This window comes from Trachemys scripta, chromosome 4 (assembly GCF_013100865.1).
Source record: "Trachemys scripta elegans isolate TJP31775 chromosome 4, CAS_Tse_1.0, whole genome shotgun sequence".
NCBI lineage: Eukaryota > Metazoa > Chordata > Testudines > Emydidae > Trachemys > Trachemys scripta.
In genome coordinates, this window is record NC_048301.1 from 43,114,537 (window position 1) to 43,242,185 (window position 127,649).

Sequence of the window (127,649 nt, forward strand, 5' to 3'; positions counted from 1 at the left end):
TGGGCAATCATCTGGGGTGGAGTGGCGTGGCAGCGTGGCCGGAGGCCCCCCCACCGTGTTCTTGGGCATCTGGGTGAGGAGGCTATGGAACTTGGGGAGGAGGACTGTTGGTTACACAGGGACTGTAGTGGTGGTCTCTGCTCCTGCTGCCTTTCCTGCAGCTCAACCATACGCTGGAGCATTTCAGTTTGATGTTCCAGCAGCCGGAGCATCGACTCTTGCCTTCTGTCTGCAAGCTGACGCCACCTATCCTCTTTAGCCCACCACTTGCTCTCTTCAGCCCGCAATTCAGCCCGTCACCTCTCCTCTCGTTCATATTGTGCTTTTTTGCACTCTGATATTGACTGCCTCCACGCATTCTGCTGTGCTCTATCAGCGTGGGAGGACATCTGGAGCTCTGAGAACATATCATCCCGAATCCGCCGTTTTCTCCTTCTAATCTTCACTAGCCTCTGCAAAGGAGAAACATTTGCAGCTGGTGGAGGAGAAGGGAGAGGTAGTTAAAAAAGTCACATTTTAGAGAACAATGGGTACACTCTTTCACGTTAAATTTTGCTGTTCACATTACACAGCACATGTGCTTTCGTTACAAGGTCGCATTTTTCCTCTTATATTGATGCCAGTGGCGTAGCCAGGTTCTAACATCAGGGGGAACGAACACATAAAAAAAGGCTCCACCCGCTGCCGTATCAAATTACTAGTTACATACTTTTAAATTCATTATACATATTTATTTTGTACTTAAAATAAAAACACAAGAGTGATATTGTTTTATAAGTACGTGTGTTATTTTGCATTTAAAATATAAAAAAGGTTTACAATATTGTATATAAAATCAAAACATAATAAAAACACGTTATTTACTTATTTTATATTTCAAAGATAAGATCAAAACTATATGATAATCTATGAAGCAACTACAACAGCCTCTTTCGTCTACGCTTCATTCTAGCAAAGTTATCTATTACTTTATTATAATCTCCTTCTGTAGCCAATTGTCTTTCAATGGAGAGCAAAGCTAACCCAATCTATCTTCACCCATTGTAGAGCGCAGGTAGGAGTTTATAAGTTTAAGTCGGCTAAAGGATCGTTCCGCAACTGCGCTACTTATTGGTTTGCTTTTTGAAAGGCAAATTCTGCACGAAAAAAGCAAGTCCTACTGATGTGTCATTGAATGAAGGAGAAGCCTGGAGCACTAGCTCTGCACTTGGGCACACCTGGCGTGTCAGTGATCAGGCTTGCTGGCCTGGCCCCCAGCCCCCATGCTCAGCTCATGCTGCCTCGCACTCCTCAGGCTGGGGTCACCACCCAGACGGAGGCTGAGGCAGGGGCAGCGCAGCATCTCACTGTGAGGGGGCCATTGCTCGCATGCACCCGGTGGGATAGCCCCTCTCATCTCTCCTGAGGGGGATGCTCTGCAATCTGTGGCCCCTGGAAGCAGACAGCACACAGGAGCAGGGGGGGGGCACAGTCCTCTGCATGAGCGAGACAATCGGACAGAAGTGGGCAGGGTCTGTTGGGGGTTCGCATGGGGGAGAGGGGGTGGGGGGCTGCATTGGGAGACTCTCCAGTGCAGCACCTAGCCACGCTGGCTCTGTGCATCATGAGGCCACTCGGGAAAAGGAGGCAGCAAGAGAGAGAGGCCGAGGAGGAGGTGCCCTTCCCCTCCCAGCAGGGTCTGTGAGTCCCCGATCTCACAGAGTCTCAGCGCTGCAGGCACCCAGCCCCCAGGTACTGGGCCGCAGTGCAAGCTAGAGGGGCTGATACAGAGAAGTCAGGACCCGTCAGAGCACTTCCCATGTCATCATGAAAACTCACTCCTGGAAAGCTGGGTAAGGTAATATGGGGGGGGGGGGGGGGGAAATATATAAAGAGGGGGGAGGTAAAATATTTTTTATTGGACCAGCTTCTATTGGTGAGAGAGACAAGCTTTTGAGCTTTCACAGAACTCTTCTTCAGGAAGAAGAAAGAACTCTGTGAGAGCTCCAAAGCTTGTCTCTCTCTCTCTCTCACCAACAAAAGTTGCTCCAATAAAAGATATTACCTCACCCACCTTGTGGCTCTAATTTCCTGGGAACAACAGGGCTACACCAACACAGCATACAAAAATGCAAGATTCACATGAACAGCACAGAGTGATCACCATCACACCAGGACACTATTTTCACGATTCATCTTAGCATAATGTCATCATCACACCAAGGAAGTTGCACCAGCACAATGAGATAAATATAGCCACATGCGCATGCCAAAAATTCACAGTACAAGCATACTGGGATCCACACAGCAAGATAGTAATGTCAGTTTAGCTGTCAATCTCTGAGTCCATCCCCACTAAACTGAGTCCAAAGGTTCAGCTAAACACAAGGGCACCTGCAAATAGCTGTACTAACAGCAGGATCTACACTGGCACAATAGGAGGAGTTGCATGTCAGGGGACTAATTCCCAATCCCAGTGCAAGGCAATATGGGATCCAGGCACCAGGTCTTTAGAACCAGAATTTGTACTCACAGGAGAGTGGGATGAAATTAGAGAAGTTACAGAAGGCAACTCCCAAGAAACAAGGCACTTGACCAAATGGCTGGGTGGATGTTAAACAACCATCACCAGCCATTGTGTGCAGCAAGTGAATGACAATTAGTAATTTAATGACCACCATCACCAGAGAATTACTCAACCCTGGGACTCAGCAATGCCCCACCTCCTCCCAACATGATCACAAGCCCTTCCCTTAGGAGACAATTCAGGTTTCCCCTGATAGGAGAGGGAAAATCAGGCTACCTCTCCCTGCCCCCCAACATGGTGCCTGGACTTGTGTTTGCCAGAGCACATGGACTAAACACATATAATGTTTTCACCCCTCAGCTCACAGAGAGCACAGCAGATAGTTCCAGCCTTCCCTTGGAACACAATTCCATCCACACCCCCAAGGCAGAGATTGTACTGCTATGAAGATTTCCCCTGATAGTCTCAGTTTTCCTTTCCTACCCCACACCCCACCCCATCCCTTCCCCACTGCCTCTTCCCTTCCACCCCTCACCTCCTAAAAGGCAGTCACCCAGATGCCAGGGAGGGGGAACCAAGCGCACTACACGGCCACTGTCTCTGAGAGGCAGGCGTCTTGCCCTCCCTGCCCAGGCAAAGCAGGGACACCACACCCCACAAGAGACCAGGACATGCGCCTCCCCCCAACCCCCCCATGCCTGTCCTGGTCCAGCTGCCCAGCAGGGGCTGGTACTCTCAATCTCTCTGTGCTGCGGGGGTGCAGGAGATATTTTTGGAGATGCCTCTGGCTGAGACACCTGCCTCCCACCATGCAGACAGACATCCCACCAGCAGCCAGGTGCTGGCTCTCACAGCCACCTGGGGCTGGGGGGTTTCCAGTCCCCGCCCCGCCACCCTCACCAGAAGAAAGACCCCCTTTGAAATACACTTCCAGCTGCTGCTACTGGCTGCCTTTAGTTGGGTGAGAGGTTAGGAGCTGCTGCTGCAGAGCCAGAGAACGCACACCTGCCACAGTGCCACAAGAAGCAGGTAGAAGAAGGAGGCAGGGTCTCTCGGCTCAGCCCCTTGCTCCAGGAGCAGTTCCCCTTGCTGATTGGCTGGTGGTCAAAAACCAGCTAAACAGAGAGCACTTGCACTCCCCTAGCTAGCTACCCTACTGCCCCCGCCCTGGCCGAACAGCTGATGGCTGGTGGGCCTCCAAGGGCCCCATAAACAGTTGACTGGTGGGAGGGGTGGGGTGGGGTGGGTGCCCCTGCCCCCTATAGGGGCATGCCCCGACCGACCCCCTTCTTCCCCAGGGCCCCAGCCTCTCCTCCTTCCCAGGAGCCCAGCTTGCTGGAGCTCAGTTCTTTCCGACTCCCATCCCTGCCTCGCCGATTAGCAGTCTGTCTCCCTCCTGCTGGGAGACACAGCTGATGGGCGTGGCAGTGAGAGGGGGCGGGGTATGCAGCAGCACCCTGGGGGAAGCCAGGCAGGCCAAGCTTCAGAGCGGAGCATGGGCCCCGCCGCTGGCGCCATGGTAACCCCACCTGACTAAGGCGCGGCTTTTGGAAAATGTGCTGAGGGGAAGCAGCTGCTTCCCCTGCACCCCTCTAGTTACGCTACTGATTGAGGCCCTGCCAGTTTGGTGTGAGAGATCACTCACGCAGTGCCAGGCAACAGAATTCGGCTTGCAGGCAGCCATGGTAAGCCAGTCTTTTGGCTTTTTTAACTTTCATAACATGTGGGAATGGTTTCAAACAGCAGCACCCTCATTTCCCATACCAAGCACCCGTTGGGTTGGCAATTTAAAATGGGTTTGCAGTGTAAAAGGAGGGGCTGCGGTTTCCGGGTTAACATGCAGCACAAACCCAACTACCCCCACCCACACCCACACCCAATTCTCTGGGATGATCCCTTCACCCCTCCCTCCCCCACCGCGTGGCTAACAGCGGGGAACATTTCTGTTCAGCTGAGCAGGAACGGGCACCTCTGAATGCCCCCTTAATAAAATCACCCCATTTCAACCAGGTGACCGTGAATGATATCACTCTCCTGAGGATAACAAAGAGAGATAAGGAATGGATGTTGTCTGCATGCCAGCAAACACCGGGACCATACGCTGCTATGCTTTGTTATGCAATGATTCCAGACTATGTGCTACTGGCCTGGCATGGCAAAGTGTCCTACCATGGCGGACGGGATAAGGCAGCCCTCCCCAGAAACCTTTTGCAAAGGCTTTGGGAGTACATGAAGGAGAGCTTTCTGGAGATGTCCCTGGAGGATTTCCGCTCCATCCCCATACACGTTAACAGACTTTTCCAGTAGCTGTACTGGCCGCGATTGCCAGGGCAAATTAATCATTAAACACGCTTGCTTTTAAACCATGTATAATGTTTACAAAGGTACACTCACCAGAGGTCCCTTGTGTGCCCTCAGGGTCTGGGAGCACACCTTGGGGGGTTACTGGTTTCAGGTCCAGGGTGATAAACATATCCTGGCTGTTGGGGAAACCGGTTTCTCTACTTCCTTGCTGTGAGCTATCTTCATTGTCTTCATCATCATCTTCCTCGTACCCCGAACCCGCTTCCCTGTTGCGTGATTCTCCATTGATGGAGTCAAAGCAGACGGTTGGGGTAGTGGTGGCTGCACCCCCTAGCATGGCATGCAGATCTGCGTAGAAGCGGCATGTTTGCGGCTCTGCCCCGGACCTTCCGTTTGCCTCTCTGGCTTTGTGGTAGGCTTGCCTTAGCTCCTTAATTTTCACTCGGCACTGCTGTGCGACCCTGTTATGGACTCTGTCCTTCATGGCCTTTGAGACTTTTTCTAATATTTTGCCATTACTGCTACGGAGTTCAGCTAGCACTGATTCGTCTCCCCATATGGTAAGCAGGTCCCGTATCTCCCATTTGGTCCATGCTGGAGCTCTTTTGCGATCCTGGGACTCCATCACGGTTACCTGTGCTGATGAGCTCTGCATGGTCATCTGTGCTCTCTTCACTGGGCAAACAGGAAATGAAATTCAAAAGTTTGCAGGGCTTTTCCTGTCTACCTGGTCAGTGCATCTGAGTTGAGAGTGCTGTCCAGAGCGGTCACAATGAAGCACTGTGGGATAGCTCCTGGAGGCCAATAACGTCGAATTCTGTCCACACTACCCCAAATCCGACCCGCAAAGGCCGATTTCAGCACTAATCCCCTCGTCGGAGGTGGAGTAAAGAAACCGGTTTAAAGGGCCCTTTAAGTCGAAAGAAAGGGCTTCGTCGTGTGGACGTGTCCAGGCTTAATTCGATTTAACGCTGCTAAATTCGACCTAAACTCGTAGTGTAGACCAGGCCTTAGTAACCGTGTTTCTTTGGGAGGATTGCCTACATGGCTCAACACCCCTGGAAACTTCTAGCAAGTGTTGTGTGCTAGAGCTACTCGCTCCATTTCTGTTTTTTTCTGGGCATGAAAGTGGGTCCCAACCGCGATCCCAACAGCCTCTAGTTCCTGCCACTGATTTAGGAATCCTTAACCTAAGACTCTGAAGAAGCTGGGAAGCCAGGTGGGTTGTTCTGATCTGTATTGGCAATCATCTCAGAAAGTCAAAATAACCTTTTTTTTTCCTCCTTCAAGAATTGCCCATAAGGATCCTCTCTCTTCGGAAGTTAACAAGCAGTACTGACCCTGCAGGATGTGAGCTTGAGCAATGTTAGTTAAAAGTGACTTCATATTAACTTGGCTATATGACTCATCTGATCTAGGGGGTCAAACTTAGGAAGCAATGCTGTGTAAAGGGGTGCAGACAGCCCTATGTAATAGCATTGCATGTTCATTAGGCAAGTTTCCCTGGTTAAAGGTTTCTTTCTTTCCAGTAGTGTCTTTTAGTCCTCAGCAGGACCCTCTTGATCTAGCATCCTGAACAATCGAGTCTGAGAGACTTCAATCTGGGTGAAGAATCTCACCATGGCTCTGAGACAAGACACTAGATGGAAGTTCTTGAGTGTCCTATCAAACTATCTGCTTGGAGCTTGGTGCAGCAGATGAGCTCCCAATGAAGCATGGACAGACAGTTGGCAGGAATGTTTGGACTTCTGCCTGAAAGAAGAGTGGCTTTGGGTAGACTCCTGATCCCCTGGAAGTTGGGAAGAGCTTTGGATCCCAAAGGAAGTGGATGTGCTTCTAACTAAAGGCATGCAGAGACCCAGAGACCTGAGTGTTGCCCAATAGACTTTTACCTTCTTCAAGATATCCTATGTCCTTTCATTAACAAATTGGGTCCCCCACACAGGAAGTCCTTTACTTTGGTCAGAGCCTCCCATAGCAAACTGGAGTTCATCAGCTAGGAGGATCAACACAGAATAATCACAGACCTGGCAGCTGTATCAGAAGCCTCAACCACAACATAGAAAGTGGGCTTGGCCACCATCTGAAGCTTAGACATGATGCACTTCCCCTCCTTTCTCGGTTCATCTGAAAGCTGATCTAACAGGGTGTGATGTTATCTGATTAAAATATGACTATATAGTTGCAACCACTGTTATATATTTGCAACAAATCTTGTACAAAATGTGGCATGCAAGGTTGTCCATGAAAAGGTTATGATTTGCGAGTTATGAATATGCTATCTGTATGCATGTATAATTTTTTTATTTGATGTTATGAATAATCTATACCTGGATTTCAAATGTTTGCTCCTGGGGTAACGCCCATAAGGTAGTTAGCCAGCACATCTTGGAGGGACTATTCAAATTAAGTGGCTCATCAAGAAACACTTGACTGACAATGGACCATGGGAGACGCCCATCTACACTGAATGGACTGTCCTGTAAATGTATTGTTTGAGGTATAGGTAATAGCTTCTACTGTGTCCAAACCTTCATGCATGGACATGTGACTTGCCCATGTGACTCCAAACACTATCTTGTCACCTGTAATTTTCCACTAGCTGTGCTGAGTTTTTTGTTTAAAACAGTGGGTTTCCCTCCACATGGCAGAAGATATAAAAGGCCCTGGAAACACCTCCATTTTGCCTCTATCTTGCTCCAGCCTCTTTCCTGCCCAAACCTCTGGACTATACCGGGGTGAGCAAACTATGGCCTGCGGGCCAGCCACAGTCCCTTGGAGCTTTGGATCCGGCCTGCGGGATTGCCCCCCGTGGTGCTGCGGGCCCAGCACCACTCTCAGCACCGGCCCCTGGGCGGGGGAGCAGAAGGCTCCGTGTGCGTTGCCCTTTCCTCCAGGCACTGCCCATTGCAGCTCCCATTGGCCAGGAATGGGGAACTGCAGCCAATGGGAGCTTTGGGGGAGGTACCTGGAGGTGCGGCAAGGGCAGCACACACAGAGCCCTCCACTCCCCGTCCCCCGGGGGCCGCAGCGCTTTCTGGAGCGGCGCGGGGCCGGGGAAAGGGCAGGCATGCAGGGAACCTATCCTGGCCCCGGTGCACGCCACTGCCACCCTGGAGCCACTTTAGGTAAGCGGCGTCAGGCCGGAGCTCGAACCCCTCTTGCACCCCGCCCCCCAACTCCCTGCCCTAAGCCCCCTGCATGCACCTTGCACCCCTCCTGCACCCCAACTCCCTACCCTGAGGCCCCTTGTACACCCCGCACCCCTCCCGCACCCCAACCCTGTACCCTGAGCCCCCTGCTGCACCCTGCACCCCTGTGCACCCAATCCCCTGCCCTGAGCCTCCTCCTGCACTCCACACCCCTCCTTCACCCCAACCCCCTGCCCTGAGCTCCCTGCTGCACACTGCACACACCAGACCCCTGCCCTGAGCCCCCTGCTGCACCCTGCACCCCAATCCCCTGAGCCCCCTCCTGCACTCCACACCCCTCCTGCACCCCAGCCCTCTGCCACACCCTGCACCCCTGTGCACCCCAACCCCCTGCCCTGAGCCTCTTGCCACACCCCATGCCCCTCCTGCACCCCAACCCCCTGCCCTGAGCCCCCTGCCGCACCCTGCACCCCAACCCCTGCCCTGAGCCCCCTCCTGCACTCCGCACCTCTCCTGCACCCCAACCCCCTTCCCTGAGCCCCCTCATGCACTCCACAGACCTCCTCTGCCCCAACCCCTTGCCCTGAGCCCCCTCCTGCACACTGCACCCCCTCCCACACCCCGCACTCCCTCCCGCACCCCAATCCCCTGCCCCAGCCCTGCATACAATTTCCCCACCCAGATGTGGCCCTCGGCCCAAAAAGTTTGCCCACCCCTGTCCTAGAGAAATAGCAGACTATAGACCACATGACTTTGTAGGCCTGTTAGGGAGGTGACACTGTTTGGTACAGTGGAGCATAGTCCCACAATCCTCTGCAATAACAAATAGAAGGAAAAATTACTTCCCTGAGCCAGATACATTCTAACCAGAAAATGGAAGGCCCTGGAACCTCCATCAGAACAAAAATGATTGAAACAGGTGCAAAACACAGCTGAACCAGAGAAAGCACTTTTAAAATTCTAGGACAGATAGACAAGACATATCATCCCCTCTAGTCTGCTATGCTGATGACATTGATTTAATTTGGCAGTTGGATAGATCCATAGTTTAAAAAACTATCACATCCACCTACAGATTTTATTGTTTCAAAAGAATGGGGAGGTGGGGAATCAACATCAATCAGCAATTCCTTGTAGTGTCAAGTATCAGAGGGGTAGCCGTGTTAGTCTGGATCTGTAAAAAGCAACAGAGAGTCCTGTGGTACCTTTAAGACTAACAGGTGTATTGGAGCATAAGCTTTCGTGGGTGAATGCCCACTTCGTCAGATGCATTCACCCACGAAAGCTTATGCTCCAATACATCTGTTAGTCTTAAATGTGCCACAGGACTCTCTGTTGCTTTCCTTGTAGTGGTTACTCATGTTGCTTTATAAAGTTAAGAACTGCATTGATAAAAATTATTCCAACAGTAAATTAAAATTCTCACCGCCACTTTCCCTCTCAACACCCACTGTCCTTTTCTGCTGGTGATGCAACCCCCTCCTCATTCACCTGACACACGACCGACTCCTCCATTCTCTTGACAGGCCTCCATGGCTATACAGGTCTTTCTGGTTGCACGCTTACCCGCGTAACTGCAGTCTCTGTCTCTAGTACCACCTCCATCTCTATGCCAGTTAGGCATATATCTACTCTATGGAATCCCACAAGCTCAGTGCTTCAGCATTCTGTTTTCTAACTTCTACCTCTCCTTTCTCTCTCAGTTTTTAACTGTAACTAGTGCTTTTAAGCAAATGATACACGGTATCTGAACATACCTTTCAATGGCTCCTCCTGTGCCACCCTCTCTACCTGTCTTGACTAAGTGAATTTGTGGGTTATTATTGGTCTCAGCTTCCTTCACCTAGAAGTCTCACAGACGGAACTATTTCCCTTGCGCAAGAGGAACCTCCTCAAATGTACTTTTGTCTCCCTCCTCGTCTCAGACCTCGAATAGCCTGATGCCTGCTCTTTCTGGGATTGTCCCAGTCACTGCCATGTTACCTGCTTTGAGTTTTCCCAGGTTTCACAGTCCTTGCTGCATAGGTCTCCATGAGGATACTGACAGCTGTTCACCTGCTGGGGGTTAGGATATCTTGATCCCAGATTTACATCCTTCGTGTTTATTCCCCAGATTCTCTCCACCCACATGTCCATTTCACACCTCTGTAGGGTGTGTTGGGTATAAGCAGACATGCTTCATTTACTGTGGGGTCACTGGAGTGCAGCCAGCTAGCTCTGCAGTACTCTGCCAGTACAGTCTCTAAGCTGACTGTTTTAACCATTCTCCTGCCCCTTTGGCAGTCCAATAGGTTTGTCCTAAGTTAGACCCTTTTCCGTCACATACACACTGCTTTCTTTGCTCATCCAGGGAGGCGGTTGGGATTTTGGATGCACCAGGTGCAGCTACTGGAACTGCTGGTTGGAGAAGCATTTGCTTGAGCCCGTTAATTAGCACAGTAACGGTGACCGTGCTCCATTAGCTAGCCCATGTGGTAGGATCCCCTCCCTATCCACCAGCCTTTTCCCTAATGAGATCTGGAAGAGGGACACTCACAAAACACTGCCTCAGAATAATATTCGGCTTTGTCCACGCCGGTAACGAGAGCTGACAGGATCACTACGTCCATTTCTCTTCTAATTAGCACACTTCCAGTTAGGCCTGAGCCAGCAGCCGGAGATAAGCGATCGGACAACCGTACCGAATCACAAACACAAAGAGGCCCATTCCCCATAATTAGGTGAGACAATCCCTCAGTCTTTTCTCGGCTGGAGCTTGCCGGTAAGACTCTCGCTGTTTTGGTAAGTCCCAGCAACACAAGTTACACGTCTCCCCAGGACACTAATAAGCCCCTAATTGTCTTCCGCTTCACACGGCTCTTACCCCAGGTCTGACTTGGGGAAATTCTCCTAACAAGCGACAGCCAGCACTCCTTGTGCCACAAACAGCAACAGGAGCTGTCTCTCGGGCAGTTACACTAGAAAGGGGAAATGTATGAGCAGTCAGAAAGCAGCCCAGCATCCGGGGCCAGTCAACTGCAGAACAGGGACCGAAGGGAAGAGGCCAGAATGGCTGGCATCAACTAAGTGTTGCTGGGGAAAAAGACTGTCCCCAGCCTGCCCACATCCTTCCCTCTTTCTTCTCCACTGCTCAGCCATCAATCCACCTTCCGTCTTGCCCTATCCCAATCATCAGCTTGCCTTCGCCCTTCTTGCCCCTCTCTCCTGCTGTCTGCTCCCTCATATTTGTGCAATAATCTCCTCAGAACACAAGGATCTGAAAACAAGCAGTTGCTTTTAGCTCATTCCAAAGCAGAGGCTGTTTTGCATGTTACCTTGGTTTTGGAGGTGAGGAGGGGGCAACAGTGAATTCTGACAAAATGGGGAAGCTGCAGAGATTTTGGCTTAAATAACCACAAAGATTCCCCTGTGGGGCTTTCCCTCTGTCTGATCATACTGCACCTAAAAGGAAATGCAGGACAGTGGTTGAAACAGGGTCTGCCAATAGAGCCAAGCAGCTGCATTTCTCCAGTGAGACAGAGACCCATGGTCTGCCATCAATATTCAAACTCAGAAGAAGCATGTAGAAAAGTAATTCCTAAACGAGACCCTGTCATTTCCAGTGAATTTACATAGGGACTTATGGCCTGGTTTTTAAAGATTAAGGCTGGCCAGAAAACAAAAAATCCTTTTTGTGAAACATTTCAAAATTTGTTTTCCGTCCAATGCCGAACAAAAACAAAACCCTGTCACAAGGGGGCGGGGGGAGAGGTGTGGGAGAGAGAGAGTCAGGTCCCTGCTCCAAATCAAGCAGAACAGAGCCTCCCTCTCTCTCTGGTTTTGATCTGAGAAACCTTCCTGACAAAACTGTCATCAAAACTGATGAGTCGCCACAAAATATTTCAATTTTTCACAAAATGGTATTTTTCAACAGAAACTGTTGTCAAAAATATTTCAATCAGCTCTATTAAAGATGCTCAGCACCTGCAGCTCCCATTGACTTCAATGTGACTTGTAGGGTACTCAGCACTTCTGAAAAATCAAGCCAAGTTGTACCTGATCAGACCACTGGTTTAATCCACTAGTCTTACGGTAGGGGGAGGGAATTTGGGGAGTAGGGAGGCAGGGGGAAAAGCGGTGGTAAATTAACCAATGCTGGCTATAGGAAATGGACAGGAGCAGATGATTAGCTAGAATGGCAATTGCGATTAGTTTATATATAATTATAAATAAATAAAAAATAGTAATGGCTAGTTAGAGGGGCAGCTGGAGATAGTTTATACAGGGAGGGGGAAACAAATAGAAACACCATGGACCTAACAAACCAAATATCCATTCTGATCCTGTTCACTTCACTGGTATCTTGTATCGCTCTGCTCCTCACTTTGTTTAGACTGTGAGCTCTTTGGAGCAGGGACTCTCTCATAGACTGATAGACTTTAAGGCCAGAATGGACCATCATGATCATCTAGTCTGACCTCCTGCACATCGCATGCCACAGAACCTCACCCACCCTCTCCTGTAATAGATCCATAACCTCTGGCTGAAGTCCTCAAATCATGGTTTAAAGACTTCAAATTACAGAGAATCCACTATTACTCTAGGTCAAGCCAGCAAGTGACCCTTGCCCCATGCTGCAGGGGAAGGTGAAAAACCCCCAGGGTCTCTACCAATCTGACCTGGGGGGAAATTCCTTCCCAACCCAAAATATGGCTATCAGTTAGACCCTAAACATGTGGGCAAGACCCACCAACCAGACACCTGGGAAAGGATTCTCTGTAGTAATTCAAGAGTCCTCCCCATCTAGTGTCCTATCTCTAGCCATTGGAGATATTTGCTAATAGCAGTCATGGATGGGACATATGTCATTGTGGGCAATCTCTTAATACCATCCTCTCTATAAACTTATCAAGCTCAGTCTTAAAACAAGTTAGGTTTTGTGCCCCCATTACTCCTCTTGGACGGCTGCTTCAGAGCTTTACTCCTCTAAAGGTTAGAAACCTTTGCCTAATATTTCAAGCCTAAATGTGTTGATGGCTTGTTTATATCCATTTGTTCTTGTGCCAACATTGGCCTTTAACTTAACTCCTCTCCCTCCATGGTGTTTAACCCTCTGATGTATTTATAGAGAGCAATCATATCCCCCCTTAGCCTTTGTTAGGATAAACAAGCGAAGCTCCTTAAGTCTCCTCTAGTAAGGCAGGTTCTCCATTCCTATTATCATTCTAATATCCCTTTTCTGTACCTGTTCCAGTTTGAACTAATCCTTCTGAAACAAAGGAGACCAAGGGTGCACACAGTATTCTAGATGAGGTCTCACCAGTGCCTTGTATAATGGCAATAACAATTTCCTATCTCTACTGGCAATACCTTGCCTGATGCAGCCTAGGGTTGCATTAACCTTTTTCATGGTCACATCACATTGACAGCTCATAGTCATCCTGTGATCAACCAATATGCCTAGGCCTTTCTCCTCCTCTGCCACTTCTAACTGATACATCCTCAGCTTATAGCAAAAATTCTTGTTATTAGTCCTTAAGTGCATGATGTTTCACTTTGCACTATTAAATTTCATCCCATTTCTATTACTCCAGCTTTCAAGGTCATCCAATCTTGTATGATATTCCAGTCCTCCTCTGTATTGGCAATACCTCCCAAATTTGTGTCATCCGCAAATTTTATTAGCGCACACCCACTTTTTGTATCAAGGTCATGAATGAAAATGTTAAGGATTGGTTTTGGGACGAATCTTATTTGAGGAACTCCACTAGTAATCTCCCTCCAGTCAGACAGTTCACCTTTCAGCATGACCTGTTGTAATCTCCCCTTTAACCACTTCCTTACCTGCCTTTTGATCCTCATATTAATTCCCATCTTCTCCCATTTAACTAATAATTTCCCATGTGGAAATCGATCAGATGCTTTACTGAACTCCAGGTAGATTATATCTACTGCATTTCCTTTGTCTAGAAAATCAGTTATCTTCTCAAAGGAAGGTTAGTCTGGCATGACTGACCTTTTGTGAAACCATCTTGTATTTTATCCCAATTACTATTTACTTCCATAGCTTTAACTACTCTCTCTTTCAAAATTTGTTCTAAGACCTTACATAAAATTGAGGTCAAACTAACAGGCCTGTAGTTTCCCAGATCACTCCCCTCACCCTTCTTAAATATAGGTACTGTATTTGCAATCATCTGGTCAAAGGGTATAACCCCATGGTTTACGATTTATGCTCAAATAAATGTGTTAGTCTCTAAGGTGCCGTAAGTACTCCTGTTCTTTTAATTAAAATCCTTGTTATTTATATTAAAATTTCACATGCCAGTTCCTTTAATATTCTTGGGTGGAGATTAGCAGGCCCCCCAATTTGGCCCCATTAAGCTGTTTGAGTTTGGCTTTCACCCAGATGTGGTAATTTTTACTTCCATATCCTTGTTCATATTAGCCACCCTGCCACTGCCCCCATGCTCCTCATTACCCTTAATAAAAACTAAAGCAAAGTATTCATTTAGGTATTGGGCCACACCTAGATTATTTTGATCTCCACCCCATCCTCAGTGTTTAATGGCTCCAGTTTTTTCCTTGTTTTCTTTCTCCTTGTATGGCTACAGAACCTTTAACTATTTTAATTTTCTTTGCTAGGTCCAATTCTGTTTGACTTTTGTCAGTTTTCACTTTTTCCCTATACTTTCTGACTTCCAAGAGGTAGCTTTCTTTGCTTCCATCCCTTCTTCCATTCTTTGTAGGCTTTCTGCTTTCTCTTACTAACCTGTTTGAGATGCTTGTTCATTCAGTTTGGTCTGCAATCCTTCCCTACAAATCTTTTCCTCTTGCCAGAAGCTGTGAATGGGCAATAGGGGATGGATCACTTGATGATTATCTGTTCTGTTCATTCCCTCTGGGGCACCTGGCATTAGCCACTGTTGGAAGACAGGATACTGGACTAGATGGACCTTTGGTCTGACCCAGTATGGCCATTCTTATGTTCTTATATTCTTGAGGTGCAAGCTTCAGATACTTTAAGTCAAAGTTGAATAAACTAATTACAAGTCTTCTCCACAATAAGATCCGTGATTCAGTCCATTCCACTTCCCTACTTATTTCCCTTAATTTTTTTAAGTTTCCCTTTTGAAATCAAGGACTCTAGTTGGAGACTATTTTTGTTTATCCTTCCATTTAATTTAAACTGAATTAACTCATCATCAAACCAAGGTTGTCCTCTACAACCAGTTCTTCTGTGAAGTCCCCACTACTTACCAATACTTCCCCAGCCTGTTATAGACTTCCTTGTGTGTCGCAGTGAGAATCTAGCCATATCATTTGTTTCCACATGAAGGACAATCGGTGGATTCTTTCATGCTCCCATTAGGATCCTTTTCAGCCTCACATCCCGTATCTTAATTCCCAGCAGATAGCACATCCTTCTGTTCTCCAGTTCAGCTCTGGTGGGAGGCCTGTCTGCTGTTCTTAGTAGGGAGTTTCCAGTCACACAGACCTGCTTCTTCCTGGGGTTGGCGTGATTATCTGGCCTCCCCTCTTCTATTCTTCCTGGACTCGTCTTCTTGTCTTCTGTTCTCACTTGCAATCTTCTGCAAGACAACTCTTATCCTCCTGGGGCTCTAAACTCTGGCTCTCTTCATGTAGGATTAGCTGCTCCTCTCTTCTACCATACTCTCCTATCTTCTGATATAGCCTGCCCTTCTCCCCTTCCTTTTCCAACTCAACAAACGTGTTCCTCAGCTCTGTTTTGCTATCACTAGCCAGTCTTTTCCTCTGCTGTCTCCTTGTAGTCACATGCTTCCCTTGGCCACTTTCTTCATCCAGTAGTCTACCCTCTCAGTTCTCTGGTCCAGATTGCATCTCTAAATCTTGTGGTTTTGTTTCAGTCTCCTCTCACCTTCCCTCCATCCTTGACTCCAATACCCTTCGAAAGTCTGCCACAGTTTCTAGCTGCATCTCCAAACCTCGGATCTTCTCTTCCATCAGATGTATTAGGCGGCACTTCACACAAATAGAGCACCTGTCAGATACCCTCTCCAGGATAACATACATCCTGCATCTTGCACATCCAGTCATCTTCATCATCTCTTCCATTCCTCGGGTTACTACCACTGCTGCAGATGTCACAGCCTTCCCTCCTAAACTCCTGTCAAGCAGGAAAACACACACACACACACACACACACACACACACACAAATACAAAATCACCACACATCCCCTCCCCAAATTCCCCTTACAAAGTCGCCTGTTTTTAGCTCTATTTGCTGCCTCCTGTGCCACCTTCTAAATGTTTGCATAGCACCTACCACACCTTGGGGTCCATTACAATATAAATAAATATTAATAGCAAGAATAACCCTGCCCTCAGAAGTAGCAAATACCTGATGCTTCAGAATAAGGTGTAAGACCCCAATAATGCACCTGGACAATTAGATAGTGCTATGTGTGTGTTTGGCGGTGGGGAGATTGGAGAATCCTAAGATTGCATTAACCCACATTAACACATAACTGCATAATTACTACAGTGATCCTGATTCACTATCCACAGTCAAGTCAAGTACTTCCTCTCTGCAGAGATCTTGTCAATAAAAAGGGTCTGAGGTCATTCATATTGCCCACTTCCTTGATCGGTGATTAATAAGGTGTTTCAGACTCTCTCTTCTTTTCCCTTGCCAAGCTGTCTGTAATAGGGACAGGCAGAGAATATACAAGACTTCACTGGTTAGTGATCTGTGTTCTAGGAGTCAACATGAAAGTCAGAGATCAACACCACAAACCTAACAAGGAAACAGCCATTCTGTGTGAGACTCAGCTGCCTGGGGTCAGCAGTTCTGCACAGAGGGTTGTGATGAACAAAGTCAAGTCTATCCACCAAAACTACTGATTTTTAATGAAGTAAAGAGCTTTCCTGCTGAGAATTGCAGTGGCAAATACTTATGTTATATGTAACTTGGTCATATTGCACATATGACAAAGAATATAGAGTGTGGGGTTATGCTATTAAAAGGTGTTTTTTTTTTAAATATTGAAAGCTGTGGTTGGGTTCATATTGCGATGGGAATCTTAGATTTTGAATTTCCTCATTTGTGTCCATTTTAGCATTAGACTTGTTTATAAGTAAGGCTAAGATTTTGTCACGATTATTTTTAGTAAAAGTCACAGACAGGTCAGGGGCCATAAACAAAAATTCATGGAAGCCGTAACCTGTCTGAGAATTTTGCTGCTGCGGCTCCATGGTTTCTCCCGCCATCCTGGTGGCTGGGAGCTGTGGAGTTCCCCCTCTACCCGTGGCAGCTGGAAGCTGCAGGGTGACCATATTTCCCAAAGAGAAAATGGGACACCCCCAGCTGCTCGCCTGAGGCATCCCCTTCCCCCTCCCCTGCACGAGGCTGTCGGCTGTCGCTGGAACCCTGAGGAGGGCCCCTGCATGAGGCTGTCACCTGTCTCTGGAACCTTGCAGGAGGCCCCCATTGCTGGAATTCTGCCAGGGCCCCACTGGCTGCCAGCTCCCGTCCTGCAGACCCTGGGGCTGAAGCAGAGAATGTCACAGAGGTCTCTGGAAGTCATGGATCCATGACCTCCGTGACATAAACATAGCCTTATTTATAAGAAATACAAAAGTTACTGAGGTATATGCATGCCTGGGCTCCCACAGTGACCTACAGGTGAGAATACCCTTACATCTCTAAAGTGCTTTTTATCTCAAAGGATCCTGAAGCCCCAGACCGGGCCATTAGGGTCCATGAAAACCTCAGCCATATGCTTTCCCTCACCTTGGTTTTCTGAGATCTAAAATATCAAGGCTAATTTCAGCTTTCATTTTTAAAAAGGTAGGGTGAAATTCTGGCCCTTCTGAATTCAATGGAAGTTTTGTCAATGAGGTCAGGATTTCACCTCTAGTCTTTAACTCTCTTCATTGCAGAGATAGCCTGGAATATGTAAAATAGGGACTAGTATGGAAAGTTTGGTGTGTGATGTTTCCTAAAAATCACAGATTATTCAAAGTTCTCCCTACAACCTCAAGCATTAGTGAGACTACTCAGGTGAAAAAGGGGTTTGCAGGATCAGACCCAGCTTTTTGTATTAAAAAAAAAACAAAACAAAAAACACCTGAAGAAATGTAAAGGATAAAACTCAGAAAATGGCAGTTTTCGGCTGCCCACAAATGTTCAAGACTAGGATTTCCATAGCAGTACATTCACTCAGTGAGTGCACTACAAGTTATTGTGAAGGTTCATGGCTCCAGCTCCAAGGGAAAGAAGTAAAACTGATCAGTGGCTATTAAACCAGCTTTGTAACTAACTGGTTCCTCAGAAGAGGGACACAAATTTCTAGGACAGCAAAGGAAAGCCCAAGCTCCTCATTAACTACTTATAAGAAACAAACTATTTATAAGCATTTTCTCATTTCAACAATTTAGCCTACACACATGCTTAGGAAGAGGTCAGTAAGTGTTGTATAGATAGATGACAAATGCTTCTCAAATATCCAGGAAGTGCTTGAGAAAGAGGTTTCTACTACAAACCTTTGGCCTTGATTTGTTTTTGGGTCCATCTGCCAATGAGCAGTAGGACTTTGTGATAGGGCGGCAGACTCTAACCCCCTAGAGGAAAGCTGGACTCTTCTGCTGAATTACCCTAGGTACTAGCACTAACACCCTATTTCAGATTCAGGGTACGTACTGTTCTATCATGCTGGCAAGTAGATCCAATTAGCTCAACCGTGATATAAGGGGTGTGTACGTGTCTCTTTGGGTTCAGAGGAGATTGTGGAAGGAAACTCTAAGAACATCCAGGTTCAAGGAGGAAGTTTGGGCTGAGATTTATACTGTTATTGTTTCAGTTACTCTAGGAAGTGGGTAACTTTGGTCATGCCTACACTGCAAAGGGCACAATGAACTCCACACTAGTTCTCTGCCAACATGCCAACAAGGAGTAATCGATGGCCAATAATAGAGAAAAGGTTACTCAAGTAGACAGTCATTCTTGGAATACTTGCGTATCCTACAGCATCCAGTCAGAACTCTCTAGGAAGCGATAGCCATTGGAGCTACATGACTGGCCCCTTATGGCACTTAATATTTAGCCCTAAGGATGTAAATGAGAGTGATTCCAAGCCTCCGTCACTTCGTTTCACTTTTTCAGAATCCTTAGCAAAGCAGAAGAGGATAGAGGGAGTTAAATGTAAATCAGAACAGACAATCTACATGAAGTAGAGTTACTGGTAAATAACCTCTCTTTCTCCTTTGAGTATGATCAATATGGATCCCAATTCTTGAGAGATTAAATAGCAGTAACAATCCTCAAAAAGTATGTGGGTTTGTGGAGCATTTATTAAAGATTTTGGAAGAGTATTGAACTTGGAATCCAACATAGGAGAGGAATGAAATCTTCAAGAATCAATAGCATGAAGAGTATTCTCCCAGAATCTCAACAGTGATTCCACTGGCTTCATAAGTACGAATTTCAAGTCCCTAGAAGGTGGTGGATCGCAAATGGATGGAAAGATATGGATCAATCCTTTCAAAAATCTAGAAGATAGTAAGCAGAGATGGCAGTCAATCGGATCTTAACAGAACTCAAGGATAACCCAGACTGTCTGAAATAGCCCCAAATTGGTCATTCTGAATACACCATAGATTGTAATAGAACTAGAAAAATACAAGCAAGACTCTTCTCCATTCCCTTGTATACATTCTTGTTGTTGAATGCTCCCTTCTCTCCAAGAAATTCTCTTAAAACTCTAGGGAATACTTAAATTCAGAGAGATTATTAACAGTCCAGTATTCATACTACCAGAATCCCAAATGAACCTGTGATAGCTTCTTGGAGAGGAAGTCTGAGAATAAAAACTGATTAATCCAAGTCAAAACTATCATTGCCTGAACCTTGTCCTGTCTAATTTTAGTAATGATACTCACAATGAGAGGCAGCAGGGGAAAGACAGGAATGCCTGAATCCAATGTATTATACTAGTTATTTGTACTATGGTAGCACCTAGGAGTCCCAGTCATGGATCAGGACTCCATTGTGCTAGGCACTTTTCAAATACTACCCCCGAGAGCTTACAGTTGAAGTAGAAGACAAAAGACAATGTGGATACAGACAGACAGAGACATGAGATGCACAAGGGAACAGCGAGACAATGCTGGTCAGCATGACAGGCAGTGTTTTCTGAAAACCAGTTGCCTAACTTAAGTTTTTGTAGGCACCATTCCAAAGGAGAGTCTTAAGTAGGATAATGGGGTGGCTTTGCAAATGTTTATGAGGAGCTCCTCCCACGAGTGAAGGTATGCATTGTTCACTGAAGTGCGGGCCTCTCGCTTCTAGATCAAAATTGAAGACTTCCCCCCTCCATTTGTGGCAATTTGTTAACAGCCCCATCTCGAGAAGATGACTGTTGAGTTTTTGAGGGACCAACTGTGTTGGGCACCGTACTGTTTGCTGAGGATGTCCACTGAACTTCTTGCTGAAATGCTGTCCTTTCCAGACAGATGAAGAACCAATGAGTGATCCAATATTGAGACATTTTGGCCAAACTAACTTATTTATGACACAGGCCTAACGTATGACAGCTACAGAACTCCTTCTTGGAGCAGATATCTACATTAAAATTATACTCCCATTTGGAGAAGAGGTGGTTAAGACATTTGATGCAGATTAGGAAATTTCTTAATCTAATTAATCAGGTATAAACATACAGTTCCTGTCCCTCATGAATGAAGTAGTAATAAAGGAAAATACTGGCAATGAGAGGTGGAATCTAGGAGCTATATACATGTACACCTCTACCCCGATATAACGCGACCAGATATAATACGAATTCGGATATAACGCAGTAAAGCAGTGCTCCGGGAGGAAAGGGGGGGGGGGCCTGTGCACTCCAGTGGATCAAAGCAAGTTCGATATAACGAGGTTTCACCTATAACGTGGTAAGATTTTTTGGCTCCCAAGGACAGTGTTATATTGGGGTAGAGGAGTATGTTGTGGAACTGTTCCAAAATTATACGCTTTGAAGTTGCACATAATTCCTCTCTCCCATTAACTCTGGCTCTTTCTATTCTTTTACCTAATGCATAGGAGCCCATGGATTCTCTGGAACAAGTATTTCTTTCAGCTACACAAATAGCACAGCACCTGATGCTTCTGTGTTGAAAGTTGAATAATTCTAGGGCTAGAGGACTAATAGAATGGGATTAATAAAATATTGACATTTAAAAGGCACAGTACATATGTGAAGACTTATTAGCTTTATTTCTGTGGATTTTAGACTAACATTTGAATGTACTGGGGAAGGTAAGACACATGACAATGCTCTATCAAGTAATAAGCAACAGAGAATCCTGTGGCACCTTTAAGACTAACAGATGTATTGGAGCATAAGCTTTCGTGGGTGAATGCCCACTTCGTCGGATGCAAGAAATGCATCCCTGGGATAATGACTATCCTGGGATAATGCAATCAAGTTTTGATTTTCCTTTCCCTCCTAATTCTGCCTTTATTCTTCCTTTTCTTCACTATTTTTGATATTTTTCATTATAAAATAAAAATCTCACACTCACACAGTTGAAGACATTTGCTGCTGCTCTATAACTGTCCCATAATTGTGAAGAACATCACAGCAGAAAGAAATGGAGTTTGTGAAGGCTGCTAAAAATTCTTAGTTCTTTTTGGCTGTTGCCACTTATTTACCAATGAGGAGGCAACGCCTGCTGGTCACAAACTGATATAGTGGGATGCAGAAAAGTGCCTTAATATTAAACTTTAATGGTGGAGAACCTGTTGCTAAGGAACATTTCCTAGGTGGTTGGTCACAGCTTCCACATTTCACAGGGCTGTTTCAAGAAAACTCATACCATTCTGTAAGCGCTGCACTGGTTTATTATAAGAACACAGAGCAACAGACAGACAGATTACAATCTTCTGGCTAACACACAAAAATACATGTAAATACTACCAATAAAAAAAAAAATCACTGATTCATCTCTATACATGACAAGTACACAACCAATAAATATCTTGAATCTAAAGCATATATCACATGCTGCCCCACAGCTAGAAGATAAGTACTGCTGCACAGGGTGAGGGTAAAAGAAAGGATTTTTTACATGCTATCGTACCAACTACTTGAAGTCTGAGATATTTTACCAGCCAGATCATAAAATAGGCATGCAGATTCGTGGCAAACTTCCGGGGTCTACCTCTATACTTCTCAGCTTCCCAAACACCTCATGCGTTGGAGTGGCAGACCTCCATAACAGGCAACAAAGGACCAAAATTCACAACAGTCACTTTTGGGCCACACATTCTATATATACAGAACACATCCAAACTAGACATACAAATGTTAATATTTTCCAACAAACATATACTTTAAATTAATACTTTCAAAGCTACATCTATGTCCATTCTGACCAGCAACTAAGCAAGTCCCTTTCCTGTCTCTGACTCCCCACTCTCAGTTTCTCTGCATCTCCTACTATCCTATTGCCCCTCCTTTCAAGAGATGCAGCTGCTTTGTTAAGTCTCAATTCTCCAAAGACAAGCATATGAGTACATCCCCACTGAGTTCAATCAGACTGCTCACATGCTCAAAGTTAAGCATTTGAGTAAGTCTTTGCAGAACAAGGTCTTAACTGTGCAAGCTTAGTGAAGAGGAGCTTTCCCAATTTAGCCTAGTTCTGATTTACAAAATGGAGGCACCCACAGACTGAAGATGGAAAGGCTTTAAAAATTTTAGTAAAAAATCAGAGGTCTGCTCCCAAGCAGAGATCTGCTCCTCACTAATGCACACGGGGCCTAAAAGCAGAGTCCACCCCAAGACAGAAGAATGGAATGCTTCAAGGACAGTCCATTAATATGATGATGTACAAGTACAGTTACGATTCAGTTCACACCTCACAGCCAATTGCAAATTGGAGAATGACTAAACTTAAAGGGCACACATGCTAAAATGTGTATGAAACTGTTTGAACAAAGAGAGAAAACTGCTCTTGGACCAACACGTTAGAACTATTTTTTAGCCCTGAGGAACGACCAGTTTGTTAACTCTAGAATACGTAATTTTACTGAGCAAAAGAAAACAGAGTGAAATAAGAGCTGTGTCAACCTTATAGAGAAAAATAAAATCTGAAAACACAAGACTGATACACAGCAGCATGTTCAAAGAGGAAAGGCACTAAAAGATACTCCAGTACCAGGTGGGCCTCAAGGCACTAAAAAGTACTCCAGGACCAGATGAATGAGACCCAATCTGAACAGGAGGATACTAGCTTATAGTACAATTCTCCCCTTAATGGGGTGCACATTCCACGTTTGCAGGTGAAGCAAGTTCCGGGGCTGCTGTTTTCTAATAATGTGGGAAAACATCAGAATTCTATTTTCAAATGTAAGCATGCAGATGCTGTTTATGAAGATTATCCCCACGGGGGCGTGAACAAGACAGTCGCTCCACCTTGAAGCTCTCTATAATTGAAAACATTATTGCCCTTCAACCCTGTGTCTTCCTCCAGTACCTCAGCCGGACTCTCACTGAGCTGGATTTGCAAAGTGGGCTGATAGATCTGTTTGTGTCCTGGCAGAAGTTCCCACAGGGATATTTTCTTTCATGATACAGTAATAGCCACCTTTTCTCATTCACTCCCTATGGTTCATCGGTCTAGGTTTAACAAGAGAACACACAAATGTTTAGCACTGAGATGGAGCTCCCTGTACACATAGCACCTGATGCAAGTATTTGTGGAATGAAGAGCAGAATAGTATAGACAGGAATGAAGGACTTCCCTTGATTGCAAGACATCCTCCTCTGAAGGATGTGAGTAATGTGAATCTAGTACACAGAACAAGTTCCGCCTGCCTTGTAAGCAGGGTATGATTGTGCAGATCCAAGACTAACCAATCCTAGAACTGTCAGTCTTCATCCAGAACCCTGCTTATAACCAGCACTGCAATGGTGCTTTCAGCATGTAAATTACACACATGGACTCACTATTCCTAAGGCAAGAGAGACACATGGAAGAGTCAATGCATTACCCAGAGGTACTGGCCAGCATCACAAAGACCCTGGTTTAATAGATGCCACCACTGAGAGCAACTGAGTGAGGCCACTGGGGATGTATTGCTTTGAATGGTTTATAGAAAGATTGCTGCATAACTTTGCCACAGCATGCTAGGATTGAGCTTTCCTGGCAATCGGGTGCCGAAAAGGTTGGATGAAGTCTCAGTGCTGATGGAACTACTGACAATCATTGTGAGCAATGTCTGGAATGCTGCTTGTCAGTAAGGAGAAGAGCTGTGGAAGCAGTAGAGAGGTTTGCTTCTGTCGTTCTAGAGCCAAGAGCTTTATCCTTCTCTTTAGGAAATCATAGTGTTCAGCTGGATCTGCAGTGAGGGGTGAGATGATCCAGACAGGGATATTTTTGCCAGAGTTCCAGTAACAGCAGCTACTTCTTGGGTTTCTCCAGGATGTTGAGGAACTTCCCTCGAGTCATTTCTCTAGCTGAAATCACAAGGGAAAAAAAGATTAATGTCAAACAAACAGAGCAGGATCATTTATAATAGTTAATCACAGGACAGAAATTCATTTAGAACTGTGCACTGGTGCTAACACATAGCTAAGAATTTTTTTAAATGAAAAGCTAAATCTGAACTGCACCTTGAATTCCTGACAGCCTGGAAACATAGGCCACACATTGGAAACTTCAAAGCTCAGCAATAATTCCCATGGCCTGTCTCATTACATACAATCTACACTTTCTATTCCTATTGTGGATAGCTTCATGATCATGCAAGATCTCCCTCTGTCTTTGCACTATCAATCTTTGAAAGGTGTAATCCGGAGCTCCATCGCTCTGTCTCAGGGCAATTGTTCCTGGATGCTAAAATCCATCAGAGATTATGGAGCTCTGTCTCTCTCCATTTCAGGATTACTGGTCCCTGGATACTTATGATCTTAAACAGAAATTAGACAGCATTTTCTCTCTCCCTTGGCAGTGTTACTCCCTGGATGCTGCAATATAATGGGGTTTATATTCCCTCAATGCAGTTCATCTATGGATGGTGTAATAAAGTAGAGTTTATAGAGCTTTGGTCTTCTCTCTTTGCATTGTCAGTTCCTAGATATTAAATACAGCAAGGCAAGGTTTATATGTCTCTCTCTCACTCTTGGCACCATCAATCTCTGGTTGCTGTATTACAGCAGAGTTTATACAGCCACTTTCCTGCACAAAACATTTCTGACTTGTGAGCCCATAGGCTCTGGCAGAGGCACCCTAATACAATCTTTGTCCCACAATCACAATACAAAATATAGACAGCATGATTAGTGATCGAGCCCTGGATAGACGGGTTTCCTCACCTTTTCAGCAATTTTAAATAAAGGCTTTAGTAAGCTTTGTGCTGGTGAAAGGTTCCTGACAGACAGCCCAGGGAACATGGAGTCCTTTATTCACCGAACAGGTACAGGAGCAGTACAAGTTTCCTACACCAAACCTGGAGAGCACCCTCAAGGGATGAGATGGGATTTTAGTTTTTATAAGGTCCATTCATAGTTCTTGACCTCTCTACTGAGAGGAACAGCAAAAGTGACAAATAACCCCTGTAGGAACTGAACTAAAACCTGACTCATTTCACATAAGCTACTAAACACCCATCATCAGGCAAAGACATTTGGTCACTACTCACCTGGCTGATTAGAACTCATGCCCTACTATTGAAAGGCCTCAGATGCCATCCTTAATTCCCTAAACTACCGATCTCTACTTCCCTACCTGAAGAAGCTGTGTCCAGTAGCTGGATGTTTCCGCTAAAACAGTCAACAGTGAAATAGCTAATGCTTGCAGATAAATTGGCATGATTAGGTTTCAGAGTCAACACCCTGTTGAAATGAATGGGACACATCTCAGCTATCAGAGCTTTTGTTTCAGGCTGCCTGCAGACTCAGGCAGACATTACTGCATCAGTGACACTGGTTCATGTTTTCAATCATGATGGCTAGAAATTTCTTTTTTTTAAATGTAAACATGGATTCTGGAGCACAATTCCAAGAAAAAGGATGAACTCTATGGCGGGTTCCATGGCTGAGGAATTGCAGAATACACAGGATCCTCCCATTATACTGAAGAACAGTCCTTTGTCTAAAGAACTGGACTGGGCTTCAGGAAATCTGGGATCTATTCCCAGCCCTGCCCTTGATTCATTTTGTGAGCCCAGGAAACCATTTACTCCTTTTGTTCCTCGATTTCCCCACCTGCAAAATGGGTGTAATAATAAAAATATCTCTCTGCCTCCCAAGGTGTTAATATCAATAAAGTGCTCTGAGACTCCCGGATGGAAGGAGCTGGAGAAGGGCAGCAGGTGGTTTGAATTTTTTGGTTCAGAACTATATTGTTATAAACAAACCAAGAATATGATTAATAAAAATGTGAGTTTTCTAGAGGTTTCAGTTTGAAACAGACTCCTCAATGCAAACAGCTCCCTGACACTGCCATGCTTCACACTATTTAACAGAGCAGCGCTGTAAAATGCTATTGTGGAGAAAGCACAAAATCCAGCTACAGCATTCTCAGCTGATAGAGTGGCAAGATTTCCTAAAAATCAGACCCATATAGGAGATATACACATGTATGACAATTCCGTTCCCCCAAAGAGGGTTGCACCCTATAAATCAAGCAGTGAGCATAGACTCCGTCGTCTGTGCTCTGAGTGAAATTACTGTGGGTTGGGGGTTGCTCCAGAGCACGTGCCCTCCTGTTCACTTGTCATCGGAGATGTTAACATTTCTGATTAATTCACAGACCTCTCATTTTATTCTTCATTCCTTTATCCTTGCTATCCTACTCTGCTGTAGCTTAAGATTCTTACCGACCTGCTACAATAATCACCGCCCGCTCTCCCCCCCGCCCAACCTGGTGAAATTGTTTAGTGATGCCAACCGCGCTTTTAATTTGCAAGACATCAGACACAGAGGTAATTTATACCAACATCTGTTCATTTCTGACTTCTGAAACAAACTCGCACATGCTGCTACAAAATCCCATTAGGAGCAGGAGGCAGCCTTCTGCTATTCTGTATTTCTCTTCTCCACACACGGGCTGTGTCAGGGCTCTATTTTTAAAGGTATGACACCAAACTAAGAGAGGGCCCCACATGTTTGTATATGTATAGAGATTGCTATGAAATACATCCCCATAATGCAAACAAATCCCAGCCAAACTATAAAGGCAAGTTTACACAAATATTTATAATCTTGTTTTCCCTGCTCTGCCTGACTGTCTGATCTTCCCAAGAATCACAGGTCAGTGTATTGCTGGTAAACACAGGACAGATCCAGATTACAGGGTTCTGCATTCAAATGTCTTCGCTATTCCTTCCTTGGTCCCTTTTTAAAATCTGCTTTGGAGTCTTTCCTGAACATGAGTGTTCCATAAAAAAGTCTGCAATATTAAAAGTGCTCCGTCTACCCAGCTCCTGGTTAAACAAATTCTTTATGATGGGAATAGCATTTCCAGGTGGGCATCTTGGAGTCGTTTGGGTTTCTGTAGAAGCTGGAGAATGAAGAAACCACCTCTATGTTATAAAAGTGATTGCAGTCAAAGAGAAAGACCGTAAAACCTATCTTAAGCAACTGCCCAAGGGAACAGCAGAAGCCAGTTGCCTAGTAGACAGAGGTGGTGGATCTTTTAATTAAAAGGCTGGACAAAAAACGTACTGGAAGCCTTTGGGATCATTTAAAATGGTTGCTTAAACCAGGCACTTGTCTAATGGAGGTGGGGTCTTAGCGCAGGTTTCATTGTACCAGCAAACAGACACCACAGAGTCTGTGCAGCATAAAATAGAAACATGAATCTCCATGTCAAGTCACAATTTACAACTCTTCCTATGCTGTGCATCTATCACTACAATAGAAAATCAACAATGGATACGATCGCAATAGCCTGGTTACAAATTAATCTCCTCAGTTAGGTGGGGAAGGGGGGGTGGGTATTGAAGACCACAGAAAAACACCTTTTAAAGATATCAGCCTGGGTTACAATAAAAGTCGAGTGCTTAAACAGATCCTCCATTTCCTCAGACTGCATAAAACACTGGCATCAGACTGCTGTAAATAATGGGGACCCCTGACCCAGGAATTAAATTTTCTGCCTTGGAAGAGGTGGATCTCAGAGCATGTATTGGACAGGAGAGGTCAGGGTGGAAAAGGGAAGCTGTGATTTCCACTTGCTCAGAGGGTGGAGTTAGGTTTAATATAATCTCTTCTTTAGAACTTCAATCCCTCAATCCTGCATTTAGCCTTGTTGCCTTGTGCTCCTGTTCTACTACAACTGTCCCCAAACTGCCTCCTGCAGTAAATTTTGTGGCTGCTGGCTGAAAAGATTCAGTGGTACAGATTGATTTCTTACAAGTGAGGAGATGAGGGATTACCAAAAGCAGCCCTGGCTAACAAGATTGGGTGCAGAATCTCCTGCTAGAGCAGCCCACTCTGCCAGCACTTTGCATCCTTTCACTATGACATATGGATTTCATTACACAAAGATTTTCCTGATTTTAACTTTGAGGCGATTACATTGGAAACTCAGAGCCATCTTTACATCTGTAGCAATTTAAAGGTTAAGTAACTTTTTAATCAAATGACAAAAACTCATAATGTTTTGCCTCCAATCCAAAATGAAAACTGCTGCTCCGGATGTTCCTTCTAGTGACAATTTAATTAGAAAAGAACACTCTGCTGGAGATGGGGGTCCATTCTCATTGGTCCCCAACATCTCATAAACAGCCTTCTCATGTATATGACAACACAATACAAACTGTCATAAGGTCTGGATAGCCAGGAAATAATGGAGGATTACTGCAGTAAAACCAGTAATGAAAACAGTGTCTTACACTTATATAAGCAACTTTCACCCAGAAGGATCCCAAAGTGATATACATACACACACACCACTCTATTATACCCATACACAAATATACCCACACACGATTACACATAAACAATGCATGTGGGGATATCTTTGCAACAGAATAATGTGACAAATTGCATTTATCACGAACCTTTGGCCATTACACCTGCCCTCTGCTCACTAATCCATCTCTTCTGGGACTTATTCTAGCATTCCAAGCCTATGAGCAGCTTCAAACTGCAGACATTTAAAAATGCAATCAACCTGACAAAGAAACATTTCCTCCTTTCTCCCCCAAATTCACTTCTCAAAATTACACTGGACTAAAAAATAGGACAGGCTCAGCCCTGGACGAGTAACAGCTAAATTCAAATATTTTGCTACTTTTCAGGTTTGGAAACTGACTTTCTCTCCTATGAAAGCGGAGATTTTCTCACCTTCCCAATGAGGAACACAGAAATTGGTTTTAGACCTGAAAGATCCTGAGATATCAGACTTTGAATATTTGCTATTTTAGACAAATTTTAAAGATTTTAAAAATGTATCTGTTGTAGTTTTCCCTCTTCCTCTGAGTCCTGTACAGCTGGACTTCTGGTAATTAAAGAACCTGGCCTTACAGATTTTAAAAAGTCCAAATTAAGTTTTTTTTTAAATATTTCTGAATTATTTCTAGAATAGTTTTTCTTTAGATCACATCACACTATCATATATTCTAATTCTGCCACATATTTAAATATTTTATTATCCCTCCTTCCTCAGCCCCTTCCTGGTTGGTTTCTCATACATGTTGCCCTGATCTAATTCATTTCATATCATCTTCCACCACAGTTGCTTTTAAAACATTCCCCATTTCCTAAGGTCATTTTTTCCTCCAGGTGCCCATCTTGTAGCCAGTTTTCCAGTTAAATAATCGTGCTTTGTTTAGATTACCAGCCAACACCAGGAAACTAATAAAAGACATGGTGCTTGACTATAGAACTACTATATCACTCAGGGATGGCAAAACCAAAGTACTTTCCCTTGACTATAAATACGAAGAACGGCCAGGGGAACTGTCCAAGGCTGGGAGAAGCCTACCTTGGGGAGGGAGGGAGGGAGAGAGAGAGAGAGTCGGGCAGCAGGAGGTGATTTTTATCTTATTTGCCAAGAAGGTCTGTTGTAATAGGGATGACTTCTCTTGGACTGAGCAGACTGCATTAGGGCAGGAAGACACAAACACATTCTTGGTATAACACACGGAGGGCCCTGGGAGAGCTCACTCATGAGCAATGGGTAGGATTCTTACTTGCCTTAGCCCTGGTCTACACTAAGAGGGCTAGGTCGAATTTAGCCGTGGTAGGTCGATTTTATAAGCAATGCGTCTACACAACCACCCAGTTCCGTTGACCTAAGGGGCTCTTAAAATCAGGGCTGGCTCCAGGGTTTTGACCGCCCCGAGCAGCCAAAACAAACAAACAAAAAAGCCGCGATCGCGATCTAAAAAAAGCCACGATCGTGATCTGCGGCGGCAATTCGGCAGGAGGTCCTTCACTCCCAGGCGGAGTGAGGGACTGTCCGCCGAATTGCTGCCGAATACCTGGACCTGCCGCCCTTCTCCGGAGTGGCTGCCCCAAGCACCTGCTTGAGAAGCTGGTGCCTGGAGCTGGCCCTGCTTAAAATTGACTGCTGTACTCCTCCCTGGCGAGGGGAGTAGCGCTAAAATCAACCTTGATGGGTCGAATTTGGGGTACTGCAGACGCAATTCGACAGTATTGGCCACCGGGAGCTATCCCAGAGTGCTCCAATGTGACTGCTCTGGACAGCACTTTCAACTCTGATGCACTAGCCAGGTACACAGGAAAAGCCCCAGGAAATTTTGAATTTAATTTCCTGTTTGGTCAGAGTGGCGAGCTCAGCAGCACAGGTGACCATGCAGTCCCAGAATCGCAAAGGAGTTCCAGCATGGACCGAACAGGAGACACTGGATCTGACTGCTGTATGGGGAGAAGAATCTGTGCAGGCAGAACTCTGATCAAAAAGAAGAAATGCTAATATATGCACCAAAATCGCACAGGGCATGGTGGAGAGAGGCTACAACAGGGACACACAACAGTGCCGCGTGAAAGTTAAGGAGCTCAGGCAAGCCAACCAAAAGACAAAGGAGGCAAATGGTTGCTCCGGGTCAGAGCCCCATACATGCCGCTTCTATGATCAGCTGCATGGCATTCTAGGGGGGGACCCTACCTCTACCCCACCACTGTCCGTGGACACCTGCAAGGGGGGAGTCTCACGTAACAGGGAGGAGGATTTTGTGGATGAGGAAGAGGAGGAGGATGTGCAGCAGGCAAGCAGAGAATCCGTTCTCCCTGGCAGCCAGGACCTTTTCATCACCCTGGAGCCAATACCCTCCCAAGGCGGGTTTCTGGACCCTGAAGATGGAGAAGGCACCTCTGGTGAGTGCACATTTGTCACTACACTACAGGGTTTAAAAGCAATTGGGTTTAATGTTTGATTTGCCCTGAAGACTTGGGATGCATTCGCGGCCAGTACAGCTACTGGAAAAGTCTGTTAACGTGTCTGGGGATGGAGTGGGAATCCTCCAGGGACATCCCCATGAAGCTCTCCTGGAGGCACTCTGAAAGCCTTTGCATAAGATTTCTGGGGAGGGCTGCCTTATTTCGTTCTCCATGGTAGTCTGAAATCATTGCAGCACAAAGCATGGCAGTGAACGGTCCTGGGTTTTGATTGCATTCAAGCAACATTCGGTCTATATCTTTCTGTGTTAGCCTCAGGAGAGTGATATTATTCATGGTCACCTGGTTGAAATAGGGGAATTTTTGTAAGGGAACAGTAAAAGGACCCCGTTCATGCTGGGCTGTTTGCGCTTGGCTAAGAGGGATCATCCCTGAGAATAGCCACGCGGTGGGGGGAGGGGTGAAGGGATCATCCCAGAGAATAACCACACGGTGGGGTGGGGGGAGGGGTGTGCTGCACATCCACCTGAAAACCACAGCCCCTCCTTTTAAATGGCAAACCCAACTGGCATTGCTTGCTATGGGAAAGGAGGGCGCTGCAGTTTGAAACCATTCCCACATGTTATGAAAACGGAAGAAGCCAACCCCGCGTACCGTTTGGCTTATCATGGCTGCCTGGAAACCAAATTCTGTTGCCCAGCCGTGTGTGACATGTCACCATACCAGCAGGCGCTCAATATAAAAGGCAAAATGCGATCATATACCTAAAGCACATGTGCTATCTGCTGTGAATTGTTTGATTCACTGTGAAAGAGTCTCCCTTTTGTTCTCAGAAATGTATCTTAAATTCCACTTTCCCTTTTTATCTCACCGCAGGTCCAAATGTTTCTATGCTCCCCCTATCATCTCCGTCCCAGAGGTTATCGCAGATTAGAAAGCGAAAAAAACCACACTCGTATTAACATGTTTTCGAGGTCATGCAGTCCTCCTGCACTGATAGGGCACAGCTGAATGCATGGAGGCATACAGTGACAGAAACCAGAAAAGCATAGTGAGTACGATGAGAAGAGGCAGGAGGCGATGCTGAGGCTAAAGGGGGAGCAAACGGACATGCTCAGTCATTTAGTGGAGCTGCAGGAAAGGCAACAAGAGCATAGCCACCACTGCATCCACTGTATAGCCACCTGCCTTCCTCCCCAAGTTCCATATCCTCCTCACCCAGATGCCCAAGAACGCGGGGGGGGGGAGGTTCTGGGCACCCAGCCACTCCACTCCAGAGGATGGCCCAAGCAACAGAAGGCTGTCATTCAAACTGTTTTGATTTGTAGTGTGGCTGCAATAAGCAATGTGGCCTTGTCCTTCCCTCCTCCCTCACCCCACCCGGGCTATGTTGTCAGTTATCTCACTTTTTTTTAATTAATAAAGAATGCATGGTTTCAAAACAATGGTGACTTTATTTCCTTTGCCAGCTGTGATCAAAGAGGGGAGGGTGGTTGGCTTACAGGGAATTAAAATCAACAAAGGGTGCAGGTTAGCATCAAGAAGAAACACATACAAACTGTCACACCGTAGTCTGGCCAGTCATGAAACTGGTTTTCAAAGCCTCTCTGATGCGCAGTGCACCTAGCTGTGCTCTTCTAATCGCCCTGGTGTCTGGCTGCTCAAAATCGGCCGCCAGGCGATTTGCCTCAACCTCCCACCCCGCCATAAACGTCTCCCCCTTGCTCTCACAGATATTATGGAGCACACAGCAAGCAGCAATAACAATGGGAATATTGGTTGCGTTGAGGTCTAACCTAGTCAGCAGACAGCGCCAGCGAGCTTTTAAACATCCAAAGGCACATTCTACCACCGTTCTGCACTTGCTCAGCCTATAGTTGAACTGCTCCTAACTACCGTCCAGGCTGCCTGATATGGCTTCATGAGCCATGGAAGCAAGGGGTAGGCTGGGTCTCCAAGGATAACTATTGGCATTTCAACATCCCCAACAGTAATTTTCTGATCTGGGAAGTGTCACAGAGTCCCCGGGCGATGCTCTGGAACTGCTCCCCACAAAGCCAGTCAGGACTTTGGGGAGCCTCCTCTCCCATGGAGCAGACTGTCTTCAAGACAAGAAGCTCACACGGCTTCACTTCCTGGGTCTGACCTTGGAGCATTCAGCATATGCCCCTCCGTGAGCTTCCCACAGCGAGTCCGCCCAGGCGGGGTCCTGGGGAAGCCAAAGGGTCCTGCATGCACCCCCAACTTCGCAGTCAGATGTGACTCTCAGCCAGCCAGTAAAACAGAGGTTTATTAGATGACAGGAACACGGTCTAAAACAGAGCTCGTAGGTACAGAGAACGGGATCCCTCAGCCGGGTCCATTCTGGGGCCCAGCGAGCCAGACACCCACGTCTGCACTCACTCCTCATCCCCAACCAGCTCCCAACTGAAACCCCCTCCAGCCCCTCCTTTCAGGCCTTTGTCTCTTTCCTGGGCCAGGAGGTCGCCTGATCTCTTTGTTCACCTTTAGCTATTCCCTTGCAGGGGGGAAGGGCCCTGGCCATTTGTTGCTAGGAGACAGATTGTTGGCCATTTATGCACACTGGAGACTTAAGAAATGCATATGGGAAACTGAGGCACCCACACAGTATTCAGAGGAAACATTAAGAACAGTTCCACTTCGTCACAGGAAGTAAGTCCCTTCTTGTAGCTGTTCAAACAGCCCAGAGCTCCTAAAGATGGGAGCATCATGCACCTTTCCCAGCCATCCCACGTTGATGTCGGTGAAATGTCCTTGTGATCTACCAGTGCTTGCAGCACCATTGAGAAGTACCACTTGTGGTTTACGTACTGGTTGGCAAGGTGGTCCGGTGCCAAGATAGGGATATGCATTCTGTCTATTGCCCCACCAGTTAGGGAACCCCATTGCAACAAAGCCATCCTCTATGACCTGCACATTTCCCAGAGTCACTATCCTTGCTAGCAGAAGGTTAGTGATTGCCTTGGCTACTTGGATCACAGCAGCCCCCACAGTAGATTTGCCCACTCCAAATTGATTCCCGACTGACCGGTAGCAGTCAGGCGTTGCAAGCTTCCACAGAGCTATCACCACTCGCTTCTCAACTGTCAGGGCAGCTCTCATCTTGGTATTCCTGCGCTTCAGGGTGGGGGTAAGCAACTCACAAAGTTCCAGGAAAGTGGCCTTATGCATGTGAAAGTTTCACAGCCACTGGGAATCATCCCATACCTGCAACACTATGCGGTCCCACCAGTCTGTGCTTGTTTGCCGGGCCCAGAATCGGCGTTCCACTGTATCAACCTGCCCCACTGCCGCCATGATGTCCCAATTGCTACATCCCGTGCTTTCAGGAACATCTGTGTCCATGTCCTCCTCACAATCGTCCTCGTGCTGGCGGCTCCTAACCAGGTTCTGCACATACTGCAGGATAACATGCGAGGTATTTACTATGCAACAAGTCAGAAGAGAATCAGAATAAGAGGCTATGGGTCAGGACTCTTGGTCTTTTCTTAAAACATGAAACCCCACTGTGACATCCTTCCTTCTGGTTCTGACCATGTGAGCACTACATTGTGACTGATAAATGATCTGAGAGTGATGGATCAAAACTGTCCATACAGGTACTGCTGCACCTATCCCTTGTTTTTAAGTGATAGGTGCACTTAGGGGTCATGAAGTGCTGAAGACTTGACTCCCTGGGTCAGGTTGGGTGCACATGACCGCTCCTAGTTGGTTATGGGAGACCTTCAGCTGATGGTGGGCAATTACTGGAGGTGACCAAATACCACATATAATAATTTAACTCAACACATTTAGCCTCCCTTACAATCTCCTTGTGATTTCCTCACAAAGGTACTTGTACAATAATTTATCTCTGTGGACTGACTGCCAAGCATTTACATCCTTTCCATTTCCCCACTGGCTCCCCTCCCTACCCTGCCTACTCAAGAGCACAACATTTCTAGATTCCAGACTCACATCAAGCTGCAGAGATGAATGTTCAAGGAACTTCAAACATATAAGAATTTGGGCAGTGTTGGCTCACATACAGACAGCCAATGCCAGACCAGGTATAAACCCGCAGTGAGGGGCAGTGACGTCCCAGCCCAGGCCCAGAGAGCCACTAAGATCTAGTTCCAGGTCAAAAACATGAGGAGCGTATAGTTATTTTGTTTCAAGTGACCTAAATAGTAAGATGAATCTCCTACAGCACCTCCCATTTCAGGAGCTGGCAGCAGTCAGCATCCTATGAGGGTGAAGGCCTGATCCCCTTGACCCTCAGAGCAAGGAAAGAGTTACATCTCCTCTCCATGAAGCCAATAAAAACCTCTCTTGATTATAATTTAGATAAGAGCCACTGGATTGAATAATAATGTCTGAAACTCCCCTGGCTGTTTCACCTTGAGACGTCCATCACTGGGTTAAACATGATGCTAATTGCATTTGGATTGATTAATTTCTCTCACTCCTGTCTATTCGAATAATGCTTAACAAAATAATCACAGCACCCAGAGCCAAATCTTCTTCGTCAAAGGAATGAAGCCATCAGAACCAGCAGAGATGAAAGAAATGAAGATGACCCGTAATTACTGCTACGGTGATATCATTACCATATTATAGAAAATGAGTGTATGGGGGGGGAAGAGCGGGGGGCCTACGATTATTATTTATTTTTTAATGGAACCTTACATCCCAAGAATACAAATCTGACACAGTGGAGCATATAGAAATGCAGAACTGAAAAAATATAAATCCTGTGCATTCAATTGCAAAATACAGTGAACACTGAGGCTCTAGATATATCATCAAGTGTCCTGTGAGCTGGTGTTATTCACATCACTATTTTTTTCATTCCAGTAACACTTTGTATATGACTAGCAGATTTAAGATATCTATCTCCCTACAGAAATCCTCAGACATCCACAGTAGCACTTACCCTTAATCCTGACACTAACAATGATATTGTTTTAATATCATTACAGGTGATCTTGTTCCAAAGCCTGGCATTCAGTTTTTAAACTGTAAAATCCAGCTCTGCATCCAAAGGAAAGCTTCTCTGCTAGAGACAGTTATTCTTAAATGGTAATTCCTCATTGAAACAGGATGTTAATTCAGTGGCCAGCCAGACTAGAAAAATGACTTAAAATTGTTCATTATTGTGGTTCCATACAGGTATCAAATGTATCTAGTCCGGAAGAATTTAAACTAGGATTAAAAAAAAAATTTTTTCCAGCCAAAAGAAAGCCCTTCTGCTCTGTTTATTCTTCAAAATACACGCCCCAAACCCCACTCATTTGAGAAACAAATAGCTTGGCAACTGTATAAGATCTTCAAACACCTGTGCTCTACAATTCTAATTGTGGTTTATCCAGTTCACTTCTCTCAGTGCTGGTTATGTCTGTCCCTAGTCTCTGACTGAAGACACAAAATACACAACCAACAGCTTAAAACATTTATTCTGGAGTAAAGCCAAGGTCAAACACACACACAAATTTCACATGCCAAAAAAAAAATCAAGACCTGAGACAAGGATCTGAATCATGAAGCTAATTAAATACAGAAAAATGATGTTCAAATCATTTTTAAAAATGAAGAAACAGAAAGAAACAGAAACTCAATACATACATCTGATATTAAACTAGTATTAAACCCATTTCAGCATGAAAGGTGAGGATTTTCCCACCCCCTAAGTGCTTGTGAGAAGTGCTAGATTGATCTCAGTGAGCCTAAGCTCCTCAAGTTATCTTCAGATTAGTTACAGGATGGACAGGCTTTCTCCAACAGATGTGCCTCACCCCTGACCTCTAGGGCAGTGACGTGCTTCCAACATTTTAACAAGGGGATCTCTCAACGTTTTTCCACCTCAGTCTGTTACAAAACATTCCCTGAGGAAAGTACCCTCTTCACTCCCACCCCTCTTGTGCAAAATATCCATCTGTTCCACAGGTCCCCCACAAAACCTATCAATCTTTCCACACACACCCCCAATCCACCAATGCATCCATCCTCAACCGCTGGGCCCAGTAATAATTGACCTACCATGCTTCCCCCACCCCATGGAAGCTCCTCTAAGTGGTGGCTTCCCTACCTAACAACCTTTGGTGGAAGCAGTGAGAGCAAACAGATTGTACTGAGGCCTCTGGCTGTGGGATGGTTGAGTGGGGAGTGGGTCCCCACTGGTAGTGGGCTGAGGGAGTGCGTAGTTGCAGGGAAAAGGATCCTTTTCGGTTTTTGAGGTGAGCAAGCATCCCCTGGAGGAAGCTGGTGTGTGCACGTGGGAGATTGGGTAGAAGGGTTCTACACTAGCTGATGTGTAATGTTGGAGAGGGACCCTAGCTTGTGTGAGGTAGGGTGGGGTAGTAGGTGTCTACTGGCTGATGGTGAGGAAGGGCTCTCTCAAAGTAACAGCTCTTCAAAGTCCAACCTGAGGCTAGCCAGGCCTTGGATAATTCTGAGCACAGGAGCCAGTGAGAGCAAAGAGATTAGAGTTGTCAGGGTAGAGAGTATTACATATTCACAGTACAGTAACTGAAAAATATTGTGTAGTGATTATGTAAATCTATAGACTCTGACTGGCTAATAATGGCTGTCAGACAGCCAGAATATAGGGATACAAACTGTATGGTTATGCAAGTCAGGACACCCACAATCAGAGTGCAGGGAAATGCATTAAAAACTCTTTATGGTTATGGGTCAGGAACTATACAGCATCCTTGCCCTCTGAATGGCTGAGACGACTCCCTTTGAGTAGGATGTGTAATAGCTTGACATTTATATTTACTAACGAAAGATGAGTTGTGAGATGGGTTTGAATTGTTTAATTTAAATTCCGTTGACAAGGACTGTAAGAAGAGGGGCCTAGGTGAAGGAAGGGAATGCTCCAATATTCTAAATTTATTTGCCCAAAGTTATGTGTTCACCTACTTTCTAGAACTGTAACTTGAAATTTAACATTTGTATAATATTTCCTACATTACAGGTGCAATGTGAGGTTAATGTCTGTAAAGTGTTATGAGGTCCTCAGAAGGCAGACTGTATATACATGCAAAGTGCGTATATATATATATATCTATCTATCTTTCTTTTAAAATAATACTTTGCATGTATATACAGTCTGCCTTCTGAGGACCTCATAATACTTTACAGACATTAACCTCACATTGCACCTGTAATGTAGGAAATTATATATATATAAAAAAAAATGACCTCTTAATCCATTTAAAAAAAAATCCAGATGTTAGATTTTTCCTTAACATACAGTCTAATCCTCAAGAACCCTTGTTGGAACAACAATTTTCAGTGGAGGAGATAAACGTAATCCCAGACGCCATAATGAATTAGCAAAGATTAAAGACCTGTTCGGGAAAAGAAGAGTTGATTCTTATCAGTGAACTGTACTATTTGCTTTAAACCGGAAAGAAACAGAAGGTCCCGTTTCCCAATCAGTAAAACAATGATACAGTACAAAAAATCCTAACTGGGCTACTGCAATTTGAACTGTGCCCTAATTAGTGTTTTCCAAGTAGTATTCTACATGCAAAAGTACCAGCACCTGATTCATATCCAGTATTCCAGGGCTAGGGCCAGGGATTTCCTCCTAGCAAGAGTCAGGAACTATGGAACTGTAATAGGGCAGGAGCACAAGGACCCAAGCTGCAGACCACCACCTCAGCTGCAGGAGGAAGAACAGCAGCTTTACAACCAGCTGGACACCACTGATGTTGGAAGAGTCTTCCTTCTTTACTATGAACTATGGATTTCTTTCCTCTTTGCTGACTGGCTGTTAGCTCCACCTTCTTCCCACGCCTCTTCCTCACAGTGGTTGCCAGCCTCACTTTCCCTGTCCTCCATGATCCTTTCTGCTCATGTGCCATTAGCCTCCCTGGACTGAAGAAATGTTACAATTCCGAAGAGGGTTTGAGGAGGAAAGATAAACAATTTTGCCACACTGAATCCAAGCAGGTACTAGACACCTGGGAACAGACACATCTATTTAGGGAATTCACATGGCTCCCATAACATCTGAACCCTGTTGGAGATACAGTCAAGGATACAAATTAACAGAGGAAGAGGTAGATTAGGAGAAGTCAAAAATCAGGACTTGAAGAGTGAGTAAGTGTGTGTGTGTGTTTTCTCCCTAAATGGGTTCAGGTATACTCATGAGTAAGCCACATTAAGGCATACCCACAATAGATACATGCCTAGGGCCCTGGCCCCCAGACACATATGATGACATCAAAATCACCTCTTCCATAAAAGGAAATCTTAAAAACATAATGTGAGTGTAACCGATGCAATGATGTCAGCCTGAGTCTGCAGGGATGAACAGCAGACAATTAGAAGCAGGGGAGAAAGCACGTGGCCCAGACCCATTACGAGAGCAGACCATACCCCACTGCTTTGGATGGCTGGGATGAAAGATAGATTAGCTAGTTTGGGGTTGCTGATGCCCCACTGAACCCTGTGGGGCGGATTCCCTGGGTGGGGAAAAGGGGAAGGCTCAGATACACTTTGGGTTCTGCTTCTCCACGCTGGCCTTCTGACTTCACAGGTCAAATTGCGAGGGGGTGGAGGTGAGGGAGGGAAAGAGGACTGGTGTCTGCCAATCACCATTAGTTTATGGCACCAAACTCAGACTCCACTCACAGTAGACTGCACAGATCTATGGGCCTCCCTCTCTTTTCTTCGGACTTGTCTTTGCTAGTATATTAATTCAAGTCCTGTCCACACAGAAAACCCCTTAACTCAAGCGTGGTGGTGCTTTTAACTGGAGTTAGCTGACCCATAAGAGGTATAGGCTACAGCATGAGATAGCACAATTCATTAGCTGCTAACATGACTACTCCTGCAGCATGGACAAAGGCTAAGGGTACATCTATACTACCCGCCGGATCGGCGGGTAGTGTTCAATGTATCGGGGATTGATTTATCACGTCTAGCCAAGACGCGATAAATTGATCCCCGAATTGACACCTGTACTCCACCTCGGCAGGAGGAGTGGCGATCGACTCGCCACCATGAGAACGGCCAGGTAAGTCGAACTAAGATACTTCAACTTCAGCTACGCGAATAGCGTAGCTGAAGTTGCATATCCTAGTGTAGCCCAGGCCTAAGTGTCACTCGAGTGATGATAATTGCCCAATACCTTCCCAGAATTTCACCATCTGTCCAAAAAGGACAGACATTCTCTCACAATTCAGTGAGAGTGGCTAAGCTTACTTCAGTTGCAAAGAACCCTGGGACACGTTCCCAGAAGTCTTACTGCCACCAGTGTGAACACAGCAGCTGCAGTGTTATTTCACTGTGTGACTACCCTCTCTCAAACTAGGCTAACTTAAGAGAAGTAACTTGAGTGTAGGTCATTACAGAGTTAATTCAAGTTACCATGCTTTGGTAAAAGTGAACGTGCCCCGTTGTCACACTTCTCTGAGGTGCTGTTTCAGAGGTCTCCGTAGATTCAGGCAGACAACACTGCATCTGTTTATACTGACTTCACATTTACAAAGTTTTCTCCCAAGGACTAGCAACTTAGCCTTTACTGGGGGCGGGGGGAAGGGGAGGAGAGAGAGAGATTCTGCAGAACAATATGTCAGCCATAAAAAAGTGCTGAGTTACTGACCCAGTCCAATTTGAGCCCTGCTCAAAGTAGAGACAATAGCTGAACTGTGAGAATGGATGAATGTGGCCCAGGGATATAGCAGAGAAGAGAGAAGCCAAAGACAGTATGCTGAAAGAGAATGATGGGAAAGGAGAAATGCTGACACTAACTGAAGAAAAGCCAGGAGTACAGAATTGAGAAATATAAGGAGGAAGAGAGAATACAACAGGAAGGAGCACTAGAACCATGCAGTCTCTTAAGATCTACACCAGTGATCTCCAAACTTATTTGATTGCGCACCCCTAACAGTAAAAACTTTTTGAGCATGCACCTCCTGCCATGCCGAAGCAAAAAAAAAAAAAAGGACTCCCGCCTGAATTGCCGAAGAAAAAAAAAGCGCACCCCCAAGGATCCTCTTGCACACCCCCTGGGGTGCACGCACCCCACTTTGGAGACCACTGATCTACAGGACACTCCCCAGTTTCCACGACTGGTCCCAGACTCCAGGTCAGGTTTACAAAAGATGGTCAATTTCCAGGCTTGGAGAGACTGGAGGTGGGGACTGCAAAAGAAAGGCTCACCATAATGGCTCAGAACTACTGAGTGGCAGGTTATCAGCAGAGAAGTAACACCTAATTGGCTGGGGAATGCTAGGGGGTGGAGCCTCTACTGAAAGCCTGCCTCTTTGTAGCTCTCAACTAATAAGTTGACACCTCCCTTTCCAGACCCCACACCTCTAGCTTCCTGAAACCTGGAAATTGACCATAATTGCTAACTGCCCCCTCACCCCACTTCAGAATCCTGTTAGAGCTCCAGCCCTTTGATCGGCCAGACACCCAGATCGGGGGGTACTCCCTGTTGGCTTTGCTTCTTCTCGGTCTCTCCTGCTCCCTCACAATCTCTTCCCTCATGTCTCACCTGTTCCATAGGTCTGCTGCTCAAGCTACTGTCCATTACACCTGCCCACTATGGAGGACAGATATAGCTGCCTCCTCTGGCCCACTATGGAGGACAGATATAGCTGCCTCCTCTGGCCCACGTCACCCAATCCATTGCACCCACCACTTGGAGGGGCAGAAGAAAAGTGTTGCAGAGGAGTAGCTCCAGACAGACTTACGGGTCTGAGAGACTCTAATGAGAAAGGGACAATGTAGAGAAAGATGTGACAAATAATAGGAGGAAAGACAGGGTTAATAAAGGAAAAAGGAATACATTTTGCACAAATTTAAGGTCAGAGTTCTCTTTTTAAATTAACTTTAGACTCCCCCTCCTGCTACTCCAAACTCCGCCCTGGGTGCTACACCTGGGCTGCCCTGCTCAATGCTACTTCCTAACCCCTCACCCCAACCTTCTTCATCCCCATCCCACACCCTCATCGACACTTCTTCAGTTCACCTCCAACGGTCCCCTATTTTTCCACTTTTAAAGCCTGGTACCCACAAGAGTCCCTGCACCAGGTGCACCACTAGAGGGAGAAGAAGGAACTCACGGTCCCCCTACATGTCCTTTCACATCCTCATGAGTCTATGGAAACTGTACACATTTCTTTTGTGCTTTAAGAACACTCAATTTATTCAGGTAAACCAGAAGCTAAGCATAGAACTATCTGAGGCAACACAGAGACTATCTGTTGAAAAGCCAAATGACAGCTTGGCCTGCTACCCGGAAACATCCGTCACCCAGCCCTTTTCTGCTGGGATTTGTGTTGAATGACGTTCACTGCAGGTTAATAATTAGTTTTTAGCATAAGAGTCTAGTGTAGTAGTCCTCTTCCCAGGAGAGGGAAACAGGCTGAGCGATTTTTAGATTATATGCTCTGATAAGACACAGGCTCCTGACTCCCTATGTGCTTGTGCCATACAAGCCACCTGCTCTATAGAGCTGCCACTGGGGACACCCTGGAAAAGGTTTAATAATAGTGTGCTCCCTGGAGATGTTACTCAAAAACCTGAGCTGAATTTACATCCTATATCACAAAGTAAAATTTTGTGTACAAAATCCTATCAACAGAATCTAAGGCAATCCCTCAAAAAGAGTGATACTCTACGTTACAGAAATGTGATTTCATATTAAATGAGAATTTGCCATGCTTGCAGTAACAAGAACATGATGGAACATAGGAACTGATAGACCGGATCAGATCAGTGATCCAGCTAGTCTGGCATCCTGTCTCTGTCAGTAGCTAGTATCAGAAGCTTCAGAGAACGATGCAAGAAACTCCATAGTGAACAATTATGAAAAAACCTTCCCATAGAGAAAGATGCTCTCACCCCTCAGGAATGGTTAGTTTACACCCTGCAGCATGAGGTTTTATATCCCTCCTAAAAATACTTAATTCTAATGTAACTATGGATGTTATTATCCATGATAGTGTCTGAACCTTTTTTGAATCCTGCTAAATTCTTGGCCTCCATGATACTGTGGCAGTGAATACTACAGGTTAACAATGCACAGTGTTAAAAAAAAAATTGCTTTTATCAGTTTTAGCCTGATTGCCTTTCAGTTTCACTGAATCTCCCTTCTTTTTAGGGCTGAGAAAGAGTCAGTAAGTACTCTCAATTGATCTTCTCTACACTGGTCTCTATTTTATATACCTGTATCATGTCCCCTCTCAAATCTAACCAATCCCCATTTTTTCAATCTCTCCTCATACAGAAGTCTCCTGATTTATAAGCAACAGACCGTCTAGGAATGAAAAATGCACTTTTTAAGACTATCTTCAGAAATTATTACAATGCTAAAGACTCTTCCAGAAGTGACCTTGTGCAACCTGAGTTATCCTATCTGTAAAATGGGGAGAATCATACTTGCTTTCCTTCTGGTGAATGGTTGTGAGGCCAATAAAAATGGTTGCAAAGTGCTGAGAATTAAGGCCAATCTGAGGAAGAGTGGGATTCCGATCACGGTTTCTTGTCTCCCAACCTGGTGCCTACTTCAGGCCAGAGAGTATTTATGTAGAGTGGAGGAAGAGTCATCATTCTCCCTGTATCCTGCAGGGAGCTACAGAATCATGTGGGTATTCTGAAACACTCCAGCAGGCTCACCACAGCTTAGGGGTACATGGAAAGCCGGGTAGTGCAGCAGGAGCTGGAACACTGCCAGAGCGTTTACCAATTGTGCAAACAGTTTTCACAAATGCTGATTTTTTGTGGCTAACAACTGCCAAATCTGGACACATTTTTCAAGAGGAGTCTGATTTGAGGACACTCTTCATGCCAAATTTCAACTTCTTACTCAAAACAAACAAACAAACAAAAAAAAAACCCCCACAAGCATAATAATAGGCAATGTTAATAGAGATGTTGCTACCAGTCCAGCTTATTTAATAAGATTACCCTTTACACAGATCCTTGTGGCGCCCCGTTCTAGACACCTTCTCCCTGACTCAGCTCATATCATCGCAGTTATTTCTGATGTTGCCAAACTTATCAAAACGAGTCTTCCTTGAGGAAGAAAGTCCATGTCAAATTTAAGTTTAATTAATAGCTTTGTTTGATTATCAATGCACTATAAAATTTTTCGTAAAAAACATGTTCATACATAACTCTAAATAACGACAGCAGAAGATATTATTTGCTACTTGCTGGTAAGGAGCCCAACAGTGTTCTCAGAGCTGTACAAGAGACAAAACATTAAAGAGAGTTCCTGCCCCAAAGACCTAATAATCCATAAAACAAAAAACAGGAGGCCCAGAAGAGAGCACTAACTTAGGGTACAACTACAGTACAGATGCTACAGTTGTGCCGCTGTAGCACTGGAATATAGACATTTGCTACAGTGAAGAGATGGGGTTTCCTGACAATGTAGTGACCTCCCCAAGAGGCAATAGCTAGGTCAAAGGAAGAATTCTTCAGTCGATTAGTGGTATCTACACTGGGGCTTAGGTCAGCTAGAGTATGTCACACAGAAAAATTCACATCCCCGAGCAAAGCAGCTAGGTAAACCTAAGTTGTAGGTGTAGACCAGGCCTTAGATTCCTTTTTCCTCCTCTCTTTATCTAGCATGTTGGCATTAGAAGGACACTCAATGTGGGTGTTTGTGGGATTTGCAGAAGTAGTGAGTCTTTTGAAAGGATATGAATGAGGAGAGGGTAAGGGTCTGACATGCTATGATGGGGTCAAGATTAGCAATAGTAGTGAAGTAAAAGGAGGCATGATAAAGAGACAAGCTCTCTTTAGATTCTATTCTGTTCAGGTTTTAGTACCATACCCATCACTGAGTCATGAGCACCTTCCATGGAGACAGAGTTTTATGGGACCTCAAAGGCAAGGATGAGACATTTACACTGAGTAAGGTGAGCAAAGAGCCAGTTAAGGTATTCAAAAGAGGAGAATTACATGGTTGTATTGATGGGTGCGGAATGTCACCTAAACTGTTGTGATTGACAGGAGGAGGCAACATGGGTATCAGAAAGGCTGCGGAGAAAGTGCAATAACCAGGATGGGAAACTGAAGATATGAACAAGTGTTTTAACTGCTGGGACAGAAAGAAAGGTTCCACGTTTCAATATGCTGGGTAGGAAGAAATGGCAGCATTTGGTCATAGCCTGGATGTATCTGAACTAGAAAAATAAATCCCCTCTGTGCTATCATCAACCATGTAATATTTCAGTCCCAAAAGTATATAATAGTCTTAATACCAAAACTGAAATCAGGGCTTCAGGTGGGAGCATCCAATTCAACCTCAGCCAAAGTGTTGTTACCCTTTGGGTATTGCTGCTCTTGGGTGTTTTGGCCTATATTCCTTCGAAGAGCAGGAAACCTAACTTCCTTCATCAGTCAGTTTCCCACCTGGGTTGTTTGCTTGTGTCAAGAGTTCTCTGAAAGGACCCATCTGAGAGCAGGGCTTATTCAGATGTTCCTTTATATTCTGTGTGAACTAAGGGCTTGTCTACATGGTGCAGCAATGCACAGTATGGGGGTGTGATTTCTCAAGCACACTAAATGGTCTGTGTAGACCATGATGGCGCACACTAAAAGGTCCCTAGTATGCTTTAACATATTGCTATTTGAAATAGTACTACAGTAAAGCGCATTAGGGAACTCTAGTGCACACCAGCACGGTCTACATGGACCAATTAGTGCACAACACATTAGTACTCTTCAGAAGTCACACTTCATAGTGCACATTACCCCACCATGTGGACAAGCCCTAAACTATCCACCGTCACACCTGATTCTTGGGAGTAGGAGAATACAAACAGCACTACAAACTTTTGGAGAATCTGACCACTCTACTAGAGGGAAAGAATCTGAAGACTTATTTTGATGGATGCAACAACTTCTATGGCTATGGAGGCAGTGTGGTCTAGTGGACCGGGCATCAATGACCTGCCATGTAACCTTATGTAAGTAACTTCCCTTCTCCATGCCTGAGTTTCCCCATTGAGGATATATACAGCAGAAGCGCTGTGAAGTGGTTTGAGACTGACAGAAGAAAAGCACCATGAAATAGCTAAGTATTATTATTTTTTAATATTGGGCTCAGACACACACAAATGACTAGGATCTTTTCCCAGTCATTCCAAGGACTTAGGCAAAGAGTCTGAAGAGTCTTCTGGCACCCTCAGTATCAGCACAGTTACTGAAGGAAGGCCAGTCAAAGGAACCTGAGTCCCCAAGGCATCCTCCATGAAGACGACTCAACAGAGATCATTTGTCAGGACAAGAAGTCCCAAATCCTGATCTCTTGCCCCATCTGCCATGTCAGAGGGAGACTAATGGCCAGACAAAATCCAAATAGAAAAACAAGAAAAATACTTATGATCTTACTACTAGAGAAAAGCCTTAAACTAAATATTGTGTGCTAGCTATCCCAGCACACCTATCGACACATTACCTGCAGTACCATAGAGCCTAGGCCCCCTCATGTTGGAGTAGGCCCGAACTACACTAAGCACTGTACAAACACAGAACAAAAAGACAGTCCCTAACCAAAAGAGCTTACAACAGATGGATGCAGACAGACTGACAAGGGAGTACAAGGGAACAATGAGACAATACTGGTCAGCACGGTAGGCAGTATCAGCACACCAGCAGCCTAATGATTGTTACGTTTTTTGTAGGTCTCACACAAAGGAGAATTTTGAAGGAGGATAATGAGATAGCTTTGGGGATGTTCACAGGGAGCGAGTCCCAACACAAGAGGCAGCATAGGAGAAAGCATGAAGGTGCCTATTTGAAAATTTAGCAGGTGGGTGATGGAGGTTGGCATCATGGGTCAACTGGAGGCAGGAGTCAACCTCTTGATAGTGAAGAGAGATGACAGGGAGGGTGGGGGATAGGACGTGAAAGGCCTCAAAATGAAGACAAGTAGCTTATGTTTGATGCAATAAGAGAAGAGGGAGCCAGTGGGGGGATACAGCATATTTTTTAATTTAAATGTAACTTTTTTCTTGCAGGCTACATGGCAGGAGTGAGGGTTTAGAAGGGCGTTTAAGGACACTTTCCACAGCTTACCTGAATCAAGCTGCTTGGGAACAATAAGATACTTCAGCTTTTATTTATGTTCAATGATTTCATTAACTCATTGTTTATATTACTCCTGTATATTCAGCAATGTACTTCCAGGTAATTAGAGGCAATTTCATAAACAGGAGAGGAAAATGCAGCAGAACCGGGGAAGTATAAGAACCCTTTATTTTCATAGCTTTGTTGCCATGACTGGTTATCATTTGACTTAGATCACTGTCCTTATGCGTTAATTAGAGGAAGTGGCATTCATCCTAAACAATCTAACATCCCCCTTCCACATATGACCCACATACACTGGATTTGCAAATGCACCAGTTGCTACTGCCTGGAGAAAGCTGCAGCCATTTCTGGGAGTATGACACAAGGTCTGAGCTGGTGACCACTGTGTCACCACTCACAAGGAAGAGTTTAAATTATGCTCTCTTCAGTGCCAAACTTAGTGAAAGCTCAGCATCCATATCATTGCTTATTTGCCCACATGGCACATAAATACCAAGATGATCAGCAACTTAGAAATACCTTAGATAGGCAAATAGACAGACAATGTAATGTCAGGAAATAGAGGCTTGCTAACAGGGCTGTCCAAGTACTGGGTATATCTAGGATTTGTGGCATTTAAAGAAATGTTATGAAATCCAGAAAGCAGAGATTTTGCCAGTCAGACACAGTAAAGCCAGTGTTACATTCCTTGCTCATTAATCCATGCAGGTGCCAGTTTTTACCTTCCACACTAGGTGGGGACTCTCTAAAATCCCTGTCTGCATTAAGAAGTGATCTGCAACCATGCACCAAAGAAACAGGAAAAACGTGGCCTGCAAGAGTTAAGGCACTGCTTAGCTGTAAGAAGAAAGAATAGTGGGGGTGCATTTTCAATGCCATCTGCTGGATAAAATGGACAATTTCAGTTATGGTTAGTGGGAGCTGCATTTCTTATTACCTCCCAACAGCAACAAATCTCTTCTCCATATTACGTCCTGATGTGGAGACCAAAGGTATGTGTTTAACTACTTACTAAGCAGCTACTCCCCAGCACTACCACTGTGGCCAGAAAAGCAAACAAGCAGAGTCAATTTAATCCTTGATGAGGAGTAAGGGGGAGGGTGTTGGTTCTTACTCAGCTACAATAAAATTTGATGCAACTCTCCTGCATTACCTGCTAGCTTTGAATTCATGTTAGTAATCACAAACTTTACTTCTCTGATTAATAGCATATGGTGCAGGTGCAAGGAATCCAGCACCCTGAAGAAGTACCTTCAATTAAATTTGACAGGAAGAGCATTGATGTCTTGGTGTGAAACCCAGTGTTGGCTATGGTCCGTCCTGGAAGCACTATGACATTGGAGTCAGCATGTAGTTCTGTGTACACAGGTTTACTGGCAAGGCCATCAGAATGGGAAAATATATCCATGTTATGTAAAAAAAATAATTTGAGTAGGAAGGTCCATAGATCATCGCAATGATCTACTGCCTGCAGCACGCAGCTAGTGGGCAGAACCAGACACAAGAAGAGGGAAGGACCATCATCCTGAAGAGCCCACCAGTTATAGATGACGTCTATAGCTAAGAGTGATAATCACAGAACAAGTCAGATAAGGTAATACCACAGAAGTCTGGGACAAACATTTGTTACTACAGAGCCAATGAAAAGGTCGTTTCTTGCTGAAAACAACAAAACAGCATGTTAATGTTTTCCGTGAGTTATTATATCCCCAGGTGGGTCAGATCTGAAAGCCACATTCACTAAAGCATGGCATTATCATTTGTAGAATCCAGTAAACGTACACAAAAGATCATGTTGCTGCTTTATGCATTTCCTCATAAGTAAATGTACCTTTCCCTTTGTGATGTTGTCATCACTCAAACAGTGAGCTCTACCTTCTCAGTATGCTTCTAAGATTGTCCATTGAATCCTCCTGTACTGTCTTGCCTCGATATGATGGCTAGTAAAGAATAGGTCAGGTCTGAGGATTTCCAGAAGAACTTTGTGTGCTGGATATATATGTTGAGGACTCTATAAACATCCAGAAAATGTCATTTCCATTCTAAAGGATGTGTGGATTTGGGCAGAGAGAGGAGAAAGTGCTCTCAATGAAAGTGAGTTGATCGTAGGCATAAGACAGGATCTATCCTGAGGACCACTTAATTGGCCCAAGAGGTGCAGCAACTGGATTGCACCGACTGGGTTCCCAGGACAGAAATCCTTCTTGATGACATGATCGCTAGAAGTCATTACATTGTTTTTTCTAAAAGAGAGATTCTTCTCTTCAATGCTTAAAGAGAGGTTCTGCGAGAGCATTCAGATCCAGCTTGAGATCCATGCTTGAGCCCTGTGTACTTTTGGCAGGCTTGTAAATGTTGCAACTATAAGCATCTTTTGATGTCTGGAAATCCTCTTCTTGCCTGCTGACTGAAGGATTCTGGATGCAGCAGCTACTTCAGAAGAAAGGATACTGGATTAGATGGACCTTTGGTCAGACCTGGTATGGCCATTCTTATGTACTTAAAATTGAACAGTACACATTGACAAACCCACATTTACACCATCATGTGAGAACTCTAGGATAGCCAATGGATGCAAGAGACAGAGAAACTCCTTTCAACTTACATCAATGTGGGAAACCTTGGGCATACTAGGGTATATGCCATGCTGGCAGACTAGAGACCAGCAAAGGTTTGATCACACTGATAGAGTACCCCTTTTTCAAACATGTCTCAAAAGCCAAGCCACTAATTTTAGTTTCCTTGGATCCAGCAGGTAGATCAGTCTGTGGGAGAAATGACTCTCTCAGAGGGAAGGGATATTGGTTGCTATACTGAAGAGATTTGACAACCTTGTCTAATAAAGGATGATTAGGATTATCTGTCCGTCTTGATCTTCCAAAATAGCCTGGAAATTAGAAATTTTGGAGGAAAAAAACATGTAAGAGGATATTGGGTCACATCTGGGAGAGAGCATCTATGTCTATTGTCTCCATTTTGTTGAATCTATAAAATAAATCCAGCGATGACATCCTTAGGGTCTTGGTCAAATGAAGAAAGATCCTGGATATAGAGCCTGCTCTGCCTGGTCTATCAATAAGATTAAGATTTTGTCATAGTTATTTTTAGTAAAACTTAGAGACAGATCACGGGCAATATACAAAAATTCATGGAAGCCTGTGGCCTGTCTGTGATTTTTACTAAAAATAGCAGGTGGGGCTGGGGGAGTAGGAATGATAGCTCTGGAGCCTCCAGCACCCCCGGTGGCTCCAGAGCCATGAGGCTCATGCCGCCTTGGGCTGAAGCTGAAGAAAATGTCACAGAGGTCTCTGAAAGTCATGGAATCTGTGACCTCCGTGACAAAATCTTATTCTTATCGATCAGAAACTAGCTCAGCCAGTCTGCTATAGAGTTAATTTTCTTATGTGCCAGGTGCATAGAAATTAAATATTCCTTTCTGCCCAAGATATCAGAAGAGTGCTTCCTTCTACAGGGAAGACGATTTGGACTGTCTCTGCTTGCTAACATAGGCCATGGTTCAGGTATTGCCAGTCATGCACAGAATCCCTCTGTAAGGGAGAGAAGGTAGTACAGCTTGAAGGGTGCAGTGGATTGCTCCTAATACTAGCCAATTGTTGCTGAGTTTTTTTTAAGTCCTGTCCTCTGAATAAGCTCCTACAGCCTGGTGTCAGAAGTGAGGACTAGCTGAGCAGGTCCCACTATTGGATGGCCACTGGTAAATCTGCAAAGTCTTGTCCACCAAAATGACTGGACAACTATCAGCAGAATTTCTACTGTTGAAGAGTGAAACCCAGTGGATAATGGGAGTAATAGGAGGAAGGTCTGGAGGGGTCTCAAGATGCTTTGACCACTGAAGGATGTTGATGAGAGACCATCTGTGATAGGGTATACAAACCCCCACACTTGGCAACCAGGGGTTAAGGAACTGCTCTGGGCTCAGCCAGTCCTGCCCTGCCACACCTGTAGGAAATGCTCCAACTGGAGGAGGAATAAAAATGGCAGGGGAGCAGCTCATTTGGTGGCAGACCAGGGAAGAGAGCAGACCTGCTACCCATAGCTCCAGCAGAGAAGTGTTGAGGGAAAGGCAGAATCTCTCCCCACAACAATGGTCCAAAGGTCCCTCCCTGAGGGAAGGAAGAGCCAGCTATAGAGAGTCTGAGAGGGAAGCATTCCCCTCTTCCTTTCATATGGACTGAGTTTTGTTAATTCCCCTTTCTTTTGTTTGGACTGCCCCCCCCGCAGAGGAAAGCCTTAGGACTGACATGGCCCAGGAGGGTGGGCGATACTGCAGAAGGAGGCAGTTGCAACCTGAGAGAGGAGGAGAGCTACCCCAGCTACACTCAGCCGCCAGAAGGTGCCTTATGGTTAGTGGACATCATTCATGCCTCCTAGACTAAGATGGCAACTTTGGGACAATCACAGGGGGGGTGATCGGAAATGGCCCATGGAGGGCAGCCTTAAGCAGCCCCTGGCTGTCAGAGCACTGATAGCCCTCAAAGGGCCCTGGGTCAGAGCCTTGTGGAGCGGGAGGGCCCGGGCTCCTGTACCAACAACCTAACTACAAGTCATGGGCCTAAGCCCCAATCACTAGGTGATGCTACTCTACCAACCAATAACTAGGAAAGGACCATCACAGCATTTCACCGAAAACATCCGTTAGGGCTTGCAACAATGAGGAGGGAAGGATGGTGGCTGATAGAGCTACTTCTTGAAGCCTGGATTGTCTCTCCTGGGAGAAAAATACTCTCTGATGGATTGTGTCACAGTTCCTAAAAGGAGAATATCCTGAGCTTGTTGTAGTTGGCTCTCATCCCAATTTATCAAAACATGATACATGGCAATACTGGACATCTCCCTTGATACATTTCCAATTAGCACTAGTCTAGACTAGGAAAAGGTAAATGGGGACCTCTTCCTATCCAAGGACTGCAAAGGTCTACAAGAAACTTGGTAAATACCATTAGATCCAACACAAGACCAAAAGGCAGGTAGAACCCACAATGGGAAGAAACCACCACTAGTAGCTCTTCCTCTGCCTGCACCTCTGGGGGTCCTGGCCAAAGGGGCATCCAGATCTTGGGGGCTTCTACCCAGGTCCTGGCCTTGACTTGCTGGGAATGCAGTCTGCATGCGCCAGCTGACAAAAGTTGGCGAATCACCCCTTGTGAGAGGTGTCTGTTGGTGGAGTCTATCAGAAAGCAGGTATGAGATTCAGGAGGAGCTGGTTCATCTAAGTAGCGTCTGAGAGCATGAGGACTCCATTGACAGGATACATATAAAGAAGTCTGGCATGGACGGTGCTAGCCAACTAGAGAAAAATATAGTGGCACCAGAGGAAGAAGCAGAATTGGCTGCTCTTCAGGGAGGAGACGGCTGCTGGCCACTCTGGGCAGCAGAAAGTGCTCTACCCCCCGCCCAAGTCCCCCGTCCATCAAGGTCAACAACCGACTGCCAGTACAGTATTGCTGTACTGGCAGTCGGAAGGGAGGAACAGACCCCAATGGCCGAGGAACAGGAGCCACATGCTCCCAAGACTGGGAGGGTCACAGCCACTGCACCCAAGAAAAGACAATGTAGGGTGGGGGTGGTCATGGACTCCTTTCTGAGGGGGACAGAGGTATCCATTTGCTGATCTGATGTCCTGTGAGGTACACTGCCTGCCCGGAGCCCGCATCTGTGAAGTCACAGAAAAGTTGTCATGACTCATCCATTTCTCTCTGCTTATGCACTACTCTATGCTGCTCATCCACATGGGCACTCATGATACTGCCACGTATAACCCTGAGCAGACCAGCAGTGACTACTGAGCTCTGGGAGCAAGGGTGAAGGAGTGGGGGTGCAGGTAGTGTTCTCAACCATCCTCCTGGTTTTGGGTAAAGGCCCAGACAGAGGGACACGTCTTGAAGATGATAGCATGGCTGCACAGATGATAGCAATGGGAGGGCTTTGGCTTCCTTGATCATGGGATGCTGTTACAGGAAGGATGACTGTTGGGAAGAGAAGGGGTCCACCTGACTAAGAAGGAGAAGAGCATTTTTGGACACTGACCCGCCAACCTAGTGCAGAGGGCTTTAACCTGGCTCAAAGGGGGAAAGTGACAAAAGCCCACAGGTAGGTATAAATAAAGGTGACCTTAACAGAAGGCTAGGTGTTGGGAGGAAATGGAAAAGTACAACAGGTCATAGAAGCAAAAAAAAAAGAGAACAGTGGGGAAATCTTACGTCTATATATAAACACAAGGAGTATGGGGAATAAACAGGAAGAACTTGAAGTATTAGTACATAAGCTAAATTATGACTTAACTCGCTCCACTAAGTTTTGATGGGATAAATCTCATTGCTGGAATATTGGTATAGAGGAGTACAGCTTGTTCAGGAAGAACAGGCAGGATAAAAAGGAGGTGGTGTTGCATTATACATCAAGAATGTATACAACTTGTTGTGAGGTCCAGAAGGAGGTGAGAGGCAGACCAGTTGAAAGTCTCTGGATGAAGATAAAGGTGGGGTGAGGCAGGGTGGCGAAGGAAGGAGTGACCTTATGGCAGGGGTGATAACCTGCCAAATCCAGAGGAGGAGGTGGATGAGGCATTTCTAGAACAAACAACAGAAATATCCAAAACACAAGATCTAGTAGCAAAGGGAGACTTTAACTACCCACACATCTCTGTTGGAAAAGTAATACAGCAAAACAAAAGATGTCCAATAAGTTCTTGGAATGTTCTGGGGATAACTTCTCGTTTTAGAAGGGGGAGGAAGTAACCAGGGAGGCAGCCATTTTAGACTTCATTCTGACTAACTGGAAGAAATTGGTTGTGAATTTGAAGGTGGAAGGTAATTTGAGTGAAAGTGATCATGACATGATAGATTTCATAATTCTAATGAAAGGAAGGAGTAAAAGCAGCAGAATAAGGACTTATAAAAAAGCTGGTTTAACAAACTCAGAACTGGTAGGTAAGGTCCCATAAGAAGAAAAACTAAGAAAAAAAGAGTTCAGAAGAGCAGTTTCTCAAAGAGACAATATTAAAAGGCATAAAACCAAACTATTCTGATGCTTAGGAAAGACAGGAAGAATGGTAAGAGGCCAATATAGCTGCATTAGGAGCTCCTTAATCACCTGCTCTGACACGGCGCTGCGCCCTGGAAGCGGCCAGCAGCAGGTCCGGCTCCTAGGCGGGGGTGCCACGGGGCTCCGCACGCTGCCCCTTCCCCGAGCACTGGCTCTACAGTCCCATGGGCCTGGAACCAGCCAATGCAATTGAGGAGGAGGAGGTAGAGAAAACTTTCTTTTCTGGCAATTTCTTTAAGGAAATAATCTCAGTGACATTCCTTTTGGGTAAGATTTATGGTTGAGAGTCTAAGAGGGAGATACTGCCCACTTCCTGGGGTAACTGCTGCTCTGTAAGCATCCTAATCTATCTGCTCAGGGGGGTAGTGTCCTCAGCAAGACAACCTCTAGCCCAAGAAGAGAAGTCCCATAGGGATATAACCAGCTGGGTGCTATCTAAGGACAATGCTTAAGGCTGAGCCAGCTCAGAGGGAATAATTTGCCACCTCAAAAAGTCTTGCTGAATGAAGAAATCACTGTTGACCCAATCTGGGGAATCCCCAGGCCAGGAGACAACTGAGTAAACCACTGGGATCCAGGACTGGGGTGTCCAATTGTCAGTTGGGGAGGGAAGGAAGCAGATGGAAAGGGAATAGAATCTCACTTGCTTCATGTCTCCAGTGCCCCATAGCTACTCTCTGACCCCTAGGGGCCAAGGGATTGGAAGTAGTGACTTCTAGACCCTTTGCTGCATCCATGGTCTTTGAAGCAGGTCCAAGCATGTTCATGGGTTTTTTTTTTCCAACTGCCCTGTAGGTGGCCAACTTCTGTTCTGCCCTCAGGAGGGAGAGGAAGAAACTGGGTACTCTCCAACAGATGGAGCTGGTACCAAAGTTTACGAATACTGGGTTGCTGGCGTTAGAGATGGGGTTGCAGGCACGGAAGTGGTGCTGTGAAGATGCTGGACTGTCAGAATATGCAAAGCACCCTGCCTAATACTGAATTACAGGGAACTAGCACAAGGAACAAGTCTTTGCCTTACACTTCTTTGCCTTCTCTTCACAGCCTGCACTCCATGGAAAGGCTGCCAGGAAGGTGTAAACACAGCTGCAGACATAGGAAGAGAAAGAAAACAAAGAAAAAATCCCTCTGGGATACGACGTCCAGAGGAGCAAGAACTTTCCCACTGGGAATACTTGTTAGACCTCAGCTCTCTGAAGCCAGACAGGTCAAAGATGATCAGATTTGAAGAGGGTCATTTGAAACAGAAAAATTGCTGTTGTTTTGTCTGGCTCTGATGCAGGAGCATCTCATTCACCTAAAGAGGCAAAACTAGACTGACAAGCTTTTTAATAGGATAGTCTCTTCCTTCCAGTTGTGGTTCTGCCCTATAGATGCATGGAAGCTGAAGACCTATTATGAGCATCTGAGGGCCTTGCTGCAATGGAGACTGTGACACATTCACATGTGAATAAGGCCTGATGCATAATTCTGAGTCTATCTGGTAGAGTATGTATATACAGGAAGGAGGGCACTTAACCCACTTATGGTCCAATGCAGCTTTATTTCATACACTCATTGTATCACATACAAAAAACATTAACATTTTATGATACAAGTGCTAATGCTAAATTTCCCCCCTTCGCCATACTAAAAATGTATTTGGCCTATAACAAAGGAAACAAGAAACCAAAAGCCTTACGTTTCAGAAACAAGGTCCATGTAAAACAGCATCTACATTTATTTCAGCCTCTAATCCCTTCTCTTGTCTTCTCCAAAGTCTCCAACTACCCTTCAAGTACCTCTGATTGGACATCCTGGAATTGAAGGGAGTATTTCTCTATTCAAATACCAGGGTAGTGCTCTCCCTCATGAAACTCTAATTACAAGCAAACCACAGGGTCCTAGAAAACACTAGGACAGAATGTGAAAAAAGCTACAGTCTTCTCTGCTTCAGAGAAACAAAACAGGCTGGTATTGAAAACAAGAGGAAGTGATGTAGCCAAACAAAAGCACCTCTGAAAGGTGGGCAAACCCCACAAGCCACGCGCTCATTATTACAGTGTCGATACCATACTTGTTAAAAATGTATATTTTAATTTTCTGTATTGCTAAAGGTCCCAATTTGCCCAGGGATCTAGCTAAGCTGCCATTTTCTACCACGACAGAGTCTAATCTTTATTTAATGGATTTAGCATCTATCTTCACTAGAGTGGTCTCTAAGGGAAAGGGGAGGGGAGTATGAAGGGGCATAGAAGAGATGATCAGAGCCCCCCTCTCCTTCATCCATCCGGCGCTCATGTTTGTGTTCAAAATTCAATTACCTCCTTATTGATACTTCACAGAGATATTTAAGCTGCAAACATGAAGCCCTGATTTCCCAGGGGGCCGTGCCCCTCTCTATTTCACTGCTCTGCTTCCCCCAGGGTGAATTCCTGAGGCGTCCATATTAATAGGTAATCAGTCACAATTCATTTATTAAACAGCTAGCAAGGTTTATCAGCCTGCCCTGATTAGCCGGAAGAAGCCACTGAATTCCTAATTTATTTATGGAAATGTAAGTGTCTTTTTGAATTCCATTCAGGAGAGACGGGGTGCTGTGGGCTTGGCATGTTGAATTCTAACAGGAAAGCAGCAGGCAGACTAGCTACAGGGAAGCATGCTGCTTCATCCTGGGAAATGCACTGCAGTGACCCTTAGCATGGTCACTAGATTTAGGGCCACAGAACCTGCTGCACCAGAATTCATTAGATTGTTTGTCACAAAGCGGGTATTATTACCCATTAGAACTATTAAAACTGTAATCCCAAGTACATTGAATGTGGATTGGTTGAAAAGTGGTTCTTAAATTGAGTAAGGTTAAGAATCTCAGTGAAATCATATAGCAAGGGAAAACAACAATACTTTCCAAGAAATTTTAACATAAGAGGTTTAGAATAACATTAAAGGGACCATCAGGTCCCATTCAGCCCAAAATATTGATTTTTGTAAAATTCAGCTTTTGGAAAAATTAAGACCAATAGAATTGTTTTCGTTATTTAACTGTTGCCACTGGAATTTTAAAGCAAACACTCCACTGTACCTTGCAGCTCTATGCTACTTCAGAATAATCAGAAACTGAAACTGATTAAAAACAACAACAAATACCTCTACTCTTCTACTTCAAAGTGGGCAAAATGCAAAAGGTGAGCAAACATAGGCCCTGATCCTGCAAAGACCTATACATGTGCTTACATTTATGCACGAGTGGTCCCAGTTGAGTCAGTGGGACTATTCACATGTGTAAAGTGAAGCTTGCACATAGGTCTCTAGAGAATCAGGGCCATAATAGTGAAAACTAAATAAAAAAATTTAAACTCTTTCCATTTTCAAGTGACATCTTAAAAAACACATTTGATTTTTTTTTTAGACACTGACTGCTTGTAACATCTGAGATCACTATAATTAAGAGAGATTAGGGGAAAATATTCTTCTTTCTTCCCCCGACTCCGCATTTGTGTGTAGTCATTTTACCATTTCCTTTGTTGTTTTTGTGAGTTTTTAACAAAGCAACTGGAAAGAGAAAAACCTTTTCTAGAAAATAGGAAAATGGGGCTGCTCAACCACAAAAACTGTCAAGATGTCCAGAGGCAGGTGTAGTGCCCAAGAGTTCTATTTATTTCATTTTTAAAATAATTGTCTAGATTTAAATTGACAGGGTCACTAATAAACCAAGATGTTATTTGGAAACAGATAATTAAGTTTGCTTAAATAATTTGAGAGTGTCCTTCTAATAGCCATTTCTGAGTCACTGTTATTAGACAAATCACCATTTTTGTCCTGTGACTTAAATGCTCTGATCTAGTCTTTAACTGACCAAGAAAGTACTCATAACTAACGCACTCACTGCTTAAATAATGGAGACTGAGGATGCTACACTAAGGTCTTGTCTATACACAGAAGTTAAACTGATTTATCTAAAAATCAAATAAAAAAACTGATTTAGTTAAACTAGTGCAAACCTCTCTGTGAACACTTATCAGTTTTAAACTGGTTAAGTTTACAGATGCACGACAAACTATAAACCAGATTTAAATCTCTTTAAGAGTTTCCATGCGAGAGTTTGTACTATTTACTAAATTAGTTTAAAATCACAACTTTAGTTAAACCAGTGTAACTCTGTTTAGACCAGACCTACAGCGCAGACTATAGGAAAACAAAAGCAGCTGTCATAAGTCACAGACTGACATACTGGATTAGCTACCTGGTCCATCTAGCAGGGATCAATAACTGATGCCTCGGAGTAAGGGGAAAAAAGTCACACAAAGTACACCTGGCTAAATGCACAATGCTGCACACAGGATAAATTTCTTCCTGACCCTTGTGGCAACTGGCTCATACCCTGGAGCTTTAGATTTGATTTTCCCCATCATTACAGCAGTACACCGTGAAAGGGTGAGTATGAGTAAACTACTGATGTATGTGTCAGATGTGTTGGCAGGAACCAAGTGCTGTCAACTGTCTCAGAAATGAACCAGCAGCTTAATTCTTAATAGTGTGCATTCATTAATTTACATTTCAATTAAACTAAAACTTTAAAAAAAAATTGGGGTTGGGGGACTATACAAAGTATCTTTCCACTGTGACAGTAGTTTCTAGAAAAAGGATAAGAAAAAATAGGAAAAACAGATCTAAATATAATTTCTCCGTTGTGTGTTTCAGTAAGGCGGTCCCAATTAGGCACCATTGGAAATTGATGCACAGCTGTGATATGATCAAACAAGCCCAATAAAACTAATCAGATTGTGACTTTGGACAAACAGTGCCCTCAACCCATCACAGCTTTCAGCCCTACAAATGTCATCAATTGGTATAAAGTTATCCGACCCCTTCCTAAATCTTGCCACGGTACATCGCAATGACTTCCTTCAACAGTGAATTCACAATATTGATTTCAGGCTACAATATTTATATACCCTTGACAGAACATGACAGAAACCAGCCCTGAGCAAGTTACAGGACTTGATTCAGCAAAGCACTTAAACGTGACTTCAGTAGCACTTAAGCACATGTTTAAAGTGCTTTGCTGAATCAAGGCCTAATTCAGCATAGTTTTCTTATTGTCGACACACAAACTCCTGCTTATACAGAGAATATCTAAGGAGGGCGACATGCATTTCACAACTCTGTAGAATCTGCACCGGCATCTGCAACAGAATCCAACCCCTTGCTGCTGAACTGTGCTCAAGAGTCTAAGCTTTTCCTTTTCAGAAAAGTTGTTTTCTAGTCCTTATGGTTGTGAGTCTCCAGTCAGTCAGAAACAATTGCTCTGAGAGCTGTGGATTGCTCCATTTAAACCAATAAAGTGTTTATTCCTTAAATTGTTTTATTTAGGTTTCAGTGTCAACATGGTCAATTATAACATTGCTGATCCTTTTATCATATAGGTGAGGTGCTGAACCCACAATCCCAAACTGCCTCCTTTGCCTCTCCAACTGTCAAAAGCCCCAAGTGTCCCCAACTAGTTGCCAAAATCTTCAGCTCCCTTCATGGCAGCTTCTATGAGGGAGTTATGCATTGATCTTGTATGACAGCATATACTGAAAACACAGACATAGGAGAATAGAATTTAGTAACACAACAGAAAACATTCCACTACTGTCTTTATTGCTTGATTTATTTTCCTACTGAAGTCATTTAAAATTGCCATTTTAATTTACATGAATCTGCTACAGAATTTCCAGTCTCTCCCACTGTAATATCACATAATCAACAGATCTTGATGCAGAATATAGAGTAAGTTTTCTGTACAATTCACAAGGCCAGGTTTATAAGTATAGGGCACAGTCTACTATAGGTATCATTCTTCCCTTTCTGAAATGCACAGTTTCACACAACTTAATGGGGAATATCTATTACTCTGCTGTATATTTTGTGTGTTGCTGTACACTAATGTACTGCATGGTTTCAATAAGTGATAGAATAATTATTTCATGTGTCTCTTGTACACACATTCAGCACTCCTACACTGTAATTTTTCTCATGCCTTTTACTCAGAGTTTCATACAGTACATACACAGGAATCATTTCCCCCACTACTTAAATAGTTACCTCTGTGGGAGAATGTGGCAGCTATTTAAACATACATCAGCACTACACAACATAGTAGAGATAAGATCCCTCTTAGCTTTTGTTTTAATTGATGCTGCTGGGGAAAATTAGACTGTAATTACCTATGCTGGTATTTTGCCCATGACAACTGAGGTTAATATCCCACCCTTACAAAAAATGTATGGGATTAATGACCCCAAGTCTTCATGACCTTTGTCATACATCTCATCCAAAACACAACATTTCCAACATTACAGAGCCCCCTAGAGCCATGATGGGGTAATAGTTCAGTACTGACTCAGAGAGAAAAGCATTATCTACTGAATCACCAACATTTCTTCCTGCAACACCTGAGTTTTCCTTAGAGGATTCCCATCCAATTACTGACCAGGCTTGATCCTGCTTAGATGAGGAGATCTGAGATCAAAACCTAAGGTGATATAGATGCAAGCACATTTTAATAACTCACACTTCAATGTGGGGTTTATTAAACTCAGTGTTTGTCAAATCACTTGTAGAGCCTTAGAGATTTAATAATCTGCTATTGAGCATGTTCACTAACTTTGTTCACATACACACAGAAGGGTTGAGACGATATACTGTATTTGTTGCAGGTCACCAAAAAGCCCATGATCTGACAAGTCAAGCTTTCCATGACAGATTGTAATGGCACCAAAATAACTACTACCGCTGTGTAGCTTAAAATAAATGTTTGATGAAGTGCTAGATGTGTAGTAATCACGCATGTACAAAGTGCTACATGTGTAGTTGTTCCTGTAAATGCAAAACGATGAATGCATAGAACAGGGGTCGGTAATGTTCAGCACGCAGCTTGCCAGGGTAAGCACCCTAGCGGGCCGGGCCAGTTTATTTACCTGCTGACGCGGCAGGTTCGGCCAATCGCGGCCCCCACTGGCCGCGGTTCACCGTCCCGGGCCAATAGGGGCGGCGAGAAGCAGCGCGGGATGTGCTGGCCACAGCTTCCCGCCGCCCCCATTGGCCCGGGATGGCGAACCGTGGCCAGTGGGGGCCGCGATCGGCCAAACCTGCCGCGTCAGCAGGTAAATAAACTGGCCCGGCCCGCTAGGGTGCTTACCCTGGTGAGCCGCGTGCCAAACGTTGCCGACCCCTGGCATAGAACAATGAATGTGCCTAAGATAATTATTTGTTTGATTGTGTTTTGTTGGGCTTTTTGTTTCCAAAATTTGTGTCGTCTTTCAGTAAAATACAATACAGAGAATTTGTTTAATCAATATCGGATCTCTTAAAATCACCACTATTCTCTAGACTAAGATGTAACAATCCATTCAGTAACAACACTTTCTCAAGATTAATCTGTAAACCAAAATCTCTATTTACCCAACAGAAGGATTATGTCAGGTGTAGAGCAGGTTTTCTTTCCTTCTTTCATGTTACTATTGAGTAGGTATAGGATCCCAAAGATGTAAGATGAATAAGAGGAAATTCACTGAACGAAAACAAAATTCAAATAACTAAGCAGTCAGTCTTATATCCATGAAAAGGAGTAAATGTAACTTTATCCTCTCCACACCATGGTTGAAAATTTCTGCAAAAAAAAGGGTATGTCAACTCACCCTCTGTTCCGGGACATCAGGAAAAAAAAATCAAACGCAATGATGGAAGAGATGGACAATGTCAGCCGTAAGTCTGTCTTTCCATGTGTTTGAGGCATACGTTAAAACACTGCAAGTTATTTGAGATTAGTTTCCTGCATGCTAATTTGTCAGACTTGTTATTAAGGCTTGAGGATGTTGGATGTCCACGGAGTGTCAATCTCCTGGAGATTAAAAAAATTCACAAAGAGACAGCCTTCAAAACATTCTTTTATATGGAAACAAAGTAGGGTTCTATTACCAAAATAGACGTATAACAGTCGGTGTTTCACTGAAAGAAGGGGGGAAACTTACAATGAATATGATGAGAAAATGCAGCACATGCAATCTTCTGGCTATGGTGCTAAGCACTCCCTTCAGCAGTCAGGCCATGACTTAGTGAATCCTAGAAAATCCTTCCCCTTTAGTGGGATGCAATTCCCAGAGTACCCTCTCATAAAGTCCCAATGACTATTTCCTATGGATCATTTTGGCTTTCAATTTAAGACTACATTTTCCAGAATGCCTTTTTAAAGCTCTTCCATCAGGCAGAAGCTAGCTCTTAAAAAAAAAATCAAGCATCTTCAAGGGGTGATTTTCACTGGAGAGGTGGAGGCGAAAGGAATCCCCATACTCAACACAGAAGAATATTCAATAGCATTTAAAACCATAAAGAAAGAGCCTGTCGTTGAATCAGGGTATCAGTGTGGGACTATTCCAACTCTCCATGAAGTCAACAGGAGTATTTCCATTGATTTCGGGGGGGGGGGGGGGGGAGGGGGGCCTATAAGAACAATGAGAAAGAGATTATAAGCATGAATCACGCCTGAACACTGGAAATTAATTTCATTCTCCTCCCCTCCCTGAACATGGCACCCTGCTGGTTTCCCTTTCCACCTTGGTCAGCCCTGGTGAAAGGCCCAAATTCTTGAAGAAAAAAAGTGAACAGCAACCCTCAAAGAGAACAAAAGCCAGAGGAAAGAGAGAAAGTATTAATTGTTCCATCTACACTAAGAGAAAGAGGGTCAGGTGGAATCAGCCATTTCCAGCTGAAGCTCTTTTCCTGTTCTACTCATGTCATGCTCCTCTTTGTTAAAGGTTCCAGGACAGAGAAAGCAAAACATAAAAACTGTGATGAGGCAGAGTAATACCTCTGCATTACAGAAAAAACATGGCAATGAACATTGTCTCACAGCAAATTTATAAACCCTAGAATATAATTCCTGCTGCAAATCCACCCCACCCAACCTCATGCTTCACCTATGTCTAAATGCTCGTCTTGATTTGTGCTACTTTCTGAAAGAGCTGATTGGATGTATTCTTAGCATATACAATTCTCACTTCATCTCTTGCAAGCAGCTCTACTCGAAAATCTGCCCAGTTCACTCTTTAAAATGAGGAAGCCCCTAACCTGCTCTGTCCATCTACATACAAAACAGACAAAGGAACACTGGAATTGCCTATGCACTTGAAAGGTCTCAAGGAGTTCAAATTCTACAAGGCGCCCCAGCAGTAATACTCCTACCTCATTCGCATGGTATGCCCGGGCTTGAAAAAGTTCCAACACCTTTTACCTGGAGAGCTAAACCTGCTAGCCAGAAGCAGATATGATTGATGAAAGTGAGGTCACTAGTGAGGTTCAGGAGCCAATGCCCTGCTGAACAATCCAGTTCTCATCCCTCCTCCTTCAATCAGCTGGGATTTTTACCAGGACCCCTAGATCTTGCTTGATTAGTGGATGTCTGACAAATTTGAAGTTCCAGTCCCCCCTAACAACCAGAATAGAGAAGGTACTTTGTTTTTTATCCCCACTCCAATGCCTTCTGGCTGCTGAAAAGGGGTGGGGGAGGAGGGACTCCCCTTCACTATCCCTCTCCCAGCCTCCTTTTTTGGTCCTCCTCTTCTGTGAATAACACTAGTATCTCTCTACAGCCGCTCATAGATTTTTCAAGTAGCTGCAAGATTAAATGGATTCTCTACAGTATCACTTCTACCCACAGGGCTCTGAATAGCAGCGCTGAAACTCACTAGATATTCATTTCACTCTGCAGAGGCTCGGCAAACCTATGAACTGAGTTGCAAAGGCACTGGAGCTGTCCATCTGTAGTTTCAGGAAGGTAACATTACAGCAGCTATACTCAGTTCACATGTGGACGGTTCTTCACAACAATGACTAGACTTCTTTTTAATTGTAGCTTAAATTCTGCAGAAATTAATACTTCTTCAAATTGTAACAAGAAATAGAACAAGCAAAAATGGAATAAGGCAGTGGCAATCAGTGAATGAACCTGGTACAAAAATGTGTTTCAAGATAACCAGGGGCCCTTGCATAAAGCTGACAAACTTTGACTCTGCATCAAGCTAATGTGCACTGGAAGAAATAATCTGAACTACTCACACACATTACTGGGTTCTAATGTAACTGTAACCACGTGGGGGGGGGGGCGGTTTCATTGTGAAAACCTCTGCTCAACACGCAGTGGAAGACAAAAAAAAACCAAACAAAAGTGTTAGCATATATACAGATTGGGACAAAATATACTGAAAATACTATACCACTATATAGTACATCCTCACTCAGAACTCCATGTTCAGATTTGGTCAGCCCATCTCAAAAAGAGTGTAAAAGAAACAGAAGGAGGTTTAGCAATAGGTAACAAAAATGACTGGAAGCCTAAAGAGACTTTCATACAAAAGAGAGACTAAGGCCAGGTCTACACTACAAACTTACATTGGTATAACTATGAAAAATCCACACCCGAGTGATGATGTTATACCGACCTAACCCCCAGTGTAGACAGTGCTATGTCGACATGAGAGCTTCTCCCATTGACATAAAATCTACCTCTGCGAGAGGTGGTAGCTAACTACGCTGACAAGAGAAACTCTCCCATCGGCACAGTAGCATCTTCACTAACATGCTGCAGTAGGGCAGCAGCACTGGTGTCACTGTACCACTGCAACTTCTTAAGTGTAGAACTGCCCTAAAAAGACTAGGAGTATTTAGTTTAGAGAGGAGATGAAGAGAAGTCTGTAAACTAATGAATGGTGCAGAGAAGTCTGATTGGATGCTCCCTACCCTCTCTCATAATACAAGACCGTGGGGACAATCAATGAACTCAAACGTAAAACACTTGTGTTAACTATATAAAACATAATATCTGCAGAACTCACAGCCACGTGATACTGAGACAAAGAGTTTAGCTGGATTCAAGGAAGGATTATACACAGATAACAACAACAACAACATCCACCACTACCTCAAATAGAATGAAAAAACATAAGATTATATCAACCATGACGCTTCCCGGCATAAGACAAACAATAACAGATAGGGTTGGATATAAACTTCCCCTAGGGGCAGGTTATTCCACAATTGTACACCATGGGTTTCTTTAAACTACTAAAGCATTTGGTACTATCCACTGTCAGAGACCAGAGACTGGACTAGATAAAATGCTGGTCTGATCTAGAATGGCAATTCCTGTATTCCTAACAATAATTGCTTCCTGTATTTGTACAATTTTGGTTTGTCCTATATTTGGCATGAAACATTCCCGTAACCTGCCTGGTTTCACCTGCCATTCCCAGCAAGGAACTGTAGTAAGCAACGGACTATAAGGGTGCGTGGGGTGGGGGGTTGATAGGGCAGAGAAGAGAAGCCACTTTGGGACCTAAGCTGTTACTTAAAGACCATGATTACCCATTCCAGCTACTCATAATTTGTTTCCCAAATCCATGGCTGTGTACACCCTAAATTAGACAATTAGCAGAAAAATTTCACTCAATACTGCAAGTAGGATCCAGTCAGCACTCTGGCCCAAGTCCATGGGAAGTTGTTGTTTCCCAGCGCCAGTCTAGCTGAGACACAAAGGCTTTTCATTTAACACTACATTCAGGTTTAAACACCCAACAAAATGCAAACGACTGCACTGCTGACCAGCTGACTCTGCCCTACAGGGCTCAGGGATCCCCTGATGTTTAGGAATCCAGTTGAAATATTTTAGTAATGTCAAGTATAATCCACAGGCTCGGGGATCAGCATTATGTAAACACAAGGCAGGGCAGGAAAGGAAACATACATAGAGCCCTGCGAGAATACAAAATTTGTATTCGCATTCGATCCACAAACACAGTCCACAGATGCAGGGCTCTAAACATACATACAGGTAAAAATCAATAAACGTAGATAGACAGACAGAGCACACATAGACAGGAAGCAAGGATGCATATAAGCTTAGTCAGGGGCAGAAATACATGGCACAGGCCCCACCACAATCACATCAGAGCAGAATGTCAAAAGGCTCACAGGGTAGCCCCATTACTCGTTTGCAAAAATCTTTATTTCCATGTGGGGAAAACACGGAAACTGTAGTTATGGAAGTCAAGCGATTAAAAAACGTTTCTGAGGCACTCATGGGACTGCACCAGCCACAAGTGCCTGACAGCTCTCTAAGCACTATGCCAGTCCCTGGAGAGCCATCACACTTCAATTACTATCACTAACATTAGTCATTATCAGGCTGGCTTCTGTCCCCAGGGAAGACAGCTTGTGATGACAATACCCAGCCTCTCCTTGTAAAACAATTCATTAGGCAAAATGGAACAGCTGGGGCAGCCACGTGGTGGTTCACAGAGTGCCTGCCCCGGTGGGACTTCTGGCCCCGATTTCCTTTTTGGGGAGGGGGCAGCCACCACCCTCATGACAGCTGTAGAACCCTCAGGGGACACTTCAGGTTTAATCAGTGCTCATTACTCTCAAGAGAGGCACTTGCATTGCAAACTTAAACTAAAGGCACTCGAGCTTTGAGCAGGTTACACCAGTCATCAGATAAGAGGCTTTAGGGCATTTTTATCTTGTTCTAACACTCAGGAGTTAATGAGCCAGTTAAAGACACTGTCACAGAGACTTGCTCCAGCCACGTTATGGAAACAGGGCCTTCAGGGCTGTGCTTAGCTGTGGATGCAAGGGGAGGCAACATGTGTGTTATTGCTCCTGCAAGACCTCATGCTCAGAACAAGTGGAACCATCACCAGTAAACCGAGGCAGGTTCTGCTAGAGGCACAGCACTCAGTCTTTCCATACAGCATTGGGTGTGCATCACAAGAGCCATTGTAGAAAAAGTGGAAAGATGACGCTTCAATACCCGCCCCCAAGATCGGCTCAGTACCCTCACCAGGGAAAAAGAACAGGAGTACTTGTGGCACCTTAGAGACTAAAAAATTTATTAGAGCATAAGCTTTCGGTGGCTACAGCCCACAGACAGGGAGGCTGGACTGAAGGCAGGATTGTCAGAGCATACAGAGCAACACCACTGTCTCCCAATTAAAAGGTATCCATCCGGTCAAATGTGTCACTGAACAGCTATTTAAATCTCTGTAAAACTGGAAGACAAATATTTGTTTCCTACCAAATTCCATTCACCCCATGAGCATAAATTTACTCTCTTGGGCCATGCGGTCTGTGAAGAAGCCTTATCTCCAATCCTTGGTAAAAACATTTAATGACTTCTTCAATGTCTCACAAATTGATGATCAGACCCATTCCATCACTAAATCCCCATTTCACTGTGTCTTCTAGATGCAGCGGTACCCCAGACCAGACTCAAATTACTCCTTCATGGCGGCAGGCATCAGGAGCAGAGAGGAGACACTAATGACCAGTACACAGGATAGAATCTTTACTGATGATATCTAGTTCTTGTACAATGCTTTTCCTTGATCCCAAAGTACTATACAAAGGAAGTCAATATCATTATCCTCATTTTACAGATGAGGAATGGAGTCACAGGGAGGGGAAGCGACTTGCCCAAGGTTATCCAGCAAACCAGCAGCAGAGTCAGGAATTGAACCTCATGTCCTCTGAGTCCCAGTCTAATGCCCTATCCAATAGGACACACTGCCCTCCTGCAAGCAGGTCCAGCTAGCCATATTGTGAGAGTCTGAGAGAAGAAACTCTCCTCCCTCCTGGCAAGAGCCAAGACCTGAAGGAAAATGTAATTTAGGGAAATCAATATACAGGTAACCCTGCTGTGATCAACACCGGTAAAGCGTTGATTAATGCCAGGGGCAGGGGAGAGAAGCTGGAGGAAACTAAGGACACTGGGGCATGGACCAGCCATAAGGGCCCAAAAGCCCTTGTCAGAGCAGTCTCTCAGTTTTTGACTGCCATTCAGTAACAAGGCACCAGTTAACGCCTGGCTGAGCTTTTCCCCACGCCCCCTTCCTTTTCTGACGTTAATATGTGAGTGGAGTAGGCCGAGTGACAGGAGGACCCTTTGAAGATACAATGTCAGAACATGGTGCCTGAGATCACGTTCTCCTTCCCATGACATGTATATGGCAACTCGGACCATCTTGTGGGACACAGCCCACTCCCACACTTGCAGGGCCTCCTGCCACAGACACACAACTCGGAGCCTCAGCTTGTCTACAAAGACCATGGCGGCCTGATTTTCCATTTGAATCAAGATCAGCTTTTGGGATCCAACATCTTTAAGCACCTTATTGTATTCAGGATCATCCTCATCTTCAGAACATTTATGCCTGACTGCCGTTCACAAGAACTGAAGCTGCAAATGGGTTAACCCTTCTCCAACTAAATCCCAGTGCAGTAGCTCAGGAGGCTTAGGCACAATACAATAGGTGATATCAGTCTTTCCTCTAGACCAGTGGTCCCCAAACCAGGGCCGGGATTAGGGTCATGGCTCAGGGTGCACGGATAAAGGTAAGGGGGCCAAGGCTGGGGCTGCAGCTGGGGGCAGGTCTGGGGTCAGGAACAGAGCTGTGGCCAATGCTGGGCATAGGGCCTGGTGCAGAGCCGCAGCCAGGCAACAATCAGAGGCTGAGCCCGGGAGTCAAGGCTAGGCTGGAGCAGAGCTCAGAGCGGAGTGGGGCTGGGTTGTGCTCCCTCCCTGCCCCGTCGGGGCTGGCCCGAGCCCTGCCCCGAACATTCCTCCGCGACTCCTAGGAGGGTGTGACCCACAGTTTGGGGACCTCTGCTCTAGACACTCCCACCTCCAGCAGGCATTGTGGGACATGCTCTTTTTCTCAACTGACTGTAAGGCTGGGGAAATTGTAATGCAAGGTTTCTGCCATACTTTTACTGCCACCTAATCCAAAATAGAGTGCTTGGGCAAGGTAAGACAGTTGTTCCTGGCTCAGGCATCTTTTAAGTGTGGCCTTTATAGATTCCTGAACTGGTCTGAAAAATCAGCTGTCTTGGACAGCAGCTACAAAAACTGGGGAAATGTAGGATATTTGCACAAAGATCATGAGTAGAGTATGCCACTTATAACTAAGCTTTTAGTTAGTAAATTTACTAACTAAGCATCATTCAGTGATAAAAATTATGCAAGGTACTTTTAAAACCACTGTTATCTCCTCCATCTATTAGGCAACTGTGCATGCCATCATCTGATTTGTGCACACAATTGGCACATTCAGGTACTGGAATCAGGGCAAAGGTGTCTGATTTATTTGAAAAGCTGCCTTCTGTACTGTCAGGAAAGGCTTCAGAATCAACAATCATTTAAAATGAGCAGAAGAATTTAACATCTCTCCGGCCTGAGCTGTTGTTTCAGACTATCTAAGTCCTTATTTTTAAAAAATGAAAGCTTGCTTTCTGCAGAATCTGAATGTGTTGTGGTAATACAATAAATAAACCAAGTGGCCTGGATCTAGCCTGCAGGCTACATTTACTACTGCATTTTTGAAGTTACTTTGAACCCTAAGAATACAGCAATGTCAAAAAAGAGACAGTTTTCATTTTGTTGTGGGGGGGAAAAAAATCTTAATGTACCATGGCCAGAAAAATATCCCCAAACTACAAAAACTAACAAAAGGAGGTTCTGTGTATACAAGTGGTGACAACAGGCATCAAACAGAAAATAGCAGGGAAGAGAAATGACAGAAGTTTGGATGTTTGACACATTTACAAGTGTTTTAAAGATTTTTTCCTTTTTTCAGACACCAAGAGCGTGCACATCTCCTCCCACAGTCAGCAAAGAGCCATCAATGGCTGGTTTAGGATGCAGTATTAATACTGTCCATTGAGACTCACAACAGCATTCTCTCCTAAAGAGTAGGGTTGGGGGCGGAGGGGGGTGGAAGAGCGTCCAGAGTTTTCTTGACGCTTTGAGAAATATTTATTCCACTCTTCATGAAGAGGAGGAAGAATACCCCCAAGCATCCATGCAATATTATGTACAGTATTTTTGGAGGATACAGTGGTTACCTGGATACTGTATTTCCTTTGTGGTAAGAATGAACAATTTATGCATATGTGCAGTATCATATTTGATAACATTATCAAACTGTATCCATCCTCTCCCCCATTTTTGCATTCAGAAACAGTGTTTGTTCTCTCTGTTTTCAGCACTTTCTGGGCAACTCAACCACCTGTTCAAAACAAACAAAAAGACCCAAACCAAACCAAAAAAAAAAAAAATTTTTTTTTTTTTTTTTTTTTTTTTAAATAGCAACCCAAGGTCCAGGCTCAATTTCCATCCCCACCATTGCAACCTAATCTCCTGGCAAGTTAATGCAAATCAAAGCGAACACTTCTCTGCCACTGGTAGCAAAGTGTGTTTCTTTCCCAAGAGAGGCCTGTAAAACAGGACAGTCACTGACAGCAGTACAATTACTGACACAGATACAGACTTTATGGACATGTTTATCTCCGCTGTAAATCCACACTCTCTCTCCACTCCGATTCATGAGTCATAAAGAAATTGCAGATAATGAAAAAGTTGGAGAAATTTACAGCATGTCGGAAACCTCAGACAGCCAGAAGAAATTAAAGAGCTGACTGAGGATAAATCACACAGGTACAATTAAAACTTCCCATACCTTCTTCACTTCCAAACTGGCACACAATCCAATGGAGATGATGAAAAGTTGAGGTCATGACTCCTCTGGCTGTAATAATTTTTTAACTAACTACATGTCAAAATTAGCCAATTCACAGATCATGTGTGAATGCCAATTTCAAGCTGGCACTCACTCTTCCAGTGGGAACTATCCAAGAAGCAATCCTGTCTGTAAACCATCCTAACTGTGACGAGCAGTAAATGAAAAGGTGATTTCCTTGTCCAAGAGCCCCTCTCACCGTACCACTGTGCATTAAAATAAGACAGCAGATCTATAGTATTGTGGGAGTGGAATGGAGAGAGAGATTGAGAATCAGAATGAAGGCCAAGGTTTCTTGTTTCAAACAGATACCATGGTTCTCAGTCATTATAGTGATGGCAGCCATATAAGCAGACGATAGATGACCTATGGTTCCTTTCACCTCTTTTCAACCAACCAAAGGTGATGTAAAGAATGGTTGCACACACCAAAGTGAAAGCAAGCTTTATTAACCCAACACTCTCCCCAGGCGACCGACTGAACACATTAAAGTTCATATCTGTAAAAGAAAATGTGACAACAGCAGAATCACTTTAATTGACAGGATAATAATTCCTGGATTGCTGCATGTGGTTTCAGTTCAGCCATTTTTTAAGCCATAGGTGAGCCATCCAAGATCAGATCCACATTTTGGGCAGAAAGAGTTTATCCTCTTATCTTTGCTACTTAAATCCCTGTCAAACTAATTGCATATTACAGAAATCAAATGTACAAAGAGGGTCATTCTGTTGTCTAAAAATACCACACCAGCTTCAATCATTACAACATACAATACAATCTTTTCTGCACAAAAAGTACTGTAAACTCAGTGTTAAATAATAAACAGAGTAAGGGAGAAAGAGGTTTCAGGCAAGGCTGAAATGAGATGAAGAGTGACTTCTCCGCGAGGCAGACAGATGTAGGGAGGCAGAAAACAGGAGCTGCAAAGGAGAAGACTCTTGTTGAGAGTGATGATACTATGTAGAAACTCAGAGATGACACTTTCTTCACCCTAGCCTCCCACTGCACTGCTGTAGATCAAGCCACTATGCAACAGTGACTATGAATAAACAGCATGTTCTAACAGTAATCTTTCTATTCTGTAGATAATTAAATTCCTCCATGAACCCTCTCCCCCCACAAAGCTTATGGCATAGTACAGTCTAAATAGGAGGGTGAAGATATGTGCATAATCACATTGGCCCAGAGATGTTGAGGCCCACCAGAGGGGGTGAGAGTGACTGCACCAGACAGTGCTTTCAGCATATTGCACCTCTGAACTCTACTCACTACAGATTCACAGTTACCTCTAATTCCACCCAAACCACATGCTCTTAAAAGAGGAACGGGAAGGGAGGAGGAAAAGGGGAGGATGGGTCAAGGAGAGGGACATCTCCATTTCCATCTGCTAGGAATTAATCAAAGAGTTCTAAGAAGTCAGATCAAATCTTTACAAATTTCTTTGAGGTCCCTCTTCTTGAGGACATTATCTGCTCTTTAGCTGCCAGGTCAGCCAACTTCCTGTGCTAAGCTTCCATACCTGGAGGCCATCTGCTCTTCCATCTAAGCAATTCAAATCATTTGGTTACAAGCCCTGCTCTAGAGAACCAAGCTCTCCATGAGCTGAAGTGTTCCCAAGATGATGGGATGCATCCCAAAAGCAGTTCTGGGAAGTAATTTTTTAAAGGTATCCATTCATATGAATCCTCTTGTCTACTCTTAGTCAAAAGGACTGTATCCTGGGACAGCCCCAAAACATGTGAGCCAGTGTGGCTCTGGGAGACCCGGATCTCCAGCAGCTGTCTGTTTTAGCAAAGGCCCATGCATTGTAACTTATGTAGGGGCCAAGATGAATTAAATATAATCTTCTACAATAAGGGCTGATTCAGTAGATCAATTGTAGAGTTATTGTTTTGTAGGGCTCAAGGACGTACACAAATCTTTGTTCCAGGCGTGGTGCAGGCAATCTAAATTAGGGAGGGTCTTTTGGGCCAGGAAGTCGTAACAAGCTGTAGCTGGTCAGGTGAACCTATGGAGCGTTCTCCACTAGAATATGGATTCTCTGAGGCTCCCAGTACAATAGGCCCAATATGTCCTTCAAGAAATGCTTAAGCTGCAGGTAGCGCCGTGCAGCTGAACCAGGTAGGTTGTATTGTTGTTGAAATGCTTGAAATGGCAGAAACTAATCCTCTGAGATCAACTGAGACATGGAAAATGGGTGAATTACTACGAATCTTCCAATTCACCCTGGTCTCTCCTCATTAGATCTGGGTCTGCACTTCAATGGGGGACAACACAGACACCATGGCAGGTTGATCTCCATGAATACCCAAAGTAAACAGAAAGACCTCCCTGGAAGTCTAAGTGCAATATGGTGACTCAAAGTGACACGCTGAATCTGTAGACCCCAATGCCGTGCTAGAGGGCACTCTGCAGCATACAATGGTAGGAACGACTCAGTGGGGGACGCTCTTCCTTCTGATTGAGTATTTATCCCAATGTCCCAACACAGTGCTAGGAGTGCTATGCGGCTGGAGGGGCCACCTTTCAGTAAAGACAAAATCAATAGTTGCTAGCTCAATCTTTAACGCTTGACACATTAAGAATGGGCGTCCTTCTCTTCAATAAACTAGCACTGAGGAATTGACAACAAATGTACTCATCCTGGGCACTTACCACTCTCCCTGCTCCCAACATGTGATCCTGCCCCATAACACTAGCTTCTTCCCCTCTACAAGAATAAATCCTCTCCTATAGCTCCCAGTACAGCAATTAAGTAGTCCCATTTCCCCAAGCAAGTAGCTTTTTTCAGTAGACAGCCTGCTCTTCAGGACAGACTCCAAGACTACAGCTTTGGCCAGAGAAATGTACTATCCTCCTTGGCAGCTTCCTGCAAAGAGGAAAAGGAGTGGGGGCTGGCAGCAAGTAGTTTGCACTAAAAGGGACAGCTAGAGGGAGAGGCTCTTTGGAGGGAATACGAGATTCAGTGCAGACAGGCAAGAGTCCCCTCTGTCCATCCCCTACCCTATCATCCCCAAAACTGACAGCACCTGCAAGTGAAACCCTGGAAGTCAGAGCATCCCATGGGGATGTGTCCAACCCCTAAAGATTTGAGAACCTAAGACCCTTTTTGCAAGTGTTAACTGTGATGTCCCAGCCTCACTGCAGGTTAGGTAACATTCTGCTTCCCTAAATGCCCTTGTACTTTAAAGATATAGGATTCTTCACTTTGTCCTTTCCTATTGTTAGTAATGGAATATGGGTATTAGATAGCAGTGGCATTTCCCAAGACCATTTGGGTCCAGTTTGATCAATGATCCAATTAGGCCAGTATCATGTATCCAACAAGAGGCTTCAGAGAAAGATGTAAGATACATTAACAAAGATATAAGGAAGAACCTACCCCAGACAAAAGATTTTGTTCCTAATTCTAGGCAGCACTTTCTTGTGCCATTTTTTAAAGATCCTAGGTAACACCTACAGATTTTCCTCATTAACCATGCAGACATTAATCTTTTGAGTCTTGCTAAGTCTTCGCTTCAATAATAGCATATGGCAGTGAGTTCCACAAGTTAATTAGGCATTGTGCAGAAAGTCAAGAGTGGCTACATTTCAGCAGTAGAAGGTATTGTTTGGATTCCTAATATGGGAAGAAATCAGCAACATGGAACCTGAGTACATTTTTAGTGCAACTTGTTTTATTTATACACACATAGACCAGTCATGGAAGAGAGATGGTCAAATGGGACCCAGGTAATCCCCTTTTTTCATGAATCTCCACCCAAAAACCCGTGTCTGGCTCCCAGGGAGCAAATCTGCATCGAGAACTGACTCTAGTTACATTAACAAATAGAAACTCACAGCTTTCCCAAACAATCTGAATCAGAAACCACCACCAGAGCATTCCTTCGGAGACTAAAAATTTGCTGGAAAACTAAGAAAAATAACTTTTTAAGACTCTGCAAAGCACCAGCTGGTGATTCCTGCCACACCATTTAGTAATGTTTATTACTGGCCCTGCCAGGTAATTCATAGAAGCACTGGGCTGGACCTCAAAGATCATTTGAAAAAAAATAGGAAGGAGGGTAAATGCTACATGAAGCTTCTCAATTTACTATCACAGAATATTTTGGATCTGTAAAGGTCTTTAGCAGTATTGTTGTCTGTGCTATAAAACATAAGCCCTAGGAAGGAAGAATGAAAGTGTACATGAGGGAAAAGGACATCAAACCTAGAACACCACTAGATAAAGTACAGGTTATGTTGGGTTTTTGTTATTTTTTTTCTCAAAAGATCAGTCCCATCCTTGGATTTTATAAGCCAGTTGAGCAAAAAGATGTAATTCACCTCTTCCAAACTGTTCAGAGCACAGTACTAATTTCTTTTAATTATTTGTATTACAATAGCACTTACAACAGAGGTGGGCAACTGTCAGCCTCTGAGCTCCATCCAGTCCTCCAGCCCCATCCAACACTTTAGATCATTTTATTTAGCTTGCCCTCAGATGGGACTCTATTTTTTTTCTAGAACTGAAAGTGATCCGGCTGGCTGAGGGGTGCAGTCTCTGAGGGCATGGCTACACTTGCAGATGTAGAGCGCCGGGAGTTAAACCACCCCTCGGAGACCACAGCAGGGAAAGCACTGATGTGTGTTCACAATGCCAGCTGCAAGCGCAGTGGTGTGGCCACATTAGCAGCTCTTGCAATGCCACAGAAAGCAGTGCATTGTGGTAGCTATCCCAGTGTGCAAGTGGCTGCATTGTGCTTTTCAAATCGGGGGGGGGGGGGGGGGAGTGGGTGCAGTGTAACAGGGAGCAGAGTGTCAACATGCTGTCTTCTAAGTTCAGACAGCGGCAGAAGGAAGGGGAAACCCCCAATATCAGTCCCCACCCCTGCTTCTCACTCACACACACACACACACACACAAACCCTGCCTCTGCAGCAGGAGCATTCCACAGTAATGGTTTGCTTTGTCCCGGAGCAGATAAGCAGGCCGGCTGTCAAAAACAGAGCTTTGAAAGGGGATATCTGCATGCCTGCAGCCGAGTTCAAAACAATGACAAGAGTGGCCACTTGACTTCAGGGGATTATGGGATGTTTCCCGAGGTCAATCACAGCGCAGTAATGCAACACATCATCCACACTGACACCCAGCCATTTCAGCCGGGGTGCAGCAAGCTTTATGCTTCTCGTGGAGATGGATTACCAGGGGCGCTCCAGCTGCAGAGTCCAGGCACTCTACGTGCCTTGACACTGTTACCTTAGGAGTTAGGGCGCCCGGGGCTGATTTAATGCACTCTAACTTGCAAGTGTAGCCAAGGCCTGAGTAAAGCTGCTGCTGCCTCAACCAATTCCACTTCAATCCATTTCCCCATCAACACAAGCTGTGGCTCCTCCTGCACAGTGCCCAGTTCCTGCCTCCACCTCAGCTGATTTTTTGGGAGCTGAGAGCCAATTACGTTCTAGCCAAGCAGTGAGCAGGGGCAAGGCATACCTCGACCAATGGGCAGGAAGTTACCAGATCTGGGTAGCATAGGACAGAGCTGGAGCCTGTGTCAAGAGGGAATGGAAGTTGGAGCACATATGACAGGTCACGCTGCCACTCATCAGCCTATAACCTCATTCAAGGAAGGGATTCCACCCTATGCCACCCAGTTTTGATTACTGCCTTCCCATTGGTTCTCAGCTCCCACAGCCAATCTGATTGGCCCCTGGCCATGGGCAGTTCAGGGTGCAGCTCTGCCAATAGAGGGGCAGTAACTCCTTCCCAACTGGCATGACAGAAGGGCAGCCAAGCCAAACTTCAGTGGCATTGCTACCTGGCTCATGGGCTCTTGCTCCTAATCCCAAGCTCTGCCACAGGGGAGTAGCGCAAAGACAAAGACTGTGAATGGCAGAGAAAACACATTAAGATGTTTCTATTGTTGACGTTTTCATTTATTAATCCCCTAGTCTTCTGCATACTAAAAAAAGGTTTGTGAAAGATGTACGTTTAAACTGTTTCCCTCCACCCCCATTTAAAGGTTGTGCTGCAAGGGGCTTTTATAAACACTTTGTTTTTTACACAGTTAAATGTATGTGAACATGCTGTATTATTAAAAAAAAAATCTGAGTTATGCAATTGTAAACTATGCCTACCCGGTGTGGCACTCCGTCCCCCTCTCGTGGTGATTAGGCCGATAGGGATTGATGACTCTGTTGCAGCCTTGGCTAAGATATCTGGGTCTTTTAACTGAGATAGTGGAGGCTGATGAATTAAGCTCTAGATCGCCCAGGTTCGATCCACAGTACCTACAACCCACATAGGGGCATTGGCCTAGCACTACGTAGCTCCTAAAAAACGTACAGCCCACTAAAGGTTTTCAGTGGCCCATCTCTGAGCTAGACGCAGAAAAGGCTCCATGGTACTCAGAGTCATACAGACACACAGAACACTCCACTGTAGCATCGGAAGGAGAGAGTTTCTATTACCAATACTGCATTCTTCTTTTTCCCCAAATAAATTCACAGGATGGCTGCATTTAACAAACTTTAATCACCCCATTTGTTCAATCCAGTTAAGGATTTAATGGAAAATAATTCAAGGCAAGTATTGTGCTCTTTGTTAAAAGCTTCACTTTAAGTTAAGCGAAGCTCAGCCCACCATAGTTTGAGCTGTGGTTTTATACCTAAAACACTAGTGATAAAGAAGAAAAAAAAGACAGAAACAACAATGCAGCAAATTCACCTTTCAGTCATGCTGGGAACTGCTAGTCTAGAAACTTTTGTTATCCATACTGTGCACAGTTTGCAAAGGTCAAACCACCATTCACAGTAAAACAATTTTCAATTATGCCTCAAATCATTTTTCAATAAATTGCAAGTCTGTACCAAAGATAACACCTAACATCAATGCTGGTAAAGGAGCAGGCCCTGGACATACATTCAGAAGACATATCAGTGAAGTGAATTGTGCTGCCACCCCTCACCCCAAAAACTGTCCAATTAAGTTAAACTACCGCTGTGAACACATGGGGATAGATACAGCTGATCCCAATAAGAGATTCCAGCTGAATGATCTATGTTAGTGGTTCCTAATCTGGAAGTTCTTACATATGTTAAAGATCATGATTTTTTGAAGACAGGAACATTTCTCTCACCTTCCCCAATTCTTTCAGTCAATGGAATTTGCCCAAGTGTTTAAAAAAAAAAAAAAAAAAAAAAAAAAAAAATCACCCATGGGAAGAGAAAAAAGCAGGGGACATTTCAGCTATAGAATGCAAATGCGAGTACATGAGAACAGGAGGTTATAATGAAAACTGCTTTGTAACATCAACTGTAGAGGTTGTGACAGAATAAATGAATGTTCGTCAGTTCCTCTTCTCTTTCCAACCTTAAGTTTCATATTTCTTTGCAAGGACCTCCCACCCACACTAATACCTCCAGTAGTATTTATTGAGTCTCTTCTTCAGTTGCTACTACTTTAGCTTGTTTTTGCAGATAAGGTGACCCAAAAACAAACAATATTCAAGCTAAGGATGTACAACAGTTTGTGTCATGGTATTAGACTAGTTTCTCGTTATTCTCTATTCCTTTAAGTTTTTAGTTTTTTGGGCCACTAGTGCCCATTGCAAAGGTACCTTCATTGAACAGTTTACATGATATCCAGGTCTGTTTCCTGGACAGTTATGACTAATTAAGACATCATTAGCATGTATGACAAATTTAGAGCATTCCTTCCAACATATATTGTCCGTTGAATTTCAACATGTTGCCCTGTTAAGAGTAAGTTAGTTGGTCACATGTGATGGGGGAAAAACAAGACCAATGAAAGCCAAAGAAGGAGAGACCTTGGAGGAGTGTGGTTGAAGCGCCAAGTACAATTTACTCTATAGCAATCACTTAATATTAGAAGGAGTTTGAGGATGAGACAGTCTGGATGGTACATGCAATCTCACGTTACACCCCCTTTTCCATTTTTAGAAAGAGGAAAAAAGTGTGAAACAGGAAACTACAGTTACTACTTAGACTAATTTCAATCCAAAGTAAAATTCTGGAGTGTGATATAAGGACAGACTGACAGAACGGTTGACAGACACAGGAGTTATAAGTGGGTATTAGCATGAATTGTATAGGTAATTATCCCTGATCCTGAAAATATTTTAAGAAAGGGGATACTGCCTATTCATTGGCGTAGGTAGTATTTACACTGAAGTGCTACAGCAATGCAGCTGCAGGGTTTTAAGTGTAGACAAGCCCTCACTTAAAGGGCAGGGGTAGAGAGAAGTCAGTGAACAGTCCCCAAGGCATCATTCTTACTCTCTTATGAAGCAATTTCAGTTGCCAAAATGACCACATAGAACTCTTAGTCTCACGCAGGAAGGATTTACCCCAGAATATGAATGGGGGTGGGGGGTAAGTATCTTGAGAAATATCTTCTTCCAAGTGGGAAAACTGAGGTTGAGCTGAAATTACTTTTCTCCAAGGTGTCACAAGGAATCAATGGCAGAATCAGAAACAGAACCAAGGAATTCCAACTCCTAATCCCCTGCTCTGGCCACCTGATAACACTCACTCTAGAGAAATATGGCTTGCATTTACAGTAGAAGCTTAGAGTTACAAACAGCAGAGGTTATGAACTGACCAGTCAACCACACACCTCATTTGGAACCAGAAATACACAATCAGGGAGCAGCAGAGGGAAAAAAAAAAAATACAGTTCAGTACTGAGTTAAATGTAAATTACTAAAAAAATAAAAGGGACAGCACCATTTTTCTTTTGCACAGTAAAGTTTCAAAGCTGTATTAAGTCAATGTTCAGTCGTAAACTTTTGAAAGAAAACCACTGTGATGTTGCACTCCATATGTTTTATGGAAATATGCTTATGAGTGTGACTATGATGTAACTGGAATATACTTTATGCAAAATGTGTCTTGTAAGATATCATAACAAAGGTTATAACCTACTGACTATATTCTTCCTATTTGTATGCATGTATCATTCTTATATCTGAAGCTAAAAATATGAAGTATAACTGAGGTCCCATTGTAATTATGCAAAGTGTCGGCCATTAACGGTTTAGAATCTTGATGGCTCCCATTGACTAGGACAATTGGTTGTAAATGGATCCGTTTACTTACAAATCTTCCTGTGTATGTGTGGGCCAGCCCAGGAAGAATGGAGGTTGGGGTCTCATAGGACATGTGGTCATGTCACCTGATACTGGAATCCATCTTGAATCTGGTACTTTTCCATTTAGAAGGAGGGGTGGGGACCCAGAGAGACAAAAAAGATTCCCGCCTTGTGCCAAAGCTACAAAAGGGGGTGGAACAGAACAAAGGGGGCTGCCAGCCCCTGCTTTACACCAAAGATGTTTGCTGGAACTAACAAGGACTGTACCAGGGGAAAGGATTGGGCCAAGACTAGGAAGGAGTCTAGTCTGTGAAAGCAGCTTATTGGAACCTCTCTGAGGGTGAGATTTTACCTGTAGACAGTTTCTTAATGTATTAGGCTTAGACTTGCGTGTTTTTGCTTTATTTTGTTTGGTGACTTACTTTGTTCTGTCTGTTATTACTTGAAGCCATTTGAATCCTACTTTTTATACTTAATAAAAATCACTTGTTTATTAATGAACCCAGAGTAAGTGATTAATACCTAGGGGAGTAAACAGCTGTGCATATCTCTCTATCAGTGTTATAGAGGGCAGACAATTTATGAGCTTACCCTGTATAAGCTTTGTACAGAGTAAAATGGATTTATTTGGTGTTTGGATCCCATTGGGAACTGGGTGCTGGAAGTAAGTGACCTGCTGAGCAGTTTTTGGTTAAAGTCTGCAGCTTTGGGGGCGTGGACCAGACGTGGATCTGTGTTGCAGCAGGCTAGCGTGTCTGGCTTAACAAGGCAGGGTTCTGGACTCCCAAGCTGGCAGGGAAAACGGACTCAGAGGTAATCTCAGCATGTCAGGTGACAGTCCCAAGGGGGTCTCTGTGACCAAACCCGTCACTACTATAAAACATTCTGTTCAGAGTTACGAACATTTCAGTTATGAACAACCTCCATTCCCAAGGTGTTTGTAACTGAGATTCTACTGCATCTCCTCTATGATTGGTTGCCTCTGCAGGTGTAAAGTATACGGGTGGACAAGCAGTCTCCCTTCTCATTATTTTGCAGCAGAGGCAGCTGTGGAAGAGTGTGTAGGCACACAACACGGTAATACATTTACTACAGGAATAAGCTTTAATGCAACATCAGCATGGAAACTGAAATCCATAAAGGTTGAGAAATTTTAAACTTGAGGTTCCTGCAACATTAACTCACATGTGCCTATAACAGACAGCTGCGTAATGACATTAAAATAAAGTACACCTCTTACCAGAGAAGGGTTTCCTAATGCACTGCTGCTGCTTTCCCATACATTTGCAACTCCTAAAAATATATATATACTTTTCTAGCTAAAGAGAACTGCAGATCTGGATAGAGCAAGTTAAATGTCTGAAAGGAGGAAATTCACTATGAAGCCATTAGTGAATGTGTACAGTACTTACATTCATCCAGCCCTAGCTGATAAGCCAGGTTCTGCAGGCCTCGAACCTTTTCCATTAGGTTTGCTGTGGTAAGGCTCCCCAGCTCTAAAAAACAAAATAAATGTGATTTTTAACACTGTCTGTTGCCCTCTAGTGGCAACTAAGCCGTATTAGCTATTTAGCAAAGAGCCTTCAGGTCATATTGTTGATGTGCTCGCTCTGCCCCTTGGAGACAGCATATGTTCAGTAGTCCTCCTCACATCTGGATAACAGGGAAATAGTGCAGGCCCATAGATTCCTTATTTGGAATTCCCAGTGTGGGTGGCTAAATCTGAATGGATTACAAAACTATAGACCGGGGTTGGCAACCTTTCAGAAGTGGTGAGCCGAGTCTTCACTCTAATTTAAGGTTTCGCGTGTCAGTAATACATTTTAACACTTTTAGGAGGTCTCTTTCTGTAAAAGTCTATAATATATAACTATTGTTGTATGTAAAGTAAATAAGGTTTTTAAAAATGTTTAAGAAGCTTCATTTAAAATTAAATTAAAATGCAGAACCCCCCCCGGACCAGTGGCCAGGACCCGGGCAGTGTGAGTGCCACTGAAAATCAGCTCGCGTGCCGCCTTTGGCACGTGTACCATAGGTTGCCTACCAGCTATAGACAGAGGGAAGAGACTTACTCCTGTAACCCGCCCTTCTTCTAGTGCATACTTCTTCCCCACTGTTCATTTTAAAGTGCATTTTGTCTCCTCTAAGTTTGACTATCGCACGCACTGAGGCAACAATTCCGCTGAGGTGGTGTTTCCATAACCTGATGTGTCTCACTGTCAGGAAATTCTCACATTTCTTGGATGTTTCCCTTCATTTCATCCCACTACTCCTTGTTATACCACACTAAGTTCTCCAAAAAGGATGTAAACACCAAGGAAATATTTGTAGACATTCTGCTGTCTTCTCATCTTAGACACACACCTTAACTGTACACCACTTATTAATTATGAATACTTTCGCTCTTTAGTCAAATTAATTTCGCTGACTCCCTGACTGTTTTGTTGCTCTTCTCTGAGCTCCCTACAACGTTAATACCTGTATAGCATATGGAGGTGAACACAGTATCTCAGATGTGACTGAACCAGAGCCATACAACGAAGAATAATTCACCTTTTTGCTTTGCTATTGTTTTGCCATCATATAGTTTATTATTTTGGAAGTAAACAAGTTTGAAGCTCGAGGAGGTAACTGACACAAATTAACAAAAACTTTTAACTCAACAACCCGTTTTCCAATAGGAATCCAAAGGCCTGTAGATTTTGTACTTTTGGAGACAGTAGTAAAATCATAGCTGTTCCATAGCACAGCCAGCACGGTACTTAAAAGGAGAGATTAGATCTGTTACATATCGATACAACTATTTTCTGCAGAATCATTTACTTTTAGATCGAATTAATTGAGCTCTCACAAGTCAGTCTGTTAGTTTACAGATTAAAAGTTACCCCTCTAACATCTCCAATTCCTCCAGGGAAAAAAAATAAAAAAAAATGAAACATTAGGTCAGAGGTTTGAAAAAATAAAACAAAATTAGTAACTGACTTGTACGTTGTAAACTTTAAGATACAGGCTGTATGTTAAGTTTATTATGTGAAAACATTCGATTAACTTATTCATAACCATTATTTGCTTTGTGTTATCCATCATGTAACTAGATCAGTCATCAAATGATTGTTCCAGAATTTAAGATTTCATTTAAGAGATATTTCTAGTACTATGGTTGTGAAGAGAACATTGAAAACATGAGTCAAGGCTAATTGATTTGGTGGGTGCATCTTCACTAGGAAAAAGGTATGGATAGTTCTCTGAAAACATCCACTCAATTTGCAGCAGCAGTCAAAAAAGCTAACAGAATATTAGGAACCAGTAGGAGAGGGATAGATAATAAGACAGAAAATATAATGCCTCTATATAAATCCATAGTACCCTGTAGGGGGCCAGGGTGGCTGCCCTCCGAACCTGAGGGTAAAGGGCCTTTCCCTCAGCTTGAGTGGGCGGGGCCAGCCCAAGCTCGCTCCACCCCCCGGAAGGGGAGGGGTGGGACAGGAAGTATAAAGGGCGGGGCCCTTAGCTCAGTTGGAGCAGCACCAGGGAGGGAGGCGGAGGCAGACGCAGACCGCGGCCTGCTCCCTTCAGACCCTGCTGCCACGCCAGGGGAGGCCCTGGACCAGTGGAGACCTCACCTGGAGGACGGACTGGGGCTGCCAGGACTGCCCGCTGCCGAGTACCCAGAGGAACTGGAGGAGCCGGAGGGGGAGCTGGAGCTGCCAGCAGCCGAGTACCCAGAGGAGCTGGAGGAGCCTGAGCCTGAGGGGGAGCTGGAGCTGCCAGCAGCGAACTACCCTGACGCACCGGCGGGACCAGAGGGATTCGAACGAGCAATCGGGTAGGAAGTAGCCCAGGGACAGAGCTGCACAGTGGTGAGTCTGTATTGCGGAAGGACGCCGCTGATCCAGTGGCGGGACCCTCGTCCTGCCACTGTCAGGGCCCTGGGCTGGAACGCAGTGGTGTAGGGTGGGCCTGCGTTCCCCTCCCCTGCCTGAGGGGCGCGCTACTGACCTTAGCCGGCGCTCCCCTGCCTGAGGGGCGCTACAGACTCTGGCTGGCAGCCGCCCCGCCGCTAATTCCCTTCTGACGGAGGCGTGACCCAGGCCAGCCAGTGACCTCATAGCTCCCCACCGCCCCCTAACGGGTAGGTGGGTCGACGCAGATCACATACCCCCACACCTTGAATATGACATGCAGTTCTGGTTGCCCCATCTCAAAAAACATACATTAGAATTGGAAAAGATACAGAGGAGGACAACAAAAATGATTACGAATATGGAACAACTTCCATATGAGGAGAGATTAACAAGATTGGGACTTTTCAGCATAGAAAAAAGATGACTAAGGTGGCATATGATAGAGGTCTATAAAATCATGAATGGTGTAGAGAAAGTAAATAAGGAAGTGTTATTTACTTCTTCATATAACACAAGAACCAGGAGTCACCCAGTGAAATTAATAGGCAGCAGGTTTAAAACAAACAAAAGGAGGTACTTCTTCACACAATGTACAGTCAACCTGTAGAACTCTTTGCCAGGGGATGTACTGAAGGCCCAAACTATAACGGGATTCGAAAAATAATTATGTAAGTTCATGTAGGATACATCCATCAATGCTTATTAGCCAAGATGGTCAGGGATGCAACATCATGCTCTGGGTGTCCCTAGCCTCTGACTGCCAGAAGCTGGGAGTGGAGGACAGGGGATGGATCACTTGAAAATTGCATGTTCTGTTTATTCTCTCTGAAGCACCTGGCATAGGCTAGTGTCAGAAGACAGGATACTGGGCTAGATGGATCACTGGTGTGACCCAGCATGGCCATTCTTATATTCTGAAGGTACATTAACACCACCTTTTTTCTCCTAGTGAAGATATACCCCCCTACAGACTGTCTGAAACAGTAGTTCTGACAGGTGCGAACAGTAATTGAGGGCAATTAACTTTAAAATTTAAGTTGACCATTTGAATGGTCACATAAATTAAATCGCCGCTGATCATTTTAGCAGAATCAGAATGCAGCATTTTCTCTGCAGAGACTGGCAGATGGTGACTAGGAAGATGCCTAGCTCATTGTGCACTCAGCTACTCTTTTCCTCAAATGTAAAAGAAACCCCAAAGAGCTAGGAAAGTTCTGCCAGCCTTGTAATAAAGAGCCAACATGCAGGAGCAGGAATCCTACATAGAAGGTACCTTTACAAAACTCACATTTTGAGTAGAAGTAGCAGCACCAGCACCTACAGGGACAAATTGCGTTAGAAGTACCCAAGGGACTATGATCAAACAGTTTGTGACTGCTCTTTAGCCTAATTCTATTAGCAGCTGTGCAACAGAACCCAAGTTGAGCACAACTGAATTGAGCCATTTTCAAAAACAGTTCCTTTTGCACTGTAGTTTGTGTCTGAGTACAGTCAAATGTTTCTTCAGCCTGAAGAAGAGATCTCCAAGGTCTAAAATTGGAAACAGTGCAGTAGAGCGGTGTTCAAAGAGCTATTTCTACAGTACATGCACTCCTGGGGAGCTCTGTTGAACACTTCCGAAGCTACTGATGTTTTCTAGATCACAAATAGCTCCCAAATAAAGAAACTCAGTCACAGTTGTGGAAGCAGGGAAAGAAAGAGAGGGTATAAGTGCAGCCATTTAAGTGTCAGAGACAGAGCAACTGTTCTGTCAAGTCTTTGCCTAATATTGTGAGACCTGTAGAAGCAGGGCTCACATCAGAAGCGAGTGGAAAACAGCAGAATAGTCAGTGTGACCTAGCCTTGAGATAACGATGTTTGAGAAGAGAAAATACTGGAATAGATAGCAAATGTTTTAAATTAATGCACGTCACAAAGAGGTATAAATGCTTGTGAGATTTTGCTTGTACTTTGGAGAAACTGAGGCAGAGATGCTCTCTGTCAGCTGTATTCTTCCCTTGCAATTGCATGTCCTGAATAAAGCTGTCTCTGATTTTGTTGCTTCCAACCTGAGAGTGGAGTTCGTTTCTTCCACACTGTCTGAGAAAAATTCATCTGAGGAAAAGCCCTTTAATAGCCCCACTTTTGTTAGCCTATTAGAATTAGTAGGATTTCTAGCCAAGGGGGGGAAAACCACAGTTGAACTTCTCCAGAAATCAAGATTTCTTGTCACTCTGTGAGTAACTGGCACAGAAAGAGATATTGGCTTGTGCTTTTTCTTTTTTTTTAAGTGGGGTAAGAATGTATTTTCTCCTGTGGGTGTTTTACATTAAAAATTAATCTCGTCATCACAATAGTTCATAGCCTTCCAGTTACACAATCACAGATAACAAGAAAATAAAACGTGACAAGAGAAACAAGTTCTTCTCACACTACAGAACATGGATAAAATAGATATTTTAAAAAAACGTTTGTTTAAAACATCTGGGAAGAAAACTCTGGAAGATTTAATAATTAAGAGCTGAGAGGGCTACCAACTTAGATTTAGGTCACAGACAACGAGGGAAAAAAAAGAAAAAAATTTAAAAAGAGTGATGTTCCTTGATATTTCTAAGAAAACAGAAATTTCTAACACCCCATCTAAACCGAATTTATACTGCATAAGCAGCACAATAGGCACTACCTTAGGTTCTTTTCCTTTGAGGTCTCAAGTTTCTACTTACCTAGACTCCACATCGCTTGCTATCTGATAGCACATACTTACCCTTTAACATATCAATATCATCATTTTCTAGTTCAGCCATCCATTTGGGAGGAGAATTGGTGATAGGCTGCAAGAAGACAAACAAAATGCATGCTCAATCAAGTATTTTTGTGCATTGCTGTAGGAGATGTAAAGCTACCATCTCCAGCAATAATGACACCCAGTCAATAATATTAAATGAACTAAGGATTAAACCCCAGACACGGTGTAAAGAGCTATCCTCATCAGATGCTGTGTTTCTGTATTGGAGTCCTGTTTTTCCAGCATTTTTTTCCACTGTTGCTGACGCAATGCCCCCTTATCTCCCAAAGGGCAATATAGACAGTAATACTTCTGATAATAACCAAGTTCAGATCTAAAGCTTTCACTTCCAAGTTTCATATACAGTATGAAGCAGAAGATACATTTATTGTAAATTCTGAAACTCCCATAGAGGAAAAAGTTACCCTAGCAAGAAAATAGAGACTGTGACAAGTAACATGTGCACAAAGGAGTGTGTTCTCTAGGACAGTGGTTTTCAAACTTTTTTTCTGCTGACCCAGTTGAAGAAAATTGTTGATGCCCGCAACCCAATGGAGCTGGGGATGAGGGGTTTGGGAGGGGCTCAGGGCTGGGACAGAGGGTTGGGCTGCAGGGGTGAGGGCTGTGGGGTGGGGCCAGGAATGAGAGGGTCAGGGTGTGGGAGGGGCAGGAGGTTGGGGTGCAGGCTCTAGGGTGGGGCCAGGGATGAGGGGTTTGGGGTGCAGGAAGGGGCTTAGGACTGGGGAAGAGGATTGGGGCACGGGGCGTGGGCTTACCTCGGGAGGCTCCCGATCAGCAGAGCAGCAGGGGTGATAAGGCAGGCTTCCTGCCTGTCCCGGCACAGCGGACTGCACTGCGCCCTGGAAGCTGCCAGCAGCAGGTCCAGCTCCTAGGCAGAGGCGCGCAAGCAGCTCTCGCCCACAGGCACTGCCCCCCCAGCTCTTGGGGCAGGAACAGCATGTGGAGCCCCAGGGCCTCCCCGCCTAGGAGCTGGACCTGCTGCTGGCCAATTCCGGGGCGCAGCACAGTGTCAGAACAGGTAGGAACTAGCCTGTCTTAGCTGGGCAGCACTACCAACAGGACTTTTAACGACCCGGTCGGCAGTGCTGACCAGAGTCGCCGCGACCCAGTGCCTTACATTCCATGATCCAGTATTGGGTTGCGACCTGCAGTTTGAAAACTGCTGATCTAGGAGAGGTCTTAATAGAAACAGTGACATTAGCAAACTATATTTAAGAAACTTTATGGACAAAACGTCTGTATAGGGTACAGGGATTTCCAAAAGATAGCAACGTTGGAGAAAGAAGTGGGAGGAAATGTAAACAGGTTTCAATTAGAGGAGATCACTTACACTTTTGAAGGAAGCAGCAAATTCAGCAACACCTGGTACTGGATAGAAGGAGAGAGAAAGATAATTATTCACGACCCAAATATCATTGCCTTCCTGTTTCCAAAGAAGCCACAACTAACCATCATCTAAGGATACGTTTACCCTGCAGCTGTGAAGCATAATTCCCAGCTTAGGTAGGCATAAACACCTGCGTTAGCATATTAAAAATTACAGCGTGGCCACGGAGGTCACGGGCAACTTGCCTGAATACAATCCTGTCTGAGGTCCTAAGCAGAAAGGTTGACAGCTAGCCTGAGTTGCCATGGCCATGCTGATATATGTTTGTATGCTACATGGAACAGAGCTACTGCACATGTGCCAATCAAACTAGGAATTACACTTCCCAGCTGCAGTGTAGTTAGATAAAATCCCCAGGCACACCCTGCCATAAGACATGCCATCTCACTACATTAAATGTGAAATGTTAGTCACTTCAATTCATGCAAGAAACTGCAGCAAGTACTACAGTAGTTACAAGAATTCAGAATACTCCTTGGGAGACTACTCCTGCTGATTTGCCATGTGAGTGTCAAGAGCAGGCAGACAGAGTTTATTGACCAGTAGTTTACCCAGAGGTCCTAAGAAGTGTTCCTATCAGCCCTCGCTAGTTAGAGATCAACCACCTCACCAAGGAACGCACATCATTGTAGTTTAAATTCGTTGGTGAAGAGAACACAACCTGAGAAGTATCCCTCTTAGAAAGCTGCCACGAGGACATCCTGGATCTACTGGATCTACTCAAGCTGGATACCTTCTCCATTAAACCGATGTTACATTTACATGGCCAGATAAAGCCTAGAGGGTGCCACTCCCTGCACAACCAGACCATAACTCTGTGACCCACACAGGCCCCCTCCCAGGTGGGGGATTGCAGTACACTGATGGTCATGGGACCTTTCCTCCTCTGACTGGGACACTAGAAGCTGTCTCTTGCTACCTCCCACACGAGGGATCCACCCACATCACCAAGTCCTGGGGGAGAATCAGGCACGACTTACGCTGCTCCGGCCACAAGTCTGGGGATGCTCGGTCCAGCTTCTCAAAGCTCAACAGGGAGGCTTCCAGGTCGGTCCCTGGAAGGAGACAGTCAATCAGACACGGCGCACACCGCTCCCACCTCGCAGCCGGGTATGTCACACACAGCCCCGGCGACGCCCCGGCCGTACTGCCCCCGGGCCGTGGCGTGAGGGTGCCCTGGCAAGGCTCGACCGTGGCGCCCAACGCAGGACACTAGTGGCATCTGTCCGGGGACGTGCCCGGAGGGCAGGGCTGCCCGTTCCTGTGTCAGGCTCCATTGCCCGGGGCGGCCCCGCGGCGAGATGGGGGCGCCTGGCAGAGCCAGTCCCCAGGACCCTCACGGTGCCGAACCGCCGGCGACAGGGAGTGGGGGCAGCGACATGTAAAGCTCGACATGCGGCTTAGGAACCGGGCGGGTTGGGCCGGTGCCCAGGAGACGCCGCGGCTGAGCTCCGCGCGAAGGGCAGGCGGGACATGATAGGCGGAACCGGCTCCAGTCCCGGTGCTTCAAGTTCTTACCTTCCGTGGGAGCCGCCATCTTGCCCAGGTCACGTGACGGGCAACTGCCGCCCGCGGGAACGTACACGTGACTCCCTCTAGCGCCGCCCCGACACGCGTCACCTGCGTTCCTCTCCCTAGGAGGCGAGTTCGGACCCGAATTTCCACCCAAGCAGGCTTCCCATGCAGGGGGCGTTTCAGTTCACGTGGCCAATCCTCGCTCTGGGACGGTGGGCGGTTCCTGTGGGGCGGGGCCAAACGAGTTCGGATCCCTATTGGCCGGGACGAGCGGCACCGTGCTGTGCGAAGGCGAGGGTGTTGTCTAAGCGGCCAATGGCAGTGCGGGGGTGGGCCCTGCGCTGTGAGGGTCTGGCAGTCTCCCCGCGGCTTAGGGACTCCCAGCGGGCAGGATGGCGGCGCTGGCAGGTCGCGGGGCCCAAGCTGGGCAGCGGTTCCTATGCAGGGTGAGGCCGGGCGCCCGCAGCTCAGCGGGGCCCGAGGAGCCCCTTCCCCATGCCTAGGTGGGGGAGCCCTGTCGTGGCTCCGACGGGTGGGCCCGGGCTGAGCAGCTGCGGCTGGGGGCTCGGGGCTGGTCTCTCCGGCCTCGCCTCTGCCGCACAGTCCCCCGGGCTAGGGGGCCGTGTGGCCGCCGCACTACTGTTCCCGACGGGCTCTTGGGGGTCAGCCTGGCTGCCAGCGCGGCTCGACTGAGTGCGAGACCCGGGGTCACCGCCCCCTGCTGGAGGACGATCAAGCCTTGCACTCGCCCCGCGAGGGAGGGGTGCCTGGTCTGAGATAGGTTTTCTCTGGGGCAGACAGCGAGGGGTGGCAGCGGGACAGCTCTCAGACTCGGGGCAGCGAGGTTTCTGGCTATGACTGGTTAGGGTTACCATATTTTGTGCCTCCAAATGGAGGACACTCCACAGCCCCCCGGCCCCGCCCCAGCCCCGCCCACACCCCCGCCCCAACCCCGCCTCCTCCCCAAAGTCTCCGCCCCCTCCCTATTTGATTCGCGGGAAGCCTGTAGCAGGTAAGGGGTGGTGTGGGGGGAGGAGGCGCGGCCCAGGCTGGCCCCCCGGCGTTTCCAGCCTGGGTCGGCTCGGGCACCGGCCGACCACCCCCGGCCCGCCCAGCACTGCCGGCCCCCGGCGGACCCCCCCGGCTCCCCTCCCCGCTCGGCTCCCCTCCCCGCTCGGCTCCCCGGCTCCCCGGCCGGCTCGGCTCCCCGGCTCCCGGTTCCCCGCCCGGCTCCCCGCGGGCTCGGCTCCCCGGCTGACCGGCTCCCTGGCCCCGCGCCCGGCCCGGCACTGTGACCCTGGCCCGGCACTGCCCCACTGGTTCCCGGCCCGCCACCATGCTCCCGGCCCAGCACCACCGAGCCCTCCTGATTTTCCCGGACATGCCCGGCTTTTGGGGATTTCCCCCCGGACGGGGATTTGAACCCCCAAAAGCCGGACATGTCCGGGAAAATCCGGACGTATGGTAACCCTATGACTGGTGTGTGGGAGCTGGGCTGGGCGGGCTCCCGACAGGGCTCTGGATGGGGTCGGCCTCACCGCTTTAGTGCCATTGTGGACAGGGACTGACGGAAGCGGTTCTGATTGTTTCCCCGTCCTGCTGCCCCAAGGAGAGCTGTGGGACGGTACCGAGAAAACTGCGCAGTGGAAACCGTTTAGAACTGCACTAGTGTGAATGAGGGCAATTGTGCAGCACTTTCAAATTCGTCCACCTAGCAGAGCTAACTTGAACCATTGAACAGTTTGTTGGTTCCTTGCCATTGATTCGATTAGCACTTGTTCAGTTCTCTGGCCTACATACAGGGAATGATGGAGACCCCTCCCATGGCATATTAATTTGCAACCATTGGTGACTGTCCCCTGCATTGCTCCATCAGGATACAGTTGACTAATGGACCTTGGGGCTCAGATACCACGCTCCCTCCACAGCCACAAGCCAGGCAGGGACTGGATGGATCTAACCTCTGCAGAGACCCCAGGATTTGCCTCTTGTGTTTTTAACAGTATTGGTCTCTGTGTCTCTGCCTTTCTTTCATGTAGATCCCTGCAATAGTGAGTCCCACCTGGTATTCTTCATCCTTCTTCTCTTCTTTCTCAGTGGTGAGTTCATTCTTCTTCCTGATGACAAGCTTTACCAAAGGGAAAGAATTGGGGGCTCAAGGGGTCCTGGGTGCAGGGAAGGGTAGGAGGAGATGCAGATGGCAGCTATTTTGTTATCCAGCCACACATTTGCATGGCAGGAGCTTCACCCCGGTACTTTCACTTGCATAACTCAGGGTGCCCAGAGCCTATCTAATCTGGTGTTATGAAACTAAAGCAAGTTTTTGTGGTTGCATTGCCAAGGGGGTGGGTTTACATGGGAAGAAAATGTATTTGCTGAATTGACTTTAAATAGATCAGCCCAGATAGCAGGGCATAAAATAGTTTCCAGTCAAAACTCTAGATAAGGCTGGCTAACGCTCTAAGAAGTCTATAATAGCTACTGGGTCAGGTGAATTGTTGGGCTCTCTTCCTCATGCAGTGAAACACTTCCTTCACATCTCTCCTTAAAGGTCACTTCCAGGGCTTAAATTCTTAGAGACTTTCCTGGCCCTCCCCTTCCCTCCCCTCCCCCCCCCCCATTTGGGGCTCTGGGCTTCAGTTGTGAGGCAGGTGCGAGGTCGCAGGGGCTTCAGCCCCACAGGGAGGGGGCGCCAAGGCTCCCACAGGTTTGAAAATATTTACTGGAGCTCTGTTCTAGGCAGCTTCAGCTGAATTTAAGCCCTGGTCACTTCTGTCACGTCTCTTCCATTTGACTTCTAACTGTTTTTCCCTAACTCATTCATGCTTTGGGGCTCTTAGTGAAGTGAGGGAGGAGAGTCCTAAGGAGCCTTTCTAGTCATTGAGAGAGAGCGAAATCTGCCTTCTTATTAATCTAATTTAGATATTTATTACACACAGGAAAACTACATTACAATCTTAATAATGTTCTTTTAAAGTCAAGCAAACAAAAGTTAGCAAATGCCAGGAGTGACATATCCAGGGTAAGATCCAGACTAATGAGTAGTTGTGTCCCTCTGCCCTTTAACCTTAGGTGCCTTTTCACTGCTGTAGCCACCACTCCTGGTCTGCTCTCACACAGCCTCCAGCACATAAGTCACTCCAAGCTATATTGTGAGAGGGCTGCCTGCCAGACAGAGTGACCCCAACACACTCCCATTCCCAGATTTTCCCCCAGAAATGTATGTCTTGTACTGCCCAGCCCTTTCCTGGACAATACAAGCTTATATGAAGTTTGTCATTTAACTAATAAAAATAATACGCACACTTGCTATCCCAAGTGGAGTTTCCCAAACACTTCAATTCAAACACACTGGATTAGATAAAGTGATAAAACAAGAGAGAGATTTTAAGCACACACAGGTATAAGGCGTAAAAGTCAGAATTGGTTACAAGAAAAATTAAAAGGCAACTAACGCCTGATTTTGCCAACTAGGGTAAGGGTTCTCCATGGCTGGCATTAGACTTGCTGGGGCCGAAGCCCAATCCCAACGGTGTCAGCTCAGGGTGGCAGGGCTTGGGCAGGTTCAGACTTTGGTCCCCCCTCCTGGTCGTGTAGTAATTTTTGTTGTCAGAAGGGGGTTGTGGTGCATGGAACTTTGAGAACCCCTGAACTAGGGTAAATTCAGGGCAAAGTCTCACCATGTGATTCAGCAGTTCTATTGGCTGAACTTTCAGCCAGGATCCCTCCCCCAGTCCAGTCTTGTTTTTCTTTGTTCTTCAGGCGTCGTGAATGCCATAAGCAGAAAGAAAGGGAGGAATGATTTGTAGCATCTGTCATTCCTTTTTATAGCTTCCCCTCCTCCCACCAAGAAGCATTTCCTGCTGAGATCTAGGAGACAGAGTCTACCTGGATGGGAATCCCATGCTGTTTCTCTGCTAAAATGTAGATTTTTCACCTACGTCCCTTTTCCTGCTAGTGAATAGCCACTTAACGGGTGATGGCTCATTTCACCCTGGCTGAGGCATCAGCTTGCCTTTTGTCTCTGAGGAACTAGTTTGGCCACTCACCAGACTTGGAACATGTTTCAGTAACACCACACGGTGAAATCGTATAACTTTACATACAATATTGCCACACATTTTACCAGAAAAATAATGATCATCAAACTATGAGTTTTCAAACGATATCTCACAAGACATGCTTGTACAAAGATTATTATAATAGTGTGCAAGGGGTGAAAAATAAGATACAGACGTCACACCAGGATTAAGATGGCTCATGCAACCTTAATTCGTCCCCCTTGTGCATATTGATTCTGATGGTCTTTAACTATATGATCATATGTATTTTTTCCACAGGGCCCCTGCCTCATTCAGTGCATAAAAGAATGATGCTCACTTAATGAGCTGCTATTCAATATTTTGTTTTCTTGTCATTATTCATTGTGGCTCCAGGTTTATTTACTACACACTATTCAAACCCTGCTCTGAAGATAGAATTATTACTCTCTCAAAATGGGCTTTTCTGTGGTGCTCTCACCAGAGTATCTGAATGTTGTACAAACAATAATGAGTTTATCTTCATAACACCCCTGTGAAGTGAGTTGAAGTGAGGTGGTGGTGGTGGTATTATCATCCCCAGTTTACAGATGGAGAAACTAAGGCAAAGAGAGACTAAGGTCAAAAGTATTCACTAATTTTTGATGCCCAATTTCAGACACCTAAAAGCTGATTTTTCAGAGTAGTTAGCATTATATAGAGCATTATATGTTCAAAGCATAGCTCCCCTTGACTTCATTTGCAGCTCAGTGCTTGGCACTTATGCAGATCAGATGCTAAGGTCTTAGGTCAGGCACCCAGAATACGAGGAATGTAAATCTAGTGACTACATGTGAAAAGTTTGATTTAAGTGACTCAAATAAGAACTCTGTGGCAGAGACAGGGATGGGCAGCATTCAGCCATCTTAACTGTGAGACAGTCCTACTCTTCCTGCAGTCCCCTGCCTCATTCAGTACAAATCTTACAACTTCTGCAATAAATAAGGCAGGGGCCCTACAGACAAGAGTCTCCTTTAATATCCAACCCTGATTCATCACCAGAATAGGCCCATCCTGTCCACTGAACAAGATAAGGGTCCTGTGGGGGGGAAAATTGTGATGATGTAACTGAAGACTGTACCATAATGCAGACACACAAGAGGCTGAACTAAAGTTGCACAGGCAGCCTTAATTCTGGTATTTCCCAACTTTTGATTGCTTGACTTGGTAACTTAAATAATCTTCTTTTAATGTAGTTTTTTGTGTGTAATTTCCTAACTCTTAAAAAAGCAAATTGAGGAAAAAAAACACAGAAATTCCATTATGTGGCATCGTATTGACACCCAGTGGGCCATTAGCTGGGTTGGAACCTTGAGATCCACCACACAGACCTCAGTCACTTCACTTAATGGAATAACTGATGACAGTAGTAAGTTGTCATCCTCTAGTGGCCCAGCAGTAGAGGGAGAGACGCACTTTGCCAATGAGTTTCACAGATATTTGCTGACCACTGAGGAATCGTGAGACTCGAAAGGCTTGGGTTCCATTGCAGGCGGTTTTGTTCATCTTTTTACAGTGCAATGTTAGTAATCAAAAATAATAATATAAAGTGAGTACTGTGCACTTTGTATTCTGTGTTGTAATTGAAATCTGTATATTTGAAAAAGTAGAATAACATCCAAAAATATTTATAATGAATTTAAATGTGTATTCTATTATTGTTAACAGTGCAATTAAAACTGTGATTAATCACGACTATTTTTTAATCTAGTTAGTTTGTTTTGCATTAATTGCATGTATTAACTGTGATTAATTGACAGCCCTAGTTATTACAGAGAAAATCCAGATTTACCCCTGCGTTGGAGGGAACATGCTTTGTGGGGATGTCACATGTGCAGCCTGGTCATTCATAAGAGCAGTGAGGGGATGGAGTTCAACGTTCAATGAGGAGGGAATCTTTGGAGATTATAGCTGTTATAATTGAAATCCCTACTGAGCATATGCAAATTGGGATTTCCCCCCTTCCCCCCAAATTTGGGTGGATTTGTATGGTGACAGCAAAAGGCATGTATAAAATCATGACTGGTGTGGAGAAAATAAATATGGAAGTGTTATTTACTCCTCATAACACAAGAACTAGGAATCACCAAATGAAATTAATAGGCAGCAGGTTTATAACAAACAAAAGGAAGTATTTTTTCACACAAAGCACAGTCAACCCGTGGAACTCCTTGCCAGAGGATCTTGTGAAGGCCAAGTCTATAACAGGGTTAAAAAAAGAGCTAGATAAGTTCATGAAGGATAGGTCCATCAATGGCTATTGTCCAGGATGGACAGGGATGGTGTCCTTAGCCTCTGTTTTGCCAGAAGTTGGGAATGGGCAATATCACTTGGTGATTACCTGTCCTGTTCATTCCCTCTGGGGCACCTGACATTGTCCACTGTTGGAAGACAGGATACTGGGCTAGATGGACCTTTGGTCTGATCCAGTATGGCCGTTCTTATGTCCCTAACACAAAGGCCATCTCCCTGCCAAATTTCAAGTCTTTGCTCCAAAGCTTTCGGGTGCTAGAGCTTTTTAAAGGAAAAGTTGCCAAAATTTGTTAATTTGCAAAACAACATATTTTCTCTTAGCCTTGCTCTCAGAAATGACTAAACCATTCTGGCTGAAATTTTCCCAAAAAAATTCACCCTTGGGAGAGACATCTAGTATAGAATCTTGAACTGTTGAAGTCTGCCAAAGTTATAAGCAACTGAACACAGGGTCTTTTAAATGGGAAGTGTTGGGCAACATTAAAAATAGGTGGTGCTAGCAGCTTCTTCTGTATGGTATCTAGGCACAAAAGGGAGGCAGACACACCACCCATTAACCTGTGCTTTGTCTTCTGCAGCCAGCAACCAAATTGTTCATTGATGGGAAGTTTGTTGAATCCAAAACTACCGAATGGATCGATATCCACAACCCAGTAAGTGAAATGACCTATGCTGCTGTGTGGGCCCTCGCTGTGGTCAGGAAGGGGTTCCACCTCACTGAAGTCACTTGGGGAGATGCAGGGAATGTGACTCTTGCAATTGCCTTCTTAGGGGTCAACTGTCTTCTCAAGGTTAATGCCAGACCCAGTAGAAATGATGAACGCTGCCTTCTCTCCCCTACATAGTAGATCTCCAAGAGGAGACTTAGGCCTCTTTTTCTACTCTTTGCACACTGGAGGGGCTCTGTGACTAGCAGGGCCGGCTTTAGGCCAATTCCACCAATTCCCCCGAATCGGGCCCCGCGCCCAAGAGGGCCCCGCGCCCAGTGGCAGGGCCGCCCAGAGTGGGGGGCAAGTGACAGAGAATCCCTTCCCTGGCTAGAGGCACCTTTTTAATTTTTACTCACCTGGAGGCACTCCGGGTCTTTGGCGGCACTTTGGCGGCGGGTCCTTCAGTGCCGTCAAAGACCCGGAGTGAGTGAAGGACCCGCCGCCAAAGACTAGGAGCGCGGCCGGGTTAGTACAAGCCCCACGTGTTTTTTTTATGTGGTTTTTTTTTTAGTCATCCCTGTCGGGGCCCCGTCGAAACTGTTTGAATTGGGCCCCGCACTTCCTAAAGCCGGCCCTGGTGACTAGTACATCAAGTTAGTAAATGGTTTCTGTCACAGAAACGTAGGACTGGACTTACGTGATTTGATGTAAGCCTGAAGGTAAACTCCTGGCAGAGACTGGTCATGGTGTAGACCCCACCTCCCCTCAAAGGGGGAGGAGAGAATCCTGGCTGGAATCTGAGGTTCTTTTCCCCTCCTTTGATGGAGCTGCCATCTTTAAGCTGTGAAATTCCAGTGAATTTGGCATCAAGTACCATGTTGGATGCAATTGCTTTATGAGTCTGGTCTCAGAACTCAGATTTTGTTAAATTTATTTCTGTGTCTGCCTCCGGGGGGCAGATTCAATTGAGACTGCATGGAGGGGGATCCTGCCTGACCCTTGCAGCAGGTGTCTAGACAGTGGGTTCTTGGACTTTTCTGTGTGGAGCCCCATTTTGACAGTCTAATCATTATTTTTACATATTCTTGATAGTGATCAGAACAATGAGACTCATTCAGCAAAGTTGGCTCACCCAACTAAACTCATTATATCTAGTGAGGAGATTCACCTTTTGCAAGGCTACTTGCTTTCTTGTTTTATTTCTTCTGCTCTTGCTCTGAACGGTTAGTTATCTTTATTTTGCAGATGTTTCTCTGAATGATGTCACTGATGATCTCTGTTATGTCAAAGCAATTTTAGAAAAACCTACATTAAAATAATGTTATGGTTAAAACAAGCTCTCAAAAGATAGGAAATGCTGGATTTATGGTTGTCCATACTAATTATGATATAGTACTTAACTTCGTAATCACTTATTGATTTTTCCAAAGGACCCGTGCCTCATTTAGAGCACAAGAGGAACAGCAGATGAGGCATGGAAAAGACTGTTATACAGAGAGAGACTGCTGTCCATAGGATCCCATCTTATGCACAGCAGAGGTGTAGTGAAGAGGCTGAGAGATAAGGAAGCATAAAGAATCTTGTAGTTAAAGCACTGATGATACTGAACCCAGGGAAAATGGGTTCCATCCCTGACTCTGTTGCAGTCACTGTTAGGCAAGTCCCTTAAACCAAAATGTTCAGAGTTGGCCGCTGTTTGTTTTCTCGATGCCCGTCTTGAGACACCTACAGCTTGATTTTCAGAGGTGCTGAACATTCAACTCTAGTTGAAGCTGTGCCCTCAAAGTATGTGAGGGGAGGAGTTTCTCCCTGACATCAGGGGAATCATGTAAGTATTGTTCCATTTTGGAAGGATATCAGATCAGGGATGTGAAAGGGGTAGTGAATGGCTGAGGGAGATGGCATGAAGAGGATGAGTTTTGATGTAATTGGTTGTTCCATCAGGCCACAAACGAGGTGGTTGGTCGTGTCCCGAAGGCCACTCAGAGTGAGATGGAGGCAGCTGTGACTTCATGCAAAAAGGCTTTACGGAACTGGTCAGAGACATCGGTTCTGAGCCGCCAGCAAATCTTCCTGCGTTACCAGCAGCTCATCAAGGACAACCTGGTGAGACACTTATCACTGTGCTCAATGGCTGTCGCTGAGTACATGCCAGTAGTCCAGGGTGGGCAGGCTCGAGTACTGTTTCCTGGGCGCAGGGCAGTGCTGCCTGGGTTTATGAGCAGAATGGGGATGGCATTCCTCATGCCAAGGAAGGGATGGTGTGGTGCTCTTCAGGCCCATGGGGACAAAGAGGTAAGGGCAGATTGTTGTTTGCATTTTATCTTTACACCAAGTGCTGTTTCAAGTTGTCTTGAGGTATAATGGAATCAGTGAAGGCAAAAGGGAGAAATATCTGCAAGAGTTGTTCTCACTAGGGCTTTGCAGTCACCCGTTCTGCATCCCCAGATTGCTTGGCTGTGATGCCGTAGGATTCAGATCGGCCCTACAATTCCAGTTGTCCTAATTAAAACATTCCCTTTCTGTAGGTTGGCTTTTCACACGTACAGTGACTCATACTAAGAAGTAGCAAATTGGGTAGTGTTTCCTTTCCAAGCCCCTCCTTGCTGGTCCATTTGTTGTGGTATTTGGCTATCTGTGGAACAGTCTATCCTGCTTCTACCTCCCACTTGTGCTGGTTGGCCCTTTTTTTTCATTCTCTCTCTCTTTATTTTCAGAAAGAAGTTGCCAAACTCATCACTTTGGAGCAAGGAAAGACCCTGGCTGATGCTGAGGGAGACATATTCCGAGGCCTCCGTAAGCTACTGGCTCCTCCCACTATAAGGGGCTTTCAGAAGCTATGGGCAGGGGAAAAGTCCAATGAGCAACATGGGCTGTAGAACACAAGAAAATAGCCCCCTTCAGAGCCTTCACATGAGGGTAGAGGGATGGCCTTGTCTATACCTTAGAAGCTGCAGATGGAAAAGGTCCATTTTCCTTGTGCCATTTAAAAGTTGCAGCCTACTTCCTCTCCCTGCATGTTATACTGACTCCAAATGGCTTTTAATAGGCTGTGGGTCTCTTCCGTGTGCAGAAATGGCTGGGATTGGTACCCGGGTGCTTCTTGCACTGGGAAAGTTTTGTTAACTTAACTCAGGGCTCCTGTCATGCGAACATTGAATGCACTGAGGAAACAATCCATTTACAGCCAGCCAAGCTACTGTGCTTGGCCATGCAGGGAGTGTTCATGGTGCATGGGAACTGTAGGTTGTGGGGAAAGATGCAGGAAGAGAGAATTGCATTGTGGCATTGTAGAGAAGGCAGCTTTGAAGCTGAGTGGTAGGAGCTCACTCTTTGGCATATCACCCTTTCTGCTGCAGAGGTGGTTGAGCACGCCTGTAGCGTGACATCCCTCATGCTGGGAGAGACCCTGCCCTCCATCACTAAGGATATGGACACTTACACCTTTCGTCTGCCTCTGGGAGTGTGTGCAGGGATTGCACCATTCAATTTCCCAGCCATGATTCCTCTCTGGATGTTCCCCATGGCCATGGTTTGTGGAAACACCTTCTTGATGAAGCCATCGGAGCGTGTGCCAGGAGCACTCATGTTCCTTGCTAAGCTGTTACAGGATGCTGGTGCCCCTGATGGGACTCTGAACATCATCCATGGGCAACATGAAGGTAAACTCAGGCTAGTCTGCTGAGTTGGCTACAGAGTGTGAGGGTGTGTTGGGGCATATGTGCTTTGAAGGGAGGCATAGAGATGTTGGGGTTTCCACTGTTATGGACCTGCATGTTTGGGAAAGTGGGACAAGGGGGATCCAGGGAACTGCAAGGCTGATGCAGGACGATAGAGAAACCTTTAAAGAGAGAGGGTGGACAACATTTAAATCTGATGTACTTTTAGATTCCTAGGATGGTCTTTTCAAAGTGTCCAAGTGACTTAGAAACACAAGTACCGTTGACTTAGGGTACTTGTACTCCGAAGTCACTTAGGCACATCTGAAAATACCACCCTCAGAGCCTAAATTCAGATTTAGAAGCCTAACTTTAAGCACCCAGTTTGACAGATTTTGGGTGGTTAAAAAGTAAGAAGGGTTCTGGCAGTTCTGGAGCTGGAAGAACATCAAGATATAAAGGATAAGGAGTTCTGTGAACTTCAGTGTGTTGTAGGGACTGGAGTGGGAGAAGGTGGCTGGGATTCGAGTGCTAGAAGGGCAAAGGCCAGGGTGGGTGGAGGAGCTGGGATGTGGGTGCTATGGGGACAGAGTGATGAGGATTGGAGAGCCAGGCAGATGAACAGAGGGGCAGGGGTTCAAGTGCTGGAGAGTGAGCAGAGGGAGGGGATGGGCAACAGTGGAATCCCTGTAATGGTGGTACATAGAGGGGCAGGAATCTGGGTGCTTGGGCTGTGGGTAGTAGAGGGATGAGCATTGTGGGGATGGGCGTGGAAGGCCGGAAGGGACCATTTGATCAAAATGGTTCCTTCCGGCCTTGAACATTCTGGAGAGGAATGTTAGAGTCCCAGCATATAATGAGCTATTTCCTTTTTGAAGCTGTGAATTTTATTTGTGACCATCCGGATATCAAGGCAATCAGCTTCGTGGGGTCCAATCAGGCTGGAGAGTACATCTATGAAAGAGGATCCCGGAATGGCAAGAGAGTCCAATCCAACATGGTAATGCCCCTCAATGTAGCAGAGGTTTCAGCCTACAGACTGCTACTCTCTTGTATACATGCTTATGACCTTTTCCATTCAGGGTCTGGGACTGACTTGAATTTAGGCAGTTGGATGTGCTGAGAGAGATTAAGCTTCCCCTTTCTACCAGGATGTTAGCAGCTCAGTAACAGTTACGATATGAAGTTGTGACTGCAGAGCTGGAAAGACGGTGGGCCAGGTGTATTTAGCAGTTTGAGATTGTATATATGTCTTGTATTTTAGGGAGCCAAGAACCATGGTGTGGTGATGCCCGATGCCAATAAGGAGAACACCTTGAATCAGCTTGTTGGAGCTGCTTTTGGAGCAGCTGGCCAACGCTGCATGGCCCTGTCTACAGCCGTATTAGTGGGAGAGGCAAAGAAATGGCTGCCAGAGCTGGTGGAGAGAGCCAAGAACCTGCGAGTTAATGCAGGTACAGATCTGTTTGGTAGCTTCAGGTTAAGCACCTGGCTTGTGTGTTTTTGTATATCTCGTACATTGCAGTGTGTGACTGTGAGGACTTGGCTCCATGGGTTTGGTGCATGAAGGTGGGGGTTGGAAGACTGCCTGCTTGGAGGCTCCGTGGGTGTGTGACAAGAGGTCTGGATTCAGCACCACATGTTTGGGGTGCTGGGGGGGATCTATTGTGAGGGTGGGCTTGACTGTGTTACTAGAACTCTAGTTTTACTTTCACAACATTAGGCAGTTTATAACTGTGGGTTTGGGGTTTTGTGTAAAAGGACTCAGCCCTGCCTTTAAAGTAGCAACCCCACTTATAACATTAACAGACTTTTATTCTAGGAACGTTTCCCTTTCTTTCAATTTGCGTTCAGTAAAGTCCTTCGGACAGAAGCATATCTCTTTCTAGAGGGGGATAAGTTAATCCTCTGTTGGATTTTGTAGTTGATGTAAACAAAAAAGAAACAAACAAAGGTAGTTGATGTAAAGATCTTTGCCATTCACATACATTTTTATTGAAAAATAATTGAAAAACTCGATACATAGATTGCTTTGCATTTCTTGGATGTTCATTTTCCAGCTCCATTTATAGGCCTTGTACAGTGTATTTCTAACTGTGTGTGAATTAGGTTTTTCCATTTTATTTTATTTTTAACTTTCACACGATAGAGCTCTCTATTGAGTTATATTGTTATGCCTGTACAAAAACTTAAGTAGTCCCCCTCTTTTCTGCCAGCATAGATGCCTTCCCTCCACCCCATCTCCTATTTTTGAAGAGATACTTTTGAGAGGACCATCCTATTGATGAGACATCATTAACAGAAGCATTACAGTTATATTGAAATGGGTCTCTTGCTATTTAGGACTAGCTTAACTAAAACAAAGACTTAATCATTTTGCATCTTCTTCATTCTAATTCTCCTTAAATATGTTTGTGGACCTCCAGCATATACAGAGTCTCCATTTGAGCAGCCAGTTGGAGGCATATGTGCATTAAAGATTGATTTAAAAAAAAAATACATTACATTCTCACACACACACACAAAGAGTACAGGGGAGTTAAAAAGTCAAAAGACAGACTAAAAACAAAAAGGCTTTTTGATATTTTTTTTTAAAGCTCATGGTTTCTGAGGCCAATTTCATGATTTTTTTCAGGATCCGACTCATGACTTTTAATCTCTTGAGATTGGCAATACTGCAGACTAAACAAACTCAGTTCCCCTTTGACTCAATCTTATGCTTGTTTTTAGCAGCTATCATATGTAGCATATACAGGACAAGATGACCTTTTGTTACCTTTCCCCCTCTATGGTTCAGAAAGGCTTTTGCAAAACTTTCAAAATTTTCAGAACTCACACAGCAACTGTCAGCTCTATGTGTTTTGGGTGTGGGGTCTTCTGTCTCTCTGTTTTGGAAGCATGGGGCTTTTCTGTTGGTTTGGGGCTCCCCTATGGGTTTGGAGTTCAGGGTCTCTTGGTTCTCTGTGTTTGAGTTTTGTGTTCCTCTACTACTTAATTTTAGAATTCTTGTATCTTTGCTGGGAAGGTAGTTGTTGGTTGTTCTCTTTAAATATGAAACCATCATAATTCAAACCTTCCCTTGCTTCTGTACTTCAAAGGAGACCAACCAGGAGCAGATCTGGGGCCCTTAATCACCCCCCAAGCTAAGGAGCGGGTCTGCCACCTGATTGAGAGTGGAGTGAAGGAAGGAGCTGCCCTCCTCCTGGATGGACGAGACATCAAAGTGAAGGGTTATGAGAAAGGCAACTTTGTTGGACCAACCATCCTTGCTAAAGTCCAGGTGAGCTAGTCAACGGACTGGTCACTGGATGCAACGGAATGAAGTATTTCATAGGTTCATTGGAAAGGGTGGCACTTGTAGTCTGCCCAACACAGCTGGCAATGGCCCAGGGGGCTTATCGGTCTTGATAGGCTAGCTGGCAAATTGCTGGTTCAGTGTGTGCATTTGAGCACTTAGTGATGTTGCATGTATTAATTGGGCAAGGTAGGATGGTTAAGGTTCCAACCTCGGTATATCCTGAAACCTGGATTGGAGAGTGATCAGTGACGTGGTCTGTGATTGGCCTGAGAGATGGGTGCAGATGAAGCTAGGAAATTGGGAGGTAGGAAGGTAGAAGTGTGGATGGGGGGTGATGCAGGCAATTAATTGCCAAACCCACAGCTCTTGCGTAAGAAATTGGTGGTTTGGAATGACAGTGGGAGAGTTGTAGGCAGTGTGAGTGCAAGGGAGAAGGATGGTGGGTAGGGTGCACTGGGGTTGACTGGCAGGCAAGATATGTGCCAAGTTGTAGTGATGTGGTCACCCAGGCAGGGAGGATGGAAAGCTAGGAGTTATGGAAACAGAAGCAAACCAATCAGGGTGGATAAAAATAAAAGATTTAAAAAAAAATGCAATTTTTTTTTAAATCAGGTTTTTTCCCTCAAAAAGCATTTTATCAAAAAAATCTATTTAAAGATCGTTTTAATTAAGATGCATTCTAGCTCAAAAATATCTAATGGAATAGGAATTATAAATTCTAATTCTATAGTATGAGACAATATATTCATGTAATGTTTAAAAAAAGTTTTGTAAATGAGTTCCAATAGTTCATAGATTAAGGACCCAATTTTATGGCGTTCCACATGCTTCTGTATAGATTATTTAGGTTAATCTTTCTATCTACCCAATGGGACTCAATGCTCAGTCTAGAAGATACCATTGGAGATGCTTAGTTTTGGAGTTTTCAAACTGGATTTGTGTCTCCAGAGGTAACATGCTTGTTAACAGCAAAAATGTTTTTAAATAAATAAATATATAGAGGTGAGAAATAAGAGACCTCAACTCTATTGTCCTTTTGCAAATTTGTGTACACAGTCTCAATCCCTTACCTCTCTCTAAAAGTGCAAAGTTTCAAAAAGTTAAACGAATAGAAGGTTGTTGGGGGCGAAATAAATCAGGACAAGAAGTCGTCTGTGAGAAGTGAGGGACATATGCTTGTTTTGTTCAAATATTATATGTTTGCTGTTGAAGAAAAAAAATCCAGAATACTTAACGTTGTTGTTTTAGTTAAATAAACCAATTTAAATGTCTGTCTGGTGATGTTCTCCTCCTAATACAGCATGGCAAGAAAATCCTCCAAATATTAATGATTAACCTGTTGAATTGGAGCTAGTTCACCTCCCAATGACTTCATAAATATCTGCTTTAGTTACCTTTCCTAAATGAAATAACCAATCATTCATTTTCTGATATAGCTGTAAAACTAATCTGAAAAGTTTTCAAAACAAATCACTGTTTAAAAATGTATAGTGTGTACCTTCTAAAAATGAAACCTACATCTATCTCTGAGTTGTGAAGAATATGTATTAAAGTTATAACAACCAACAAGAATGCACTTTTATGTAGAAAACCATTATTAAATTGAGTCTTCCTGACTAGTGACTTAAATCAAACCCACGCTGAAACCAATCCTGACTGAATCTAGGCCCCTTGATCAGCCCTCAGGTCAAAGAGTAAATTTGTCACTTGACTGAGAGCAGGCAGTGGATGTGGTAGTTGGGCATGACAGATGGCAGGGCATGGCATTGGGGTTGGTAGCTACCAGGGCATGAGGGACAGTGGGGCATGCAAATTCAACAAGGACAAATGCAAAATACTCCACTTAGGAAGGAACAATCAGTTGCACACATGCAAAATGGGAAATGACTGCCCTAGGAAGGAGTACTGCAGAAAAGGATTGGGGTGGGTCATAGTGGATCACGAATTAAATATGAGGGAACAGTTTCAAAAAATATGTGACCATAATTCTGGGATGTATTAACAGGAATGTTGTAAGACATGAAAAGTAATTCTTCCACGCTACTCCGCACTGATTAGGCCTCAACTGAAGTATCGTGTACAGTTCTGGGTGCCACATTTCAGGAAAGATGTGGACAAATTGGAGAAAGTCCAGAGAAGAGCAACAAAAATTATTAAAGGTCTAGAAAACATGACCTATGAGGGAAAATTGAAAAAAATGGGTTTGTTTAGTTTGGAGATGTGAGGACAGAGAGGGGACATAAGTTTTCAAGTACATAAAAGGTTGCTTCAAGGAAGAGGGATGGCCTAGATAATACCTAGTCCTGCCATGAGTGCAGGGGACTGAACTAGATGACCTCTTAAGGTCCTTTCCAGTCCTACGATTCTGTGATTCTATGCAGGATGATGTCCAGTGAGGTGCAGGATGGTGAGTGATGATGGGAATGCTCCGAGGGTTTGATTTGTGTGTGGGGTGGTCTCTGCTTTGGGGGTGTCTATGCATTTCCCTGACATGAGTTTTGTTTTCTGCTGTTTCTCCCTTGACAGCCAAGCATGACCTGCTATAAGGAGGAAATCTTTGGGCCAGTTCTAGTAGTTCTGGAAGCAGACACTCTTGATGAAGCAATTGAGATAGTGAACAGAAATCCCTATGGAAATGGAACTGCAATCTTCACCACCAATGGCGCCACCGCTAGGAAATACTCCCACTTGGTGGACGTGGGGCAGGTATGTATCCATAGGGTAATGTATAGGGTAGAATTATTCTCATCAGTGCTTGCCATGTACATGAGACACCCATCTAGCCCTAGCTTCTGATTTCTGTCTTAAGGTGTTATAATGTTTGATTAGGTAACATACTATTATCTCATATTTAAGGAAACTGTATCTAGTATCTTTCAGGGGAAGAGAAATATGAGGCTGTTCTGTTGTTGCTACAATCTGGTACTTGTTTCTTCTATTAATGTAGTGGCTTTACTCTGATTTAGGTGGGTGTAAATGTTCCAATACCAGTGCCTCTGCCCATGTTCTCCTTCACTGGCTCTCGTGCTTCTTTCAGAGGAGACACCAATTTCTATGGCAAACAGGTAACTCATCAAATTAGGAAACATATTGTGTTTTTACTACTCTGTCAACCTAGTGCAGGAAGCCAGGTGGAGGTGAAGGAAGAGACCACCAGATTGCATTAACAAGGTGGAGACTTGTGAATGGAGGGAGAATTGAGCAATGTGCTTTATTGCTGGGGCAGAGACCTCAGGATATCGGGAAGGGCAGAGAAACTGGCAGCTCCCATGGTGGAGATCTTTGTACTCTGAAGGTATAGTGGAAAGTTTGCAGGAGTCCCAAGGCCAAATGTACAACCCTTGTTTCTCTCATTTCCTTCAGGGGGTGCAGTTCTATACACAGCTGAAGACCATCATCTCTCAATGGAAAGAGGAAGATGCCACAGTTACCAAGCCTGCTGTAGTTATGCCAACCATGGGAAACTAACCAGCTTTTACAGGGGTACCATCCATGGTGCCCTTCACCTTCTGTGCTTCAGACTTCTTCCAGCTGTGTCCTGATTGCTTCTATTCCCTATTTCCCTGGGAGTAGAAAGCCCTGTTCTCCCTAAGATCTCTATTTCCAAACAAATCAGGGAGGCTCCTCATGTAACGCCCAAACTAAGTTTTCTGTTGCTCTCAACAATTTTCAGCTAATTGAGTTCAGTTTCTCCCCAGAAGAAACACTCTCCTTTAGTGACAGGTCAGATGACAAGCCTGGGCACAAATTCTTTTTTTTTTTTTTTCCCCCCCCTGCTCCCCAACCCTTCAAACTGAACTTGCACAGGCTCCATTTTCCACTGTATCTGACTTTAGTCCCACTGACTCGGTGCTGCAGCTTTCTCCACATCCCTCTTTGGTCCAATATTCTGATTCCACCTCATTCTGAGAAACTCTCCCTGTTGCAAAGAAGTGGCTTTTCCATTTTGGGCAGGTAGCAAGTTTGAGAGTGTCTCTGAAGTTCTGGAGAGTTTAACCCCATACCCACTGAACAGTTTTTGAAGGGCCTGACGCTTGGGAACTGACTGCTTTAAGAGTTTTACAGGGAGGTTTACGGGGGTGCTTGACTGAGTATCAAGGAGATTCCTGAGAGTGTAGAGTGAGTCCTACCCTACCTCGCTCTGGTTGGAAACTTTGATCCCCATCATGTATGTATCCTGCCAACTCCTGTTAGTTCTCAGCTCTGACTGTTAGCTGAAACCTCTTGCAGGGTGATGCTTACTATGGTAGCAGCAGTGTGCCTACGTGCTCTGTGACCATGGAAGCAGAAGCACAACCATGTGTATGTCCACTCCTGGCTGGTGGTGTTCAAGCCCTGTGAGACGGGGTGGAATTGGCAGGAAGGAGGCATTTCCTTCCTCCAAAGGCAACCAATCTCAATCTTTTAGTTTCTCTTCCTGATTGTCATATGTCTATGCTGCTACTGCCCTCTACTTGATTCACTGTCACACCTGTTCAAGTGTGTGTGCATCTTTTAGTGACTGCAGGCCCTAATACTAGTGACAGGTAAGGAGGTTCTGTTAGCCTATGTGATAAAGGTCTTTGTAGCTGGAGATCTGGGGTTCTATCCCCTGGGTGGGTGGGAAGGATTGGGTTTGAGCTGGTGACTCATGATGCAGCCATGGAATAGTTAAGGAAAGGTCCTGGGATGGGGTAAGATTAAGGGGACATTGTTAGCTTCACTTGGACTCTGCTATAAGTGGCAGGGACTTGCATAAAGTTGCTTCTTGCACCCAAGGAAAATCATGCTATTTAACGGATTCTAATCATGATTCGTTGGTCTGATTGAACAAACTGAATGTGAACACTTTGTATCCTGCCTTCTGGTAAAGATGCCTTTTGTAACTGACAGCTGCCTGACTTTAATACAACTGCTGAGGTGCCACTAATATTTGTGTATTTTCTCTCTGGTTCCATTATATCATAGAGGGGAAATGCTCATATTTCTGCAATTTGATTATGGATAAAAATTGCTAATGCATTTCTTCAATTAATGACCTTTTGGGGGTTTTTTTGTTTGTTTTTGAATAAGACCTTGTCTGGATATAGTGTTAATTTGCCTCTTGGGGTCAGCTGCGCCATTGATCCTATTACTAAATCTGCTTGGATCCAAGTCGCCACTTCCTTTTACACAGAGCTCACTTCTGCCAGGAAGACTTTTGCTGGTTCCACGTACATATCACTTCATTCCAAATGCTCTTTATGCTCATACAAAACACTTTTACTCCAGAGCAGAAAGAGATCTTCATCAGAATGCAGTGACGCACCTTTTGTGCCATCCCATCCTCCAACCCAGATTCCATTGGGCAGCTGGGGAAACCCTACCCACCTACAGAACTTGAGCCAGGGGAAGAATAAAAGATTTTTTTATTTTAGAGGAAAAAACCTTAAACACGTGTTTATAAAATTAATTTACAGTCCCCTTTCAGGCTGGTTTCAAATGAAAGCCAAACCAACACCACACTAAAATGGGGATATTAATGATTTCACAGCTGTAGCATCATTCCACTTACACAAGCGTCCCAGAAGAAAACGTGCAGATGAGGCAGTAACCATCATTACCTTACGTCTTGTTCAATCAGAGACTACGGCCACCTTACTGTGCTGTCTGTGACGTTACCATCTCAATATCTGGAAGGATTGCTCCATGAGAAGAGGGCTCTGATACTGGGAACTGCTGTGTGATGAAGGTCAGGCTGGGAGCAATGTTTTCAGTGCTGCAAAAGTAAAGCTTTGCAGATGAATCAGCAATAACATGCTGCTGTTCCACCATACGTGGTGGGGAGGGAAGGGGCTAAACAGTAACCTCTAGTAAGATGTAAGCTTATGCTTTCAAATCTCCATTTTCTTCCCTTATCAATCAGGCTTCTCTCTTCTCCCACCCCCTTCAGGCTCTTACCAAATCCTGTCAGCTCCTTCCTTTACAAACTAAAAATCCATCCTTTCCCATTGCCAAGAACATCCTCGTTAACATCAAGGTTACCTCTCGCCTTGAATACAGTAGAACCTCAAAGCTATGAACACCAGAGTTACGAACTGACCTGTCAACTAGACACCATGTGGAACTAGAAGTAAGCAATCAGGCACCAGCAGAAACAACCCCCCTATTCTCTGTCTCTCTCTCACTCACACTCTCACACACACACACACACACACACCCCCACACACACACCCCACCCCACCCCCCGAAAACCCCCGCAAATACTTTACTCTGGCGGTATCGCATCTTAAAGGTAAGCACATCTGGGCTGCCTGTCCCCACCACCCCTTACTTGCCACAAGGTGGGCAGCCACTTACAGGCGGGAGGTGAAGATGCTGAGGTTCACAGGCACAGAATAGGAGCAGCTCCCCACTTTCCTGTAAGCCAAGGGTGCTGTCCTCTTCCCCCCTGCCCCCGCAATCTTGAAAGCTCAGTCCAACCCGGGAAAGAAGCTAACTGAGCTGTTTCTGGAGTGTGAGCTACTTGAGCTGGTGCCTGAGCTCCTCCCTGTGTGCTGCGCTCTAGAGGAGCAGCTCACTTTTAAAGGGCCACAGCCGGCACTGCACGCCCACTGATGCAGAATGCCCCAGGGTGCCTCACTCCTCACCCTTGCAGCCAGGGGGCTAGAACCAGCTGCCTCTCCCAACTCGCTAGGCAGCCACTTACAGGTAGGATGTGAAGACTGAGATTCGTAGGCACAGGTGTGAGCCCCCGCTCCACGCAGTCCACCCTGAGGAGCATCCCATAACATCTTGTTTGGAGTTATGAACATTTCAGAGCAACCTCCATTCCTGAGGTGTCTGCAACTCTTAAGATTCTACTGTACTACAACTGCCCATCTCGCTTTTTCCAGCCTGCTGCTCTACACCAAATGCCATCTCTAAAATCCTCACTTGCATTCAAGGGAATGGGTTTAAATGTTTTTAAAAGTAGACAATTTTTAAATTAAAAAGGAAATAGGTGAAGGTTTTAAACAAAATCACAGTGGGAAAAATAGAGGTTTAAAAAAAAAAAACAAAATTAATTTTGTCAGATCAAGCATTGGATCATGTATTTGCCTTATCTTATTGCTGTTGCCCTGACTTTGAGTCTTTTCTTAACCTCCATTTTAAACTCAAGCTACTCCATTGTTTTTCTATCTGTTTGTACAGTGCCCGGCACAACGGGCCTCATTTCTGAATGAAGTATCTAGGTGCTATTGCAATATAAACAATAAATGCACTGATCTTTTCACTATTTTTTTTTAACCTTCCACATCCTGTGTAAGATTCTCCTCCAATACTGCACCTGTACTCCTGCTTTCATCCCTATTCTTATTTGAATTACAGTTGTGCTTAAAGGCCCCCCTGCTTGGGTCCCTAATGTGCTGGGGGTTTCACAAACGTAGTAAAGAGATAGTCTCTGCCCCAGAGGAGTGTACAGTCATGGCTAAATGACAACATGCAGCAGGCTGATGAAACAACTGGCTGGGGAAGGAGAAGTGTTGCTGCCTATACTCCTGCCAAGTCACCTGCTTAACTGGCTCATTTGCTGACTCCTACTCTCTTTTTTTGTGCCCTCTCCCATGCCAGTCCTCACACTTGGAACTCCCGCCCCTCTTTATGCCAAAGAGCCACCCAGTCTCCTTGCAGAGTGCTAAGGATCTTGCCCTAAAGGAAATAAGTCAGTGCTCCTATTTTTGAATTTTATCTGGTCATTGTGTATATGCCAATATTAGATTGTAAGTTCCAGGGGACAGTGTGTGCTATCTCCACAACATCTGGCATGCTTGCAGCAGTTAGTGACAATGCATCATACGCCTACACTTATGCCATATGATAATGTTATATATCCCATGCCTTGGAGAATAACCATTCAACTAGGTGTGTGGTTGTATCAGAGCCTGCACCTACGAAAAACCAGGCTCCCAGACATAAATAGGACTAATTCCTATTTCTGCTATCCAGGCAGCGATAGCTGAACTGAGGAAGAGAGAGGAAGGATGGCCTTTGTGTGCCTAGAACATTAGAGAGAGAGGACGTCTATATTTAAATAAGACACCTGCCATGAGGTGCTTTCACCAATATAGCAGGCATAATTGGACTAAAGTGTCATTCAAACCAGGCAGAAGATTGAATCCCATCCCATCACACACAGACTAGGCATCTGTGACCTCCACCCTTGCTAGCTGCTATTCATTATATATAGGAACAAGTTCACACACTCCGAAAAAGCATTAACTGGTACAGATCACAGAAATCCATCTGTTTAGCAGCACAGGTCACTGAACACTTAATCTTGGGATTCTACTCTCTTCAATAGCTCTATCCTGAATGGAGAATCTAGCTCAAGGCCTTTCTACTGATACTCAAAGCTCTCTGCTACCTGAGTAATTGCCTCTCCCTGTGCAAACATGACCCCTCACAATAACTATGTTGTCCAAGAATAATGAAGCTGTTGACTAGTAAAGGGGAAGCTTCTGAGTGAAGGAGACAGAATGGAGCAGCTGGACCTAGAGTCCAGAACTCGCAAACAGAAGAGATAGGAATGACTATAGACTACACATTCAGAACTAAAAGCAAAATGAATCTTTTCAACTTAAATTTCCCTCAAACATGTCTTCACATGCAGACCAGCACAAACAAGCAAACAAAAACCTTCAGACTAAGCAAAGAATTTCTCTTTCATGCTGGGAAAGATGGAAGGGAAAGATGATTATATTTCTATTTTTAAATATGTTGGAGGTGCTTGGGTGTTGTGTTAATGGAGGCTGCAGAAGTACCTAGCCAGAGTGCTATAAAAATATAATATCTTACCTAGTTTTGTTTCTTTCTTCAGAACTAGGAGTAACAGCAGCTGGAGCTGAAGGGACCAAAACATGTTTGCCTTTCCTGTGAGGAGGAAACAAAGGCAGGAGAAATATGGATTAAGTGTAACGTGTACTAAGAGGCTTCTCTCTACGCCATACCTATCTCTCTTCCTCACTATCTAAGGGAAGATGAATAGCAGCAGGAAGTGCTAGTCTGGTGCTAGGTGTACTTTAATTTAATCTAGACAATGGAACTTGTGTTTTGCTGCTAAAGTCTTCCTGCTACAGTAAGGAGTGATTGAGAGAGAGACAGAAATGCAGAGTTCAAAGATAAAGTACAGCAAGTTTCTGCTCTGCCGCTCAGTTCTAACTACAGGCATACAGGGGACGGCTGTTTCAACTCTTTATTTACAGAGCCTAGATTATCCCCCCCTATTTAGCCACTCTGGACATTAATTAAATTTCTAACTTCAGTGACCATGACTCAGTGATTAGCTCATCAAGTCCATTCCCCTTCTGATTTACAGGGAACAAACAGACTCCCTTAGCAGATGATATATCTAATATTAAGTTTATCTTAGTCAAAAACAACAGAAAATGAAGTTTAAATGACAGATTTTGGTTTTCCAAATCCAGTTTGTGAGCAAAGCATGAAAAGTGAGTAGAACATGGTGTTTTCCCTAAATGAAATACATTAATTGGACATGACCCTATAAAACTCTGCTATATGTAAGATTATCAAAAGTGAACACATTTCTAATATAGCATCCAGCTGTATTCCCACTAATGGTGTTTGTTGGAGCTTTTTTTTGTCATGAGTTTCCCTGTCATCTTGGACAATGAAATGGGACTGATCAGTGTCACTTTTTAGTTACCATGCACACACACAAATGTTTTTATATATTTTATATAGTTAGATATGTTTTTAATCTCTACTGTAAAAAGGAAACAAAATGGTCAAAACTTCCATTCATGTAACACTAAGGCTCAGAATTTCAACAAACACACTCAAAGTGTAAAAGTTACTAGTCCCACCTCAACCTTTACACTCCCACATTGCACATAAAGCATTTTAGATTAGTATTTGAGATCACCTATATATTCTTTAATACATGCAAGCATGATTTATGTTTCTTAACCTTTCAGTTTCCAGTTTGTAAATCAAGTTTTCAAAGAGACTTCTAAAGCTACTTTCACAAATTCTGCATGTAAATAGCAACATGAGCTATATTGTGAGTACAATTTTAATGGCCAGTTCGTGAAAATTTCAACACATTTTTAACTTTTTTATGATTGGCCAGATTCTTTAGCTTTGCCACAGACAAAGCACAGCTTTCATTCTGTTTATGGGACACTTCTGTCATTAACTGAATAGATTATCTCTTTATGTTCACTTGCTAAAGATAAGCAGGAATCAGTTAAGCAGTGTGAATAAAATTAATCCGATTTTGTTGGTCTAGACTCTAGGACGCCTCTCTGTCCTCTTCACTACTACAGCTACTTTTCTTCCTCTTCAGAGGTATCCTAAACTACACATGAAGACTTAGTAGCTCAACCTAGAGTAAGACTAAAATTAGCTAAAATTCCCTTCTCCAAATTGAGCGGGAATATCTTTCTCTCAGCCTGCACAATTACTGCTTAGGACAGGTTCAGCATTAGCTCCAGAATGGGGGAATCCAAGCAATCACCCTGGAATCACAGGAAGAGCTCTGTGTCCATCTACTACCATAGAAACAGAGCATTACCGTCGCTCCCGACCATTCATTCTTGCAAAGAGTAACCTCAGAACACATTCCTTCTGCTCCCATGTCAACTGGCCAATATCCACCTTCCCTTGCTGGATATTTGTCCTGAAAAACATCAGAGAGCAGATCAATGTAGTAGGAGAATAAGACCAAACAAAACTCTTACCATCCAGCATAAAATCTCCCTTTTTCTGAACAGTGGACACATAGGAAATTCAGAGCTATGATTGAAAATCCTAAGTTTCACCCAGCTGGTCAATGATATGTAAGCAGAAAATAATCCTGCATTGGCAGGAGATGGACTATACACCTTGATCAATCTTCCCCACCTCTTTAAATTCCACAGGTTTTAATCAAGAATAAAATATAGGGCTTTTACCTCTAAGAAAGGCCCCATGTAGTCTGCAAAAATTGGACCTAAATTCTATGGCAAAGTACCTAAATTCTGCTGCAGTCTGATGGACATTCTGGAAATTTTGTGGCATCTTCAGATAAATTTCAAAACCAGAGGCTTTTATTAAATTACATTTAAAAAGGTATAAAACAATCAGTCCAGTAGCTCGTGTGTTATTGATTTTGATATTATATTACATTTATTTTATACAGTTGCCCCTTTTTCAGTTTCCATTGTGCCACAGATTTTTGTATTGACAATGAAGAACTGCTTTGAGAAGAGGTCAAGGGAGGTGTGCAACTGAGGCTTTTGGCCCACAGGGAGGCAAGGGAGACAGAGGTTGCAAGAAAAACACATTAAAATGATCAGCAATGAAATAAATAACAGCGCTGGCATTTAATTGTCATTTTTAGGTTCAGTGTTAATGTTGCCCTTTCTATTGTGTTCTGCCAGGTCTGCAGCAGCAATCAGTCCTGAACGGTTGGGTCTGCAGCCTCCCCTCCAATGCTGAACTTCTTTCCTTCCCTCCCATCACAGCAGCCTCCACAGAGATTACTAATCAGGTTATTGTTACTACACAGGGATTTTTAAGACTTAGGTTTCATTCCTATGAGCCAGGGAGATGGACACTAAATCATCTGATGTTACATGTACCATTTCTCTGCCTCCTGCAGGTCCTTGTACACACTATTTGTGCTGTGAGCGTTGTTGTTAAACGTTCTGATTTTGGGGTACTCTTCCTTCCCTGCATTTGCCTCCATCATTTTCTTCTGATAGGCAGCTTGGGCCACCTGCTTGTAGCACTTCCTGCTCGACACAATCTCACGCTTCACCTGGTCCAGAGCTTCTAAGAAGAAACTCTCTACCTCACTCCTCTCATCCAGGATGTTTTTGGCCAGTTTCTTCACTCGATTCATCTCCCGATCCTTCATCTCCAGCAGCTGCTGCAGCTTGTTGATCTCTACCATGCCTGCCTGGTTTTCAACTAAAGCCTGATGCCGTGTCTTCTGAATTTCTGTTTCAAATTCTTGGGTCATGTGACCTAGTGCCATCTCCAGTCTCTCCACCTTGTGCTGCAGTGCTTGGATCTGTGCTTTTTGCAGAGTGACTTGCCGGACCTTTTCCTGAACCAAACTCTCATTGGTTTCCTAAAGGACAAGAGAAAATTATTTGGACTCTTATCTTGGTCACCCTGAACCTCAGAATTCTTTCAACAATAACAGCACATGGGTTACATTAGACTGATGGATACTCCAGCACTTCCATGCTGGAGTGCGAGTAGTAATCTGGGTCAGGGCTCTGCCTGCAAGAGAAGCAAGTTGAAGAGTGTCTGATCTGCACACTCCCCATTGTACACACTGAACTCCTCTTAGAGGGGCACTATAGGAAACATTTTCTATTTTCTCCTCCACAATTAAAAGAACAGAATAAGAGCCTCATGTCTCTTAAGATAGCTCCAAAATCCAGTAAATTGTGGATGGGTCTGACTTGGAAAGGTGCTAGTCCCAATGAACTTGCATCTGTATCCAGAATTTGGATTTCAAGGGCCCCTTCCTAGGGAAGAATGAAATAGAATTAGAAATCAGAGCAGGAACCTTCTCCTGCAGAAGAAAAGCTCTGTCCTCTTCTAGCTGCTTCTTGATTTTTTTTAGCTCCTCTGTCTCCTTCAGGTGATAAGCAAGAGCCTCCTGAAGACGAACATTCTCCTTAAACACTGCTCTCCCAGTGCTGTCTAACTGCCTGGAGAAGGCGAAACAAAACACAAGAGGTGACATCACAGCCTTTTGGGTTTTCCTATATTAAAATCAATACCCTAATTTCAGAGAGAGAATTAATTTATAGGACTATCACTGAGACAGCTTTGCTTCCAGCACCAGGGCTGTACCAGAAGATGGGGGATCATGGAAGTGTCACTGAGACAGCAATGCCTCAGTATCTGGACTGGAGCCGAAATTAGTCTTATGGTAGAGATGTTCGGATGGTGATGGTGCCTGCATTTAAAGTGTGAAAGTAATATAGATGCAGCCAAAGGCCCTTACCCATTTTCCCACAAAGGGTCCCTGTTGTGTATAGTAGTGTTGGCTGCCTGGCAGTTATTTGTAAGACCAAGAGTTACACTGGCTTTCTGACTCCTCATTGTAACTGGGGAACAGATAACGCAAATGGCTTACACGATGGCCTCATGGTGGGCTCTCTCTGCCAGCATTACTATCTTCTTCTCAGCCTCTCTTTCTAGTAGTTGCTGAAGGGAAGAAAAGGCTGTTTAAATACAGACTGAGACTATGTGGTACTAAAGATAAAATCAGACACAAAGCATTTTTCTAAACTCACATACATGGGATTAAACTGGCCGCTGATGCAACCCTGTATCCTAGAGGAAGAGAGGGAGTGAGCAGTCACATGCCCCTCTTGAGGGCACTGAAACCACCTCCCCGTGGGAGTGGGAACAGAGCAATTATATGGCTCCTCAGGGATCCTGATGCTCCTGTGACTTTCCCTGGAAAGCTGCACCCAATTGCCACATCATCTTATTGTATTTTTTTTTTTTACAAACACTGATGATTGTAAAATGTTCATCAAACAACAGCCAAAGCAACTCAAACCTGGGTCAATAGGGAAAGTCATATTGTTCTAATATGAGATTCCTAAATCCTTTGTAAGGCACTGTACCTTTTCTTCAATGAACCTGTTCTCCAGCCTTCCAAGAGTCTCCTGATGTTCCCTGTTTGAGATTCTCATATTCTCTTTTATCTATGATTTAAAAAAATCCCTTTAACAATCGTGCTGTATTTCAGCCTTTTAGATAAAAGTGTAGATGAAACTGTCTGGAGAGGCATCTCCCAGTTTTTGTCTTGTACTTATCAGGCCCTCGTCAGCTCCTTGCATAATCTCTGCCTCTTCTCTACCTCTCTTTAGTCATGTTACACTTTCCTTCCCTTTCATAATTTACCAGCTCCCTTGTTTTTAAATCATTCTCAAGCTTCATTAGCATACTTTCCACTAGTCTGTTAATAAATATACAGAACACGGCATAGACCCTTGTAAAACTCTCCCCAGTCTCACACAGCTAGTTACATTCTTTCTATTCATTCAGTCATCTGTGCTATCCAAAACCCAGTACCCCAATTTCTTTGAGAAAATTCTGCAGAAAGGTATATTTCATACCTTACTTCTAAAAAATTATTTATTATTTGTACTGTGGCACCAAAGAGGTTCCAATCATGGATCAGGGCTCCATTGTGCGAGGCACTATACAGACACATAGCAAATGATAGTCTCTGCCCTAAATAGTTTACAATCTAAGTGACTTACTTGTGTCAAGAGATAAGGCAGTCACTGCATTCCATCTGCCTATTGAACTGGGTATTGAGAAATCATGTTATATCATTTATAAACTCTATGGTGCTTATAGCCCAAATACTAGGTCCTCTGTACATATTCTTAAAGGAGGCGTAAGCCCCTTCTGGTATATAAATTGACTGGATCCCAGGCCCTGCAATCCTGGCCTAGTGCAGAAGGGTACGAGTCAAATATTAGCAATCCAAACTCACCTCTGTAAACAGCTTTGAGATCTATGGATAACTATCACTACAAGTACTAGATACTTTATTATAGGGCTTGGATTTGGCCCTATATTTTTCTCAAGACGTTTGCAGATTGAACATTTGTTGTATTTGTCCTCAGTATTAAAGCTAGAATAAACCTTTTAGTAGCAATCTTTCCATTTGTTGTGCTGGGGGCAGAAGCAATTGAAGAAGCCACCACCTGGCTGAAGTTGGAAATTATTCCTGTACTAACCAGCCAAGTTCAAAAAACATACTGATTCTTTTTAGGTCAAATAATGCTGACTTTATATGGTCTCCCCCAAACTATATACTAGTTCAGGAACATATAAGTCTGACCAATATAGTGCTTTCTACACTCACAGTAAGCCCTGGTTGCAGTAAACAGTCTAATAAATCAGCCTGGTGCATCTGATGTTCTTTCCATAACAGTCACTCACCATGCCGTAAAGGTGGCAGTATCACTTCTCATATAAATCGTTACAGACAAAATCATGTAGAGCATGTAGTTAGTACCAGTACAGGTTACCATGTTGAATTAACAGTTTTAAATTAGATTGTGTTAGTATTGCTTTCAGGCCATTAAAACATCCAAAATTAACACTTATGACAAACTTACATCTTCCAGTTCCTTCTCCATATGTGCTTTCTTCTTGCGAAATTCTTTTATTGTTTTCAGTTCCAACTGAATTAAGCCAATTTCTCTGGCTTTTTTGCTGAATTTCTCCTCCAGATCCTTCAACTGCACAGAATAATGTTCTGCCTGCAAATCAGAAATTCTAATCAAGAAGGGAACAAGTCACAACCATTCAACAATATCACTCTTGGAAATGGACAGCCAATGCAAATTAATAACTTTTATGTGCAGAATTTTAAAAAGTCACTAAATTAATTAGACTTATCACTAGAAGGAAAAGCAACAAGCTGGATAGAATCAAACTACCAGCAAAAGAGGAGGCCTAGAAAGAAATATTATGTTTAGAGCTATCTTTTAATAATACGTCAATTCCCAGTCTGTTCTGTTCCTTGTTATTTTTAGGGATGGATGGGCAAGAGGTCCTTGAAGAGCCTACCTCATGCAATTTATTGCTTAAGGGCGGGGAATAGCAGACTGCTGTAGTCTGCAAATTAGACATGTTTCTGTTGTATCTCTGCCCACACCTTATCTATAGGTATTATTACTGGTATCTGAGATAGCAAACCACACTCACAGCTAGAAAGGCCTTGTATAGTCCCCACCCCACTTCTCTTTTGCAGGTTTTTTCCTCATGCCAGGGGTTTACCTCAAAACCTTTACTGCATATCAACTCTTTCTAACTTGCTCATCTTACTATAACCAAAACCACTGCTCAGCCTGCTGTGAAGGCCTCGTTCTGAGGGAAAAGAGAAAAGTTCACTCACCACTTTCTCATTCTCTTCTTGGGCCTGCTGCTTCAAATCTGCCAGCTGTTGCTTCAGTTTTGCAATCTGCACAAGATGAAAATAGAGAAGCCATCATCATGGGGAAAACTCAGTGGGTATTCACCCACAAAAGCTCATGCTCCAAAACGTCTGTTAGTCTATAAGGTGCCACAGGACTCTTTGCTGCTTTTACAGATCCAGACTAACACGGCTACCCCTTTGATACTCTCCCCCAATTGTTTACCCCTCCTCAAGCCTCTTTATGGGATCACATCAAGAAAGCTACAGCAACACAGAAAAGGCCTCTCATTTATAGGATTTAAGTGGGGACTGTGGGGGAGGCTGTGTAGGACTGTGTACGCTAACCCTACACTGATTCTGTGTTGGCAGAATTCCTCATAGGCCACTGCAGCCCCCACTATGCCACTAGAGCAGCATATGGGGCCACGGGCCACAATGGGACCCCAGAATCAGTCCCCCGCTTCTTGTACTGTATGTTTGGAGTTGAGGCTCTTTGACCTGCCCACTCTCTCTTACTGAAGAAACCCTTATAAATGTCAACAGGGGAGCAGAAAAACCCAATCACTGTGGCTGATATTGGAGAAACTCAAAACAAAGTTACACAGATATTGTAAAAACACTCCTGGTCTCAGGAGCAAATGTGCATCTAGCTTTGACTTCACATATTTAAAATATGGCCTGCAGGTGTCAGAAGAGGCTGACTATTGCTGGTCCTGCCAAAGGCGGTCTAATGCAGGGAAGATAACTCATTAACACTGTACATCTGCTTTAAATATTTGGGCAATTCTGGATCCAGTTACTTTCACTAGGAAACTTGTCCATATTTCCAAACTAGAAAATTGCAGCTTCCTCCAGTGAAAATGTTCCAATGAAAACAGTAAAGATGCACATCATCCATGCCAAGCATCCTTCTTTTGGATGTGCTCAACTCACCCTGTCTGCTTACAGCATCCGCCGAAAGCATAGTGCGACTGGCAGATTGTTGCCCCTTTCCCACAATGCTCATCAGAGCTGCCCGGAGCATGTGCAGAATATGTGTGGTATATAGAAGATGATACTACCTGTGCGCCATTTTTTATTTGTTCCATCAGCTGCTTCAAAAGGCTCTTATGCTGCATGTGCACCATGAGCAGCAGGTCCTATGGTCACCTCACATTTGCTGGGGACATTGTGGAGAGTCTGCATCTCCCTCTAAACCTGCTGTCAAGACATCCATCGGCCTGCAGGCTGCTACACTGCCACCTTTGGTGTGGATGCTCAGAGGGGTGCAGGGAGTGGTGGACAGGTTTCTTGGTTCTCTGCACATACCTGCTCTTCTTTCTCCACATCCTGCTTCTTGAGAAAGCTGATCACCTCGACTGTGTCCTTCTCCAGACGGTGCTGCTGCCATGCCAGCTCCTCATTGTTCCTGGCCAGCGTACGTGCAGCCTCGCGATACTCGGCCCGGGAGATCTCGGTCACCTCTAGTCGGGCTTCCCATAGTGCTGCATTGGCCTTGGCCCGCTCAGCCTCAGACTCCTTATCCACCTTCGACTCAGCCTTGCCCCCCTTCTTCGGCCTGTGAGGAAAAGCTGAGGCACATGGGTACCCCGAGGACCCTGGAACTCCCACCCCTCTGGGACCCCACGGTCAAGGACTCCCTCTGCCCTCTCCTCCCTCTGCCCTTCGCTCCCGCATTGCCTGGTTACCTGCTCCATTATCTCCCTATTCCCGCCCCCCCTTACCTCCCCCTTTCCCTTCCTCCCCCCCCCCGCTCCGCCCTTCCCCCGTTACCCTGGTTACCTGCCCCCTCATCTCTCCACTTCCCTCGCTTGCCAGTTACCTCCCGCGCTTCGCGCCTTTCCCCTTCCGCATCTTGGCCCCGGCGGGAAGTTGCGGGCGTCGATTCGCAGCACGGATCAGTCTCTACGGAATCTTTGTGACAGGAGCTCGCGGCGACCTGTTACTATGGAGACTAGAAGGCGGGGACTAGTGACGAGATAAGTATGCGACCGTGATGTCAAGTGCGCTGACGTGACACGCGGCACCGGCGAGATGTGGGGTCCCGAGCGCACCGGCGAGGCGGTGAGTGCAGACCCCGGGAGCACGCGGGGAGAGTGACACCGCTCCCGTCCCATGGCCTGGAGCCCCCTGCGCGGACCCTGAGCCTGCCTGGGTCCCACACAGAGACTTCGGCTCCCTTTGCCCCGCGCAGAGACCCAGCCCGGCTCCCGCCCCCCTTCCCGAGATCCTCGCTCCCCATAGACCCAGCCAGTTCTCACTTCTCTCTGTACCTACACCTTCCACTGTACCCACACCCTGCGCCATCCAGAGACCCTCTGCTCCCCCTATACCCATTGCCTCCTTTTATCAGATCTTCTCCTGCTCCCTCCCTACCCGCTCCATCCTTGACCTCCACAGCTCACTTTGTTTCTCCCCATACCCACTCCTCTCATACCCCCTGTTTACCCGATGGAGACCCATCATTTCTTCCTTCATTTAAAACTTCTGCTCCCCATACTCGTCCTTTGTCTCTGCCCCACTATGGAAACCTTGTGCTCCCCATATACTTACTCTTGCTCCCAACACATAGATCCCCTCATTTGCCCAGATTCTTGCCCTGCCCACAAAGATTTGCTGCTCTCCCCCACCCATCACCATAAATTCCTCGTTGCTTACACAGATCACTATGTTCTCTCCCTGCCCCCCAAAAATCCATCTTCATCCATCTCAGCCCTCCACACAGCTATCTATCCCCCTGCTGCTCCTTGCTCTTCCCCACCAATCCCCATACTCTCTATGCCCATATTTGCCTCTGGAATCATCCAAGGTTGTGGAAAAAAAATATTTTTTTCCCTCCAATTTCTTTATTACTCTGAAATATTTACAGGAACATAACACATGTCTGAAAGCTTTTTGACACTGGAAATGTTTTGCTCTAACTTCAATCTGTGAATGAAAGCTAACTATTTAAAAAAGTTAAAAGAAAAATTATGAGACTGTCAGTGTTCTTCTTAGGCATATCAGGAAACCGTGGGTTATAGATTAGCCTAGGGAAAGAGGAATGGGTGGAATGCCCACTCCACTTCTAAAATGACCTTAACATCCATAACCTCTTCATATCTTGCACTGTCCAGCTCCTGGCTCTCACAGAGACCTGGATCCCTTTGACACTGCGTCTGCAGCTGCCCCATCTTACCGAGGCCTCTCCTTTTCTTACACTGATTTCCCGGGATCAGAATATGTTGGGCTTCTTTCTGATTGCTATTTCCCCTATATCTTCCCTCTTCTCACTCTTTCTCTTCCTTTGATTAACACTGCATCTGACTCTCCTCTCCCTCTTCATGTTGCTATCATCTACTCTCCACGCCTCTGTCCCATTGCAAGTCTGCCCTGCCAACCCCCAGTCCTGGCTCATCCCCTAAGTCTGTTTCCTCTGATCCAGCTCTCACGCTGCAGAGCATCTCTGGTAGAAATCCCATGACCAGACCGACTTCCTCCATTAGAAATTCCTTCTGTCTTCTTTTAATTCTGCCATCTTCCCAGTTAACAACTCTACTTCTCCAACTTAATTGAATTTCATATGTGAAATCTGAGCTGCCTTTTAGCCCTTTGACTCTCTCTGCAAGCCCTCCACTTCTGTCTGTACAGGATCTTGCTGATTTATTTCAGGAAAAAATTGACAAAGTATGATGTGACTTTCCCCCACCCTTTTGCTTGCCTTCCCTTACCCCCCCCCCTCCACCCCTGAACACTTTCTTCCTTCTCCCTGGTCACAGATGCAGAAGTTAACATGCTTTAGTGTCTTCCATCTTTTTTAAAAAAACCTATCCATGATCACACTTGCCTATTCAACTACTGCTCAATCTCTCTTTTATCTCTGAGCTCATTTGATGCCCTGTTTACAGTTGCTGCTGGAGTTCCTCTTCTCTAGTTCTGTCTTAGATCCTCTCCATTCTGGCTTCCTCTATCATTCAACTGAAACTGTTCTCACCAAAATCTCTAATAACCTCTTCTTATTCAAATCTCAGAACCAGTACTCCATCCTCGTCGATTTGTCAGCCACCTTTGATACAGTTGACCATGCAGCTCTTCTTTAAATCTTGTCCTCCCTTGGTTTCTGGGACTCTGTCCTCTCCTGGTTCTCCCGCCTCTTTAATCACTCCTTCAGTGTTTCCTTCAGAGCATCCTCCTCATCCACCCTTCACCTTTCTGTGACAATTCCACAGGGTCCTTGGTCCCTTCTCTTCTTCCTCTGCACCTTATCTCTGGATAATCTCATCTGCAAACACAGATTCAACTACCATCTCTATGCAGGTGGCTCACAGATCTGCCTCTCTACTCCAGACCTGTATCCCTCTGTTCAAACTAAAATATTAGCCTGTCTCTCTGATTTCTTCTCGTGGATGTCTGTTAGCTCAAGCTCAACATGGCTAAAATAATGGACCTTATTATTTGCAGTAATAAAGTTCATTATTACTTTTCCATGATTTTCTGCTGTCAGCCAGGGGCTCAGAATGGGGGCCCCCGCTGTTGGCCGCCCAGGGCTGAGAGCGGGGGCTCCCACTATCGGCCGTCAGGGGCTGAGAGCCGGAGATGAGAGGGGGGCTCCCGCTGTCGGCTGCTTGGGGCTGAGAGACAGGGCATGGGGCTGAGAGCGGGGGCTCCTGCTGGCTGGGGCTGAGATCCGAGACCTGGGGCTCCCACTGTCAGCGCCATGCACAGCGGGGCTCCCGCTGTCAAAATTGCGGTGGAAGCCTAATATTGCAGAATCAGCAGTTTCTGCAATATCGCAAGTTAAGTGGGGCCTTATGCACCACCCTTTTCTCTGGCCTTGACAAATTCATTCTTACTCCATTCGTATCCATTCAGAATGTTGCTGCAAAGATGGTTCTTCTAGCGCATCACTTTGACAATGCTACCCCTCTCTTTGCATCCCTCCACTGTTCCCTCCTTCTCTATCACATTAAGCAAAAGCTACTTGTCTTAATTTCAAGGCCTTTCATGGCCTATCCCCATCCTACCTGTCATTTCTTATTCTGTATCAAAAGGTCAACTCCCATGATGCCAGCCTCCATCACCCACTTGTTAAATATTCAAACAAGCATCTTCATGCTTTCTTCCATGTTGCCCCATGCTTGGGAGAAACTCCCCATAAACCTCTGCAAATACATTTAATTGTTCTACTTCAAATCTGTCCGTAAAACCTCCTTTGCCATCATGCCTATAAAACCCTTGACAATGGTCTTTGTGCTGTGTTTGTATAGTGCCTAGCACAATGGGGTCCTGATCCAAGATTAGGGCTCCTAGACACTATGGTAATACAAATAATAAAGATAGAAGAGTGTGGGTGGAAAAAACTGCTATTGGGTATTAAAAATGGGAGTAAGTGGAGCTCTAAACTGTCTGAGGAGGCTTAGTTTGCCAGAATCAAACAAAAGTAGAGCTGGCTAGTTCATCTGTTGGGGTTTTTTTTTTTTTTTTTTAGTCTTTAGGTTAGTGTTGAATTCACTAGATGTTTGTCATTCTGACTATAGTAAATGTGGAAGCTTCTGGTCAATATTGCATACAGGTGACAAGTGTCTATTCATTACCAAATATCAGTATATGAATTTCTTACTCAACATACCTAAAGTTGAAGTGGTAGAAAGCAAGTTATTGATTTTTACTGAAATGATTAAATTCTTATAAAGTAAAAAGTAAATGTTATTAAAAAGTTGTAAATGACAATATACAAAAATTCTTGCTCATGTGAGAAAATCGGTTTCTTCAAGACTAAATACATCATTGAATGAAATTTTGTCTATAGGAGTCAGCAGGAGAGTAGAATATTGAGGTTGCTGAGCCTGCAATTGAGACACTTTTGGTGCTATCATCATTGAAATGTAGCTGCAATTTATTAATCGTATTATAGTAGCAATTTGTCCTTGTTCTACGCATTCCAGCAGCACTTTAATATCAACTTCTTTGAGAGGCAGTCGGGTTTTTTTTAACATCCTAAAAATGGCAAACAGCAGTTGGTGATTGTGCCGTAAAAACAACTGAGTCTCAAAGTTTCAAGCCTTCTTGTGTGTTACCATCACTTTTAATGTAGCATAATATGAACAATTTAAAGAAGTGATTGAAGCACTTCTCATTGAATATTCTGGAACAGACAGGTCTGCTATTAGATGTTACAAGTGCAGGGGGAGAGGAAATTTAAAGGAAGGGCTAAAAGAATAAACAGATATTATGGAAGGTGATTGATCAGACATGTAAATGATTTAATAAGTAACAAACAACCATACAGGGAAAAATGTTCCTACTTAATGCTATTGATTCCACATAGGAAACAAAAACCACAGAATATTTTATTCAAGTTGCTGAAGATGCCATCCAATAGAATACTGAGAAAAATAAGTCAACGACATTTTTGTCATTTGTTCTGACAGTAAAAATGAAATGATTGTACTAAGACCTCATCCTTTCATCCTAAATTTTTGACACATGGTTGTTCAACACCCTGTTTAGCAATTGGTGAGAAAGAAATAATGCCAAGCACTAAGGCACATTATGGAAGTCCAAAAAGTCTGTAGCCATAATGTCACCATAATGGTTGGTTGATTGAAAAAAGAGGATTGATGTTGCAGCTTCCCAGCGGCACTCGTGGAACATTTAGGAAGATTGTCTATATTTGCATCCAATTACCATAGATATGCTGATATTTGCACTCAGTACAAGGAAGACTGAGCAAAACAAAGCATGCATTTTACACAACAGGGGACTCTGTAAGGAGGCATTACATTTATAAAAACAAATTAAGGTTCTATTGGGACAGAAATTGACAGATTATAGGCAGATGAGACTGCTGTTGCAATCTCAGTGGAAATCTATCTTGATCTAATTAACAAAATTGAAATCCCAATAGGACACAATTTATAAAAAAAAATAAATTGAGCCCTGGTACAGGAAGAAGAGGCTGAAAGTGGCTGCTAGAACATAATTGTGAGTTTGTTCCTTTTCTTCTACCATTTAAAATTGAAGATCCAGAATTGTACCCTAAATCTACATTTGCAAAGAAAGTTATCACTTTATTCAGATGACTTGTCTCGCAGTTTGGAATATATTGGCTGCTGGTGTAGCACTGCAGTTGCATGTCATTTTCACCCACAACATTTAAAGTTCAAAATTATTTCAGCGCTAGTAACGCTTAAAGGCTAATGGATGCAAAATTCTGGCAGTAAAATCACAGAAGAAGGAACTGTTGAATTCAGAATCAATAATTTTAAAAAGTCCTGCACTTCTGTGTGACCAGCTCAGCATCAAGAGAGCACTCCTTTCCTACATTCTCATGATTCTGGTTAAAATTTCATCATGAGTTATGTGCTGAAAAAGTAAATACACGGGTAAAAGTGTATTTCTATCTAAAGTCATATACATGAAAGTTCTAGGAATAAAAGTTAGGACTCTGGGAACTTGATTTTGCTTACAGAACTGCAGGCATTTCATTTTGGACAATGTGGGGCTTCCAGGAGTGCTGAAACAATTTTTATAGTGTGGGTGCTGTGGATGAAAACTATGTATTTGGTGTTTGTTATTGCAGTAGAACCTCAGAGTTACAAACACCTCTGGAATGGAGGTTGTTCATAACTCTGAAATGTTCATAACTGAACAAAACGTTATAGTTCTTTTGTAAACTTTTGAAAGAACATTGACTTAATACAGAAGAAAAATGCTGCTTTTAATCATAATTAAAATGAAACAAGCACCTTGTCAAATCTTTTTAAACTTTCCCTTTTTTTTTTTAAGTAGTTTACATTTAACACTGTACTATACTGTATTTGCTCACTTTATTTTTTTATTTTATTTTTTTTGTCTCCGCTGCTGCCTGATTTCGTATTTCCAGTTCCAAATGGGGGGGGGGGGCGTGATTGACCGGTCAGTTTGTAACTCTGAGGTTCTACTGTACTACTTCAAGCCAATGGGTGCAGCAGCACCCCCAACACCTCTAGTTCCAGCACCACTGATGGCTTCTCATGTTGGAGAAATAAGCGTACAAAGTGAATCACTTAGTTTCTGCCTTTTGTTTCCTAATTTATTTATTTTTTGGGTGTGTGTGGGGGGGGGGGGGGGGG

At 44.6% G+C, this 127,649-nt stretch overlaps 3 protein-coding genes across 4 annotated transcripts; 1 reads left to right on the forward strand and 2 right to left on the reverse strand.

The window, feature by feature from the left end:
- Nucleotides 1-21,807: 21,807 nt before the first annotated feature.
- Nucleotides 21,808-89,948, reverse strand: LIN52 (lin-52 DREAM MuvB core complex component). 2 transcript variants are annotated; one of them, XM_034768563.1, is made up of 6 exons: nucleotides 89,708-89,929; nucleotides 89,170-89,244; nucleotides 88,133-88,170; nucleotides 86,761-86,827; nucleotides 81,525-81,608; nucleotides 21,808-24,442 (listed from the first exon to the last, which is right to left on the reverse strand). In XM_034768563.1, the coding sequence occupies exons 1-6, from the start codon at nucleotides 89,724-89,726 to the stop codon at nucleotides 24,387-24,389; spliced, it is 339 nt and encodes a 112-aa protein (XP_034624454.1). In that variant the 5' UTR covers nucleotides 89,727-89,929; the 3' UTR covers nucleotides 21,808-24,386. The 2 variants fall into 2 exon arrangements, with proteins under 2 accessions (XP_034624454.1, XP_034624453.1); XM_034768562.1 differs by lacking the exon at nucleotides 21,808-24,442 and adding an exon at nucleotides 71,455-71,942 and having other exon boundaries at nucleotides 89,708-89,948.
- Nucleotides 89,949-90,000: 52 nt separating this feature from the next.
- On the forward strand, nucleotides 90,001-108,657 carry ALDH6A1 (aldehyde dehydrogenase 6 family member A1). The gene is made up of 12 exons (XM_034768554.1): nucleotides 90,001-90,150; nucleotides 91,744-91,803; nucleotides 96,615-96,689; nucleotides 98,631-98,792; nucleotides 99,404-99,482; nucleotides 100,046-100,348; nucleotides 101,224-101,345; nucleotides 101,610-101,799; nucleotides 103,444-103,625; nucleotides 106,170-106,349; nucleotides 106,610-106,708; nucleotides 107,007-108,657. Exons 1-12 carry the CDS (start codon nucleotides 90,097-90,099, stop codon nucleotides 107,109-107,111), a joined length of 1,611 nt encoding a protein of 536 aa, XP_034624445.1. The 5' UTR covers nucleotides 90,001-90,096; the 3' UTR covers nucleotides 107,112-108,657.
- Nucleotides 108,658-109,013: 356 nt separating this feature from the next.
- On the reverse strand, nucleotides 109,014-121,528 carry BBOF1 (basal body orientation factor 1). Its single transcript, XM_034768555.1, has 11 exons — nucleotides 121,379-121,528; nucleotides 120,865-121,114; nucleotides 119,536-119,601; nucleotides 118,754-118,897; nucleotides 117,242-117,322; nucleotides 116,743-116,813; nucleotides 116,167-116,311; nucleotides 115,226-115,719; nucleotides 114,178-114,282; nucleotides 112,440-112,514; nucleotides 109,014-109,380 (listed from the first exon to the last, which is right to left on the reverse strand). Exons 1-11 carry the CDS (start codon nucleotides 121,408-121,410, stop codon nucleotides 109,260-109,262), a joined length of 1,584 nt encoding a protein of 527 aa, XP_034624446.1. The 5' UTR covers nucleotides 121,411-121,528; the 3' UTR covers nucleotides 109,014-109,259.
- Nucleotides 121,529-127,649: the final 6,121 nt, after the last annotated feature.

What these genes read in the sequence shown, in the direction of transcription:
- LIN52 (XM_034768562.1), bottom strand. An exon ending in TTGCTGCTTCCTTCAAAAGT is followed by an intron (nt 86,828 to 88,132) that starts GTAAGTGATCTC and finishes GTCTTCTTGCAG; the next exon opens with CCTATCACCAATTCTCCTCC. An exon ending in TCAGCTAGGGCTGGATGAAT is followed by an intron (nt 71,943 to 81,524) that starts GTAAGTACTGTA and finishes TCTCCTTTGCAG; the next exon opens with CTCCTGTTTTCTGCCTCCCT.
- ALDH6A1 (XM_034768554.1), top strand. Translation starts at nt 90,097, where the DNA reads ATGGCGGCGCTGGCAGGTCGCGGGGCCCAAGCTGGGCAGCGGTTCCTA. An exon ending in GGATCGATATCCACAACCCA is followed by an intron (nt 96,690 to 98,630) that starts GTAAGTGAAATG and finishes TTGTTCCATCAG; the next exon opens with GCCACAAACGAGGTGGTTGG. An exon ending in ACTTGGTGGACGTGGGGCAG is followed by an intron (nt 106,350 to 106,609) that starts GTATGTATCCAT and finishes ACTCTGATTTAG; the next exon opens with GTGGGTGTAAATGTTCCAAT.
- BBOF1 (XM_034768555.1), bottom strand. Translation starts at nt 121,410, where the DNA reads ATGCGGAAGGGGAAAGGCGCGAAGCGCGGGAG. An exon ending in AAGAAGAGAATGAGAAAGTG is followed by an intron (nt 118,898 to 119,535) that starts GTGAGTGAACTT and finishes TCTGATTTGCAG; the next exon opens with GCAGAACATTATTCTGTGCA. An exon ending in ACAGGTTCATTGAAGAAAAG is followed by an intron (nt 116,814 to 117,241) that starts GTACAGTGCCTT and finishes TCTTCCCTTCAG; the next exon opens with CAACTACTAGAAAGAGAGGC.